Source organism: Rhamphochromis sp. 'chilingali' (assembly GCF_963969265.1).
Source record: "Rhamphochromis sp. 'chilingali' genome assembly, chromosome: 7".
NCBI lineage: Eukaryota > Metazoa > Chordata > Actinopteri > Cichliformes > Cichlidae > Rhamphochromis > Rhamphochromis sp. 'chilingali'.
In genome coordinates this window covers 36,178,886-36,323,064 of record NC_137934.1, presented here as the reverse complement: position 1 = coordinate 36,323,064, position 144,179 = coordinate 36,178,886, and the positions used below count along the sequence as shown (strand labels likewise).

Here is a 144,179-nt window from a genome sequence, read left to right as displayed (position 1 = left end):
ACAATTTGTCCCGTTTCTCTTCAGCTATAAAGTTGCTAATTCAATCATGAAACTGATCAATGATCAGCTGATGCTTTTCTCTCTGCGCCAGAAAGAGGAAACCAGCGGATGTCGCGCTAAACAACAGCAGCACGTTTAAGCTTGATCAGCTGTTGTTAGAATTGATTTAATATTACTTTCTAGTATCAGCTGATGTTTGCTGGAGCCACAGCTGTAAAAGCTGCTGGTCATGATATCGATTTGTATATCTGGTGAGAGGGAAACATGAAGATGAAACCAGGAGATGTCCTTAGTGAATCATCAGAGCTGAACTGGTGATGGAGAAACAGGTTTACCTTTTAGGTGACATGAATGAGTTGAAGGGAAGTTATGAACTGTTTCTGACAGACAAATAACACCAGGATCCTTTTCTAAGTAGCTGACAGCTGATAGCTGTGCAGGGGCGGATCTAGCAAAGTGTTGCCAGGGGGCCAGGTAGGGCATTAACAGGGAGAGGGGGGCACAAAGAAATACTTTTTTTTCTTATTCTCATTTCAAATGTCTAGCTTTTAATAAGTAATTATCTGAATCTTACAACGAAAGTTTTCATCTGATGTAAAATGTATAGAAATCTATTATTGTATGTAGTAAATATTAAGTCTAGTATGTACCCTAGTAAGTTATAGAACTTTTTCCTCTGGGAAGGTACCATCTGTGCAGTCTGCAATTCTGTTTTAGAAAGATGTTGAATCTATTTAATTACTGGAGAAAAATAATAGATTTCTGTGAATTTGTTTTATACATGAATTAAATTAAAGTCGGCTATGTCAATTAACCATCTTGAGGCGGAGGGTGGGGGAGTGGTTTACTATTTTTTTTTTTTTTTTTTTTTTTTTTAGTTATATGTAATTATTGATTAGGTTGTTTTATATTTTTGCTAAGTACTGATAGGAATACCAGAATACGCAGGATGGTATAGTTTAAGTTTATTATAAAGGCTTTATGGCTTTTCCTATAATACCTGGTGGGCCGGTCTCTAGTCAAAATGCCCGGACCGATTTTATGTCTCAGTCCAGCCCTGGTGTTCAGTGTCAGTGTATTCTGTTTTGCTTCCTGTCTTGTAATGTCCGATTCGTCACAACTGTGTCCAGCTTTTATTGATCCATGACAAAAATTACAACAACATTTCCAGTTAACAGTTTCAAAAACATGCAGTGCTGGATTGCCTGCTCATTCTGATGGATAAGTAGATCATTTTATCAATAAAAATTACATATTTGAATCACCTTAGATTATGTAGTCAACAGGTCACAAAACTTGTCAGATCTTAACATTTAAACCTCAATTCATAAGCTTCAGCTGTAAATTTATCCGTCCATTCTCTTCTGTTTGTCCAGTTCAGGGTGGGAGGGGGCCTGGAGCCTATCCCAGCCCTGCCAGCGGCCCAACAGGTAGGGTACACACTGGTTAGACTGCAAATCTGTCACAGGGCTAAGACAGACTGATGACCATTCACACTCATAATCACAACTATGGGCAACTTAGAATCACCAGTTAACCTAACCATACTATGTCTCTACCCAAGAACTTGTTGCTGTGAGCCAACAGTGGTAACCACAGAGTGACTGTACTGCAGTAAATTCATTCATGGGATAAATTTATCGCTCCAGAAGTGTGTTCCTTTTGTCAGATTTACTCATTCATAATTGAGTATAAAATTGTTTTTTAGTTTTTAAAGTAAAACTTTTTCAAGTGAAATTTTCCGTATTTACTTCCTGGATAGCTAACATATTATATTTTCCTTTTATCAAGCATAGAACAGCTGTGTGATCTGAGTCAGACAGGCTCTCTCTCTCACACACACACACACACACACACACACACACACACACACACACACACACACACACACACACACACACATCAAACAGACTGAACACACACACACACACACACACACACACACACACACACACACACACACACACACACACACAGATACAGCTAGAAGAACAGGACACAGGTGTAGACAGTTAAGACAATGACAAGGTGGAACCCGAACTCAACAGAAAACAAGCTAAGAAAACAGGAAATTACCCAAAAGATAAGAGATAAATACTGAACGTAATATGATGGGAACGCTGGTGTAACTAAACACCAGTAACAAACACCACAGAAACCTCAAATAACACACAGCACAGGCTTCTTCTCACTATCGGTGACAGTGATGCTATTCTAACATCGAGCTTGCCGGGACAGGCGTGGGGGCTTGGGGGTCTGGTGGTGCTCCGGCCCCTGGCTGGGGCTCTGGCTGGGCCTTGGGGGCTTGGATCCTGGTTATTGAGTCGCCAGGTTTGTGGGCGGGTGGGTGCATGGGGGCTCAGCCCTGGTGCAGCAGACCTCTAGTGCATCGGCCCACCTGGAGGGCTCTCCAACTGGTGGGCAGGATGTTACATCTTTGCAGGAGGTCACCTCTCTCCAGGAGCTCACTCTGCTGGTGGGGGCGAGATATAGGAGAGGTGGAGAATGAATTCAACCTGGGTGTTTATTGTCTTGTGTAGTCTGGAAGATGAGTGGATGATGGGGTGGGTGCAGTTTTCTCTGCGGTGGGGTCAGGGGGGGCTGCCGTGGGCACATCACTGCAGCCCCCCCTGGCCTCTGCTCCGTGGCTGCTGGGTGACCCCTTGTCTTGGGTTCTCCTCAGCTCTTCCCAGGAGGGTGGCACGGTTGCCCCTTTGGTGGTTCTCCTTGGGTCCTCGTACTCTGGGCCCTCTGGATGTCTGGGGCCTGGATCTCCTCCATACCTGCTTCATGCCCTGGGGGACGGGGCTATGGCTCCCCACACTCCCTAGCAGATCGTTACATGGAGAAACCTTTTGAATACAAGCGTGTGGATCCACACAGGTATGCACACAGGTGTACACACGGTTGTTCACACACACAAACTACACCTTTGTGGCTGCTACCTCAGAGCACATTGTGCGCTGTCGATCTTGCGTACTGCACAATAACATTTAATATTTAGTATCTACTGTTAGCTAGTTTATTGTGATGGTGTTGTATTTATTATGTTGCTCTTCTTTGTTTTCTCTTCTTTTCTTATTTCCTCATACAGGTGATGAAGGTGTTTTTTTTTGTCTTTTTTGTTTGTTTGTTTTTTTGTTTGCTTTACTTTTTTTCTCTCTCCCCTCTATTTTGTCTTTCTCTGCCTCTGTTTCTTTCATTCTTTCTTTTTCCCTGTTCTATCCCCCAGTCATGTCTGTCCCGTCTGTAACAACTGAAAATAAAATAAAATAAATACACAAAAAAAACCCAAACAAACAAACAAAAAACATCGAGCTTGCCAATAATTGGAACTTAATATTTCCTTTGCTTTAAAGTTCTTCATCATTAGAGACAAAAAAAGATATTACTCAGATTTATTTGTTTATTGTGTCTGATTGAGAGATACTTACATGCACACATTAGTAGCCATTAGATTTATAGCCAGGTAGATGAATAACAGTCACAATATTAACTTTGTACCCAAACATAATCCAGGAGTGCAGTACAATTTTCAAATAGTTGAATCATAATTACATTACATCACATTTTTATTGTTTTCAATAAAAATGTTTGTTTTAAAAAGAGAAAGTCGCTAAAACTCTTTATTGTAACAGAAAGTAAGAGAAAGGGAAATACGTAAGTACATGAGGTGCATGTATTTTAATTTTGTACTTTTTGGTTACAATTACTTTCCAGTGGCTCCAGGTTGTGCAGTCACAGGATTTTGAGATTGCACAGTAGAGCTATTCTTACGATGTTTTAGCTCACGATCAATCTGACACCAGACACATAGGTTGCAGAAACAAGTGTGTACGATGTCTCTCTGGAGAGTCCCCTATGGAGGAAGTAGCTGTTTGTTATTTCTATCCTTTAATTATAACATAATATTTGCATTATAGATAACTGCACTTAGGTTTGCAACGTTACATTAAAGGTTTTTTTTTCACATTCTTGGTTGTTTATTAAAAGGTTTTTGTGTAAAGATTTTTATAAATCTGCATTTCTAGATGAAGAAATGCATCTTATAAATGATATCTGTTAAAAAAAAATTAAAAATTGTTTATTGGTGTCATACCTCAATTCCATATTTCTTTCTCATGGTAATCCTGAATGACAAGGCTACGGGAGCAACAAACAATGGTATCCCGAGGATCGATAGTGCCCCAGGGGAGCACATGTCCAAAATCGGAAGGAAAGGGTTCTCTCCAAGTGATTTTGAAATGGTGATCGCATCGCATGGCCAGCACCAAAGAGCATAGCAACCTGAAAATCATGACACAAATAGTAAAATATTGGCATTTTTTACACATCAAAAATACAAGTTAAAGTCCAGTATTGATTCTTACAAGACAACTTGTCTTCCATGCAGTCAAAGAGGCCAGAGCCCCACTCTGCTGACGACGGCTCTGTCATTGGGCTGCAGATGATGACCTGATTGGATCTGAAAACTGTGTTGTATATGTTAACTATAAAAAAAAATAGAATAAAGAACAAACACACAAATATAAAACACCCTCTATGCTCCATGTTTCTAAATATCATAAATATGGTTTCATGTAAATCAGGTTTGCCACTGTGGATCCTTCAAGAAGATATAACATTGTACAAAATGAAATCAGTTTACTGTGAATGCATCCATATGGAAATTCTTTGTTGGTAAGTAAAATTCATTTATTAAGCGCTGTGCACAGAAAGAGTAAATTTGATAAGAACATGATGTTCCACAATAGCCAGTAAAAATACAATAGACTCAATAAAATAAACAGGTTGTTTTTAAATAAATAATAATTCAGTAAAATGTGGCAACAGAAAGCCTGTTTACATTTTTAAAAAGCAGCTACGTTCCAAGTCCTTCATTTTAAAGGTAGAGTATATAAGGTTTTTAAAAGGCAGGGACAAAATTTGTTGTAGTGCATTCTGATTCATATGTGTGCATTTATTAATATTTTAATAGGGATAAATCCCTTCATTATACTTCTTTATCCTCCAATCCAAACTATAGCAATTTCAATAACTTTGAAACTGAAAAATAATAAAAAAGAACTTTTTTCCTTATTAAAAAAGAACTTTTTGGATAAATATCTATCATTACTTATAATATATAAACATATATACTTAAACTATTTATACGTTGCCATGTTAAATTTTAATTTGTCGTACCTGATGTAGATGGAAGTGTTGTTGTCGCTTCTTAGGCTGTGAGAGAATTAAACAGTGTACTCTGAGGAGCGGCACTTAAAGCAAATTTCCTCAGTTATAAACTATCATCTACATTTTTTTGTAGACCCACAAAAATGTTGACATAAGTTAATATAGAGTGAAACAAAAAGCTGTCAAAATATTTCTATGGAACTGAAACAAATGAAGTTGGATCATTAATTTTGTTCTCAACCTTACACACCTGTGAAAATGTGTTACTATTGTGTTGCCAAAGTCTGTCCGTGAGCACACAAGACAGTGAGAGACCGCTGCTGCAGTGCTCAGAACCATGATGGCCCCAATGCTGGGGGCAGTGTGCATGTGCTTTTGCAAAAACTGTACCAGGGGGAATTGTTGTATACTTTAAAGTTATGCATAACTTGCAAAAAAATCCAAAATACTGGCTTGACACTACGTAGATGTTACATGAATATACACACATCCTTCTTGTGGTTACCTGACAGATGCGTTTCTCTTTCAGTTGATACGAACACATCCATTCTCTAAAATGTCATCAAACACCATTAAGCTGGAAGCCTTGTGTTTATTTCCACAGCTGTGAAAACACTTAAGTGTGACATGCTGCAAAACCCGAATCCAAAGACAAAATGAAATAATGAGTAGCTGTTAGATGACTTGTTATGCTCTACTACAGTTACAGTTTACCCTCAGGTCTTTTAAAAAGAGAAAAAAAGATAAGAAATATGTTCCTAATTATACTTCAAAATAATGAACATTCATGTATATACCACACTTATTAAAAATCTTTTACGCATCCATAACTCTGCACAGTTTGAAATCTCCCTACATTTTCAACATGCAATTACTTTATGCTTAAATAACTTTTGATTGAATGATCAACTTTAAGGGTGCATTATTTTTCTTCAATTTTATTAGAGTACTTAGTGTAAAGCTTAAATATGCAGTCTGGGTTTTATATTACTTACTCAGCTTTCCTAACCTACAGTGCAATGGTTTGAAAGCATAAAGACCAAAAAGATGAAAATAATAAAGGTTAAGAAATCTGAAAAAATAAGACATTCTGCTGACTTACATGATTATGGAGTTTAATCCCCAGTAAAAGGTAAATGGACTGCTTCTTACATAGTGTTTTCTACTCTACCTGAGCCTTCAAAGCACTTTATACAACATTTGTACTCGGATGAATGTATCAGAATGCAAATGTTGGGAATCTTGCCCAATGACACCCAGGCATGCAGACTGGAGATCAGGGCAGCCGATCGATAGATTTCCCCCGTTGCCTACTGGTAGTGGTCAGAGGGCCCGGTGGCGCCAGTGTCCGGCAGCCTCGCCTCTGTCAGTGCGCCCCAGGGTGGCTGTGGCTACAACGTAGCTTGCCATCACCAGTGTGTGAATGTGTGTGTGAATGGGTGGATGACTGGATATCTAAAGCGCTTTGGGGTCCTTATAGGGACTAGTAAAGCACTATATAAATACAGGCCATTTACCATTTACCATAATACTTTAAAAGCTACAACAACAACAGTATTTCGGGGAGAATGGTGTGACAAAACAGCTGTGGAAGTGAAAAGCTAATAGTAAACATCTACATCTACATTATTATACAATCATGCGAATAAAACACATGCTCCCTTGCATCTTTTTCCTCCTTACAACACAGCTGAACTCTCTGCTTCTTTTAAATGTGTTGTTTTTGTGTTTTTTTGCAGCGTTGTAATATGTGCTGGTGTTTTCTTAAGTTGCAGTACATTTGAACTCTTGGAACCACCGTAAACGGAGGACAATTTTGTTGTGTAACTATTTTGTCTGGGATGGTGTGGTTGTGCAGATCCTATGCACAGCTTTGCAGACTGTCCATCAACACACAACATTTGTAACACAGAATAAGCTGACATGAAGCCAAAAACAATGAAAATTCACACTGTAGCCGCTTGCTTGCTCAGTTTCTGTGCTTTTTTCACACTTCTTCCCTTTGTTGTGAACTCTTGTTTGTCCCTTTTGTGTTGAGGCCTATTTTTCAACCACTCAGAATAAGACCTGCTTCTGTGTGCATGCACAACAAAGGACTGTGCAAATTTTCCATGACAAAAAAAGAGATACAAAGTCTTTTCATCTGTCTCACGCTCCAAAGACAGGATTTAAGCAGTTGTGAGAATGATATCTAAACATGAAGTGGGTGTATCACATCACCCCCTCGTTCTTACACCACACCCTGGTGTTTAAACTGCAGTTATAAACTCTGCTAACCTCTCACTGCTTCTGTCAAGTTCATCGATTTACACTGATTGCAGAATTATGGTATAGCTCATAACCAGTGTTGGTCAAGTTACTTGAAAAAAGTAATCAGTAACTAATTGCTGATTACTTCCTCCAAAAAAGTAATCCTATTACTTTACTGATTACTTATTTTCAAAGGTAATTAATTACTTAGTTATTTAGTTACTTAGTTACTTTTTAAAAACACGATTTACAACCTGATTAGGTGATAAAGCAATTTTCAGCCCAATTCTACTTTTTCTGCATAATCCATCATACAAAATGTAATCAAATGGAAAAGTCTCTTTTTAAAACTTGTTTAATCTTTTAACTTTATGCACCAAGCAAAAATTTAATTATATGCAACATTCTCTGACTGGAAGAAATTTGTTTAACATTTAAACCTATTTTCTGCACATTCCAGCACATAAAATAAAATATTTTTTTGTGTTATTTTGATGCTGTCTCTCCTTGTCTGTGACACAGATATGCTGCAAAACCTGAGTTCAAGGACAATAAAATGAAAAATAATTGTCAGGAGTGTTATGTTTCAAAAATGTCTCGCATACTTTCAGGTGTATGACTGCTGAAGTAAAACAAATACTGCCTTTAAAAATAAACAGGTATAACTGTGCCTTTGTAACAGTGTAAGTTAGTTTTTCTCAGCAACAGAAGATTGTCATTGATTATAGTGTTGAATGGTTACTACTGAAAATGTTTTTCAGTAACCAAAAACATGGTGCTTCTATTTCCAAGCATTATCCTGAGTTTAGTTTTAGAAGGAAAATATTTTAGCACAGTTTAGCAAATATGTGTAGTTTTAGCTTGCTTGGCTAGTATTTTTTACATTACCAAAGTAACCACTTGGACAGATTTTTCATTATTTATCTTTTTATTTATTGCTATTCCAAAATCTGTTATACATCGCCGTGGGGTGATAGTGGCTCAAGAGTTGACAGTTCATCTTGTAATCGGAAGGTTGCCAGTTCGAGCCCTGGCTCCTACAGTCTAGGTCGTTGTGTCCTCGGGCAAGACGCTTCACCTGTTGCCTACTGGTGGTGGTCAGAGGGCCTGGTGGTGCCAGTGTCCGATAGCTTCGCCTCTGTCAGTGGGCACCTGTGGCTACAATGTAGCTTGCTATCACCAGTGTGTGAATTGGTGGATGACTGAATGTAGTGTATAGCGCTTTGGGGTCCATAGGGATTAAGTAAAGCGCTATACAAATACAGGCCATTTACCATTTTACCATTTACATTATGGCTTATAAAAGAAGTTGGAAATTGGATGCTCCAGTTCACCTTTCTCCTGAGAAGAGCTTCAGACATCTGTGCTTGTGGAGTTTGACAGAGGATGGAACAAGGTAAGTATGTTCGACCAGCTGAGCCATACTTGGGTGCATAAACAAATGACAGACATTTACTTTCATCATTGCAGTGTGACTCTGTTGGGTTGCTGTCACATAATATTTTGTTGATTTTAAACAGATTCTTCACAGGAGCATCAGTCTGGTCTGGTTCTGCTTTAGCAGGCCTGCACAGCAAATTTTTTAGTTTTGCTTTGGTAGCATCTTTGTTATACAAAACAAATTTCTTTCACAAAATAGTAAAAAAAAGAAAAAAGGTTCCTAAAAAGTTTTTGCTATATAGTTTGCTTTATTTTCTCTGTAACCTCAAAATTTTCCTTTCTTCTTCTACTGTACCCACCCATGAGTTTTTTTGTTACAGAAAATTACATGCTAAATTTATGGGACAAACACCATAAGTTGGGGGCTGTTTTATGAAGTGTTACCAAGGCCTCTTACAACCCTAACAGCGCAGTGCTTTCTTGGCATACACCAATACAATATTTGTATTGGTGTATGCCAAGACTTATTTTCAAGCCTGGGCCTGGGATCCAGTTTCCCCAGGCCCAGGCTTAAAGCCAAAACCCAAAGCAAGGAGCTGGTCACTGCCATTAGTCTGTTATCTCAGGTGGCCTCAGCAGAGACGTACTGGTTGTAATCCATTTGAAATCAGCTGTGTTTCTGCTCCTAGGCTCTTTGGAGACATGTCAAACACAAAGATGTATTTGGTTTGTGAATGAATGGATATCTGTGTACCACAAATCTTTCTCAATACAATTGTATAACTGTGTTAAACCATTTAAACATTCTTAATGACAGCTGAGAAATGTATTGTTTATAGAATACGCCTCCAAAATACAAAAATTCAATCATTGACTTTTGGTCTGTTATTTTGCTGTTTGCTGTTGCTTTTCTGGGTGATTGTAACGTGTACTTGGGCCAGTCCCTAGGATGCCTCTGTCCCTGCAGCAGGCCTCAGTCTCCCCCAGCGGTCAGGTAGACCTCCAGAACTGTTTTTGGACCTTCTGTGCTTCATGGCTTGACTTGGTCTGTCTCGTCACTGTTCCCACGTTCTTCTCTGTGTTTCATCCTTTGTGTCTCCCCAGTCTGTCGTGTGTTTCCATGTTTGTTTATCCCCATCTTAGCTTCAAGCTCGCATGTCCTTACCTGAGTCTCAGTGTTCGTGCTACTTCTTCTTTTATTTTGTTAGTCCTAGTCTCATGTGCATTTTGTTCAGTTTTGCTTCCCGTGCCTTGTTAATCTCCAATTGTGTTCCCTCTGTGTTCCCTCAGAGTATATATTATCTCTTGCTATTTGTCAGAGCATGTGTTTGTCTTCCTCTGTGTCTCTCAGGTTGTGTGTGTCCAATGTTTCTCAGGTTCTCCCATTTTCCCCAGTTTAGCTTTTCTGTGTAGTTCCTCATTTCAGTTCGGTTTTCTTATTTTGTACTGTTTTGAATAAACAGCTCACCTTTTGTTAACGTTCTGTTCCTGCCTACATTGTCATTTGGGTTGAATATCTTCTTGTCCATGTCCAGTATAGCTCTACTTTAATCATTTCGCTTTAATGATATTAGTTCCTAACGTATTTAAGAACAGCTGTGATTGACTAAAAATATCAAAAACGCCTGTTCCATGTTATGTACTTTTTCATGACAGGAGATCCATATGCTGAAACAGTTATCATTATCATGAGGATCACAGAACATATAGTGTTTCTGCTAAACTGTAAAAACATATTGCTGACTATGGCTTGGAAAATAATATGATAAATCTAATTTCTTCACTTGTGAAAGATTATTTCCTTTGTAACCATCCAAACCATGAATAATGTCACAATTAATGACAGTTAAATAAATAACACAACACAAATTACCAACAAATTTACCCTACAATTCATAACCAGCAATGGTCTGTTTCCTAGCTAGGTAGTTTAAACTAAAATGGCACACATTAACATTCTGTTTCTGCTCCACACCAAGAAACAAACAATGGAAAAGCAGGTTGTTAAAGGGTTAAGAGAAGTTGTTTTTTTTTTAAACTAAGCTGTCATACATCTGATGGTATGCTTTCTTGGAACATAGCACAGTTATTTTTATTTCACTTTGTCTTTGGCTCAACGTCTTGAAGATGCAAAGATGTTTATCTTTGCATCCATGCTTCCATGTAAATGTTTGATGGTATTCTGAGATGGATAACTTACACTCACAAAGAACACAAAGTGAGTTTTCAAAAACGGGCAAAACATTGTTCAAATAAATGAAGTTTCTGAACATCTTTTAAATCAAATTATATGTTACAGTAATAGATTAATAAATTTCTTAATTCATCCAATAATTCCTCACTTTATACTACTTAATGTGCCGATCTGTGGGAGCCCAACAAGCAAGTAGCAAGCTATTCTAATACCAGGAGCTCCCTTTTCAGGTGTGTTTACACACAATGTGCAAACATTGTGTGTAAAAAATATAAAATGTAACACAAAATGTAACACATTGTGTGCGGGAGTGAATGTGAGTGCGAATGGTTGCCTGTCCCTGTGTGTTAGCCCTGCGACAGACTGGCGACCTGTCCAGGGTGTACCCTGCCTCTCGCCCTATGACAGCTGGGATAGGCTCCAGCGCCCCCCGCAACCCTGAAAAGGATAAGCGGAAGCGAATGGATGGATGGAGGTTATCAGAATGAGTGCATAACTGGCTGTTTGGATGGCTCAGTGAGTTGTGAGCTTAGTGCCACATATTTGTCCACGTGAACATATTTGTGTCTTCAATTCAATTTATTTAATTCAATTCACTTTTATTTACATGGCACCAAATCAGTCGCCTCAAGGAGCTTTATATTGTATGGTTGACCCTTGGCTGGTTCCACAGAAGAGGGGCCTGAAAACTGAAGGCTCTCCCTCTCATTCTACATATAAATACTCCAGGAAGAACAAGTTGGCCTGCAGTGTGAGAGCGAAGTGCTCTAATAGGGTGATATGGTACTACAAGGTCATTAATAAGATAAGATGGGGCCTGATTATTTAAGACCTTGTATGTGAGGAGCAGGATTTTGAATTCAATTCTGGATTTAACAGGAAGCCAATGAAGGGAAGCCAAAACAGGAGAAATATGCTCTCTCTTTCTAGTCCCTATCAGGACTCTTGCTGCAGCATTTTGGATTAGCTGAAGGCTTTTCAGGGAGCTTTTAGGACATCCTGATAATAATGAATTACAGTAGTCCAGCCTGGAAGTAATAAATGCATGAACTAGTTTTTCAGCGTCACTCTGAGACAGGATATTTCTAATTTTAGAGATGTTGCGCAAATGGAAGAAAGCAGTCTTACATATTTGTTTAATGTGGAGTCAACAACACATTTGGCACACCTACAGAAATATAAACCCATGGACACATGATTCCTAATGTACATTATTGTTTTAACCCTTTTTCTGGCAATAATTCTGGTTCTACAACATTGTTTTTGCCAAGTGATTGTATAATACAAAAGGCACAGAAGGCATGTTCTTTCATATTTACCTGACTTCACAACAACATACCCAGCTTTGACAGGTACAGTTTTTTTTGTTGTTGGTTGTTTTTGTTTTTTTCGTGTTTCTTCATAGGAAATGTTATGTATTGTGATTGTTATTGAAAGACATAAAGCAGTATATAGTACTAGCATAAAGCATGAAGTAGTTTTTAAAACATGCTTAGGGCCTGTAACTGATGTCTATTGGCATTGTGTGTAGATTTAGTGTTTTTGTCTTTAAAACTTAACATTGACATTTATGTATTTCAACTGTAGAAGATAGCAGGTTGGGTTTTTTCTGTTTTAATGTTGTTACTATGCATTTCAGCATCCAAATCAATGTTCTGCATTTGAATCAACAACAAATATTTGCTGCTGAAAGTGACAATTTTGCTATTTAGGTGCTGTTGCTTGGTACTGATTCCTATGTATCAACAGGTAATTTGAATTTATTCTGTGACTAACATTCAACAACAATGGAAACACAATCATCGACAAACTAGAGTACCACCCTTGTAAGCATGAACAACTCTCTATGCAATTGTTCAGCTACAGTATGTGTTGTCTCATGTATTACGACGTAAAACTGCAGTTGTTTTCAGGCTGCTATGGTTTCTGGTGCTGCCCTTGCCTTACCTGCACAGTTGTAGGACAGATGGGAGACCACCGCTGTGTCCCATTATGCGACATGTTCAGCACAACTGATCTCAGCCATTGGGATACCAAATGTTATACCTCCTGCTGCCTTGACCATTAAGGTTGGGATTCGATATAAATACGGCATCAAGTTAAATTTGTCAAAGAAATTCTTGTTAAAAATTTCTGCTGTTTTTTACATTCCCACAGTCAGAAATAAAGAGAATCAAGTATTAGTAATAGTTCAGTTCAGTAATAGTTAATTCAATCCAATCTTTTTAAAGGCACTTTATTTTTTAAGGTAAAGACCCTATAATAATAGAGAGAAAATGCCAACAATCAAATAACCCACTTTGAGCAAGCATTTGGCAACAGTGGAAAGGAAAAACTCATTTTGAACAGAAAGAAATCCATGCTCAGGCAGGGACAGCTATCTGCCACAACCGATTGGGGTGATGGGAGGAAGAAGAAGCTGTAACTAATGACTGGATAAAGTGGTAAAAGTGTATAATTACCAAATATTTCTCTACAGGGTTCTATCTGTAAGGACATCATGAGTTCCTGTTTCTGTGTGTGGTGCTCTTGGTGTGAGATGCACCGTGAGTTAAAAATTCGCAAGAAAAGCACAAGTGTCATCAACATGCAGCCTGCACCAGTTAAGTCCACAGGCAAAGATGAGAGTCTGTTATGGCTTCATGCCAGGGTTGCTTTTCATTGGTGTGCTCTGTCTTTAAAAAGGCATTTGATTGAGTTTAACTATGTTTGGTGTGACTAAGTGAACTGGTATTTGGTTTTGACTTTTTTTTTAAAGAGCTGGTAAGAGGTTTGCTTTGATGATCTAAAGACAAGAACAATATGTTTTATTCATGCATATTTTTAATTTAATCCCTGTTTTAAAGATCTCTGACTCATCAAACACATTTGCAATAAATAAAACAAGAAACGGTCAAAGGCCTTACGATGGGGGATCAGACAAATTGTAACTCAAATCATTATCATAAATCTAACTTTTAAAGAAAGCAGAGTTAAAGTTTGTCTTTGCCTTAGCTCATTCAGCATTCAGTCTAGGTTTACTTTGTGACTTTCAGTTTTCTTGTTTATGATTTGATAGAACAAAAAGATTAATAACATTTTTGAAATCTTTGTGTAGTTCTGTAACTTTTTTTCACGTGGTTTTTGTCCTTCATGTAAGTTTCTATCTTTCTGCACCGGCGCTCAACAAAAGAAGTTGTCAAATGAACTTAATAAAAGCATTTTTCCTTTTATGTAAAAATTTACAATGTAATTTTCCACTGTTTTATACTTTTGAATGAAATCCGTCCTGAGCATCGTGTTATATGTTATTTTCTGAATATTCAGAATATGTTATATCCTGTAAACAAGATCTCATGAGTCCCCAGTGTAGTGGCAGTGAAGTCAGCAGAGGCGTCTGAAATGTGTCACGACAAACTCAAGGCTACGTGAACATATTTGAGTAACAATGGAATGGAAATCCATTTTGGCTTCCACAGAAAGGTGGAAACTGCTTCAGCTGCTTTTGCAATCACTCACCTTCACACTCGACTCATTTTGATATCCTTGGCAAGACAAAAAAGAAAGAAAAACATATATAAAGGTTTTACTAATTTGTATCTTTTTAAAAAAAAAAAAAAAAAAAAAACTTTGGCAAAAATAATCTTTCCAATAATCTTCTTTCCAGACTCTTACTTTCATTTTATTTTCACTTTCTACTGTACTTGCCGGTAAGTATTTTTAAGTACAGAAGATTACACCCCTAATTTAGAAATGCACCTTTCAAATATTGGGGAAAGAAAACCCTTAAACCAGCTGTACTTTCCTTAACGGTAACTAAGGCTTGCGTATATGTTAGTATAAAAAATACAGAGTCCCAACATACATTTCTGTGTGATTTTATCCTTCAAATTGCAGCAGGATGAAGCAACAGGTTTGCTTTGTATATGTCATCATAACTTATTCATTTAACTACAAATTAATAGACATGTATTTAAATTAAGGAAAATATCAACAATCACTGTGTCAACTAAATGCTTGTACCCCCTCAAACCTGTGAGATTCCACATCTGCAAGAGTTGGTGTATTAAGTGTTCCAAAAGTCATTATTTTATTAAATGCAATTTTAAATGTCCTATAAACACTTACATCACACTTCTCAAAGGCTCACAATACATTGTTGCCGACTCTGTTTTTGGTTCAACAATCTTATGGTATATACCCCCATCTGCAGGTCATTAGTGGTAAAACATCTACTATGTGAGAGGTAGTGGGACAGTGTGTGGGTTTTGCAATAGCAGTAAGACTGCTTAAGATGTAAAACTACTCAGTTTGCGAAGCACTCCAAAAAATATGATACCTTACAGCTATTATCTTACAAAAAACAGAACGATAGATTAATCACAGTTTGGAGAAAACATCCTGTAAATGCTGTATAGGCAGCACTTAGTAAGAGCTGTTTATTTAAATACATGAAATGATGTTAAGTCATTCTTTAATAACTGTTCAAGCCATATCTTTGCATCATTTTAATGAGACTGACCTAAGGACCAGTGATCTCTTTTTAGCCAGCTGTTTAGGCACCACTGTATCCAGCAGCCTCCTCACTAGGTCCAGGCGTCCTGTCTTGATCAGAACCCTCGATAACTCTGTAACCTCTGCCGTGTGTGTCGTATAAAGGTACCTCAGCTCAGCCTTCACTATGTCCTGAGAGTACAGCTCCTCTGCCTTGAGCACCCACATTTCCAGCTGAGTGATGACAATGCCAGGGTCAGGGTGTCCCTGCATGAACAGAGTCAGGAGAGCCTGTAAGAGGCAGCGCAGGGCTGTGGTGTCTCTGCTCCCTTGTTTCTCTAACTCCAGAGCTTTTTTGAAGCAGTCTACGGCGTTCTGCTCCTCGCCTTTCACGAGGAGGCAGCGTCCTCTGAGCACATGAAGTTCCGGTAAGCAGTCTCCCAGCTCAAACTTCAGAGCGTGAGACAAACTCACCAGGGCACTATTTATTGCACTCTCATCCACCAAAAGGCTCTCCTGGAGTGCATCTACACCCATGTAGTAGTATACCTGAAATGAAAAAGATCAACTTGAAAGCCTTGTTGGGAAATGAAACACAGAATTTGACCAGCTTTGCACGTTATGCTTTTACCTGTGCCATCTCCAAATGTGTTCGAAGACAGGGGCGTACACCGAGTACTTTGTCTAAGTCTTTTCTAGCTTCAATTAGCTTCTGTCGGTCTGGGATTCCACCATCACCAAGCTTTGCCTTCTCGAGGTCCCCCATGTACAGGATTATATTGATCTACACAGAGAACATGTTGTCCAAATATGTAAACTTTTTACATGTACTAGCCACTTTAAACTAATACAGCTATTCTGGCCTTAAAAGGAGCTGTCATAGCAACTGACTTGATTAGTCGTAGCTACAGTACCTTGGCACGGGTGCAGTGAGCCTGCCAGTTGAGTTCTGGATCTGGCAGCACATTTAGGGCCATATTGCAGATCCCTGTAGCCATTTCATGTTTACCCAGCAGAGAGAAGACTCTGGCCAGAAGGTTCAGGATAAATGCATCGTCACTGGCCATATTTATGGCCTGGAAACACAGACAGAGCTGTTATTATCTCATCTTAAAAGGGAACAGTGCAGCAGTATTTCTTAAACCCATCCATCCATTCGCTTCTGCTTATCCTTTTCAGGGTCTGGAGCCTATCCCAGCTGTCATAGGGTGAGAGGCGGGGTACACCCTGGACAGGTCGCCAGTCTGTCGCTCATTGTTAAACCAAATGAGCAATTAGTAAGTGAGTGAGTTAATGACTTGTTCAGCAGTTTTTAGCTGAAAAAAACCTTCTGTTGTCCTAGTTAGATACATATTTTTCAATCTTTTGAACTGAAAAGTCTCAAATAAAAAGCATTTCACTCACTGGCCCTCATTTTAGGTTTGACAGCATTTTAGCAGATAAAGGTGAATGGCTTAAACATGAATTGAGCTGAAGTTTGGGGAAGGCCTCGGAGAGGACTGGCAGCGGCTCCCGGGCCTGGAAGATCACCGTGTACTAAATAGAAGTGAAGAAGTGAAAGAATTGAAAAGGGGAGCGAGGGAGGGGCACAAAAACGAACAGCTTGTAGAACTGGGGGAACATATATAGGTAAGAACCTGAAGGAGCGTGTTCGGAGGCGAGGCCCCACTCCTGAAATTCAGATACTTTATCGCTAACAAAAGTCAGATGACAGGCTGATTGCAGAGGTTTAGTCCTAACAGTTTGAGGGAAAGTAATTGTTTTTTTCCCAGCTTGGTGAGAGGTGCATGAGTTAACTCACAGTTCCATAACAGGACAGAGGATCCGAAGCCGAGAAACCGCAGTCGTGTATGGACATGGGCACAGGGGAAAACTCCTTCTTCCTTTCTAACATGATGCCGACATAACACCAAGCTAGAGCTGATGGGAGAGACGAGAAGATTTGGTTTTTCAGCTTTTATTTTTTGTAAATAGCATGTACTTGAGGAAATAGACAAACGAACTGGCCTGTAGTTTTAACAAAATGATTTCAGCAACAAAAACTAGTAGCTCATTGATATGGATAATACACCTTCACCGACTTGCAATCAATAATAATAATGATAATATGATAATGATAATAATCATAATAATCATAATGAGACTGTTGGGACTATGTTGAATGTTTTTCTCTTGATAATAATCTTTCCCTTGTGCAATGATTGACTTTGACTTTCCAAATTGTTTGGGAATGACCTCTTCAGACTGACGCGTAGACAGAATTGGTTGTGTAAGATCATTGTAGACGTTCTTTTAGAAATATATAATGTCATGATCTAATATGTTGTGTGTTGTAGTTTTAATCTGAGACCTTTAAGGACCACATGCGGAACAGATTTGTATTTCTTTTTTCTCTCTGACTCCATGACTGAAAGCATTTATCATGACTGTATTGATCTGTCTTTAGTTAGTTTGTATAATTCAATCTCTGATTATTAGAGTCTGGTGTGGCCAGTCTTCATGAACACCTTTAATTTTGATTTTTTTTTTGCTGTACTGAAACTTGAACATCTGTAAGAACTGTGGATTAATTTCAATACAATACTGTCACATGTTTACCTTTGTGCTGTGTTTTCTCAGATTCCAGTGTTTCTTTCAGAAACTGGAGTCCTTTATTGTAGTGCGAAAGTCTGGAGTACTCAGAATCCTCTTTGGTCTTTACTATGTTGTCCAGCCTGCAGACAGAAAATAACTTGAATATTTTCACACTGTGTGGTGATAGTAATCTAAATCATATCACCCTGTACCTTATGTAGATTGTTGCCATTTTAAAATACCAGCTTCGTTTTTCCTCTATCGGTATCTGAAAAACAGCACCACAAGTTAAGTAATACCCCACTTAAATGCTCCCTACAACATGAAACAGTGATTTGAAAGCTCTTATCTGCTACTAAATTTGTGATTTTAGACTACAACAAAGTAAAATGGCCTCATTGTCTTCCTGTGTGTAATCTTTTGAGCATTGTCATATTCCTTCAGTTAATTCCAGTAGAAAAGCTAGAATGATGTGAATGCTCACCATCTAACCAGTCATTATATCAGTGCTCCGCTTTGTCTTTACACTCTGCAATGTGATTCTTGGCAGTTAACCATGTGTTGTCTCTTTATTTAAAGTATTCATATCTCTCACCAGGTCACCCCCATAATGCAGGGCTCTGTTGTAAAAAGACAGTGCAGTGTTCAGTCGCTCTCTCAAGTCGTCGTCGCTGTCCAGCTCTATATCGTACGGAAAGACGTAGGCCTGCTCGACCAGGCAGCGTGCAGCCATAATCCTGATCTCATCCTGAGACGCCTCACCGCCGTCTAAGCCCATGAGGTTGGACACTTTGTCCACACACTCCCCTGCATCCAGTTCTCGTCCCAGCTTGTCATACACGTAGCCCAGGTTTGCCCAGGCATTCAGATTCCCAGGGTCCTCTTTGCAAATGCCCCTGAAAGGACAGAACACACAGACAGTGGGGCTTAGAATCAGGTCCAGATTAACATAAAGAGCTATCAGATCCAGGAGGCACTTAAAGACATTTCACACAGCATCTAACTAAAAAAATAAGAAATGGCAGCTGTGAGTGAAGTTGGAATTTTAACTATAGAATTACCAGCTACTGCAGTTATGACTATGTTGCAATGGGATAATTATCTTTTCTTCATTTTCTTGTTTCTTGTACTGTGCAGTAAGAACTGATAATTGTATATAGTGACATATTAAAAAAGGAATACTTGTGGATAGTTATAGTTGAAAAATTAAAGTTCAATGTATAAAGATGTATGTATTCATATATTTATTTATATGTGTTCACACTGTATAATCAAAACAGACATGTATGATGAACTAGCTAGGGGTAGGAATTAATAAGCATTTGCTTCCTCCCACTCTGTTTTGAACTGGGAGTGGTCAGCATTTTTTTTCTCCATGTGAATAGGATGGCTTTCAATGATTTCACCTTTATTAGTTGTTTTTTTTGTCCATTATTGTTACTTATATGTTCAAAATATAGATCTGATTGATTCATTACGATAGGGGTGGACACAGACACCTGGCCAGGTAAAACTACCTGGCCAATTGCTGTGCCAGTTGAATGACACCTCCTGTTTAGTCTTTAAGTGAAATTTTACATAGCTTACATGAACAAAGTTCTCATACTTGCAAAGATATTTAATCTAAACTAATTTTTAGATTACTACTCAAACTAAGTACTCAAAGGACTAAGTGGTCTGTCCTTCACCCAACTGATGATGGATGGATGGATGGATGGATGGATGGATGGATGGATGGATGGATGGATGGATGGAAAGGTGGATGGATGGATGGATGGATGGATGTATGGATGGATGGATGGATGGATGGATGGATGGATGGATGGATGGATGGATGGATGGAAAGGTGGATGGATGGATGGATGGATGGATGTATGGATGGATGGATGGATGGATGGATGGATGGATGTATTGACAGAAACTGACATTTCTGTCACCTGCAGCTGTGAATAGTGCTGTCAGCCAAATGCTAACGTGTTAATATGACAAATGAGTATTTCTGATTTTCATTATTTACCAATTCTTCTTAAAGATACTTTTGACTTGTCTCTTGTCACAAAGGGTTATAGCAGCTAATACCACATAGTTTTGTATTTCTGGCTGGCATTAAACCAGTCTTCTGTTGCTTGCAGAAAAATGGGTTCAACTTGCAGCACCATAAATGTGTCGCTGAATCATACGATAATAAAAGTGTCAATAAATAGTAAAAATTGGACAATCGAGCGCCATTTTAATGTCTAAAGTCTGCAGAGAGCTAAGTTACTTGAATTAAAATAAAAATGTGTATGATGTTTTTTACACATATAAACCTTCTTCACAACCTTCACAAGGCAGCAAAAACAAAAGAAAGAAAAGAAAATGCCGTCAAGATCTCTGAAGAAATCATGTATTCACTGTATATTTAATATCCTTCCTCTGACTCAGTGAATTTTCTGCATATTCTTCCTTAAAAAAAAGATGGCAGTGAATATTCACCTGAATATTTCCTCAGCAGTGTCCAGCTGTTCCAGGTTAAAAGCCAGCAGGCCCAACAGATTTCGCACAGCATATTGCAAATATCCAACTTCTGCTTCTAGCTCAGCTCGCAGGCTTTCCTGTCTTAAATAAGTGTCCCGATGTCTCAGCTTCACTGGCCCAGTAGGATCACAGTTAAGATTTAGATCCAGGTGGAAGTGACCAGGGATGTAGTCCATGTCCTCCATGAGAGTCTCAATGTCCTCTGTGTTTTCCCTTTCTGTGGCCTCCATCTTCTCTTCTTTAAGAAACGCTAAAAATGCTAAAAAATAATCTTAACCAGGGTAATGGTTAAGGTAGCAGAAGATCGTACCTAAGAACACACCTTGTCCTCTTTAGTCGACTTTCACATAAGTCACTCTTGTGCTCCAGGTTTGGACAGGTTGAACAGGTTGGGCTTGGGAGTGACTGGGAGTGGAAAAGAATGATAACTGAAGATAGTGTGAAGCTGTTGAAAAAATATGTTTGCCCACCTTTTTATTCTTATTGCACAATCAGAATTCTTGAATACATGAAATCATCTATATTCATGTTTATTGTCTGGAAATAAAACTGCCACACTTCTGTTCAGCCATGTTTCTTTGCCTAATTTGTATGTGCGAGCGTGCGTCTCTCTCTGTGTGTGTGTGTGTGTGTGTGTGTGTGTGTGTGTGTGTGTGTGTGTGTGTGTGTGTGTGTGTGTGTGTGTGTGTGTGTGTGTGTGTGTGTGTGTGTGTGTGTGTAGGTGGGTGGGTGGGTGGTAGGGTGTATTAAAAGTCCCTCGTGACAGGATGATTTAATTTCTGACTGAGTTTTGTAAAATTATCTTTGTGTCTTTGTTTTGAGAGATATTTGAGATTCTTTAGCCTTCCCTCTAAGCCTGTTTTATCACACACAAGAATGCAAACCATCACACTCAGAGTGACTGAGGAAACAGTCAAACCCAATCTGTGTTCTTAATCATTATTTGGGTAGTAAGTATGATTTGAAAATGGTATTTTTTTCAAGGCATAACAAAAAATGGTCAGTTATAAAAACAAAAAAGAAAGCGTGTGTATTGGAGATATGCAAATACCTTCAACAGTTCAACAAAAGCAGTGAATCCCTGTAAATCCTCACCTTATCATTCTGTCTTTGAAAATCAGATAAAGATGAGGTGAGCACTTTCTGTTACTGCGTGCTCCTGCGAACAAAACCAAACTCTTCCACTAGAGGGTAAACTTGCATTGTGATAAACCAGCCTGATGGTGCAACAAAGGGAGCACGCTCGTTCAGTGTTACAAGACTTTACTGACACTGAGTGCAACATCACTTTTATCAGAGGAAAAAATCTATCAGATAACGTAGCTAAAGGCAAAGCTCCAAGCTTGAAACAGCATAGGAATGGGTGTCATAGTCTCAGGATTATGTGCTGTGTCTAAAACTTGAATCTTTAGTTAACAAATGTGAGTTTTGGATTTGTGTTTAGGTTTTTCTGTATTTGAATTTAATTTTTTTTCATATTTTATAATACTGAGGCTCATTTTTATTACACGAGTTCTAGCTACAGTTTTTTTTTTCATACCTTGTGTCAATTTTACTTCCTTCTTTGCGTTTGTCTTGATTATTTTCACCATGTTTCCTAGTTACCCTGTTTCCCATTTCCAGTCAACCCTCAGTGTGTAACTAGTGCATGCTTTTTGTTGTGTTACGTTCCTGTTGTGCCTCCCTGTAGTCTTTGTGAGCTCTACTGTTTGTTTAACCCTTTATACTCTGTTTTGTTGCATCTCTGGTTTTTGTGAAAGTAAATTCCAGTAGTAACAAATCAATATTTAACATGAACAATAAAAATTTAAGACACCCAGGAGGAGCTAAAGTTAAATAAACTTTATGAGTTTATGAGTATTTTTTACCATAAACTAAGTTAAGTTTGATAGGATAGCTTTCCAAATTAAGTTTTGAAGGTTTCCCTACAGATCAGGGGTCACATTTGTGGAAAATGTACTGTACATGTCTGGTGTTGTAATGGTATTTCACCACTCCTCGTAGTGGCCAGTGTTACTGCAAAATAAGCAAACTAACATTAAAATCCTTTGCTGTGGTTCTGAATTGCAGCACTTTTGAAAAACAAAGAGGGAGCGTTTACACAAAGGTCAGCGAGCAAACTATCCGCAGTCCTAAACATGCAGATTTTAGTTTGACTGGAAACTTGAGCGCTTGAGGCGAACCCACGCAAATAAAGAGAGAACATTCAAACCCACATGCAAAGGCCTCAGTCAGGTTTGCACAGTGCTGATGCCTCTGAACGACCGATCAGAAAGTGTTGTATAACATGCATTTGGTACTGTAGATCTCCCTCAGTGGGCAGCCCTTTTTTCCATTTGTACCACGTGGGTGTGCAGAAATCAGAATTTTCTGCTCTCAACAACCGTTGCCATGGTGGTCATCATGGATACCAGGCTGATAGCATGGCAACATAATGATTACAGATGCCTGTTTGTATGACTGTACGCCCCAAAGAAGCAAATTTAAAGGCATTTCTGTCGTAAGTGACCACATGCTAGTGATACATTTTGAATTCTCATCTAACAAACACAAAGAGGTTTATAATAGTGACCTGACCCCCCAGAACACCCATCTGGCTTTTGTTGTTTACTCCCACCTAAATTGAGATTATAATAGATGTTTCAAATGCAACATGTTTTGCTTGTAGACTAACACCCTGTTAACCTCCTTAATTGTTTTGATGTCAGTCTTAACCTCATGCACAGACAGTGTATTATGACTGACATATGCAAAACCAACACTCAGCCTGACAAACAGCATCACATTTTTGCACAAATATAGCATTTTTTGTGAAAGCTGCACCTGTGTACATTTCATTAAGGGTCTTTAAATTCATTTCTGCAGTCGAGTTAGGATGCTTGGAGCCTCCAATGAGATGTGAGACTGAATACACAGGAAAGTGTCATTAAACCAGAGATCTCTCCAAGCTGCTCTCTCCTCAGCTTTTGTTAAACCATTACAATCAGTGCAAAATACTGGTTCTAGAATCAACGTAGCTTAAATAATGAAAAGTAGACATAGTCTTATATCCAAGCTTAATCTTCATGCCATTTCAGAAAGAATGAGACAGCCTTAATCCAGCTATTAACCCATTTTTATTTGCTACAAATTTAGCCCCCCCTACCTTTCCTAAGTAGAGTCTTCCATTTTGTCCGTCTGAGACAGACATGCACAATCACTAGCTGCTAATATTTGGAAACCCCTGCCTTTGCATCTCACTTCATTGCTGTCCACTACAACTGTATTTCCACTCACAGTCAGCTTCATCCTGGCAGCCCGAGCAAGTGTTCACAGTGAAAAGCATCTCTTCAGCTCTCCAGAGGCCCTTCCTGACTGCAGATTATGCCACTGAATGTGTCTTTGTGGTGTCTCTGGTTGTGACAGACATTTGTAATAAGAATGCAGCATTTTCAGTAAGTTATAGCAGAAAACAATTACTGAAAAGGATGACTATAATCGTTCCTTTCTTTCTTACATTTTTTGATATGTATCTTTATTTGTTAGCGCCTGGAAAACAAAAATCCAGTTATACATCCAAAGCCATAAGGAAAACAAAAACTTGGTGGAAAACCTGTGCCTGCTGTGGATCTTATTGAATTGTCCTTGACAGCAGCATTTAATCTCCTTTGTTCCAAAACATTGACCCACTGGTCTTTTAACCACAAGCTTTAACCTGAGCTCCAGTTCCACATGAGGGGGTCCAGGCCCGTTAAGGAAAAGTCTGCCTGGGCTGAGTTTGTGTGGGCCGGGAGAAAGTTTCCATATAGAGACACAGGGTATGAGTAAGTGTGTGTTTAGTGTATTAAGAGTAAAGTAATCCGGCCTTTGCCACAGAGATCTGTTGTATTTCATTACACTGATTAGACTCTTCATTCCTTCTCTTGGGCGGTGACCCATGTTAAAAGCTTCTAAGTTACAGCGGACCACGAATTCTAAAATAAATTCTAAAATAAATTCTAAAATACATTATTAAACATTTGACCAAATATTTTTGATTTAATTAATTTAAATGAAAACATTAAAAAATATTTAATTAGCTCCCATTTTAATTAATTAATGCATCATTAATTATATTTTCTATTCATTTTGGCACTTGGGGCCTTCCATACATGGTCACACCATCACCTGCTGTGTTCAAAGAAGAGCCTTGCTTTTCTTTTTAGTGCACAATGGACAAAACTATGAGTCCACATCTTTTAATCTTTGAATTCAGGTGTTTTTAGCTTTATGAAAGCCGTGCAATCTGTCTTTACAAGCATTTGTGAGAGAATGGGTCGCTCTAAAGAGCTCACTGAATTCCAGTGTGGTGCTGTAACGGGATGCTGCCATTACAACAAGTTCATTTGTGAAATTTCTTCCCTCCTAGATATCCATGATCAACTCTGAGTGGTATTATTACAATGTGGAGACATCTAGAAACCACAGCAACTTAACCATAAAGTGGCAGACCACGTAGAGCAAGGGAGCAGAGTCGACGACGCTCACAGTTGTAAAAGTTGCTAAACCTTTGCTGACTCACTACTGCTGAGTTCCAAACAAAATTAAGCACTGGGAGCATCATGCCATGCGTTTCCATTACTGAGCAGCTCCCTGAGTGTAATGTGTCGGTGGCCCACTGCTTTTGTCTTTTTAGGGCATTTCAGATGTTTAGATTAGTCCTTTTTAATAGTTTATTAATGCCCACTTAATTTTTGCGTGGAGGAAAAGCTATCAAGTTTTTCACAAAAAGGCAAAAGCAAAAATAAGAGCTTCATCTTGTGCTTTTGTCCTTTTGCCTGCATAAATGTGGACAACAGGCAGATGGATACAGACATCACATCTTCACCCAAAGGTCGCCTTTCATGACTATGTTTAGATTATGTTTCTGTTCCATGATGCTCACACATATAACTGGTTGATGTTCACATATATAACTTGATTGGAGTATCAATATTAACAAGCTTATCTTCTTCTTATAAAACGCACAGACGTCTTTGTGCAGAAAGGAGGATAAAAGGACTTTTTTGTTGTTTTTGTTTTACTTTGTGCTTGTCGTTTTATTTTGGTAGTTCACCGTTTTCTCCGGTACAGAGCTTTCACACAGATTGTATTTTGAAAGTTTTCCCGGAAGCTACCGAGGGTTATCGCTGGTGACTTGACGCTATCGGGTCTCCTCTCCCACTCTGCGGTTCCTGATCGCTGTCATCATGCAGGTGGAATCTGCGCAGTGTGGCTCAGCGTACAGATCCCAAACACCAGCCTCACCGAGCTGCAGCTCAGGACTCGGGACTCCGGAGATCAGACTGCATTTACAGCTGTAAAGGAACCAATCAAGGAGGGGAAAGCAACAAATTGGATTTCCCCCCTCCGCTATCACTTGATGACCATCAGCAGTTTAGATACAGAGGCTTCATCAATTTAACACAACATGATGACTGAGTTAAAATAACCCACATATCGAGGATTTCTCTCTGTATCATACTGCTGGAATAAGCTCACACTGCTGTGTTGATACTGTCAAACAGTTTTCCTTGCCTGGCGCAGTCCAACTCAGCAGCAGTCGCATAGGATGCCATACAAGCCTATAGGAAGTGACTCTCGCAGCTTGACAGGGAACAATCTCCGAGGAACCCGAAGGACGTAATCTTTGTCCTGCGGATCTTATCGGTGTAAAAACACTCATGGCGATGGACGAAGGTACTGTCAGCGAGAGCATCCCAGACCTCAAAGACATAGAGGCGAAAATCGGCCGGAAGACCCCCGAGGGTTTGCTCAGGTGGATGCGGGAAGAGTCGTCCTCTCTCCGGGCAGACGCCAAGCTGGCCCTCGCGCACGACACCGGTAAAGAGACCGGGATGAAGAGTTTGGATGAAAAGATAAGAAAACTGAAGATGGAGATGGTAAGAATCCACAGTTCTCATATATGTGCCCGCAGGATGCGTGGCAGACTCTTGTTTTCCAGGATGTGTCATTCACGAAAGTCAGCCAGGTACAGAGCTGTCATTATGACGATGAATGCTGAGCCCGGCTCGGCTCCGGCAGACAGCCTTGTTTCGAGTACTTGAACATTTATCAGCAGATCGGGTTGTCATTGCTGGGGTGTATCTGAAATTATGTGCAGGTACAGAAGCCTGCACAACTCCTGAGAGCCCAGAGACAGAGGTACTTAACATGTTATCTGACTATACAGCATGCCATTTTTAAAATTTCCTTACTTCTCTTTATTAAGTTCTTGTTTTCTGTTCAACTCTTTATATTAAAATAACTGAATGTATAAGTAACAATCCATAAAGTAGTATAACAGTATAATTTTGACCAGATGAACCTAAACCACGTCATGTTCACATGATCACTAGCCTAACACAATAAACTGTAGTGTAACGCTCCACTTGACAGCTGAGAAAAAATAAATGACTGTGTTTTATACTCCAAGTCGTCCTTCCTGCTCCCACTGTGCGCTCAGAGCCCACAGTGGGACTCACTGCAAAATGTCAGCATTCTTTAAAATGACCATATAATCTGTATTTCAGAAAGCGCTAAATGCCAAATAATTTTCTTATCCCGTGCCTCTGGTGATGAATGATACTTTAGGACAGTGAGATTTAAGGATGCTTTTAGGGCCCCTGCTAATTGTTAGGCCTCCGGTAAGCTCACTAACCTCAGCTTTTTGGATATTCCTTAATTATTGTGTGGGCTCACACATTTAAAGCTATAATAAGTAAGTGTTTTACCTTAATGTTGGGAATAATACCAGCCTCAGCATGATTTCTGAGTTCGCTGACTCGTAACAGCACCAGTAGCATCTCATTTGTTCCCACTCCTTCCCTCAAAAGTGTCAGTCTGTATGTAACTTGGGAGAATGTATACAGTTTTCCAGGAAAGTACATTTCTAAGGAGACACTGAGGGCAGAGCTCGGCAGATTATGCCTACATGACACAAAATCAAGTGGTTTAGCTGCTGGTTAGACACAAAGCAAGAGCAGGATTACTTTATTCTAATAACTTGCAATAGATGCCAACTTTTCTCTTATGGCTGTTTGTGGCTAAAATGTTCCTAAAGTTAGGTGGATGAAGAGTAAACCAACAAATTCTATTCCATATCAAGATGACGATTTTGTGTTTCACGGCACATGGGTGCCCCTCCGTGAGCCTGGTCTGCTGGATGTTTCTTCCTTTTAAAGGGGAGTTTTTCCTTCCCACTGTCTCCAGTCTCCAACTGCTTTCATATAGTGGGGTCGTCTGATTGTTGGGGTTTTCTGAGAATTATTGTGGGGTCTTTACCTCACAATATAAAGTGCCTTGAAGTTACTTGTATTTTGATTTGGCACTATATAAATGAAACTGAATTGAATTGTTCGTTGCGCGAGCAGCTGCTATGATTTGTTTCACTACAATTCAGTACTGGAGCTTAAAAGACTCCAAAGTCCAGAGGCCTTTTATTACCAGTTGAAGCTACAGGGGCTGCTGTTATCACTGAGTAGCAAACGTTACATACGCCTGCTTTAAGAATTATACTTGCCAATGGATGTTTCAGCTTTTGGAAAGCTAAATGTTAGCATCAATCTCTCTTTAATGTCTTAGATAACGTAATTACTATGTTATCAACATGTCAAAATTAGCCAGTTAGGTCAGTGAAGTATTAATGTATTTTGAATCCAGCATAATTAAATTCTACGTTTACACCCAATGCAACACTTGCTGTGTCTTTCTGTACATTTCTTGTATTCTTTGGTAATGTTTTCACTTAGGATCGCCATAGGAGGTAAAATTAAAGATGTGACATTGACTTTGCTGTCGCTGTACGATTATGACAAAAATAATTTGGAATTTGTGGACTGATATCACACTTTTATACTCAAAGCACTCTATACAACACATTCACTTTCTTTAAGCTTAATGCTTTTTCTAACTACATTCACACTCCGATGGATGCATTGGAGAGCAACTTGGGGTTAGCATTTTGCCCAAGGATACTTGACATGCAGACTGGAGGAGCCAGGGATCGAACCACCAAGCTGCCGATCAGTAGGTGACCCGCTCTACCTCCTGAGCTACAGCCTCCCCTAACATGTGTGCAAACTAAATTTTAATATGAACATTGCTCTTATTATTAAGTAGTATAATACTAAGTAGTATAAGAAGAAAATCAGGAGTCTACATTCGATGAATTTGATTGTGACTAAATGCAACAGATGTAATTTTACTTTGACTGGACTTGAGTAATAAAATGTGAAGGCCCCTTGTATCCACTCATTCAATAATTCAAGCTGCTCTTTGCTCTGCCAGCAGCTGCACTTTGTTTGGAAATAAGTGGAGGTAAAAATGCACACAGGACCGTGGTGAAGGCGCTCTCTTCCTATTGTCTAGCTGCGCTTGCACCATTTATAGAAAGTAATTTTTAACATATTGCATACATTTCTATCTTCAGTCCACTGGGCTTAATTTTGGTGTGATACATACTCATATCATACCTCTGAACAAGACTGTTTTTCAGTTTCTCTTATTAAATGATTCCATCCCTCGTTTATCCACAGCAGGCCGCTCTGTGTTTCTTCAGAACTGATTATTTCTTCAACAGCAGAGCTTCCGTTCAACAAGTACTTCTCTGTTTTCTGGTTTACATCAACCCCACCTCGCGTCAAACAGTGGAGGTCTGTAGCAATAATGCACCACTCTACAGTTGCCCCCCCAACCATGTTCATGTATGTCATACATTCCTGCGGCAGATGCAGGCATGCACCCCGTCTCCCCATCTGTGGTTGTGACACAAGAGCGTGTGCGCTGCCACAACCGAACTTCCAAACCAAACAAGCTGTTTTCTGAAAGAGTCGCTCCAAAACACATTGGTTACATTCAAACATCCAAAAACACATTAGCAGTTTGGTCGCATGGTAGAAATAGAAGCTGATTTCACTCCAGGACTCATGATGGTGGCAGCATGTGTCTTAAGTTCGCTTGCTTGGTGTAAACAAAGTTTTCAGAAAGAAAGATGATCGGCTGTCATCGTCACATTTGTTTAGTATTTTCTGCCACATGTCTTTGAGTTTGAATTAGGCTCGTATTCCTTGAGCCTGTGTGTGTGTATATCTTAGGTTAGCTTAAATAGCTGGTGAGTAATAAAACGCTCGCTCTTAGGTTGTTGTATCAGTTCAGGGCTTTTGGTGACGGGTGTGGTCTGAGAACTAACTGATGTAGGCTCGTGTGAATCCATTGGAAGATGGATCACAAAACCTTTTTTTATTTTTTCAGAAGTGGTGTGTGTGAATGACTCAGATTGTTTTTTCCTTTTTTTCCCACAGAAGTCTTAAAAAACCCTTTTTCACATCACATCTGGGCCAAGTGCATATGTAGTCCTACATCTGAGTCATAGCTGATCTCTGGACATGTTGACCACAATGTCAACGGAAATACGCATACGCGGGAGGTTTAGTGTGAACATCACATGGGTTCTGTAGTTGCAGCTTGCCTGTCTGTAATTTTGTGACCAGAAAGGCGCATTGTAATGGTAAATGGTAAATGGCCTGCATTTGTATAGCGCTTTACTCAGTCCCTAAGGACTGCCACCTGAGCTACAGCCACCCCGTAGTAATGGATGTGTTAGCTCTAAAAAGCAAAAAGTCTGAGTTTTAAGGTGTTTTTTTTCTTCTCATAATACATATATGTATTGTAAACATGGCAATATTTAGATATAAATCAGAATATAAATGAATAAATGAGTGTTAGTGGGTTAGTGTGTACAGAAGAAAGCTCAGCTGCTGTTGTAGGTTGTATAGTACCTAACCTAATTGCATATTTAGCCCACATTTGTATTCACAAGGCATCCAGACTTGCTGGAAATCTGTTAAGACTATAGAAGCATGCTGGACTGTTAGTAGTTTTAGTCATTTATCAAGTTTTTTTGCAGAAGCGGGAGGACAGAGAGAGAAGTGATAGTGATGAAGAACCGTTTTCTAACTCTAGGGAGTGAAACTTTCAGTACAGTCCGGGCTGCTCCAGTATGTGAGTGTGTGTGTGTGCCCGCGTGCGTGTGTGCGCATGCAAGTGTGCATGGTTATTTCATCTGTGTGAGTGGTGCTGTGTAATGAGAGTGCAGAAGAAGAGATGGGAGCATCATCTGAAATCTGCTTAGTAAGATGTGCAGTACTAATGTGTGTGCTCAGAGGCTGCAGGGAGATACTAAATGGAAGAGCTCTCTCGTGCACACAGTCGTGCACACAGCCTAGCAAAGTCACCATGTTGTTTTCTTCCCCAACATTTTCTGCCATGCTGATAAGCTCAAACGAACAGGCGGGATGTTAATGAGTCGGCTATAAACTGCTTCTTTTTCCACTCTGAAAGTGTGTGTTTGTGTGGACCCTTCTGTTCCTCATTCATCTGTTACTTTGTATCCATAACCACACTGTGTGGCATTGGTGGGCTGCAGCATCTGCCTGTGTAAGATCAACACTGTGCATATTTGTGTGTGTGTGTGTGTGTGTGTGTGTGTGTGTGTGTGTGTGTGTGTGTGTGTGTGTGTGTGTGTGTGTGTGTGTGTGTGTGAGTGTGTGTGTGTGTGTGTGTACGTTACCACTAATATTGAAGTGTTACTCTTGTTAAATAGCAGGAAAAACAAGAAGTCATGTTACATTTCTAATACAGTACGTCTTTGATTTAAACAAACATGTTGCATAACTCTCAAGTCCAGAAAAACACACTGATTCGATTGGCCTAAAGTACAAAATATAAATCAAAACGAAACTACAGATCTTTAAAATTAGCCTTTAAAATTGTTATGGTCATTAACATCCTATTTCCTGTTACTTGGATGATAGACATGGATCATCAGAGACTTTTAAGACAGCCAGCTTAGAGTCACCAAACAGTGACGTAGGATCATTATTCAGGAAAGCGAAAGATACGGACACGTTTCTTTGCCCAAATGATACCCAGCTAGTTCAAAACCTAAAAACAATACAGTTTAACAATTAAGAAATCTGAAAATAATGCAAGTCATCACACAAGTGAACCTGAGTTGGCAGTTACTATATTTGTTCAAGAAAACTGTAATACTACAAAAAAACGAACAAAGAATTCATCAGATATTCGATGCAGCTGCTCTAAATGATTTATTATACTGTAGCTGTAGTGTGATTACTGACTCTAGCAGAGTAGTGTGTTATGTAACTGCTTCCAGACAAATGTGTTCATGTGTTTGCAGTAACGGGTGACTTCAGAACACGTTTGTCGCCGGCTCGGCTCATGACTTGATTTGGTGGGGAAAGAGCTGAAGGCAGATAAATGTTGCTGTGAATGATTTTAGTGCTGCTGTTCATCTCTGCGGGAGCAGTTTGAAAGCATCTGCCTTTCGCATTCGTCTCCAGCAATCTCCACTCTCCACTTCACTGATCTAAACAGATTTACTGGATAGAGACACTCCTTTAAAGCCAGAGAAGACTGGCACTAAGCCTTACACACACACACACAGAGACACACACACTGAAGGGCCTTTTATATATAAGCTGCTTTGTGCATTTTATTAATGATCAGCATCTGTATTTTAAGCTACCAAAGGGCAAATGTTATGCTGTTGCTCGAGGTATGTCCTTACTTTTTGCTAACTCCTCCTTTTTTATTCACTTTAGCTTTCCCATGTCAGCCTCTCTCTGTCTTCCACCTCTGGGCAGATGAATGTCAGTGCAAAGTCAGCTCTCCGTGCAGAGCTGAGCTGTAGGGAATCAAAATCCAGTCTGTTTAATCTCAGGCTTCTTTCTCTAACTGGCTACTGGCTATGCTGTCACTGATGTCACAGTCAGTACAGGGTTTTGTTAAATTCAATTATTCCTGAGTGACCTGCAGCTCTTTTATTCCTCCACCACAATTTTGTTTCCTGTTTTCTCTCCATCTCATTTTGTTGCTTGTAACCATAATATCAGAGAGCCTGGTAGGTCTTCTGTCCAGGCTTCATTTCTTCTTATGTGACAGCAGGTTTAGACAGTAATGTTTGCAGGAAGTAGATGGACAAACAGAGAAGGGGCTACATCAGCTTTGAAGAATGAGCCTCTGCTCCTCTTTGTATCCATTGACTTGCATATTATGCTCCATGAGGGCCAAAATTCAGCATTTCTTTGTAGTTTGCGTTGCTATTTCATAAGACAGTGATCTTCACTTGGCTTTACTTGTGCTTACGGTGAAATCTCGCATGTTGCCATTCAGCATTCTGTCCTGTAGTAAGAAAGAAGAAAAGGAACAGTAAGAATGGCATTCAGACATGAATGCAGACAGATGGAGCAGCTGGCGAGTTATGGAGGGCCAGGGCTGACCTTCTGCTGCCTAATGGAGACTAGAGGGTCTCTGCAAGGACGCAGTATGTCTGAGGGCCCGAGTTAGATTGGGAAGGTGAAACAGCAGACACGGGCACCAGGGGATACGAAAGAGAGAGAGAGAGCAGTGACTGTGTTTATGTTGCTGGTATTCCAGCTGGCAGTAATTCAGCAATCTGTTAGGTTGCTGTGAGATGATAGGAAGCCACATGGGACAGTGTGCGTCATGGATCATACCCTATCACAATCTACAGGATGATGATGATGATAAACTTTAATTTCGGACATGTAAAGCAAAAAAACAAATAAATACACATATACATTCATTTATTCACACACATACATATGTGCACAAACAAAATCAACATAACATGAAATGCCAACTCAATCATCATGTCTGAAAGAGAACAGGAAGAAGACTAGAGGAGACTAGAGGGTCTCTGCAAGGGTCTCTGCGTATTAATCACTACGCGTGCTCAACACTCTCATCCCCACAGCTTGACAGAAAATGGTGTCCATAAAAGTACTGAAGGAAAAAAAAAGTCAAAAAGGTGAATATCTAGAGTAGTAAATTGTCCAACAATTATAACGTGTTCTCGTTGTAAGGTTCAGAACGCTGAAAGCATTTCGGGGCACATTGCGGTTCTCCATTTGTTCTGTTGACTCTGAAAGGGATCAAAGCAACGTTAGAGAAGGAAACCCTTCAACAATTAAATTCCCTCAGATGAGATCACTCAAGTGTTGCCATCAGTCGTCTTCTTCTGTTGATATTCTTAGAGCTAAAAGATTTTCCTCACGTCTCACTGTGGGCACCGTGTGCTCCAGCTACAGTATTTGCACATTTTAAGACCACAAGTACTCATTTACACTGTTGGTTTGTCTGTGTTGTGTTTTTTGGGTTTTTTTTGTTAATTAACTGATCAGATACCAGAAACACGTCTTCAAGTTATTTATTTCACTGTTAATGTGGAGAGCTAAAGATAAAGATACCTAATGATGTTATTATGACGTATATTTTGACACTTTATGAAGCAGTACTTTTTGTGCTTTCATTACACAGTAATAAATATTTCCTGAGGCGGATAAATATTACAAAGATTTTAGCAGGGATCCAAAACAAATGAAGTCTTTCTTCTGCACCAGAAATCTTTTAATATGAAACAACGAGTTTGACTTGTTTGCAGAGTGCAGGTACTTGTCTTATTTGATAATATAAAAGGCAGGAAAATTAGCTTTCCAGAAACCTGTGGGTCTGCCAGCTGGTGCGTGGCTTCATGCTGAGTAAGGAAGCAGGAGTGTGTTTGGCGATGTACCGATGTTTCAGGAAATGCAAAAAACATGATTAATGATATTAAATCCTTAAGGCTGCTTAGTCCCATTCACATTAAACTTTGTTGGCCCCACTTCGACCTTTTTCATCCTTTCTTTGATGTGCACGCTTGACTTTGTTGTGTAATTAAATGCTTCAAATCAGTCTCAAAGTAATGAATATAGTGGGGATTGAAACAAGTCCCACTTGAAGAGCAGCAGAGCAAACAAAGCAGGAAACAGCTGACACAAACATGATGGATTTCACTTTTAGCAAAAAGCTGGAACACGTGGCTGTCATTGTTTAAATTTCATTACGAAAAAACTTTGCATATTTTAATATGTTGATTTGTAGGCAACTAATCTATTTTGTGACCTCAGTAAAGAAGGCATGCAGAGTTGAGATGACAAAGATGATTTCTTTTACATTTTTATTGAAGATTTTCCACTAACACTTTCTGAGATATTGTGTTAAGAGCAAATGCCATATATCTAGTTGTATTTCAGAGGCAGTAGCCTTACAGAAGAATTATTATCCCCCCAAAAAGCTAAGGTGTGGCAGCAAGGCCACTCACAGATGGTCCCTCTGCTTGTGTAAAATTACATACTCAAATGCATCTCTGGTGTATAACTTGTTTTAATTTCATGCATTGGTGAATTTGGTTAATACACAGTATAAAAATATCATCTCTAACCAACCACCCAAGTTACCCAAATTAATATCGCAGAAAAAAAAATGACCTGTTGCGACAGCAACAGTTAAAGTCAGTGTAGTTCTGCAGCAAAGTGTTCATAGACTGGTGGAGCTCATAGCTTTGTTAGCATTGTGCCACCTCAGCGCTGACAGGCACGGAGCTACTTTTATTGCCACCCTCATTAAGCACTCGGTCTCTGCCAGCCAAAAACCTCAAGCCTTGAGCCCCACCCCAAAACTTGTGTGTGCCAGGATGCCGGTGGGTTCATACCCACATATTCATGAACAAAAAGCTGTATATACATATATATATATATGTGTGTGTGTGTGTGTGTGTATTAGAGCTGTGTCTGCCTGTGTAATTTAGCATAACCACTGACTTTGGCTTCAGCATTTACCAGAACATTGACCACACAGCTCAATTCTCCTCCAGTAAAGAAAGTAAAATGAAACCCTTCTATTTCATCTCATATCCACATTTTTTTTCTTCTGAAGTGTGTTGCCTGTGTTTACTTGTGATAATCAACAAAAAAGCTGGTTCCCATAAGTTCAATCTTGTGTGTTTTCTCCACAGTTAAAATTACACTCTGGATAAGGTCTGGTTATGGTTTAGTCATGCTGTGGTTATGTTCTACAAGTCACGTGAGCCATTTCAATCTTTCACGGCACAGACTAAGTAAAAGGTTTTTGAGCAAATGTGGTAAGCTCAAAGAGAAAGTTAGTATTCTTTAGGTGATGGGCACCAACCAACTTTGAGCATGCAGTGATTAAAACTGCTGCTTCCCATTGATGAGTTTGACAATTGTTGGTTACGTTTTTTTAATCATGATGCACAGAGCCGGACTCTGTGGTTGGCCTGTGGTGCAGCCCAAGGTTCGAGCATGTTACGGCATAAGAAGGAGAGACTGATGAGCCAGTATGTGACAGCTGTGCCAATCAACCCACCCTGACTCTGCTCCCTGAACCATCCTGCCCTACCTCTCCCTCCTGCAGCTGAGTCAAACCACACTTTTAGAAAGATTCAAGAGGTCAAAGTATTCAGCAGTCTTAGAGGAAAAAACGGGGCAGAAATGATCTTTTCTTAATACCCAGTTTAGAAACCACTGATGTCGATCAGCTTCCTGCTGGTTTGATACTGAGGAAGATGGAGGAAAACCACTCAACATCAGTGGATTGAATTTGCCATAGCTTTTTCTTTCTTTCCTTTTTTTATACCAAGCAGCCTGTGGTGTGGTCTTAAACAGTGAATGGCTTATCCAAAGGTCAGCCACTACCTATGCATAGAAACGAAGTATGAGACATATTAATTCATGCTCACGTGCACCATTTTCCATCTGGATGGAAGAACGTCAGGCTTTTAAACACCCCATAGAGCAGCTTTCTTAATTCTTCTGCCAGTGTTTTCATCAGAACTGATAAACATGAGTAACTTAGTAGGTTGGATCAATCAATTCATTCCATCAGACTGATTTATTGATTTATAAGGATCAATTAAACTGTTACACTTAAACTCCAAAAGGTCAGAAAGATCTTAGTGGCCTGAGGCCTCTGCTCGGAGTTTTTTGGGGTGTTAAACTTACTCAACACTTTATTATCCCAATGCTGTGTTAGCGCTGGAATATACATAATGTTACACTTGCAGGACTTTCACTTTTCACAGTGCGATGTAGTAAAATAAAATATAAAAAGACTGTAAAACTATAATTGTATATTTTGTCTGTCTGACCCAAAATTATCTGAGATGAAATACACAAATATGTATAAATTACCACAAATTTTAATGATTCCCAAAAAGGGATACAGCCAGCCTCCCGGGGCACAGTAATAGACCAGCAGAAAGTGATACATAAGGAGGAAACTGAAGAATACTTTGAAATCAAAGGCTCAAAGCCGAGGTGATCTCAGTGGTCAGAGCTTTGAATGTTGTTGCCATATATCACCTCTGGGCTCTGCACTTTGCTTTGAGAACTTCTGCAAATGTATTCTAGGGAAGAATTTTCCATGACTGCAGCCATCTTTCTCCTTCTAAGTCACCATTTAGCTTTCTTATCCTCCCACACACATATTGTATTTGAAGATACCCATGGCTGCTAGAGGCCCGCTGAAGCAATTATTGCTTTATTTATTTATGACAGAAGTTGTAGATTAACTTTTGAATCCTTTGCACCATTTACAGCATTTAAAAGTCAGCTGAAAAGGAAAAAAAGTCTTTTTCTCGACTTTCTTTACTAATGCGTCTTACTTTCCACTGTATCAAATTTCCATCTCTCACTAGCTTCTCCTACAAACTCAGCTTCAGTCACATTCCCTTGTAATATCCATCTGTAACCTTGTTTCCCCTCCACCTTTACTTTGTTTGTTTCCCATTTTTAGTATTGTGGACTCCAGGCAGTTTCTGTTATTAGTTTCTTCCAATTAGGGTAATCTGGAATAGTTTAATAGCATTATAACGGTGTTTGCACTTGTCCCTAGAGCCAAAGCTGACAGCTTTACATAAATATGTGCGGTCTCCTAGGTTCAACATCTGTTTAGATTTCTCTTTTGTTGCACATTGCACACTATCAAAACATGACCACTGTGAAAGTAAGCATGCATCATTATTGTAAATTTAGAATATCTCCTTTTTTGTGTCCGCAGGCTCACTTGCGCTCGGTGGACGTTAAGATCCTGCAACAGCTGCTGGCGGTGCACGAGGGCATCGAAGCAGTGAAATGGCTGTTTGAGGAGCGCAGCACACTGACCAGCCGCTGCAGCAGCCTCACCAGCAGCCAGTACAGCCTGGGGGAGGGACCCGACACCTCTTGGAGAGGCTCCTGGAGCAGCTTGCAGGACCCCAATGACAAGCTAGACAACATCTCCATTGGCAGCTACCTGGACACGCTGGCAGACGACATGGATGAGTACTGCCCTTCCAGCTCCGAATCCGTCATCTGCTCCACCACACCTCTAGTTTCAGAGGCTACTGCTGGGGGCCGCATGGTGGGAGGCTCCGTGGCCACAGCCACTGCAGCGGTGTCAGGGCCCGTGTTAGGCCTGAAGTCCGGGTCTAGTGCTGTGGGAAGTGAGAATGGTACTGGGGTTGGAATTATTCCAGAAGTGAAAGGTGGACCTGGGAATGTTGCCATTGGGAAGGGAACTGGAGGAACTGAAAGTGGGAAGCCAGCAGCTCCTGGCAGCTGTCCACAAGCCAAGTCTGAGGGCCTCAAGCAAGGTGCTCCTATCTGGACCAAGACTGCAGAGACAGATAAGGGAAGCCCCATGTTTAAGGTCAGTACTCCAACGCAAGGCCTTAAAGCTAATGGTGTCCTGGAGAAATCAACCACACAAAGAGGCAGCCCGACCCGCACCTGTCTCAGTGAGAAACTGGCAACCAGCCAGAGCCCCAAAGTTAAACCTTACAAAAATGGAAAGATTGACTTGGACACGTGCAAAATGAATGGCAAAATGCATCTGGAGTACGACGCCCACTGGCGCTGGGTGCAGTCGCAAGAAGATGTGACGTTTTTGTAAGAAGAATAATCACAGAGAGGGACTAAAGCCACTATTGAACACTCCTTCTGCAACATCAAAACCCAGATCACTGAAGATTAAAAGAAGAGTGCACTGATGTTGTGAAAGGCACATAATGGGGCTTTCCCCGGTGAAAGACACTGGGTATGAGAGACAATTACCTGTTTCTTCTTTTGTTCCTTCCTGTAACTGCACTAACTTCCTATAAAACATTGATGTCAGTATTAAGGGATTTTGGACCATATATAGCCAAACAGGGGTGCCTCACAAAATCAACTTTAAAATCCTGTGTCACAGATTTTCCTCAGGGTCTTTTTAACAATCCCTGATATTATTTCAGTTTCTTTTCTTTTACGTTATTTTGTTTTCCTGAAAAATAAAGCACAGTGAGACGATCTGCCAGAGAGCTGAAACATGACTTCAGATGGTTTGACACATACTTTATCGGCAAGTCAAAATTGAAACTTTGCCTTGACTTTGACTTTTTAAAAAATAATCTAGGAACAATATTGCCACCAATATATTAATTCTGAACCTTTACAAAAACTAGTTATTATTAGTTACTTTGTATAATCAATTTAACATTTTGTGGATTCTGTATGAAAGTAATTCCCAACTTTTTATCTTTTATCCTCTTCAAATGAAAAATTATTCAGTTATGGTGATAGTTTCTGGGTAATAAGGTAAATGTAGCTGTGCCAGACGATAAAAAATGTACTCCTGGACTAGTTTGTAGAGGTATTAGAGCAGAAGATTTAATGCAATATATATAGACAAACGTATCGGGCCACAGAGTCCCTTAATCCTTCAGGTGTTTTTAGTTTCATTGTTCTAACTCTATAACATCAAGCACCTAACCATGCAGTCTTCCTTTACAAACATTTGTGAAAGAGTGAGTTGTTCTAAGGAATTCAAGCATGGTACTGTAACAGGATACCGCTGTACCACTGTTGCAATACGTCAGGTTGTAACACGAAAGTGTTTGGGAACCACAGCAACACAGCCTCAAAGTGGTAGACCACATAAAGTTACCAACTGCTAAAAGTGCACCTGGTATAAAAGTCACCAATGCTCATCTGACTCAGCAGTTGCAGACTTTCAAACCTCCTGTGATATTAACATCAGCACAACATCTGTGTGCCAGGAGCTTCATGGCATCATTTCAATGGCTGAGCAGCTCCTGTTGGTGTAATGTGTGGGTGGGCCGGTACTTTTGCCCATATTGTGTGTATTTCACAAATCAAAAGCAAATGTGTGATGAGAAATAACCAAATGTTTTGTGTATTTAACTCTTTTGTTTCTTCTGAGCTCTTCAAATTTACCTCAGGGCCCATTTGAAGGGGCCTGACCCTGAGGTTGGGAATGACTACCGCACTCCACAAACAACAGCTTTTATGAACCCCAGTGTACTGCATATAAGATAGTAGTAGAGTCACTCCCGACGCATAATATACTAACGATTTGTCACGTCCCGAGGCGTTCCATGGAAACGCGAAAGGTGACCTTCCGCGTTTCTAAGCTACGCGCCAGATTGTGCGATTTAAACAAATTAAACATACATATGTAGAGTCATTCCAGACAGTTCTCATGTTTTCCAAACTCATAATATAGGGACGTGTTGGGCAGCCGAAAGCATAATATACTGACGATTTGTCACCTAGTGTTACGCTTTGGGAGTGAGAACGTGTTGAGCAGTAATAGTGTAAAATCAACCTCTCATTGAAATCCTAAATAAAGATTGCTATATTGATCCTTGTTTATTGATAATATATCACTACTCTTCCAGTGGTTAATGACCGCCTTATTGTTTCAACAAAAAATAGAGAAACAATGTGATTTTCTCCCCAACTGTTTATCCCCAAACACTTTCCTGATCAGCACTAGAAAATATGTCAAACTTGCAATAGAAGACGAAGCACTGAGATAAAAGTTTAACACATTAAAAAACAAAAAAAGTGCCAGTGATAGCATTTGTGTCTTTGTGAAGCTAATCCCTTCAGTGCGTTACCAAACATGTGCATGATTGTATAGTCACTGAGTTGTAGTACAGCTACCAGTGCACTGGTTACTAGTTGTGACTGGTTATAGGCAAATCTTGACTTTGGATGAAAATCTTTCTTCTGTTTTGACAATTACGCTAACCTGTATTAGTTTTCTTTAAAGCAAATGTTGTGCCTGATTGGTGTAAACCTTAACTACATATGCCTGTTTGTTCCCTGAGATGACTGCACTGTTGTGATGATAATCTTTTATTAGTTTTGCCTCTCCGTGGGCTTTGCTTGCGTGTACAAATAGCTAGACCAAAAGTCTGTGTGCTATTCAGTATCGACTGGTAAATGTGTTATGCTGGCTGGGTGGATATTGCTTGCCCTGTGCTGACATCTTTATTGGTTGATTTGTGAGCAGTACGCGGAAGACTGAACACAATCAGTGAAGAAAAGCAATATTTCCTGAAGGCTGTCTGCTGGCTTACATAAGCAGCCTCTTCTCAGCAACTGAAATTTAATAATACTGTCTGATCTTCAATAGATGACAGTGCTACTAATGAAGGAATTGTTGTTCCGTTTTTTTTATGTGCATGTGCGAGAGAAAGACACAGCCGGCCTCCCAGGTATGAATAAGAATAGATGAATCCCAAAGGATCGCAGATTTTTTCAGCTTACTCATCACAATGTAACTACATCACTCACCAGTCTGCAGTTATTCATGTTAATGGTGCAGGGATGGTGCAACACATGTGGTAAATGGAGGGGAACATATTACATAATCTGTCCAGTTTCTTTCAGTGCCTGGAAGTGTTTGAAACTATTAAATATGAGTGTTGATAAAATATGAGCTTTGATACTGGTTCCAACACAAATGGGCATTTTTCATACTTTCTGCACATTTCAGTCATCTTGGTTCCATAACAACATAACATTTCATTTTTCTTTGAAACAACCAGATGACTATTCATGCAGCCATTTTGTATCTGAATGGTCACAGATTCTATTTTCACATGCCACATATGCAGTTTGGGGCTCAGATACACGAGAGTTAGCTTCTCATTTCACTATTGCTAGCTATAAAATTTTTCTGCACTGACCATAACACTATGACTTATTTATTTTGGAAAAAATATCAAGTAAGGAGGAGTTTAAAAATGCACACAGGAAGCTACATAAAGGCTCAGTTGCACAGGCCTCAAGCCTCCAGCTCCTTGCAATTCCTCTGGTAGTTAGCAGGCTCCTGCAGTTGTCCATGGTTTGTATGGAAGACACAGACTGGTTTTACTTTGGAGGTGAACAGTATTTTGTGTGTCGCACTGTTCAGTACTGCTCAGCAAGCAGCAAGTGTTGGCATTTCACATGCAAATTAGAGGTAACCATGGCGGTCTGCATGTGACCAAAGTAATCGCAAGGTTTTAAATGCAGCAGCATGTGTCTCTTTGCAATCAATTTAAAAGCAACATCAAGCAACCATTTGTCAAACAGTCAGGCTATAGACATTATATTCCGATGACCCGAGGAGCTAGCCGGGCTCTAGACCTGCGTAAGTGCAATTTAGCAATAAATGTTACTATGAAACACCCATTTTTCTTGGTTGTCAGCAAGTGGTCTGTAGGCCTGTGTTACTGAGGCCTTGGATAATATTGGCTGTAGATGCTGGAGGCAAAATTTCATGACTAACTGTCATAGGATAATAATAAAGAGTAAACGTGCAAGTTGTGACCTGAGCTTTTGTACGTAACCTGCTGCCAGTCAGTGTCACTTTAGCTAGATAGGACAAGTTCGCTTTCTGGTAAAAGCTCTATTTTCGTTGACATAATTTAGAAAAGACATTCTAGATTAATGAAATGATATGTGATAAAATAGCCTATCTGGCTCAAATTTTGGATACAAAATTCTCCCAAGTGTACTATTAGAAAAGAGAATGTGATGACTTGGCGTCAATTCCCTCCATCCTAATTTAATCATGTTCTTAAACTCAACAGCTCCATTTGTTTTAGCCACTGAAGTGTTTCCTCTCTCCTCCTGCTTTTCTTTTCGTCCTACTTTCCACCACCACACTGGTTTCATGGAAATGTTCAGTCAGTGCCAACACACATCATGCGCACACAATGCCTTCTCACCGAAGACAGCACCATACAGCCGGCACCACAGACGCAGTGACTGTAGGCTAGTCCTCGAGAATAGGGAGGAAAAGTGAGATGAAGCTCAACCTTGAACTGACTGTGAAGATGTTAAAAATCCCATCTTTTTTATCCCTAAAGCCAAGCAGAGCATCTCTCCATCCCAGGATAGTTACTTCAGCCATGGTATATCCTCCGACCACAGTATAGACATGAAGTCATTTGAAACCATTTCCCTTTTTAACATATGCTGGCTGTAAAGCTATGCAACATGCCAAAAAAATGTCTGCTCCGCCAGTTTGTGGTTTGTTTTCCAAATTAGCGGAGGCATATGGGGAAAAAAAACTACGTTTAGTTCAGGGAATGAGCCTGTAAAACACATTATATGAAGCTATAGTGTGTCTTTCTGAAGTTATACTCTGTCCTCTAATGGTTTAATGTGTTTTCACTGGGCACAGTTGGAACATTTGGAAAATGGACGATGTTTTAAACCTCTCCTTGGCAGAGAGTGTTGACAGTTTAGGTGCCAGGGGGAACTGCTTGTGATCTGACTGTTTTTTAAAGTGAGATGATAACGGCTGTGTGCATTAGCAACAATGGAAGTGTTACTAAGTTCTGAAAATCTTGTGAAAAATACTTTTAATCTAGAATGAGAGAAATGTCCTCTTTCTTTCTAGAATTTTTCATAGGGTATGAAGGTGAACATCACTGGGCAGATCGTAAATCCTTCTCTTCTGCTCTCTCTGTGTCCAAGATTTATCAGATGGCCGGTGCGCAACGTGTTTGCATTGGCTTCAGGTGCTTTTGGCTTCAGAATACCTCCTCTGGCTATTCTGGGTGCAAGACAAACAGTGTGATTACATAGACGAGCGGATACCCACACGAACATGGTTGCCATGACAATGAGGCCAAGCAGGCTTGAGCTCTAGTGGCTACATAAAACAATGTTTACTGCAGTGCCAGTAACAGCATAGCAGTACAGTCTAAATGAAAGCAGGTGAGATAAAATCTGTGATAAATGCAGACAGCAGACATCCAAATTATTTGACCATTATACGTAAGGTCAGTTCATAAAAAAAGTATCAAATGTAGTTAGTAACAATGTAAAAGACTTTTAAAAATATGATACTTTTTAAGTGATTCTGTTTTAGAACTCATTTTTAATCCAGTCTGTTGAGTACCAGTGACAGATTACATGTGACACATGTAATCATTGTAGACAGCCCCCTATGTATGTTAAACACATGAAATGCAAAACACAGATCTTTCTCACTGTATCTAAAAATTGTGATCTGTACTTCCCAGTGATAACCACATCAAAGCCCCAAAGTCCATTTTTTAAAGCAGAGAACAGAACTTTTAGTGTCCTCAAGAGGCAAAAATAAAATTCAGTATCACCCATTCATTGCTCTTCTATTACTTTAAAAATGATACGAATTCTGCATTTTGGGGGGAATGCTGCAGAGGAAATTGCTCATTTCTGTTTTTTTGACATTTCCTGCTTCACCCTTGGTATAAAGCTCAGCTATCCTCTCTTTCAGCCACCTAAAATTCGCCCAAGAGGCCTTTTTCTGCCATTTTTTACCCATTTTTGAAAAGTGAGAAGGCAAACTGGTGTGTCTCTCTGGAGGCAGAGTCAGCGGATAAACAGTGAGCCGAGTGCACAGCGTGCAGCTAAAAGGAAGCTTCCACTCCCAGAGTCTTGCTGTTTTCTTCCTTCCTCTTATGCATACACAACACCCAAGCACAATTTATCCTGGGACTGATATGGGTCTCTAGATAGCTGACAGCATTTCCTTCTTTTAAGGTTCTTTTATATTTTAGTCTCATGTTTCTGTGTATTTGTTCACATCTCAGAATGTTCAAAGTAAATGCAAGAGAACTGAATCAAACCCTACTGGGTGCATGCTGGGTGCTGACCCAGGTCCAAAACCTGACTTAAGCTAAACAAAATCTAGAGGATTAAAAGACAAAGGCCAGAGAGACTGACTGCAGTTCAGCTGAATCAATAAAGTTAAGCTTTATTTTGTTATGCAATATGCCTTCTAGAAAAAATGTTTGTCTTTTTTTCCTTGTAAAGTCAAAATGTTCAAAAATTAACAGATTATGTTCATTGATGTGGGCGATATATATCATGAAGTATGTAAATTATACGAGTGTGTCTAATAATTAAAGCTATTTTAAATGTTTGGTTCGTGCTATCATTGCATTTTATTTAGAGCATTTTGAAGATCACAGTCATATAACGCTGTTTTCCCTGAACACTCATTTGGGATCAATTTGAGAAAACTTTTCAGTTTATCAGATTCCACCAATGAGAGCAAACTAACTGGAAATTCAACACCAGAATCTCCCTGATTAGCTGCTATTTCAGCTTAATGTAAACTACTGAGTGCTTTCAATAGTGGATTCCTGATCAATATTTAGCCCGACCAATGAGTGCAGCGAAGATCCATTAGCACTCAAAGCATTCATGGACTCCATTCTCAAGAATGTCATCGACCACAATACTGGTATCCATGAAACCACCAATACTTAATATATGCACAGCTCTGTAGATGCACTGATATGTAACGCACAAGAATCTTAGACATTTCAGCTTCACCTAAATACCAACAGAAGATACCTGCATTTGAAGAGCGAAGTTCATTACTACATTAGACTGTGATGTCACAGGCCTAAACATATTGTTCAAGGGTAGAAAGCATAAAGAGTGCATACGTGCAAACATCAGCCCATACCAGAATTCAGTTTGTGTTTGTGGCAAACCCATTTATTTTCATACATCCATTCATTCATTTTTCTAACTGCTTATCTGAATCATGATCATGAGTAATGACGGCTCTCACAGCTGTGGGAGAGTAAACTTTGTAGATCCCATCAAAACTCCTCTAACTATATTTTTTCCCATGGACCATGTTTACTAAGAAAGTCTTTCCGGGCTAGATCATGGATAAGGGAAGGCTGGGAAACAATATAAGCTAGTATCGACAATAAGATGGTTTGCACAGACACAGCAGTGCTAACAATGTCCGTGCAGACATGCAACAACAACTGCTGGTGAACAGCATAAAATCAAGAACTTTTAGTATTTGAAGAAATAAATTAAAAGTATTGGTTGAAAGAATGCTGGCCTCTTGATGGCACCAGATAAAAAGGAAGCTTTTACAAAAGGTGTGAAAAACGATCCTGAAAAAAAGGGAGGGGGGGAATCACAGCTGCTCAAGGGTCAAGGCACAAAAGCCATTACTATGATTTTAGGGGGTGTCAAACGAGTATGTAGTTTTTAACAGCTTCATAAATCAGCCAGTTCAACATATATGAATCCACAGGGATGTATGTATGTAGTTGTTTATTTAGAAATCAAGTATTCTTCTAGTTTAGATCCACCAGAGAGGACAGGGATGTAGTCTAACAGCAACCTCTGAGCTCCTGTTTGCTGAACATGTTTAGCTGAGTGGATTAAAATGATGGTAGTTGTGTGTTCTCAACTGATGTAAATGTAAATGTTAGGCTAACAGACTGAGGTGATGTTAGCGAGGTGTGACGATGCACACTGGGTTGGTGAGCACTGAGACACCCAGCTGCCAAACCGCAGAAGTAGATAGTTAAAAGTGGAGCTTGTCTAGACCAACAAAAAATCCTTTTAAAACCTTTAAGAACTTTAAAGCTTATTAAAATATTTTAAGCTTCTTTTATCTACGATTTTTAAGTGTGTAATTTCCCGATCAAGTTTGTCCACTTTTTTTGCACAATATCGGTTATACAAATATCTTATTAGTTTCAGCTATCACTTAAGTGCTCAATGGGTGCAATCCACGTACTATAATGTACTAATAATGTACTAATAATGTACTAATAATGTAATATTTACATGGTGATGACATTCTAATATCTTTGCCGATGTGTTTACTTTTTTCAAAACTGTATACTTAAAAATAAAATAATTAAATTCAGATATACTCATATCAGCCTTCCACTCACACAGTAATTCTCACACCAACTCTCGCACGTCTGTGGTGCTTAAAGTTAATATCTACAAGGATAGCGCGTTTAATCTGTTGGGCTGTGTGGTAAAATTCCATCATGAAAAAGAAAAATGCACAAACGGGACAAAAACATCCACAGAACCACCTATTAAAACCTCTAATTCTGACAAACATGTACATAATTAGAAGTGAATGTACGGCATGCCTGAGAGTTTGCACATTAAAATTTCCCTGGTAAGTAATAAAATCATTGCTCTCTCGTCCAGAGAAACCAAAGCTGTGTTGATGACGTGGAGCTCTTACGGGCTGCTGCCAGTGTCAGTGTCAGCCATTGATTTTCCCTGTACAGGAGACAGTGGTTTCGTTTGGAAATGCACATGTCTGCTAATTGAAGCAGGCAGTGTTTGCGGCTGGTGTTTATGTCTGTGTCAGCAAGGACTTTAATTTTACAACCTACAACCACAAGAAGCCCCACAGATGCTTAGAAGGCTGTAGAGAGGCAACTTTTAGCTTGCAGTCAATCGACTGATCGTGTTAACCTGTATTCAGAGCACTGACACGGTCTCTGTTTTTTTCCACTTGAGCATGTTTTCTTCCACAGTGGGTGACTAGTGTATAGACTGCACATAGATGATGTGAGATGCCGGAAATAAGGAGGACTTCCTGCTTACATTGTCGTGCTTAAAAAAGAATCTTCTTAGTATATTGTCTTTGTTATCCTGCTGGACATGAGAAAGTTGTTACCACAGTCATTTTAGAGTAAAGCTAGAGCCACAAGGCTGTTAGCTTAAACACTGAAACAGAGGGACATAACAGAATCTTCCCTCAGCAAGGAAATAACTCAACAGTGCATAACTCCTCCTGAAATTAAGACTACTGCTACTTCAAGTTTTACTTTTTCAAGTTCCATATTTTTATTCCTGGACTCTGCTAGAGCATTTGGATTTGCTTACATGGACTACTTGTACATACAATGATGTCATCACCTGGACATTAGACATGTTTAAAGTGTGTATCTACCTTTTGTAACATAAAATAAGGAAAAGCATAAAACATGCTCTACAAACTTTGTAAAATTGTTTTATTTTTCAGCTCATGTCGTCTCTAAACTAACTTTCTTTCTCATCAGAAATAGATGACGGTAGTAACGGGTAACGAGAATCCATGATCCACATTTCCCCAAATCTTTTAATGCTATATGGAAAAATGTTTGCAATCAGAACACATGAATAACAGATTGACAACTGCACACTGTTAGTATATGTCTCTCATTCCAGTAATAATACTATTTTTTTTAAATAATATCAGTAAATAAATTAATGAAGTTATGATGCTTTCTGACGGATAGTGCATGATTTTTTTATTATTTCTGTCAGCAGACAGTGATTTCCCATTTCTATCCAGTGAAAACTGTTCAGTCCTGTTATGTGAGGAGTATAATCTGAATTAAAGATAATAGTTATAATGACCCACAGATCCCAGCCACACAGCATCACCAGTGTCCTCAAGCACCACTCGATTTCATGACAGCAACCATTCAAAATACTTTCAATCTTCCAAAACCAGGAAGAAAAAGTCCACAAGGTTTCCCTTTTTTCCCACTCAGCCACAGTGTGGTGCGCGAGGAAACCACAGATCAGGACTGCTTCATCTTTTCCAACCCAAAAAGTAAAATATATTTATAAGTTAGAGTAAATAAAATACTGATTTCTAAGTAATTTATCTACTCTTACATGAAGACAGAAATAAATTTGCCCATTTTATTGTTATTATTCTTTTTTGACTCCTACACTCACTTCAGGTTAACACATTATACCTTTCATTTAAAAAAAAAAAAAGTAATTCGCTTGTTATTCCCATTCTGTATGTGTGATCTTTTAGTTTTATATCCACTCATGTCTTCCTGTTAACTACTACTTGGACCCTGTGACAGTTTGTTAGGATGTTTCCAGATGCTGGAATGTGTAAGGACGTCCCACGAGCTGTTTGCTACTGTTGAGTGTTTTTCCTGCAGAAATCTGTGGGCTCTATGAGACACCAAGGGAAGAAAACAAAGAGGCAGAATTAGGCTGTGGTGTTCCCACAAAGTGACGTAAACCAGAATGGGTCAAGGTCACCAGAGGCCAACTATTCAGGAACTATGGTTCATGCTTCTGATGGCTACACAAAGATTTTGCAGTGGAGTAACTCGTTACATGGGATGAGGCCATCTGTTTTGTGTTAACGTCCCTGTGTGTGTGTGTGTGTGTGTGTGTGTGTGTGTGTGTGTGTGTGTGTGTGTGTGTGTGTGTGTGTGTGTGTGTGTGTGTGTGTGTGTGTGTGTGTGTGGGTGCATACTCTGTAGGTTGCTGCTGTTGTTGTTTTGTCATTCCATCAAAAGATACAAGAACAGTGACAAAGGATGTAAATATGATATTACTTTGTGGTCATCGATATTACTTTGTGGTCATCTGATTGTAGGAAACACGGACAGGCAGAGAGCTGTAATATTGGACATTTCTTTCATTAGACAGGCTTAAAATGTGTTTTACATAAAAAATATTCCCTTCATGGATGTGCATACAGGCTAACATGATTTGAAGTTATGGATAGATAAATAAATAAGCAGTGGACTGTTCTGGAGGGGGGGGTCAGTTTATACTCTGTAATGAAAAAATGTCAAACAAAAATAAATAAAAGAAAATGAATGGTTCATATTTCACATTTTGCTTTAATTTTCAGAGATGTTAACTGATAATTACCATCCATTTCTTATCCGATATGATCATCTCAAATATGTCTTATTGTGTTCAGGTCCTTTGACGCAGAGTTTTGAGTAGACCTTAAGTATATCTGTTAAACTTTAAGCCTTTATTTTCAAAGTAGGTGAAGTAAGGTCGAGTAAAGGTTCCCAGGACAATATGAGCTAAGGACATTTGCCGAAAAGGAAAAATTGCATATTTTTTTAGGAATACAAACAGTATATTTTTAAACAGCATGTTTTTTGGTTTACATAGTTTAGTCCCCCCCTGTCCACGTAGCTCCATCAAACCCTAACCCTAAGCCTTTTTAATGGAAATACTAAATTAACACTATCAACATATTGGAAATAAAACTGCCTATCCCTAGCCTGGTAGAGGAGTTTAAATGTGCAAAAGTGAGGCTTGAGATGTCATTCACGGACTTCCGGGACCCCATAGTGAGAGTCACTGCTCCCACCCTAGCAATGGGGAGGAAGTGGACCTCAGCCACATCTGTGCTACAGGCCAAATCTGCTCTTCGGCATTGTGACATGATGGGTCATGTCCAACAGGGCAGAGGAGGATTTGGTCTTGGAGCAGTAACGCCTCTGTGGCAACAGGCATCTGTAACCGAACGTGGAGGAGGTGGGAAGACAGGAGGAAGCAGCCAGACATGCTAGAGCCGTAGCACTGGCCAAGCAGGGTCGCTGGATGAATTGAGAGAGTGTTGAAAAGAGGAAACTCTCATCGAGTGAAATCTGGGGAATGGAGTCTAATAGACTAAGTTTCATCATCCGAGCGATATGTGATGTGCTACCTTCCCCAATAAATCTGCAGATGTGGTTCGAAAGGACCCAGCCTGCCCCATGTGTATAGTCCCAGCCACACTCAAGCATGTCTTGGTTGGTAGTAGGACTAGCCTTAGTCAGGGCAGATACACACAGAGACACAACCAGGTCCTCAGGTGTCTAGCCGAGAAAGTTCAGCGCAAAAGAAAATCCATTAACGCTCAACCTTTGACGAACCAAGAGGAACGTCAGTTTTCATCAACATTTGTCCGGGAAGAAGACAAACCTGGGCCCACTGAAGGTTGCCAGGGATTGGCAGATGCAAGTGGACTTGGATCAGAGGCTAATTTTTCCCACAGAGATCATAACAACTACTCTGCGACCTTTGGTCTAACTCCCAAAAACTTGTGTATGTCATTGAGCTGACGGTACCGTGGGAGGAAGCAATTGAGGAAGCATTTGAGCGTAAGAAGCTGCGGTATGCCAACTTGGCATGTAAAGAAAGTGTTTACTTTCTTTACTAGTAAAAAAGAAAATGGAAACACGATTATTAATCATTGTCTTTCCACAGTTTAACGTGTCAGATCTGCATTTTGTTAGCAGAAAACTTTGTAGATACTTTGAGTTTCAAGAAATCCTGAAGTATAACACGTCAGTATTAGTTTTATAATACTCTGTCTCAGGATGATGCTAAAAAACTAGTTTGGACATATGCTACTTTAACACTGAGCTAGTCTAGTACTAATTTTTCCTAAAGAGACAGATGTTATTTATCCCAACATTAGCTTCTCTTTGATGTCTCCCTGTTGAACTGAGTCTTAAATCTTTTGTCTCACATCCAAAGTCCTGAAAGATCAGGACCCATTATGTCTTAAAAATCTCATAGTACTATAATACTATAATATCTAAACAAAGCACTTTGCTCTGAAACCACAGGTTTAACACCACAGGCTTACATGCAGTTCTTAGAGTTTCTGAAAGTAGACTGGGACGGAAGTGCAGTTGGGCCCCTTTCCATAGAACCAGCTCATAGTTTGGATTCAGGAGAAAGTTTTTTTTAAGATTAGTCTTGAAATTTTCCTTGTTGATCAAGTTCATGGTTAGGGATGGATTAGGTGACTCTGAATCATCTATTAGTTAAGCTGCAATGGGTTCAGGCTGCTGGGTGTCTACATGTGAGACAATGAGAAACTATCCCTATTCTAATGTGTTTTGTCCACAAACTTTCTTCCCCTTAACCAGTCATGGCAGGTGCCTCAAATATTTTATAGTCTTTACCTTACATACTTTAAGCACCTTGAACTGTTAAATGGTGAAATATAATTAGAAGTGAAATTAACTACTTCACTTTTCCTGTGAGACTTAAAAACCAAAGTATAATGTAGGAGTTGCATGACTACACTAGTAAAAACAAGTCATAACCACACTGATATTTCTTCTATATCATGAATGTGTGGGCCTATGAGGAGCAGTGATCTTAGGAGACCTTCCAATAATCCATGATAGTAAAACACACACACACACACACACACACACACACACACACACACACACACACACACACACATAAAATATAAAGACAAATTAACTGTGCTTATACTGTGGATCCATATTAGCACTTGACTACATATCGTCACGTGTATACCAGTGATCCTAGGGTATTACTCTCAGTGCCCATTTAATTTGGGATTCAAATGAAATGTAAAAACACTCAAATTTGTCTCAGACTGCTGCCTATCTTCATGGAGAAATAAGCTGTCAGCTCCTTGGCCTACAACCTACTCTGTTTGCTCACAGATCAAAGGGATATTTCTGGAGGGGGGAGTCAGAAAATAGGGAACAAGTGCACGGAAGCCTGGGGTGTTGCCTTGCTACATGCCTGCATGGACCCCAAACCAATTAGGCTTTAATTGAGTGTCAGAGTGAAAAAAGGGGGCCATTCAGCCGAGCCTCTTTCACCCTGTTAGCTAGAGACAAGCATGCTTTGTGACACACATTCTGACTGATGTGGAGGCATTTCGTTTATTCGACCCACTTATAACAGACAAAGCTGGGTGAAAAGGCTGCCCCAGGTCACTTTCAAAATCTCATGTGCATCTCACGTTTTCACCTACAAACAAGTGGACAAAAAGGTTTTGCAAAAGATTGGGGAAAATTTGGTTGAATGTCTGTGCGTGCCCTGTGAATATGTAGGGTAACGGTTGTTTTCCACTTTTTCAAAGAAGCAGAATAATGGATCACAATGACAATGAGGATGAGCTGCTGGATGATATCCATCACTTTGACATTTTGGAAGGTTATGATCACGAAAGTCCTGGAATCTAGATGTGCGGTCTGAAACCAGCAGAGCTTTAATTACTAGGAATATGGGCTATTTAACCGAATTTAAATTACTCTCGGGAGGGGTTGTTTTGGAAGGGGGGCATGGGGAGCATGTTTGTGAGAAGGGGAAAGGCTAGACAGCCATGTGGCCTCAGTGGACTTGCAATGTGGCTGAACTTTGGCCATTTATAGTTTGGTCAGTGTATAGCAGTCTCAAGTGGGATTACATGCATATTTGACCATGTTATTTTCTGGGACTTTTAAAATGTTCATCCCCACCCACAGAAGATATTACAACAGTTTTTTAGTAAACGTAGTACTGCTTTTCAGTAATGTGGTGTAAAATGAGGGAAAATACAAGAAGTTTCTCTTTGAACTAGAATGTGCAAAATAAATATTTATGTACGCAATGCATTGGCGATCTGGCACCTCTGGAAACTCTAAAGCGAAGATAAAATTCTTGAGGAATAAATAATATTGGTCTCTAGTTCATCTGTAACACCTGCCCTATTGTATCAAGGCTCTTGAAGTTGTATACAGTACCTAGGATAGATCACTGGTAAAATTCTTGCTCTGAAATATCGCAGGTGTTTGACGAGATAGCAAAGGGCAGCAAACAGCTTGGAGGGCAGCACGGCTTCTGTCCACATGCTTTCTTCCTTACTCTGCTTTCCCTTGTTTGCTCTGCTCTGCTCACCTGTTGTTACACATATTGTTACCACATTTGTTTGATATTTCCTTGTCGATCCTCACGAATGTTGATAACGCTGACTTTATACCATTGAGCTCTCTCTGGAGATTACAGCAAGGGAAAGAAAGACATTCCTAAAACTCCAAATCTTTTCAGCATGCAGTGCAGCGGTCTCTCGCAACCAAACCAACTTTTCTTTATTTATAGAGATAATATCCAATGCAAAGCACACACACAGCTCTAAACCAGCAGATTTGCCTCATTTCAGTTGTTATCTTCTTATTTTTTTGGTGAACTTGTCACATTTTGACCTTTAACCCAGATGTTAAGACCTTCAAAGCCAACTTGGGCAAACATCAGTGGATAAAGCCTGTCACGATCAGTGCACAAATGAATGCCAGGCAATCAATGAGGGATTTACAATGAGGAGCTGCTAAATCGTTCTCCCGATTCACATTAACGGGGTTGATGACAACAGCTGGAGCATGAAGAGTGATGTCAGAACATGCAGACGTATTTGCAGTTTAGAGCAATCTGTCAGTTCACTGACAGTCAGGGCGACAAGGCCATGGTGTGCAAAACCTTTTCACAAATCTAATAAAGTCATTCTGTTATATCAACCTAACACATCACAAGTAATAGTATCAGTACTTGGTCTAAACAACAGTAAACATTTCATGGATTGCCAGCTTAGTTTTTATTTTCTTAATTTTCTTTTTTCTCTCTCTTTTTGGGCACACTCACCGGCCATCTGGTATTACACAAAATGACTAATTGTAACCGCTCTGTCTGGGAAAATCCAGAGGATTTTTGTAAACGCTTGTAATTAAACAAAAGTGGGTGTTTCCTAACCACAGTTAATCACCGTGCATTGCATCTGCATTTTAGAACCTAGCTCCTCCTGGGCTAAACATACTGCTGACACCATTTGAATTTCTCTTAAACCTCTAATGTAAAAGTTTCAGCTCATTATTATGCATTGTTGCTGGTTTTCACTGTTATGTAACTGTACTGTTTATAAGGTTTGGGAAACCTGCTGCCAGTTGAGACTAAAAAAGGCTGATGAAAATTTTCATCCAGATGAACTGAATCAACTTTATTGGGTGCTAAATGGTATCTTCTCCAACTTGAAGAATTATTTTGGTGGCTTGGTGACTTTTAGTTTGCAACCAAAAACCTTAAACTGGACAAATTCTGGTCAGAAGTTTTATTTATGTTGCGAAAAATCACAACACAACAAAACAATCGACTTAAGGAGCTTGATATTGTAAGGTAAAAACCCTACAATAAGAGAGAGAAGACTCCAAACTCAGACAACCCCCTGTGAGCAAGTGCTTTGGCGAGAGTGGGGAAAAAAAACTCCAGAGGAGGAAGACAGGACAAAAGACATGCAGTGGAAGAGAGGCAGAGATTAATAATAACTAATAATTAAATGTAGACTTGTGTTTAAGCGCAAATTGAGTAAAAAGGAAGGACTCACTGTCCATCAAGGGGAAGTTCCTGATCAGGTTTAACCATAAGGAAAGTTTCAAACCAAAGCCTAAAAGTAGAGAGGGTGTCAGTCCCCATGATCCAAACAGGGAGCTGGTTTCACAGGGGATACTCTGCAAATGCAAAGAAGTCTGGTCTGCCAATGCTAAGATAAGATAAGATAAGATAGGACTTTATTAATCCCTCGGGTGGGTTCCTCTGGGAAATTCGACTTCCAAAAAAAGCACAGCAACGACCGAAGTTACAGTTACAGAATTGTTATATATATATATATATACACACACACACACACACACACACACACACACACACACACACACACACACACACACACACACACACACACATATATATAAATACAGAGACAAATATAAATAAAATATACAAAGGGGATAAATAGAATAAATAGGAATAAAAAATAAAAATACAAGTGAATTGCACATTTCAAGTATTGAGTCTATTGCACTGTTGACTATTTACAAAAAGTATTGCACAAGGTATTGTACAGTGAGGTGAAGAGGCACTACAACTCAGTTGTTCCCCCCTCCTTTGTCCTCCTGTTTCCCCTCCCTCTCCCCTCCAGAGAGGAGTTAAACAGTCTGATGGCGTGTGGGACAAAGGAGTTTTTAAGTCTGTTAGTTCTTGTCTTGGGGAGAAGCAACCTGTCACTGAACAGACTCTTCTGATTGTTAATGGCCGTGTGCAGAGGATGCCCAGCATTGTCCATAATGTCCATCAGTTTCTTTAATGTCCTTTTCTCTGCCACTGTCACCAGAGTGTCCAGCTTCATGCCGACCACAGAGCTAGCCTTCCTGATCAGTTTCTCCAGCCTGGATGAGTCCCTCTTTGCTGTGCTGCTCCCCCAGCACACCACAGCATAGAAAAGTACTCCAGCAACCACTGACTGGTAAAACATCCTCAGGAGCTTCCTGCAGATGTTAAAAGACCTCAGCCTCCTGAGGAAGTACAGTCGGCTTTGGGCTTTTTTATACAGGTGCTCTGTGTTGCATGACCAGTCCAGTTTATTGTCCACCCACAGCCCGAGGTACTTGTACTTGTTGACCACCTCCACCTCCTCCCCCTCTATCTGAACCGGCAGTGGACCTTCTCTGGACCTCCCGAAGTCCACAACCAGTTCCTTAGTCTTTGAGGTGTTGAGTTGCAGGTGGTTTGTGTGACTCCATGCGACAAAGTTCCTCACCAGACTTCTGTACTCCTCTTCCTGATCATCCCAGATACACCCCATGATGGCCATGTCATCTGCAAACTTCTGAATATGGCATAATTCAGAGTTGTAGCAGAAGTCAGAGGTGTACAGGGTGAAGAGAAGAGGGGACAGCACAGTTCCCTGTGGTGCTCCTGTGCTGCTGACCACAGTGTCAGACGTGATGTCCTTCAGCCTGACGTACTGTGGTCTGTCGGTGAGGTAGTCGGAGATCCAAGCCACCAGGCAGGGGTCCACCTCCATCCTGTTCAGTTTTTCCTGAAGCATACAGGGCCGGATGGTATTAAAGGCACTGGAAAAGTCAAGAAACAGGATCCTGACAGTGCCTTTTCCCCCATCCAGGTGTGAGTGGGCTCTGTGTAGGAGGTACAGGATGGCATCCTCCACTCCGACACCCGCCTTGTATGCAAACTGTAGTGGGTCCTGGGCATGTTGTACCTGTGGTCGGAGGAGGTTGAGGAAGAGCCGCTCTAGAGTCTTCATAAGATGTGACGTCAGTGCCACCGGTCGGAAGTCTGACATCTCGATGGCAGGATGTAATGTACAAGAAAACCTTTTCTCTACAACCGATTCTCCATTAGACTCCTACATGCTTATGTTTACATAAACTGAAGACATCTGAGATGTTTTAGAAGAAAGTTTAATTTCCAGGGAGGTAAAGAAGCATCTGCGCAGAATAAGAACAAAATAAATGTTCTACATGTTATTTAAGAATACATATATTATCATCACAGCCCCTGTAAGCATGACTGTTTTAGAGGAAAAACATATTTTGAAAAAACATTTGCGGCCATGACTCTGAACAGACTAATTTCTGCCAGGAAAGTCCAGCATCTCATGCGACCTTCAAAATGTGAGTTATTAAGCATAATCTTATTTTTCTACCAGAGTCCACTTTACTCCATTTTCCACTAATGAGCAAAATCTTGATGTCAAGAACGAGATTACATACTCCTACTTTATTTAGTGTGGTGTGAGTTCAAAGACTTAATCAGCTTGTGAAATCTTCTTTCTATACAGTCTAAATCAAGCTTTAGTTGTGATCAAAAAGCATTTCTGTTCTAAAATCCGTTTTTCATACAATTTATTACAGTAAGGGTTTCTTGGTGGGCGGTCAGTCACCTTTTTGAACGCTTATATGTGTGGTTAATGTGTCACAGCTGAGAGATCAGCAGGGCACCACAGAACGTTCACATATGCAGCACTTTCCCTTCAGGCCGTTTTGTCTCACAACCCCTTTGTAAAGCAGCTGGTTTTCACATCATGAAGCAGATACTGAGGTCCAATGCTGGGGGGCTTCTGGGGAATCTGGGTCATCTGGCTAGACATAGCATCACTCTGGTAGTTTGTATTTGACTTCAGATCGGTTTGATCACAAGTGGGATGTAGTTTTTTGAAGCCCTGCAGTAGCTTCAGATCAGCGAATAGAACAATGAGCAAACTTCTAAATAACCATATATGATACTAGGGCTGCTCAATTAATCGAATTTTAATCACGATTACGATCTGGGCTTTCAACGATCATTAAAAATGACTGAGCCGATTATTAGCCCCTCCCTCATTTATCCGCGACACCTTAAAGGCCGTCTGTGAAAATATTGTCGGGCATAAACCGGTCCGTGGCGCAAAAAAGGTTGGAGACCGCTGATTAAGAGGACCCGAGGGAAGCTCGGAAAGCTAAGCAGAAGTTATTTGGAGAGTGACTGCTGTTGGTTGAAAAGAGAGTTAAAAAAAAAAAAACTTCAGTGGTGTTGCACACTATTTTATATTATTTTTTTAAAGTCATTGTTAACCCTTTAAAGCCGGTCAGAGCAGCACGCTCCGTTTTGCGTAACTATTGTTAAATCCCTGTAGAACCTGAACTGTGTAAGCTAGCACAATAATTTGTTTTGCATATGAAACCGGAGGAGTTGTACTTACATCTTATGCCATCAGCTTGTCCTCAGTCACGGTTTCGTTCCACATATAGCTTTGCAAAAATTGCATAAAAAGCGCTTGCAGGAACAAAAACATAATATTCCAGAAACACGCTTTGCCGTTCCTATCAGCTGTTCGTAACACTTCCCACAGTGAAATGATGCACATGCTGTTTTCTTTGCAAATTTGCATCATAGGATTGTTTTTTGTTTTTCCTGCAGTATATAAAAATTGCTGTATCTCCAAAATAAAACTATGAAGACACTCAAAATAAATTTCCTGTGGTGGGAAACTATTTTTTGCAACTTTATTGTATTTAAAGTTTTGAGGGATAAACCTCTTAAACTTCTCCAAGTAGAAATATATGTAAACAAAACAAAAGCGATTTTCAATTTTTTTTGTAGTTTATTGCACTTTTTTGCAATTTATGTAATTACTATGGACTTAATGCATACATATTATTAAAATATGGGCTATAACAGTTGTATTGATGTATAGCAACTTGAAATGCTCCTACAAATGGCACTACAGCATGTAAAAAAAATAATATAAGCTCTGGTGGACTTGGTTCTATAGTAGGTCTTAAAGGGTTAAATAAATATCGTCAAATAATCGTGATCTCAATTTCAGTGAAAATAATCGTGATTATCATTTTTGCCATAATCGAGCAGCCCTATATGATACATAATCATATCCACAGTTTCTCCGCTATCTGGTGGTTCTGTTACTCTATCATATTCTGACATGGCCTCTGTGCTTTCAAAAGCATCTCCTTGCCAAAGCTAGCAGCCATTCTCACCACCATGTCCTTCTTTGGGAAATACAAAAGCTTAAAGGGCCTTTAAGGATACAACCTCCCTGACATCACTAAAGTAGGAGCCCGCTGGGCTCCTTCCACAGTGCTTCTCTGTCACCTTGTGGATGAAAGATGCAACTGCATTTACGCGATACTCCTTCTTGACAACAGATTCTTCATGAATTTGACGACTCCTGCCTCAATCTTCAGGCTGTTTTCAGGCTTTTGGTCATCAGATTAATTATGGTGCACATTAGTGCAGTTTTTTGCACTTTTTGCATTGTTTTTTTTTACAGGTTATTACATTTTATTTATTAGACGATCAGTCTGTGTTAACAGCTCCTGTGGTTTAAAGAAAGGAGAGATCGACTTGTCTGTGTTGTGCAGAGGGGAAAACAAATACATTTCAAGTGAGACTTTTTTGGTTTGTAACGTGATGACTAAATACAATTTCTTTTTAAATGAATCAGGTAATCATGTTGGACAATAAAAACCCTCTGTATGGCTTATATATTTTGAATATGAGGAAGGTATTGAATGAATTGATCAGCAAATACTGTCCTTCATTAAAAAATTTGAATAATGTGTATCAGACACCTAGTAATAACTTCAAATTGTGTATATGAGGGCATACAGCAATCGGGCTGGAGAAGTAACATGACTATGCAGACAGACCCTTTTTCAACAGCTAAAATATTGACAAAAGTTATCACATTTAATTTATGAAATTTACTGTGTGTGGTAGTTACCTATATATTTGACTGAAGTGACACACAAACCTTAGCCTGATGAAATTTTAATGTATTTACTGGTTCCAGCCACAAGGTGGCAGACTATTACTGCAGTTCAGTGTTAGCGTGTTGTGTATCGATAAGAAAAGTTTATTTTTGTATCTGTATTTCCATGCAGTGTGAACCTTATAACAGTCCCTGTGATACAAAAAAAAACACACTTACAATAAATACTTTATTTCACCATGAAAAATAGACAACATTCTCCATTTAGAACAACAATTTCTGTCAATCATATTTTTATATTTTCATTACTTTTCAATTTAAACATCCTCAGGATTCTCCTTCTTTAATCTTTTTCATTTTCTTACAGAATAAAGAAGCTGTCCAGTTAAGTTGTCAAGCAAAACTATAGCACAAAAATAGACGCCACGTTTCTCACATACTGGAACAAACTCTTAAACACGTTAAAGCACAAAGTGCAAAAAGGCTTGATGGTTTGATGGCTGAGATAGTCCATGCAGATGTTGATACAAAAGCTACACTGCAGTACATGAAGTGTCCAAAAGCGTTGCCTGCAGTAATTCACCACCTTCAGCTGTTCTCATTTAGTCACACCAATAGCTTTGAAGCAACATCCAAGCGTTGCTTTTACTTTACACTCAAATGTGTGCCAAGAAAGCTGAAAATATGCAGATGATGAGCCTTTTTTCTCTCTCGCTTCCTTGTTTTTTTTTTCCATTCTCTGTGAAACTCTTTAATCTTTCTGTGAATGTAGCAAAAAGGAATCAGTAGTGAGAATGAAAAGAATGGTTTTCTGTAATATGGGAGTGCAAACGTAGGCACAAAGAGCACCCTTTGATTCTGAGCATGTATGGTATGACCACCTGTGCGTAATCGGTTGTACGCCTATTGTAAGACCTCTTTTTTCCTTTCTTCTCAAAGACCGGTATGCTGCTTGCGCAGCCTTGCCTGTAGCTCTACTTTTTTTAACATCAGCCACAGATACGGCACAGTTGCAGTATGACACAGTAAAATCTGGGTTTTAATGCCCAACAAAGAAAGAAAGAAATGCCTTCTCCTGAGGCTTGTGCCCTCCTGATGTCTTTTCCAACAGCACACAATAGCAGCATTGATGAACATCAACTTGCAATCATACAAAGCTTGAGGTAATTCTTTTTTTTTTTTTTACTTTTTCTGGCCTCACACCTCATTATGCCCAAAGGAACAGATGCAAATCAGCTTTGGCAAATCCTGATGCGTCACATTATGGATTTAATGGTGCACACGTTAATCACAGCTGGCTTCAAGTTGTGTGTGTTGCACTGTGCACGTAGCAGTTCTGAACTGAGGCAGGTATGGCATGGCGAAGCCACACGTCGACGGTGACGGCAGGATCCCGGGCTCGCTCGGGTTATCTTGACTGAGCAAAGGATGCAACTCCACGGAACAGTGCCCTCTGTTCAAAGGAGTACTTTTAAGCAGCTCCACTTTGGCTTCTTCGTCTTCACTCTGCTCGTCGTCTTTCTCACTCTCCTCATCCTCTGCTGGGTAGTCCATTCCTAGATAATACAAGTCCTTCTCCCGTCTCACGCCATGCTCGTCTTCTTGATCTGATGTTTGAGAAAGCTCCTCCACAGAGTTGTTCGAGCAGGAGCGCCTCGGGTCATCCATCTCCAAACCACGACAGCTTTCCAGCTCCCAGAGGCCACCGGGAAAAGATCCCGAAATGTCAGAGTTGTTGGCAGAGAAATTTCCCTCATCGCTTGAGCTGTTATCACTACCATCCTTGTAAGGCAGATGAATGGGGGGCTGCTGGTCCTGACCGGGATTGGAGACCAGAACAGCGGTGTAAGTGACTGAAGACTGCCCAGAGTTGTCGGTGCTACCTGGATGTTGGTCCACTGAGGGATCAGCTGGCTGCAGATCATCTGCTCTTGGGCTTGAAGTAGTTAACATATCCAGAACAGCTGAAGAAGGACCCTCAACAGGGAGAGTCTCATTCTCCATGAACTGATCGACATTCAGGTCAAACCCAGGCGAATGGGAGCCAGCTAAGGCATCTGCAGGGTCTGGAAGTGGGTTTTGGATCAGGGCCGTAGTCAGAACTTTGTCCACTATAATGACCTGGGAGATGTTCTCAGAGGGCATGAGCAGCGGCCAGACCGGCAGACCTTCCTGAGGTCGGAACAGATAGTCAAAGGTGTCCACCTGGAGAAAGTTTCAGAGCTGATGAATAATGAAGCATATGGCCACGAGAAAACACTGCAGAGAATCCACTTATGATGGAAAAGACCGTTAAGAAGAGACTAAATGCATATTTTCTTGCTGTACTGATCCCTGAGGGTAGCAAACCGCTCACAAGCATTAATAACCTACAGATGGCGACAAACATGCATGACAAACATGTTGTCCACAGGTAGCTACAAAGTCATCGTGCTTCTGCCTCTTTATTTATCAAGATAGACAGGAACTACTGAAGAACTTGCATGGTAAGTGTTTTTAAATCGATTCATTTCAGTGCTCTTGCTCCTTTTCCTGGTATTTTATTGTTTTTAGTTTCTGCTTTCTCGTCTTTTTTTATTTCCTTCATTTCTTTTCTCTCTATCTTTCTGTTATTATGATTGTTTTCAAGTGTTTCCTGTCCCCGTTATCAGTGTTTTGTGTCTTTTGACTACTGCCTGTTTACTTTGATGGTTTCCTGTCTCATGTGTCTCTTTTTGTATTTACTTCCTGTCTTTGTTTTTGTCTCCTTTGCGATTTTCTGCCACATCTTCATTAGTTCTGCTTGTATCTCGTCCCTGCCTGTGTCTAATCACAAATCACCTTTGCATGTGTGTGCCTCTGCAGAGTGATTTTCTCGATTAACCTCCAACCTTTGTGCGGCACTTTTTTGAATAATTCTTTTTTGGCTGAGATATCTCTGGTCTCTTTTTAATTGACACAAAATCTAAAGTTAAAAACAATCACTTGTAATTGTAACACTTGTAAAACACTTGTAATTTAACAAAAGGTATATGTGAGGTTCCACTCGCTCTTTAAGAAAATAAGATCATGTTAATAAGCGATCGTGTTGGCAGGTAACAGCATCTGTCAGAGTCAGACTTTCTCCGACTTACACTAAGCTACCTTAGTCATTTTCCAGCATGCAGATTGAAACACTGATCAAAATTCTCTATTTTTATTTGAAAACAGTGCAAATTAGCTTCTTTCACATGATGTTGTTCTTTAGGGCTAGTATGACCTAGATGTTAAGATTTTAGGGTTAGTAAACGGATGAGTCAACAATGACATTCACAGTGTACATTTCATACCTTTTTGAAGTCTATTCCTTTAGCCCATGAACACTTCCTTGGATTGGGAACATCCTTCCATACAAACTTTCTCATCCTGGAAATGTAGCAGATATTCATGTTAGACATTTGATGCCTAAACGCTCCTTTCCCCTTCCTCTCTCGGCTCTAATTTTTCCACCTTTTATCAGCCAACATCAAGCGTAATTACACCCTGGTGACCTGTTAAATGTCACACCACTAATTTTTCATGGTCAGTGTCTCTGTGCCCTTAATTAGACTGCACCATAGAAATTACTATCATATATCATTTCTTACAGGTGTCTGTTCGGATAAAAAAAACTAATCGTGTATATTCAGGGTTAGTTTTACAAGATCAAACGGTGAACCCTAGAATTATCATGTTCTGGCTGTGTACCTCCACAAACCAGGCAAGCTACAGTTTACAGTACATCCAGGCCTGTCCAGACAAATGTAATTTACTAATTGACGACTTTTGATTGGTGAGCGCTAAAGATTAGTGTCACAGTCTCTCCTGTTCCTGAGTCACATCACTGAAAAATGGCCAGAGAGGTTTTTTTGCAAAAAGTCTGAATGTTTTATTGCTTTACCCTCTTACACATTTGTGTCAGTTTGTAAATACATTTTTCTGGAATAGCTCTTACTGGTTTTGGGAGAGAACCAGGGTGACAAACAGGATGATGAAAAGAAAGGAGATGATCATCAGCATCATGTAGGCCTCAGGATCTCCTCTGGTGGCTGTAACACACATGAGAGCTTTAACTGCGAGAACAACAAGAGGCATTTTGTCATCCTTTAGTGCTGCAGATGACACAACCCGTGCGCAGTGAGCATACCTAAAGTGTAAATCGGCTCCCCTTCTCCCTCAGCAAACACAGGGTACAAGAAAAAGCCGTACTCCTCTGAGGCAAAAAAATCACCTGATGGGATAAATGTAAATTGTTACAGCTTAGTTTACCTTAACATAACCAGACTCTGAAATAACAGTGCAACTAACAAAGAAGAGAATGTACTACCTCTCAGATAGACGGGGTGATCAGTGTAGTGCAGTCTGGCCCACGTCTCTGCTCTTGGCCCAGAGTCCTGCTGCTTGTGTGGCAACCACTCGACCACCATGAACAGAGGCACCAAGCTGTTCTCCAACAGGCTCCATGACAGTGACACACATGTGCTGTTGATAAGCAACACGTGGAATGAACGCACGCAGCGACCTGCAGTGCAGAAAGAAACAACTGAATTCATCCAGGGTCAGATGACCTCGACATTCACAGTGGCTTTTCTTTGCTTTTCTTTTCTTTTCTCTCATCTGTCAACATCGAAGGCTGAATAACGCTCACTGAGCTTCAGCTACCAACTTAAGGAGCATTCAGGACAGTGATGCTAGCACGTGCACGTGTGTAATCATGACTATTTATTTAAAGTTGCTGCTGACAGGAGCACGAATGTGCACTAATCTCACTACACATTAAACGTTAAAAGAAAAAAAGACTCTTGCAAACAGCTGTGAAAAACTGAGCCAAAGCAATTTTAGTTACCCCCAGAATCTGAATCTGAATATTTGAATTTGAATATTTTACAGAGATTTTTTTAATGATAGAGGAAAGTGAAACAGCATAACTGACAGAAAAGAGTCTCTTAATTTCAAAGTGGTCGATGTGTCATTTAATTGTTCCTGCAGGGAAATGTATTTACAATGCTTTCAAAAATCAGCCACCAAAAAAAGAAGAAAAACAACAAATAAAATTCATTTCACTTCCAATTACACCAAACATACAAGCAAACTAAAATTAGATGTATGTTTTTTCAGCAAAGACCAGTTCAATTAAGCGCCTTTCCACCTTTTGGAAAAGTGTTTTGTGGAATAATCTCGGAGCTGAAATGTGGGAACCACTGATCTTCCTTTTTTGCTGTGTGCAAATTTAAGTCGTCCTAACCTACACGACTTGACTTTTTAATTGCTAGAGAGTTTTCAACAGTTCTTATTCAGTGTGAGATTTGTTATGCCAGCTTGATTATGCTGCTGTAACTCACTGCAACCAGAATAAAGTGAAAGCGCTTATAAATTTAAAGAATTTTCCGAGTAAAACCTGTTTAATTCAAGTTTGTGGGCAGAAGAAAACTGGCGTGGAAATACAAATGCATATCCACTTGATGCTTGTTAGTCCTTTTGCTCTGTGTGGAACTCCACCAAAGGAGATTTCTAAGTCAGGTGCTCAATGATTTACCACAAATTTGCTGTGCTCTCGTCTTCAGGTTGCTGCTAATAAAACTCTTCTCTAATAATCAAATCATGAAAACAGTCCAGCTTTATGGACAATTAATTTATTCTGACAGTTATTCTCTGAATCATGATTAAAGGAAGAGAAAAATGTTACACAAACACGCGCGCACGCACGCACGCACGCACGCACGCACACACACACACACACACACACACACACACACACACACACACACACACACACACACACACACACACACACACACACACTAGACATCAGCCTTGTTTCCTATGTTCCGATTACTCTTAGCACTCACTGCACTAGAACTAATGGATGTCGGTATCATGGCTCTTATGAGCTCCCAGAGATAATTATTTTAGATGTAGTCTTAAACTAAATGGATGTTTTTGGCCTCTGCTTTAAGGCCAAATATTTCGAGCATGTGTTATGAGGCTGGGGCAGAAGCACACTGGCAAATAAACACATACAGAAACATGAGTTCATCTTGGGCTTGTCAAAATCTCAACATACAAGCCTTGGTGATTATTAAAGCGCTGGCAAAAATGATGTTTCCAGTAAGTATTTTGCCATGAATGGACACCACTGACCACCTTGTTCTTTTCTTTCCTGTAAATCTGCACCTGTGTCTGTGCACGTTTGAGTGTCCATAAATCTGTAAGAACTGATGAAAGGTTCATGGACTGTTTGCTAAGAATCTTGCCCTTGCTTTTGTGAGCCTGTACATTTTTCAGTGTTCAAGAACACTTTTGATCTCAGCTAAGGTTTATATTTTCAGAGGAACGTGAAGCCTGAGATTGTTAAAACTGCCTGTCTCTTGATGAAATCCTGGATTGATTTAAAGATATTATATCAATATATGGCTTATGTGATTTATTTTATTCTTTATCTAAAACTTGACAGCCTCCAGCATGATCACACTGAGCTTCTTTTGGAATACTAATATAATGAGGATGATGAGGGATATTATTGATTGATTGATTAAGAACAGCCTCAGGCTAGAGTGACAAGAACATCGCCTAATAGAATAAATTCACTGAGTGTGTGACTGGTCACACGTCCTGTTATATTCTCACTCACTCACCTTTGGGCTGTCTCTCCAGTGTCATGTTTATGTTGTCTGTGGAGGTCCCCAAACTATTGTAGGCTTCCACAGTCACAGTCTGGAGCTCCTGGTTCCACTCGAAGCTGTAGGAGGACGTCAGCTCGATCTTCTCCCTCAGCACAGATCCGCTTGAGGACCGACGCTGGACTATAAATCCATCCACACAATAGGAATTCCCAGAAGGTGGGAAATTCTACAAAACAAATTGAGAACATTTAAGCATTGAAAACAAGGGTCAATATGGCCAAAGCTTAGTAGTTCCTACTGAACTTTATTCATAAGAATATTCTAAATAGTGGCCTTGAATAGCTTTGCATCATACAAAAGATGGTTAACACGTGTAGTTATTTTACCAACACTATGCATATCTGGGAACTTCTGGGAGACCAGCTGCTTGACTTTGGGAGAGGAATGTCCCAGTTCCTGTCTGATAGAGCTGCTGACAGTCTATAGCAGGGGTCTCAAACTTAAATGAGCTGTGGGCCTCTGCTGGCACTGTCATCTCATGTGAGGACCACTTAAGCAGTACAAAAAACCCCAACAAGAAAACGCCCACAAATATTTCTGAAAATGTAGTGGTTTGTTTGTTGTTGCTTTTTCATTTCAAATATTGCATAACACGACAAAACTGCAAAGGCGAAGGCAGATTTGAACTGAAGCCTTTTATTAAATAACCAAATAAACACATTGGTCCTCTCTTTGTATCCGGACACGTTCGTATTTAACAAAATAAAAATGCAGACGTAAGTGTTCACATTCGTTTTTGACTATCTCACTGAACTAACAGAGCCAAACTCAGCACGTTTGTACTCTCTGCTCGTATTGCCTTCATATGAAATCATTTTTGGCTTTTTAAAGAACTTATTTTAACATTGACCTCAACAGCAAACAAATCCTCCCTAACAGAAAAAGTAACTTCAAGGGCCAGATTGTATTATATTTCTTCACGTCAATATATATTAAATTTGACTTTTGTCTGACCGCAGAACAGTTTCCACTTTGCCTCAATGCAGACAGCAACATTTCTGGGTCATGTTCATATGGCTTCTTCCTCATTATTGGATACTGATACCCAAAGACCACAGCTATCCAATAAGTGATTATCACCCTAGTCAATCAGGCACAGAGATTTCTCCCGATACTAATAAATAACCTAATAGGGAATAGTGTGGTTTATTGAAGTGTTTTCTTATAGCATTTGATCAAATAGTAAGCTTCACCCCACAGAGGAATAAAAATAAATAAAAATCAGGTTTAGCCACAGAGAAAATACTCGTTTAGCATCTTTTTGTGTTTTTAGAGGGACCTGCAGACAAGAAGAATATCACTGCACCTAACTCTTAATAAAAAAAAGCTGAATACTGTAATGTATGTACCTCAAACAGCAGCGTGATGTTAGACTGGTTTCCGTGTGGATCACCTTGACGTATTCTCCAGAAATCAGGGCCACGTTCAGGAGCTGAGGAGATCAATTAGCAAACATTACATCCACTCGCAGCCTTTACTTTTGTATTTCTCTGCTAGGAGATGGCATTTGTGTGCGCCATGTCCATTAGAGTAGAAATCACATGGTCAGATGCGACTGGAAACGAACATTCATATCAGAAGTCAAGGCTGCCACCGCTGCTGTTTCGATAACATGTTTTACCTCTGCTGTTTTGCGGAGTGGAGTAGACAGACTCGCTCCAGTCGCTCCAGTAGCCGGTGCCGTTGGTGTGCTTGCAGCGCACTTGAACCACGTATACGCGGCACATATCTGGCACGGCGACCTCTGCCCACAGAACCCGCACAGGATCCTGAAGCTGCGGACATTTTTGGAGCTCATTAAAGAAACAACACGCATTCCTAATGGAAAATGTTCGCTCTGCGCAGTACAGAGCGAACATTTGTCTAGCCTCCTTATTTTATGAAAAGACAGAAAATGATTTCTTTATATTTTTGGTATTTCGAGCAAATTTTGAGATGAGAACACAAATGAGAGCGTTTGTCCAAATCCAGGAGAATTTTTCAGTCAGAGGACTGCAGTTTGATCTCATAAGAGACACACAAGCTGAGGTTATATCAGAGCATCCTGTATCATTTAAAGAAATATTTCATTTGGCATATTTTATTCTGGGTGTTTCACAGGAAGCTAACAGCAGTAGAGTTCTGACAATCATCCAGTATCATATCATTGTAGAAATATCATTCATTCCAAACTTTAGAGGCTTTTTTGAATCATTGATTTGTGAACCCACCACACCAAGCATTCAGTCACAGCGTGTGGTTGCTAAACTGCGATAAGCTCACCTTCCACTTTGGCTGGGGGCTCACGGTGGATGGCGAGTAGTACTGAAACTGACACTGGAGACCATCGACTGGCAAAGGCGGAGCCTGCCAGGTCACCTCCAGGACCCCACTGCTGTGGCTCACTGCCTTCACATTAGCGGGTGCGTGAGGCTTCACTGCAGGAAAGACAGAAGTTCGGTTTCTTTGTGGTAAACCTGGAGTAACGGTGCTGCTGAAGAACATCTAATAAGCCTGGAGCTCTTTAATTAAAATGAATCCTTCTTTCTCACCGTGATCTACAGGTGACAGGTAGACCGGTTTGGACCTGATGGGACCCAGTTGCGATGGCAACTCCAGCCAGAGTTTATAGCAGTTCATCCTCAGAGGGTGGATGGTGCAGGTTTTCTGCCTGCCCTCCATGCAGGCAGGACTCATCTCCCCCAGATTCTCACCCGCTCTCTCCCTCTCCTCCATCTCGTCACATGGCAGGTCGGCCCACCTGACATTAAAAACAAAAAGACACAGATGAAGTCGTGTTCTTTTTTTGTCTCCACATGAGCTGTTCTTGCACATCATAACGACTGTCTCTCCAGGACCAGTAATGCACCAATGTGATGTCATAGATTTGTTACTTCAAGGAAAAAAAAAAATTAAAATATTAAACACAACTTTACCAAGACTAAAGAACTGGTGACAACTAGAATAGTTGAAGTCTGAGCAAAACAATCTGATCTGAAATATGAAATAAGATGTTCTCGTCATCTTTAAACTTACATCTGCAGTACATCAGTCAGTTAGAACGAGCTTGCATAATCGTGTCAGGCCACACTGGTTTTAAAGAGAGGAGACTTACTATTGTAGTCTATTGTATTGTATAATACTAACGACTCACACTTACATTCCACTGTTGAAATAAACTTCCTGATATTGCTTCTCTAGTGCTAAACACACAGGTCGAGGGTGTGTTCAGTGAACCTGGTGTCCTGGTACACTGTGTGCGTGTGTGTGTGTGTGTGCGTGTGCGTGTGCGTGTGTGTGTGTGTGTGTGTGTGTGTGTGTGTGTGTGTGTGTGTGTGTGTGTGTGTGCGTGTGTGTGTGTGTGTGTATAGTAACTTCCAGCTTTTCATCACACAAAAGTTTTATGAGCAATGCAGCATCTTTTAAGAAACATAAACACTCCGGAAATATCAACTGGATTGGAAAAGGTGCTTTACTTGGATTGAAATCTGAGCTTATCCGGCTGTTTGTGAGTCCAACTGCAGTCCATGGCGTCAATGTCCCCGTTGGTTACACACTTTATATCAATGTCAGCTCCTGAAACACACAAAGAAAAACAAATTTAATTTGGGTGACAGTCACAAACACATCACCTGAGCTAGCCCCTGCACACTGAGGTTATTCTGGTTCACGCTGTTGTGCTTTCACAAGTCGCCGCTCTGCTTTGTCAAATGAACACTGAAGGGACATGGATTTCAAGCAACTTTAAAACATAAGAAACTGACTTTCGCTATAAAATAGGGAAGAGAAATACATTGGATAACACTTAGACTTGTTTTTACTGGTCCAACAAAGCTCACCTTCCACATAGATCTGGCTGTAAGGGATGCTCCACTCTTCGGTACACCTCAGGAGGTCATACATTTGATTCTCTGAAGGATGCAATGTGATCTTGCTCACCTGGTTTGGGTCAACAAAAATATTTACTGTACTGGAGGCTGTATTTCTTTTAAAAATAGGCCCACAGAAATGTTCCGAGCATCACAAAAACCTCTGCAGGGAGAGGGGTTTTTTTTGTACTTCTTACCCACTGGTTGACTGGGTGGTACAGGGTGGGTGGAGGCAGCGGTTGGAAGTTGAGCTTCCACACGGCCATGCTGGCATTCATTCTGTGGTCGTTGAATACACAGTATACTGTTACGTTCTCCCTGGGTCTAGCCACCACTTTCTTGGGGATGTAGCTCACCGCTGCACGCAGGAAAGAAAAAAAAACACGTCATTTTATGTTATGTTTACTGCCTCAAAGAAGAAATCTCATTTTTAACCTTTTATACTTTGAAAAGCCTTTTACAAAAGACACAAAGCCAAATGGATGTCACTCAGATGACAAAAACAAAGACCCTCAAACAAATCAAACACATGACTCATTCTCATTCACCCACAGTTGTCACGTAGACCTTTACAAAAGAAAAAAACAAACCTTTCTATGGAATTATGAAAACTTTGTCAAAGTTTGCCATTAAAAGAACGAGAGGGGAGCTATCCGACTCCTGTCACACAGCCACCTGAAACTTCTGTGAGGAGCACTGACTCACTCAAAATGTAACTTTTGTGAATGCTTCAGCAGGACGTCTGCGGCGTGTTCTTCTGTTCTGGCATCGTTTTAGCCAGAGGTTTCTGAGTCACCCTTCAAGCCAAGACACCTCACATCATCGAAATTACTGCTGTTTTACAAGGACGACTGTGTGGCTCGTTTTAGCGGGATTACTCAGAGCTGCTGAGTCTCACAAACTTTTAACCCCATGACACACACTACTGTACCACTGACACACAGTACATGGGCAGTCTTTGGGTAACAGTATCTATTATCTAGGAAAAACATCACAAATATGTCTGCTGTGACAATACAACAAGACGCCGTCACTTGTGCTGTGTAAAGCTTTTGGAATCAATTAGCCCAAGTTTAGTATGAGTCACTGATCAGCTGACATGAAGGCTTCTGATTTTAGTTCATGCAAACAATTGTTATGTCTCAGTTCTTGCTCTTGTTTTTCAACTTTCAGTTTCATAATTCATATTACTGTAGAGTCTTTACCTACAACATACAGCACCTTGATGCAACTGTTGTTGTGATTTGAGTTGAATAACTTAAAAAATGTTTTGCATGCACTAATGATACAGACAGTGCTTGACAGATTTATTAGACCAACACTCAGTGTTTTTACCAAAGCAATCCCATGTTAACACTTGTATTTACCTAAATCAATATTTTTTATGTTGAAATATAATTATTGTTGCTGTCCAAAAACTGTAAAGTGCACTATTAACTTTATTTGATTAGGATATCTGATAGGTTCAGTTTGTTATTTTGCCTAATAAATTAAAACTTAATTTTTAGTTTTTCTTGTTTTTGTTACAGGTGATCAAATAAAAAGACTATACAGTAAATAATCCCTTTTATGAGCTCTTAATGCTGATCATTAACCTGGAGAATGACCTCTGATGAAATACTCATATGAGTTTTTCAGTGACTCAGTCTAATGAGCTTGGATTGGACATAACTGCGCTCAGTGCTTGACCCTATCTGAATGAGCCTCTCAGAGAAATGTGAGTTGACCCACAGCCACCAGGACAGGTTTAAAATGTTAGACTCACTGCAAAAAAAAGATAATTTTATACTTATATTATCCTTTACTCCCTGATGAATCTTACACTTACTAACTTCTTACACTTCCTTCTTATATGTTCTTATATGAAATGGAGTACCGGATCAACTGATGAATACAGTGACTATATGTGATTTTCAAACAATTCTAGAGAGATAAGAAGCTGGTCCCATGAATCATCTCCTAAGGTTCTGCTGTGAGGAAGCAGCTCTTACTATCCAGGCGGATGTGGTGAGGTTCACTCCATTCACTCCACAGTGGAGGCTCTTCCGGGCCGGAGCAGCGGACCTGAACGGTGTAGTTTAGTTTGGGCTTCAGATCCAAAGACACTCTGGGCTCTCCAGGCGCAGACACCACCTGGAGACAGATAAGGAATACTGAAGAACATGCACACATGTACCCACAGACTGCTGGGTGTTGTCCACTTGGAGTGATGACTAAGTCAAATCCATCGTCACAGCATGGCTGCTGCTTTTGTTTAGAGTCCTCTTAACTGGAACTGCAACTGGAACTGGACTGTTTCTACATGCAGCAGCTGATTATTATCGTTATGAAGCATGATGCATTTGATGAAGAATCTATTTTAATTGTGAAATGAAGCAGGAAAAAAAACATGCCTAAGAGTACACTGATGTTACTCAAGCAGATTGTGAAATCTTAGCTTGGCAGAGTGCCCAAAGCAGAGAGGGAAAGTCATTGGACAGTCTCGGTCGTTGTGTCCTTGGGCAAGGCACTTCACCCGTTGCCTACTGGTGGTGGTCAGAGGGCCCGGTGGCGCCAGTGTCCGGCAGCCTCGCCTCTGTCAGTGCGCCCCAGGGCAGCTGTGGCTACAATGTAGCTGCCATCACCAGTGTGTGAATGTGTGTGTGAATGGGTGGATGACAGGTTGTGTAAAGCGCTTTGGGGTCCTTAGGGACTAGAAAAGTGCTATACAAATACAGGCCATTTTATTTTTACCATTTATATGTGATTTATAACAATCACTATGAATCAAGAATTTTTTTTTAAAGCCGATATGATCCAAGCAAAAACACTCAGTAGATTAACCTGGGGGACTTGTGGTGAACAACCAGGCTTCAAATATTAGCTGACATTTTACATGCAAAGGTATGAAGAAAAAAAAACAGGAAATCCTGTTAATTGACGGCAAATTCTTAGTAGAACTCTCCACCTCTTATATAATCTTCTAAGTATAAATAGTTAGTATTTACCTGCCAGGCCGGGTGAGTGGTGCCAGAGGAGTATCGGACTTCATATCTCAGTGGACCAGCGTCAAAGTCGGCCGGGTCATCCCAGAGCACGATCAGCTCTGCCTCGATGGTCTGAGTGTGTGACAGGTTGCCTGGAGGACTAGGTTTCTCTGGAGAAAAAGATTACAGCAACGTAAGCTTCACAACACCATCAATATACAGCACATCTGACAAATTCATAAAACTACTCTGCAGTGCTGTCAGAGTGCATCATCACAGGTTACAACCAGACAACCCGATTTAGCTCATGGCCCATAAAAAGAAAACAAGGCCAAAAGCCTCCTTCTGGTACTGTTTGTTATTTACTGTCACTCTGACAGTATGCCACTAGAGCCATGCAAATCTAATGATAGCTCCAATTCTGAATTATTAAAATGAAATAAATGAAGCTGAATGCAATTTACTTTCTCAACCAGGCATAAAAGGCAAGTTCACTTTACACTTTAGTCTAACAGTAAAATGTCATCAAAGCATGCTACTAATAATCTATAAATCACATAACGTACACTACTGTACAAAAAGCTGCTTGTTTCAGGCGGGTTTCTCAGCAGCGTGGACCCAGACAAACATCAGACAGGTGGAGCAGGCCTGATAACAAAGCCCCATTTCACATGTTCAACTATGACACAAACAACCTGAGATAATTAAGTCTCATAAAACCACAAAAATGCCCACGGGGCGAGAAGAGATCAATAAACATTATGAGTAACAGCCAAATCGTTCTGCTCCCACACTACTCCGCCATTAGGAACATGAAGTGCTTCTACTCCTCATCACAAAGCCTAATTTGCACATGTACATAAATCGAGATCAGGAAACAGTTACGCCCTCCCTAATATGACAACAACTGCAGCACCATTGCTTAATGACAGTTCACACAGTGCAGGTAACAGGAAATAGCCTCGAGTGCCAGTTCCTGGTGCTTCTTATAACTCAGTTGAGTCTGAATAAACTGAATCCACAAAGTGTTTTCTTTTTCCAAGAATACAGAGAAAACACAAAAAGGCAACAGCCACTTTAGCCATTTACATGATGCAAACAATATATAACACATTGTAAATACATATACGCCAAATGGAGAGCCTCAAACCTAGAGTTTTGGCTGAGAAAATGTAAAATCGACACCTCATTAAGGGGGCTCTATTTTTACAAGACATGAATAATACAAGTTTGGTTTCAAGATCACTGAAGTTCAATTAAATGAACCAAAAGGATAAAACTGCAGCGGTGCAGTGAAAAGACAGCAAAAGCCTGACTGTTACTACTCAGTTTCTTTTCTGCTCCGTGCCGTTTCATCTAAGCGGTCTGGTTGAACAAACTCAGCATGCAAAGTGCTTGTCTGTTACTGCGGAGATCTCACAGCTCGGCTGCACACACACGCTTTTAGCTGTATTCCGGTCACGGTGCAGCTATAGAAAGGTCTTTCTCCTTATCTGTCCATCATGTTAAGGTTGGACGTCAGAATGGAGAATTAACCAATGAGAGGTTCGGCATTACCGTCATACATAGACTAGATGTATTCTTAGGACCTTTCATGTGTGGAAAAAAAGAAGACTGTTTGGGAACTTGCTTCTTTGATTGGTAACCGTAATACACTTAAAACAGTGTGGTCACACATATAAAACACCAGAAAAATGACCAAATACCTGGATGTCACTGTCTTACAAGGTAAACTTATTAGCTGAAATTATTACTTTAATTAGTGTGACTCCCGCTATGAATCATGGCTTTCTCACCAGGTCGGGCAGGAACTCTGAGCAGAACTGGTGGAGCCACGGCATCAGAGATGCTGACAGTTACCATGGCGACAAAGCTTGTTGTTGGGTCAAGAGTGAGTGAGCACATGAAGGAATCCTGCGCCTCACAAACAACGGGATTTTCAGATGCGGGATAGTCACCATCTTGCTGAAATCTGTAAACAGATGGTAAAACAGTTCAGTCAGAAAGTTCTGGCATTTCTTGGTATGTTAGATTATCATGTTTCAGCGTGGTGCATTTGAGTGACATTTCACTATTCAATTCACTGTTGTGTTATATCTTTTGTTACATTTTCTTATATCTTTGTTGACTTGGAGAAAAAGTACTTTAAGTGCTCAAAAAAATGTCAAAACAGCTAATAAATCAGACTTGAGGGGGAAACCATTGAGTAAAATTCTCAAGTGCCTGTTAGGTCAGTGCTAACCTAATCGCATTAGCCTACCACAGTACAAGCCTGGAGCCAGTAAGATAAACACTTAACCCCCCAGTGAGCAGTTGAGACATCGCCAATCAGACTAAAACACACAAAGGCACACACAATCACTCATTCACACACACTCAACAGGCAAAACGCAGCCATTAACGAGAGCCGCTTCACACTCACAACTGCCGCCGTAAGCTGACTGCCATAAGACTGTCGGACGGCTGACCACGAGACCGAAGATCGCAGATTAAATTTTGCCAGTTTCCATCAATTCTGCAGAGGATGTCCAAACAGGTGCCTGAAACGAAATTACATTTGCATGTTAGGAGACTGTTGGCAGACCTCCAAATGAAGGCTTCTAAGAAAACAGCCTGGTTTAATATTCTTAGAAGAAGCCTGAGACTGAGTGGCAGTCTGGGGAGAGGCCTCCTCCAGCCTGGTAAAAAGGAACAAACCCTCTCTAGCACTGAAATCCTTAGCTGCATGAACAACCTTGGGCTCTTTGCTCAAGTAAAAGTTCTGAAATACAGTTAGCTTTCATGCCACAATCAGAAATAGAACAGACCATCAAATCTATTTACTGCACGTACAGGCTTTACATATATAGGCAAATGATCGGTTTTATCAGTTTCCCATCACTGTGGGAAACGTCTGGCTGCTGAAAGCAGTGGAAAAACATGAATGAAAGAGGCATAAGTGCGTGCTGTTTGTGTCTGTAAATAAAATGCACCCAATTCTTAATTTTCGACACCTACTTTGCACTTTATGCTACATTAATCCGTTAAAACAGCACGCTATTCTTATCATACACAGTTGTTTTTCTGTTTTTTTACCAGTGTAAATAAGGGTTCGTTTTGGGAGTGTATATCCTGCCCAAGGACACTTTGACAGGTGCCAGGGATCAAACCACCTACCTGATCTCGTCTAGCTCCAGTGTTTTACAGAAGGTGAATCACTCCTGATTGTTAGGCATCATAAAGAATCTCGAGATTTAAAATTCACATAAAGCTGGAAGCCCTTACACAACACAGCACCTAATAGATCAGTGCAAATAAACAAATTCTCTGCACCATTCCCCGTGTACTTTCAGATCCATACAACACAGAGAGGGGATTTTATAATTATGAATCCTATGTGCTGAGTATTTTTTCTCCTTGCAAAAAAAAAGAATAAAAACACACGAAATCCTAGTGAGATAAACCTTATGAACACTGACTCATCAGCCACACTGACAGGAAAGTGGGAGCAACATAAGTACACAATAGTTTTTCATCAGATGTTAATTTCTGCATCAACGCAAAATAAAAAAATACACTTTTTAGAGGTTTTGCAAAAACCTGACGACCATAATTTAGATTTCAGTATGTCAACGTACAGAAATGAAATGATCTCATTCACGTTTTGAGTAGACCCGTTTGGACCTGGACGTGATTCAGTGATCACACAGATGAGTATCTACACACAACAATGACAGACACTTTGTATTAAGGCCTAATGTATGTGTTATGAAACATGTTGGCGCTAAACTCTTACCGCCAGAGGATCGGGGATGATGTGAATCAATTCTCGAGCTCTTAAAAGTGCAGCCGGGACTGTGTGGGAGATTTGATTGGGAGAGGTTTGCTTCTGGTGAATTTGCGCTGCCTCCCTCCACACCAAGGTGGGCTGAAGGTGACTCACAGCACAGCTCATCTTGCCACGGGAGGTCCCCGGCACCTGAACGCAGAGAGGCTCCATCCTCGGGCTTCAAACTCTGAGCACCTGCTCACAGGGAGGCAATAAAATTAAGTGGGGATGACACACGAGCAGATTTTTAACAAGACCTTTACTGTGTATTACAATTTTTACTTTTTTTTTAATTTAAAGGCAAAATATGTTTTATTTTATATCTCATTAAAGTGACAGCCTACTTAAGGTCAAAGCTATCTGGAACATTTGCTTCTTTTGACTGTTTCTGTTCCCTAAAATGTTGTGCAATAGCAACGGCTCTTTCATGGAAGTTGGATGCTGAACATCTGCCGAATGTGATGACAGTCTGTGTTTGTGTCTCAGTGACAAAGGCGAAAGGAGAGAGAAGCAAGAAGCCTTTCTTAGAAAGAAAGAGTAAGCGTAATGCAATAAATAGGGATTTACTCAAAACTGACATAAGCAGAAATTACGAGCAATAATTGAAAAGATAAAAATAATAGCGCCTCAGATAAGACTCAAGTAAGTCTGCTAAAGACAATTCTGTTTACTGATAAATATGACCGACAGATTTTATTCTTTTGATTTGTGTGCTACTTGTACTCGTGTTTATGAAAAGCACTGTATACATAAATAATTCTTCCACACTTCTTGCTTGGCCATTCTTCACACGTATTAATTTGATCAGATTACATAAAGATAAAACTGGACCTCTGTGTAAGAGGCTACATAACCAACTCTGCCATTCATGTGAGCATCCCAGACATTATGTCTATAGAAAATTAATTACATCTTGATTTAAAGAGGACATGAAACGCTACATATATAAAGGCTAATTTACACCATTGAGCCCTGCTCTCAAAAACTGACAAACATTAGCTAACAGGTGGACTTTCCCGTCTGAGTGTAGCTAGCCAAACAACAGATCAGTGTTGCCAACTCCTAAGTAAGGAAAATCGCTATTGGGTGTCCTAAAAGTTGCTAGAAGTCGCTAAATGATGTCATCGCCTAATTTGCATAATTGGTCATGCTAATATAATTGTAACCTAAGTTGTTGAAGAGAGAAATAACAACGTGGAACGAGACATAAAGTGAGTAAAGCATGTGTTAAATGCATTTAGAATTTATTTAGAACTACAAATTAAATTTATTTTAGCAATTATTGTTTTTTAATGTCACAATTCCAACCGTGCTCCTTTATCCGGGCTTGGACCTGTGCAAAAGTGACCCGGAATAGGCACTCTGGTGGAGTTACTTTGTGTGTGTGTGTGTGTGTGTGTGTGTGTGTGTGTGTGTGTGTGTGTGTGTGTGTTTATAAGTAATTTTAAACCTTGTGATCCACAAAACAGCATAACAGTAAAAGAAGAATTGACTGCGTTACAGTTAGTGCGGGAGCGGCGGCTTTGCTCGTGCGCGTTTCATTTGCTGTTTGGACGCATAGGTGTCTTAAGAGCAACCTGCACTTTCACGTCAAAAAGTCGTCATAAATAAGTCTCCAATAACACCAGAAAAAGTCGCCAGATTTGTCGCTAGTCGGTTTTTAGAAGAAAAGTCGCTAAGGGGGTCTGAAAACTCGCTAAATATAGCGACAAAGTCAGTAGTTACCTAACATAAGCTAATGTAAGTCTATTAGCTGCAACCAACCAACCAACCACATTGCCTCACGTTCGTAATGAGAGAAGATGGCATTAAACAAGCTAAAACTTTAACTTTAAGCACTTATTTTTCTAAATCCAGCTTCACAGACAGTGTTGCATCTATATCAGTTTTTGAGAGCAGGGCTCAATGGTGTAAATACGCCGTTATATGTGTAGCGTCTTTAAAAGACCAAAATCTTTCTGCCAAAATCTCAAAAAATCAATTTTTACAGCCTCTTACTGATGTGGATGTGCATCTTAAGTAGAAACACATCCACGGATGGTGTACAAATTTAGTGTGCGAGATTGATAAAAGACACGTGGTGACGTGTGTGTCTTTGAAGTGTTTGGAGCATATACTTTCTCTAAAATAAACACTTTCTTAAATTAATCTTTCAGTAAACTAAAAAAAGTAAACTTTTTTTGTTCTACGCACACCACACGTGAGAAGCACTGTTTATTTAAAGGAGAAAAACTATTTAAAGGCTAGAAGAGGTTAAGCTTACAAGCTGGGAGGTCAAAGATGATGTGCTGGAGGTGGAACTCACCGTAGGAGACCAGGAACACAGACACAAGGCCTGTCAGCATTACAGACTGAACCCTGTAGGGAAACAAAGCAGGAATAAGAAATAGGAAGATGGAGCGATGGAGAGAAAAAAGAAAATGCTGAAGGATAGATTTTCATTTAGCATGAAAACAAAGTAAGGTTGTGCAAAACTCAGTGTTTTATGAGTCACTGATTGATTACTATCACTCAATCTAAAAAGGTTTTTCAAGAACAGATATGGGAAAGCAGTGGGAGTAGAAGGAATGCATTCCAGTTTTCTGCAGGAAGGGCACTGGAAGAACTGGACCGACTTCTCTGCAGACGTAATCATCTGACATAAAAACCTGGGCTGTTACAACACAAGACAATGACAGTTCACAACCGCTTAATACCATTTAAGTGCCAAGAGGTTGGTGCCTGAGGACAGGTTGAAGGTAGCTCACATTTACTTTAACTTGCTCCAAGTTGCAACATATGTAACCATGAGCTGCTCCAACAAGACACTTTCTCATGGAGTCTCTGAAAAACTCATACAGTTTCTAAAGTGTTCATCTCACAAAGCTTTCAGAAGGCAAATAAACACATAATTTAAAAAAATAAGCCAGTGTTTATGTCTGTCTGTGAGGTACGAAATTTTTACTGTGCAAAAAGGGATCTCTGACTCATTTGGACCAGTGAAACGCAGGACCAGTGAAACTCAAATTTCTGTCAGAGAAAAGAAGTTTAACAGCACATTTAATCCTCCAAAGATCTTAGAAGGTTTTTTTAATGCAATTATAAGAGAATTTCTCTGTTTTTCTACATACTGTAGTTAATCTATAAGTATTGTTCTTTGGACTTAAATTGTAAGAAATAAATGTGTAAAATTACAGAAATGTTCTGGTAGCTTTTTTCTCCACTTTGGACCCACTGAATAAAGCTGAAATCTTCCACAGTAGAAGTTTTATGTCATTTAATTGTTTTCTATTACTTAATTACTTTGGTGTAGTATGAATGTTCATGGGAGTCATTTTTTTATTAGTAGGAAAAGCAATAAAAATTATAAGACTGTCCAAAATTCTTTCTCTTCTTCACATTTTTCAAAGCTGTCCAGTGGCCAAATTCTTGCCCCCGGGTCTTATGTTTGAGATCGTCAGACTACAAGTTTGTGGATACAAAATCAAAAACTAGTGTTGCTACTTCTGCATATGCAGCGAGCTCTTTTCAACACCCCACGAACAGAAGATTAGAGAACAGACAGTAATACTTACATTGTAGCGGTCATCACGAGAGCATGGACCACATAGGCTTTGGCTGTGGTGAATCTCACTGAGGACAGAAAAAAGAGACACAGCTGTTTAAGGTGCTTGGATCTCCAAAGGGACTGTGAGTCAGGACTTTGTCGTGACCTGAATAAATAGTGACAATTAAAAGTCTTTGCAAAAGGCAGAGCCAAGGAGATTCTAAATGCAATTTTTCTATTAAAAAAAAAAAAAGGTCTCTCGCTGATATGAGCACCTCCCTCTCTCCCGCCTCACACTCAACTGCTTTTCATTCATGAAACACACCAGGCAGGAGGAATGAATATTACAGGGAGATCTTTTCTGTATTTTGCCCATGTAACTGTTCACTAGACGTCGTGAATATAGATGTTAGATAAAAATAGGCAATTTGCTTTCTTTTCTCTCTAACAGAAATATAATCAAATTCAGATGTTTTCTGTTTATTTTTTTTCCATCGACCATCATCGTGAAGCTTTCCACTTCTGCTTGTTTCTGTGCCAAACAAGAGCAGCGAGGCAGTAAATGAATACAATCTTTTAATTCAGTGATACACCAACCCCAGACACACAGCGTCCTGGTGAAAAACAACACCACAGATGCACAGCAGGCACTATGCGTTTGGTCTGAGTGTAATACTTACAGCACTTCTGTACAATACATCCAGCACTTCTGGATGGATGCAAACTGCATTTCGTTGCCTTGTACTTGTGACATGTGCAATGACAATAAAGTTGAATTCTATTCTATTCTAATACACCAATCATTAGCAAGCCAATCTGTGGCCAAATTTGTAAGGATCCACTGAAAATAAGAGCAAACTGGCCGACAGGTTTGTTATCTGGTGGAAACAGACCATAAAGGATTCAATGAATTCATGTAAAGCAGAAACATCAGTAGAGGAAGCATCTCATCTATTTAAAGGCACGTATACACCTGCCATCACCTTCATGTGATTCTTGGAACAGCTTTGGGGAAAGTCTGTTATGCAAAGCATTGTTATCACTTCAGTATAATTACTGAAAGAATCATCACAAAGGTTTCAGTTTCACGTTAACCTAACAGGAATCCTTTATGACGATATTACTGTATTTAACTAAAATTTCCCCCAAAAAACTCCAAAATTTTTAATGTTAATCCAATCCAACAACTTATGCTGTGCATTTCCTTTTTTTTTTTTTTAGCAATTTTTTATTTTCTTAACTTACAGGGAAAAAGGTAACTCAGTTCACAAAAGCTATGGTGGGAGTAAGACTGCATATAGTGTATCTCAGTTATTATAAAAACAGTGCTCATGGCAGGGTCATGAAACACTTGAAGGCTTAAATGTTGTAGAGACAGATTTCTCACCCACAGTCATTTGCATGTGAGATGGAAAACAAGGATTCCCTGCTTGCATCCATGTTACAGCATGTGGAATTTGGAGCCAGGATGTTAACATATGTTGAGAAACTTCTATGGACAAAATAGTGAAATAGGAATCTGCCATGCATTTAATACCTGCATCACACTCCGTCGCACAGAAGAATTCAACACTGACACGATTCTCGCTGATTTGCAACACCTCCTACAAAGACTTCAGATTAATCACAGATGTTAATAGGATCGCAGTCACGGTGTAAACAAACTCCTCTACCATATCACAGTGTACTGATTCGTTAAAGTACGCAGGCCTACCAAGAACCAATCAAAATCTCAAAATCACAAAAAGATTCTTCCAAAAACAATAAAGTAATGAATTCCATGTGATCAGCTGTTGCACCATCTTAAAACAGGATAAATAAATCGTGCATAAATACACACCCACGGCGTCGGAAAAAGACGTGAATGTGTTCAAATAATCCTACCTTTGCCCAGCGTGCAACCAAACATGTGCAGCAGAGAAAAAGCTCAGCTGTCAATAAAGTGATGCTCACTCATCATCATCATCATCATCTGCAGGTGGAACTGAGCAACTCAGGGCTGTTATTCATGCCCTTCTTCCTACTCTGAGCACTGTTGCCCCCCCCCTTCTTTGGAAACAATTTAGATCAAGACGAGCATCTGAAACTATTTTCCACTTGCAGGACTCCTATCCGTGTCCTCCAGGGACTCCACCTCGCCAGCTATTCATCCATGTCTGACTCACACCCTGACTGAAGCTGCTTTGCACAGAGGCGCGCAGGGGCTTGTTTCCTCCCCTCCTTCCCATCAGCAGCCACAAAAGCAGGAACATAGTTTCTGCCAAGCTGCATCACAACAAGTTTAAAAAGTTTGGCTATTCCATTCTTAGACACTTTACAGAAAAATGTGCTCTGGAACAAGCATATCATAAAAAGTTCAAGTGAAAAAAAGTGAGAAATTAAGAGAAACTAAGAGAAAAGTTAGAGATGATGCCCAGAAATCACAATCTAAGAGAAAAGTAATAAAAGGCATTTATTATCAGGCGGCAGGTACAGAAATGACGGAGGGGGAAACACATGCCACTAAAAAACGTTAAAGCTGTCAGTTTGTCAGAAGTGGGCGAGTTAACTCAGCAGTTATTCCTCACTTCTGTGTGGAAAAATAGAGGACCGCACAGGAGCGTGAAAGGTCACAGGCAGAAACACGATCGGACACGGCTTTAGTAATAACGAGAAAGGGTTCTTACGTCGCTGCCGAAGAACTTCGTGTGCGCTTCATTCAGTTGAATTTAATCCTTTCTGAAGACCTGCGCGCCTCTATCACAGCTCACTCCCCGCTAACTGAGACCGAGGGTAGCGATCAGGATTTCCCAGTGACAGACGGGCAGTTTCCCCTCCCTCTCGCAAAACGAGCCGCTGCCCAGAACGAGATTGAAGGCGGCTGAAACAGCTAAAGAGCCGAGGGAGGAGGGAGAGCCTCCAGTGCCCGGCCCATCGTGATGCGTTCAAGACATCTGCGGGAATCCCACAAGAATCTACTACGCTGTTGCTCAAGGTCTAAACTCGAGTGCAGTTTTGAAATAATTTAACCCTCCTCCATTATTATATTGAATATAAAACATGCTTTGTAATAAGTATGACAAGATAAATGGAATCATTTGTTTAAAGTTAAAACTGACTAAATCCATCTATCTATGGATGAGTCTAGTTTATGCGTCTCTTTAGCCTGCCATATGTTTATAGATAGGGTAACTACTGTATCTGGGAAGTCTTTCACACCAATAACTGGAATACTGAAAGCCACTTGCACTCGTGGGCCATGAAAATGTGCAAAACGTTAATGACTTGGTTTGCCCTCTCCTTCCAGGTTTTCATTCCATTAAAAGCCCATAAAGTGTGTGAGCCAAGTAATTTTTTGCATATCCAAAATATCTGAGTGAAGCAGTAACTTGCTTTCTCTAGTCACGGTTCCGAAGCACCACTGTTATTAATTCTTCTGCTGTGAACCTGAATCTCAAACCTGAGTTTGAGATATATGTTAACTTTACAGTAAGCACTTGTTATACCCAGTGTTGGGACTAACGCGTTATTAAGTAACGCGTTAGTCCCAACACTGGGTATACCCGAGGGCTAAGCATCACACAGAATAAGGGCTTGTCTGATCCCTGCGCTCAGAGGGTCTCGCTAATAATTAAATAATTAATTATTTAATTATGAATAATTATTATGAATAATTAAAGACAGAGAATAAGAAATGTTACACCTGGGAGAAATTAACGGCTTTACAAGAGCACCATCACGAGGTTTTTTTTGTTTGTTTGTTTGTTTTGACAGTAAGTTTGTCATTGGCCTTATGCGGTGATAAGCAAATTTTACTCCCTTCTTCTTGAGTAAAAAAAGAAAAAGACTGTCACTAAAGCACAAGTGAAACTGAGTCTGCTGATTGTATATGTGCAAACAGTCCAGTAGCCTACTTAGGGTTATTGTGACATGCAGCTTTTTCCTTTAATTTTGAATTACCTTAACAATTTCTTCTAGTCCTGGAAAAAAGAAAAAAGTTTCCCTGTCCACACCACGAAGTCAGCCTACTTTTCCAAATGCAAACAGGCAGTCTGTTATTTGAATGGAAGGTATGTCTGTATTATGATTAACTATACAGGGCTTTCACAGCAGTGAATGAATTTGTTGTTCTGAGTGATGTAGCACACAAGTGAAAATACAGAACTTACTTTATATGTAATACCCGCTGTTCATTCATTGTCCCAAATGTGCCCCAAACAGAACACGTGGTAAATACACAGGCATGCTTTAATTTTCTGATTTGGCACTGTTTAAAACGTTTTGCAATACACCAGGTTTCCAGGACATCGGGACACTTTATCAGTAATCTTAATTCTGGCTGTATCCTGTCTGTCACGTGCATTGCAAATGATATTAAATGTAATGTAATAGCATTCATTAATCAGCGGCTGCCAAACTGACCAAAGCATTGTAGCTACATTTGTGGCAGCGCATGAAGTGAAACATAATGCTACTAATTAGTATTGCAGTTGGAATATGTGGTTATTGAGTTGACTAGTCTGTCTATAGGTGTGAATTCTAATTAGTTTAATTTAGAATCTGAGACATATGATTATATTCACTGTGACATTTCTTAAGGGGCACAGTGCGTGGGTGTATGTGAATAGTGTGACGATCCACAGTCCACTTGTGACTGTTAAGTCATTTTTCGGGTTCCAGTTTGCTTTTTAGATTTGATTTTTCTGAACTCTGACTAGGCTTAGGTAAGCCCAAGAGCAGCTCGGTTTCAAGCTGAAACTGCTCTCACATTACAGTTGATTGTGCAAGCAAATTATTGAGAAACATAATTGTGTTTCCTTGTGACAGTGACCTTTAGTTATCATAATCACTGTCACAGTGATTATGTGACAGTTTTTTTTTTTTCGCCTGTCCTGTTTGGCTCTTTTGCCATCAGAATTATTGTCTAAAGGTGAAGAAAGATGCCCAACGGATTTACTTTACCAAATGGACCATCCCAGCCATGCCATAATGGTCTATTTGATTCACGTTTTATTATTTATTTTATTTTATTTTCACTTGTTAAATACGAGACAGACTTCACTGGGGAAAAGAAAGGGGAGAAAGAAAGGGAAAGAAAAACAGCAGGGAAGAGGGACGGGGATAAAGGGCAAAAAACAAAAACCAACAAAATAAGCAGACAAAAAATACAAATATCTGGATCACCTATTGAAAAAGAAAAAAAAAGAGAACAAGCAGAAGAAAAAAACAAGAGCAACATAATAAACAACATCACGATTATCTATGTGAATATAACAGTAAATACTAAATATTAAACATTATTGTGCAGCACGTAAGATCGACAGCGCACAGTGTGCTTTGAGGTAGGAGCCAAAAAGGGTGTAGTTTGTGTGTGTGAGTCCCCGTGTGTACAGCTGTGAGCATGGACGCGCTTGTATTTAAAAGGTTCCTTCATGTAATGATCTGCTAGATGGTGTGGGGAGCCACAGCCCCGTCCACCAGGGCATGAAGCAGGTATGGAGGAGATCAAGACTCCAGACATCCAGAGGCTCTCAGAACACAAGAGACCAAGGAAGACCAACAGAGGGGCAGCCGCGCCACTGTCCCAGAAAGAGCTGAGGAGAGTCCCAGATGAGGGCTCACTCAGCAGCCGCAGCGGCCAGCTCCCCCGCTGACCCCAGTAGGCACCCCCATAATCTACAACCTGCCAGGGAGAGGGGGCCCAGGCCCCTCCGGACCGGGGCCTAGTTCGGCAGCGCCGCCTGGCCCCACAGAGCCCAGGACAGCCGACCCGACCCCACCACAGAGAAAACTGCACCCACCCCGTCATCCACTCATCTTCCAGACTACACAAGACAATAGACGCCCAGGCTGAGATCTTCCTCCACCTCTCCTGCATCTCCTCCTCCTGCAGAGAGAGTTCCTGAAGAGAGGAGACCTCCTGCAAGATGTAACAGCCTCCCCCACCAGTTGAAGAGCCCCACAGGTGGCTCAATGAGCCGGCGGAACCCTGCACCAGGGCTGGGCCCCCATACACCCACCCACCCACAACCCTGGCAACACACCAACCGGGACCCAATCCCCCAAGGCCAAGCCAGGGCCCCAGCCCAGAGATGGAGCGCCCCCAGAACCTCACGCCTGTCCCGGACCCACCCAGGGGCAGCCATGCTACCAGGTCAGTAACCCACGTCTGTCAGCACAGACCCTCCCCTAGCCCCGCTGCACGCAGCCACGAGGAAACCGTCACCGGAGAGCCAACAGAGCCCTTAACAGGCCATGACCGCAACCCCGGGTTGAACCCTCCAAGGAAGATGCTCCTGGCTTTTCATTTCCAAATGATACTTTCAGCTGCAACGTTAACTGATTAAAGGCTTTTGCTTCAGTTTCACATCCTTCAAAGCTGCATGGAGAACTATGACGTTAATTAGATGTTTATTATTGTTACAGCGACGACAAGAAAGGTTTTTTGGTTTTACTCAAACCCTGACATTTAGGTGAACACAAAATATATGCAGTAATACACTCCTTTGAATCTTGTTCAGGAGGTAGGGACAACAATCATATGTGAAAGACTCACTGAGCAAGGCTGGAAATGCTTTTCAAAGATATCAATCCATCAATTTTAGCGTAAACACTGCAGAGAAACTTTAGAGCAGAGAGGACACTGAAAAGCTAAAATAGGCTAACAAAGACATTCACACTTACATTCTTATATGCCACATCATCTGACTCGCATGCCTTTGGATTTTCACAGGGAAATGGAGCATGTGGATGATATCCAGAGCGACATGAGGAACAGATTAAATGTTGTCAGAGACTGCAGCTGGCCCAGCAGCTCTTTACTGAGTGGCAGGAAGGACGGATGTGTCAACATGTGCGTAGTAACGTTTGCATCTGGGGACTAAATGACAGATAATACCCTCACAAATATAGTAGTGCTAGTGTGCATGTGTATGTGTGTGCCATAGTGAGATAGTGCCTGCAGTCACTATAAGCCATTATGACGTAGAAAGGATGCGTCACTGCATAAACCGCCTTTGCAAAAAAATGAGGAGATTAATTTGCAAGGGGAGTTCCTTGATCTGCGTCATGATAGAGGTGCATCACCTCGCTTTCACAGCCCACCGGTCTTTATGGAGATTGATTTGGCTCATTGTTTTCAGCAGCCTGCGCTGCACTGTCGCTATACTATACTGCAGGGATGCTTGGAAGAATCTGGTTTCACACATTCAAAATCCACCCACATGAGCGTCAAACAGGAGTAAAAGGACGAGAGATGACAAGTATGTTTGGTTTTCCTGCTGCTGCATTTGTCTTTAGTTACTTTTTGTCAATTTATGTGAGAAAACATATGATTCAGCTGCTTGATGGAAAACAAGTGTAAAATGCTTTTTTCCTACTTTTGGACCATTTTTAAATGGTAAATGGTAAATGGTCTGTATTTGTATAGCGCTTTACTTGGTCCTAAGTACCCCAAAGCGCAAATGTTTGAATAGTGTTATTCACACTTACAGACGACATTACTCATAAAGACAACATGCTTTGGATTGTGGAAAAACAGCAAACTGCTGCCAAAGTTAATAGCTTTTTTTAAACCCAGATCTCTTCAGCGCTTCAGCTGACATTCTTGCTGTTGGGGATATTTGACATTTTTCATGGCACTTTCAAAGAAAGTTAGTGAAAAATTAGATGTGTAGTGTCTGACATTGTACATAAAACTGGGTTAAAATCTAAGGTTCAGTGATTAACAGACCAGTGGAAAGACAGCCTCATCAAAAGCATGACATCATCCTCTGGAATGACATCATGCTAACGTGTGTGCAGCGGTGACAACACCAACTGGTATGCTGGTATTAATAGAAATAATCTAATTATAAATCTAATTTTTAAAATTACAAGCTCAGCATCTGATGAGTGACAGGAGCAGTTTCTTTGTTCTTTTTTTTTTTACCACAAGGATCCGGTCTGCATGTGCTTTCTGTGCTGATGTTCAGTCTTTGAGGTGGTTGCTCTTTGTTGAGGGGATTAGACAAACCCTGATGTTCAGTAAGAAAAGGAAGAAGATAACTGCTCCTACATGCATCGCATTACCATGTGAGTAATTGTTCCTTATACAAACTGAAATGACCACTATTACTATTAAACTAATGCACATCACATCATGGAACACATTTTTTTAAAAATATAATAGAAACCTCAACTAAAATCCACCAAAAAAAAAAAATCTCAGTTGATCTAATTGATCAATATCTTTTAATAGTAAAAAGTTATTAAAAAAACAAAACAGAAATGTCACAAATAGTTTGACGTGACGCCATGCACCATCTCACCAACAAGCCAAATGCTGTCAGAGAAGGGGGGGATCAATCCATGTCCGTGCTGCTTATGTCCACATGAATTGTTTGTTGTACAATATTTTGTATGAGCCACTAAAAAGTAGGTGGATGACCTGACAAGAGATCTACAGTATCATTGCTGCAGCAGATGAGTCACACACGGTCTCAACATTATGAGTGGATGCTGTCTAACAAACACCCCCCAGTGGCTTGAAGCATAAAGATGCCTCTGTGTCTCACAGGTTGGGAAGCCATTCATGAATAGTTAAACACATGGCATGCTGAAAAAACCTTTGGGGAGGAGATTGCATAGCGAGAGGATGAGGTCATCCTTAAGTCTGGTAAGGATGATGTCACTTGAGGGGAATGATATCATCTCTTCATTTTAAATGCATGATGTACATGTTTTCATCCCCTTCTACGTGAATTCAAATCACATTCAAAGAGTGACTTCAAATTCATGCTTGCTTTGTACCCTAGCTTTCCATATTAAGCTGTGACCCTTGCATCTATAATTTCAGCATGAAAGAGAGGAAATAAGGCAGGAAATAGAAACAGATAAATCGCTATTGTTAGAGTGTGTGTTCCACAGAAATTACTCATCTGCCATGTTTTTGTTTTCAGCTATTCTCTGGAAGGAACCCGTTTGCAGTTGGCAGGAAGGCTTATCTTTCTATAGAAATTTTATACTTCTTCAGTATTCTTAACTGTGAATTTTAAAGGAGTAAAGAGAAGACAAAACAAAACACAACTCACAAACACGCGTTGTCGTCCTGGAGCTGCTTTTTCTTGGAAAGAGAGAGCGATAGGGCAAGAGGCCAAATTATGCAGAGCAAGAGGAGCAACAGTAAACTGTGTAGATATGTGCATTAATTCATTATTTATTTTCTACACTTCTTGTGTGCCATAAGTGATCCCATAACATAATATAATATATAAAATATTGTGTATATTGCATTGTTGTGTCTATTAGACCCCATTCCCGCAAGACTGCTCAAAGAAGTCCTACCATTAGTTAATACTTCAATTTTAAATATGATCATCTATCTCTAGATATCGCTAAGTACTGCACTCCTTTAAAATGGCAATAATTACACATTTACTTAAAAAGGCATCACTTGACCCAGATATCTTAGCTAATTACAGGTAGTTGTAAAATAGCTGGCTGATCATCTGCAGAGGAATGGTTTATTTGAAGAGTTTCAGTCAGGCTTCAGGGCTCATCAAAGTACAGAAACTGATTTAGTGAGGGTTACATGTGGTCTTCTTATGGCCTGTGACAGTGGCAATAAGAAGGATCAAATCTGTGCTTCTCCAGCTAGACCTCAGTGCAGTGTTAGATACTGTTACTGTTGACCACAGTATTTTATTATAGAGCATGCTGTATGAATTACAGTTTTTTCTGAATGCTTAAACCCTAACTGTGATTCCTGTAGCACAATCTCTAAAGCTATTCAGACTTATAGCAAAACCACTCACTGAGTTTGCAAAACTAAAAGCTCAAAAACTGCTTTGCACTCAGTTTGCAATTTTGTAACACACACTTTGCAAAACTGTAGGCACAATTCACTGCACAACACTCAATTACCAAATTTCCAACACACTCCTAGCAAAAGTATACACATGTATGGCTATCATTAACACTAATTTGCCAACTGTCTGGCACACTTTCACATGTGAAAACTTTTTTAGATAATTCGTTCACTTTGCAATCAGCCTAAGCACTACAATACAGGTAAGCTCTGTGTGTGGAGTACAATGGAGGGAGCAGAAAGAGTGAGAAGTAGAGGAGGCCGAGGAAGAGGACGTGGAGGTGAAGAAGTAGGACGAAGAGGACGACAAGGACAAGGAGGAGCAAGAGGAAGATGAGGAGGGGGGAGAGGAAGATGAGGAGGGGGGAGAGGAAGGGTAGGAAGAGTAAGAAATAGAATTGCTGATGACATCAGAGCTACAATAGTGGACCATGTAATCAACCGTGGAATGACCCTGAGGGTAGCTGGCCAACGGGTCCAGCCTAACTCGAGCCGCTACACTGTAGCAAGCACCATAAGGACATCTTGAAATGAGAATCGGTGAGTATAGTCACTTCGCACTAAGATTTGTAGCACTGCCATATGCCAATGAGAAACACACCAATACCATTGATGTGAAAATACTGAAATTGTTACTTTACAGAATTGCTAGATGACCAGATGCTGGGGCAGAGGAAGCATGTTCACTGCAGACCAAGTAACGCATATAGTCATTATGGCGATTGCAAATAATCCTATACTTGGAAATAAACACTTGTGTTTGTTTTGATGTGTTTGAATAAACACCAGTACTTGAAGTTTGGATCCCTCTATGCTTATGGATCTATGACAGAAGTATGAGCTCAAACTGACATAGCCTACCTTGTGCACAGAGAAAGCAAAAGCCAGATGTGTTTTGTATTCATACCATCAGTGTGCAGTTGGCGCATTGTGTGCTTAGTAGATGATGGCTTGTGTGTACTGTTTGATACGGAAACACCATTTTTACGAAGGTGTGAAGAGTTAATCTAGCTGTGTTTGCTTTTGCAAGAGAACTACAATGTTTTGATTATTGGGTGACAGGTTTTCTTATTTGTGTGAAGAGTTTTGCAAAATTAGCCAATAGTTACAAAAAATGTGCTTAAGCAATCAGAAAAAACTGTAAAGGTACTGTGCTGGTTTAAATCATATCATAGACTCTAATTTGTTAATGAGGAGTCCTCTTCACACACTTTGTTTAATTATGGAGTTCCACAGGGTTCTGTGCTAGGAACAATTGTGTTTGCATTACATATGAGGTTTCTTCCTGTTAAAAGGGGGTTTTTCCTCCCCACTATTGTCAAGCACTTGCTCAAAGGGGTCATTCGATTGTTTGGGTTTTCTCTGTATTATTGTATGATCTTTTCCTTCCAATATAAAGCACTTTGAGACGAGTGCTGCTGTGATTTGGTGCTATATAAATAAAATTGAACTGCATTGAATTGTTGCCTTTTAACAAGAAGATCCTGGACTCTAATTCACTATCTGGTCTGTATGCAGTTTGCATGTTGTCCCCGCATTTCGGTGAGTTCTCCGGCTTCTTCCAACAGTCAAAAGACATACAGTTAGAGGGGTTGGGTTAACTTATGGTTTAAATTGGTCATAGGTGTGAGTGTGATTGGTTATCTAGGCCTGTCGTGACTTGTCCAGGGTGTACCCTGCCTCTCACTCCATTGCAGCTGGGATAGGCTCCAGCCCCTCTTGGAACCCTAAATTGGACAAGTTTGGAAAAATGGATGGACGTAATATAACTAATTTATTTATTATATGGTATTTTCCACTGGGGAAATTTTCGGCCCATGCTTACGGGAATACATTTTCCCTTCCAACTCCCATCTTGAATTTTCTAATTCTAAAGATGTGAATGAGTATCTGTGCAGTTCAATACAGAACATCAGATGTTTTTAGTGTGTTTGTGCTCAGTGTGCAGAATATACTGTTGAGCTCTCTGTTTTCATGTTTGTGGAAGGTCCTTGGACTGGACATCCTTGTTTCCACTGGCATTTTGCCCAGGCCACACTATGAATGTCCCTGTTAGAAACGCAGTCACGCCTAGCAGGCAGCTGCCTTGCTGCTGAGCAGAAGAAATCCTGAAAGTTTGCCAAACACACACCTTTGCCCTCATGGGGTTTTTTTTCTGAAAAGACATGACCACTCAGTAGTTGAGGGCACATGCTTGTTATATCATGAATTTGATTCTTCATCATATGTGCAGCAGTGTGTACTGACAAAAGCGTGCTTTCCCAGTTCACAGCTGTAACACGTGTTTCCTTACGGGATGTGCTGGCAGAAATACAAGCTGACACTGCTTCTGTCATTAGCTCTTGTTTGTACAGCCAAAATCTAAAATAAAAACAGGCCAATCTTTGGAAGCCACACCAGCAGAATATTACTAAGACACATGCTACCCACCTGAACATTGTTGAGACAAGCACACAACACAGTCTGGAATGTGGGGCCTCCCTGCTGCTGCGGAATCAGGGCGGTCTGCTTCTCCCCACCCCAGGGAAAAGGGTAACACCACCTGGGTCTGGGTGCAGTTTCCCCCTCCAGGGGCAAGGGTACCTAGACCCAGGGCTTAGAGTACGCTTGGGGAGTGTGATTGTGTGTACAGTGTCTCTCTATGTCCATCTCCACGTTGGGTGAGTGTTGAGTAATTGCATATGAGAGCATGAGGGTGGGAATGGATGTTTGTATCTGTGTGTGCCTGTTTGTCTGTGTCCATATGTCAGGTTGGGTATCAGACGCCACCTCTCTGGGGACATCCCAGGTCCTCCGAGGTATGAAGGTCTATCTCCCCCCACCACTTCCCCTGCCAGTGGCAGACGCCCTCAGACATCGGTGCGTTGGTGGTTCTTTGTGTCTGGGGATGGGCACCCAGGTACACACCGGCTCACTCCTTGGTGGCTGCTTGTCGGGGCCTGGAGCCTGGGGCCCGCTTGGGCCACTTCGGGGGTGGGGTGCCCTCAGCCTCTCGGCCTCGGGCTCGGTCACTCTGGCACAGCTGGCTGCCAGCGGAGCTCACGGGCACGTCACTGCAACCCCTCCTGGCTTCTGCTCCGCGGCTGCTGAGTGAGCCCTCATCTGGGACTCTCCTCAGCTCTTTCTGGGACAGTGGCGCGGCTGCCCCTCTGTTGGTCTTCCTTGGTCTCTTGTGTTCTGAGGGCCTCTGGATGTCTGGAGTCTTGATCTCCTCCATACCTGCTTCATGCCCTGGAGGACGGGGCTGTGGCTCCCCCACACCCTCTAGCAGATCATTACATGAAGGAACCTTTTAAAAACAAGCTCACAGGTGTACACACGGGGACTCACACACACAAACTACACCCTTTTTGGCTCCTACCTCAAAGCACACTGCGCGCTGTCGATCTTACATGCTGCACAATAATGTTTGATATTTAGTATTTACCGTTATATTCCCATAGATCATCGTGATGTTGTTTATTCTATTTATTCTCATTTTCTTCTGCTTGTTTTCTTTTTTCATTCTCAACAGGTGAAATTTAAAAAGTATCTACTGTTATCTACTGTTAGCTAGTTAATTGTAATGGTGTTGTTTTTATTATGTTGCTCTTTGTTGTTTGTTTTCTCTTCTGGTTTTTTATCTCCATACAGGTGATCCAGGTGTTTTGTTTGTTTTTCGTTTTTTTTCTTCTCCCCTTTCTCACCCTCTCTTCTCCCTTCTATTTTTTTTCTCTCCCTCTCTTTCCCTCATTCTTTCTCCCTGTCCTATCCCCCAGTCATGTCTGTCCCGCCTTTAAAAAACGAAAATAAAATAAATACATAATTATAATAAAGGTCAATCAAATGGACCAATATGGCAAGGCCATGATGATCCTAAAGATCCAAACGGGACAGGCAAAAAAAAAAAGCACACAACACACTAAAACACAGGCACTCCCTGATGGCACTAGCCTATCCCAGTGTAGGTAATCTGAAATATTTTGACATTGTTATTTTTTCACTTGCGCTTTATTTTCTCTTCAGAAATGTGCAAGTGTGTGGCACAGCTGCACATTAGATGCAGTGTCTGCCACTTCTTTTTTTTTTTTTTTTTGCCTGTCCCGTTTGGCTCTTTTGCCATCAGAATTATTGTCTAAAGGCAAAGAAAGATGCCCAACGGATTTACTTTACCAAATTGACCATCCCAGCCTTGCCATAATGGTCCATTTGATTCACCTTTTATTGTTTATTTTATTTTCACTTGCTGAATACGGGACAGACTTGAATGGAGGAAAGAAGGGGAGAAAGAAAGAGGGAAAGAGAAACAGCTGAGAAGAGGGACGGGGGAGAAGGGCAAAAAACAAAAACCAACAGAATGGGCAGGAAAAAAAAAGAAAAGAAAAAAATGCATATATCGATCACCTGGATCAGCTGTTGAGAAAGAAAAAAGAAAACAAGCAGAAGAGAACAAGAGTAATAGAACAAATAACATCACAATGATATATGGGAATATGACAGTAAATACTAAATATTAAACATTATTGTGCAGCAATAATTTAGAAGTGTCTGCCACTTCTAAAAGAGACTGGCAAAGAAAATAGCCAAGAGGCAGAAAGAAAGTGTGAGTCAGGCAGTCCAGCTCAGCCAGTCACTTATGTGCACAAAGCCCCAGAAACAGCTCTGGGTGCCAATATACTTTCACTGAATTTGCAACAGGTGACGAAGCTTTCAACATTAAGGCCTCCTGGCCCACTCATAACACTGTTGAACCATTAAAAAAATAGATTTAGCAAAAAAACCCCAAAACAAAATAAAGATGTACCTTGGGCTCAATGGTGTTATTGCAATGTGTTTCTGCTCTTTGTGCTCTTTGATTGGTCGATAAATTGACTAACATTGGAAACAGTCATTTGTTTCTAGCTTTCTGTTCTTATTTTCTTACTTTGGTGACCCTCCTGTGTTTTTGTTGAACAGATTTGCCTTTGTGCTGCTACACAGATGGAGGTCGATGATATCATGTGCACAGTTATGACGTAATAACCCCACCCGCTCCGAACAGGTTGTGTTGTGCGTGTGTGACAGAGAGAGAGAGAAAGAGAGCAAGAGAGAGTATTAGTGTGCAGCCCTCAGGTCTCACAGGAGTCATTGAGAGAGCTGCAGCGAATACATTTCATTCGATTTGTAAAGATCTGTGCTCCTCAGCTGGCACAAACACCGCCTGGAAAACAAAAAGCACTGAGTTATTTGTGTGTGTGTGTGTGTGTGTGTGTGTGTGTGTGTGTGTGTGTGTGTGTGTGTGTGTGTGTGTGTGTGTGTGTGCGTGTGTGCGTGTGTGTGTGTTGGGGATGGGGGGGGGGGGGGGGGGTGGAGCGGGCATGATGAAAAACCAGTGACTGCCAGATGTAAGTGGATCCATCTGGCTGTGACACCAGGAAGGCTTGAAGATGAACTCGCGTGGGGTGGAGCTGTTTAGCATCAGAGGCCATAGCAAAGGCCTTGGGGGCCCAGTTGAGATGAGTATTGCCTACTCATCTTGTAGTCGTGTCTTTCTTTTTTTCTATCACCCTCTCTGTCCTTTTCCCTCTGGCTCCTACAAATCAGCGCACAGTCCGCAGCAGCAGGCATGACAATGTGCTGACACGAGAACACTGTACTGACTCTCACTTTGTTGTCCATTCTGCCAGAACCACATCATCAGCGCCTGATAGAATGACTTATAAAACCACAGCCTTTCTCTGGTGCACAGTTTCACTCTTATTTCTGTGCACACATGCGTGCGCACACACACACACACACACACACACACACACACACACACACACACACACACACACACACACACACACACACACACTGTGTTTTCATGTCTTGTGGGGACATCTAATTGACATAATGCTTTGCCTGGCCACTTACCCATCAAAAATGAATGCCTAACCTTAACCCAAATGTAACCCTGACACTGAAACCATATTTTGAGTCTCAAAAATGCCTTCAAACTCGTGAGGACCAGGATTTTGTCTCCATAAGGGCTGTTGGTCCCCACAAGTATAGTAAACTTTGAATTTTTGGTCCCCACAAAGACATGAATACACACTCACACACACACACTGACACACTGAGCCAGTGTGTCGCTGATTCTGTCCAAAGTAAATTATGTTTTCAGACACTCACACAGCTTCTCTCTTACTTTTTCCTTTGAGAGATGAGAAACTCTTTAAAGGATCATTTCTCTTCTTTCCACCTTCCAGGGCAGAACACAAATATGGAAAGAATTAGCGAGAATAGGAGAAAAGAGGATTCCCAGAGCAAAACTTGTGCGTCATCAGATTTGATTATCTCGAACCCGGTGCGCTGGCCCTCGCGGCAATAGTGATAAAACAGTAAAGAAGTGAAGTGGAGTCAGGCAACAAGACCAGTAGTTGACTATCATCTGACGTCTAATATCATGACAATGAGTCTTTTGTTTCCTGCAGTGATTTAGTATTTTAAATCTTTAAGTAGACTTTCAGGCTGAATAAACTGAAACAAATTGCCTGTCATTCCCAAGTCATGTTTGATCAAATAATTTATACTACTGTATTGTTTAAGCACATACAGAACTCATTGAGATCAAATCAGATTGTCTCTGGTGTCGGCTTTGGCAACTTAAACTCACACACACTCGGGGAAAAAATACTCCAGTTCCAAGGGAACATTTATGAAACAGGTGTGTGGCACTGGTAAAAATTCAGTCTGTGCAGCATGAACATATTGTAAAGCAAGTTCACATAAACCTAGACTTAGAGCTTTTTATTGTCATTGTGCAGTTTATTGCATAGCGAAATTGGTTAGCTGGATCACAAAGGTGCAAAAGTAAGAAGAGAAAACGATATACAACGAAGGGAAAAAATAAATAAATAATAATAAAAAAATAAAAACCAATATATATGTATACATATATGTGAGTGAAACTGTATACATGATGTATGCGTAAGAAACATTGAAACAGAAACATTGTGTGGCTGTATACAAGGGCAGTTATAAAATGTAATAAATACATAAATAAGGGTGCAGGGGCTATGGTCATTTAGGAAATATATAACTCCTCTACTTCCTTCTAACTCAAGAAAGCCTACAGATAGCTGCAAAAGCAATAAGAAAGGGGAAACCGAGCCCATGCAGCATTGTTTCCCTTGGCCTGTGCCCAGCCAATTTTTACATATTGAGAACACATTATTGTGGACAGAAGGGCTATAACAGAAACATTAGTAGTAGTTGTAGTTGTTTACTGATTAACTAAGACTATCGATCAAACATATCTAGGAGGAAAAAGTAGCAACATGCCAGTGAGGAGTCTTCACAAACAGCCCAAGCAGGCAACAAAACTGGGTTAGAGTGTTTCTAAAAAGAAGCTAAATGTAATTCAGTCACTTCTCTTTTTGTAACACCAGCTCTGTTGTCTGTCTAGTCACTCCCACACTCATTAGCAGCTTCATTTTCTATGTTTAACTCTAGAACTCTGCTGTCCTGCTGCTGGCCTGTTAAAACTACCTGCTTTAAAATATTCGCCTGTTTTTGCTCAGCAGCAAAGCTTCCATTTCTCCTTAATGCATTTGAGCATGTGCAGTTTTACTAAGATGGCTCAGATTAACAACAATAGATTTTTGGCGGGCTGATGTCAACGCAGAAAAACTATGTGAGGACAGGTTCTGAATTACCAGGCCTCTTTTTTTGACTTTGTTTCAGAAAACACAGATGTTGACGTCTCTATGACGGATTGTAAATATTCGACCTGAATAATGTGAAACACGTCAAGATGACCTTACACAGTGCGTAGCTGAAAGGTTACATTTGTTAACAAATGGCTCTTTGAGGAAGTTCTGTGAGAAGCAAAGCGGCAACAAACACACAGACATTAATCCAACAAAATCTAATACCAAAGTCTCTGCACATAAATAAATAATATAATCAGGTCAACAGAGGAGCCTTCATCGCTGTCATCTACGCTGCTCTGCATCCTGCACCCCTGACTGGATACTAATAGGTAGCTAAGCAACTGCTGAATGCTAATGGCAAACCTAATGTCAATAAACATATCCAGGGCCATTTTTACTGAATACATGACACTAAAGTCTTTATCAACTCAAATTAAACTGGAAAACCAGGCTATCAGTAAGTGTAAATGATACTCACTCACTCTGTGCTGCTGATTTTGTGTGTGGCAAGCCTCCCATAAAATAGCAGCTTTAGGATATAAAACTGGAATAGACTATTGAAAAGGTAAAAGCCAATAAAAAAATTAAAGAAAACCACTCTCTTCCTTTTGCACTCCACATAAGCACAGGAATCTGCACCACAGTCATCATGAAATTATAAGTACTTACAGGAAATTAAAGTTTGAAACAGTTAAACCAGGGGGGGGCGAGGAGCTCCGATAAATGCTGGAGTTTGTTTTATATCAATAAATCAGAATCTTGTGTTTACCAACAGTTTGGCTTAATGTCCACAATTCCCCCAGTTTTTCAGTTGCCTGTATGTGAGTTTCTTTTTCATTCTTAAGGTACTCGTGTTAAATTAGTCAGCTGCAAGCTGTCAAGTGCACGCAATAACATCCTTGTGGGTTTCTGTTTGAGTAATGCCTTAATATCTCACTGCTTCCGTTGAGCACCACTGAGAGCATCACTTTGGTTGTTATAACGCCTCGCAGGGACGTATCATTTGAGATGCAAACTTTCTTCCAGTGCCATCCTGAATGAATGCTCTATATCTATTCTTTCAAATCAAATTCTCCTGGCGCAGGTCATAGAATCCCCTTTTTTATTTCAGTGTTTTCCAAGCAAAATGGCTTATTGAACCTCGAGTTATATTTGCAGTCTGAAGCTGTAAACCATTGAGGCTATCGGTTCAGTTTCAAACTCATTGTCATTATAATCAAGCTTTCCTCCAGGCTTAGAGTGACATTTAAAACATAAAAACTGTGTAAATAATCATTTTTAATAAGAGTAAAACACTTACTGCAACTCACTGGAACTGCAACACTTACAGTAATGGAAGGAACAAAACTTCTAACCAACGTATTTTTTCACCTTTTTGAGTATAGCTTGACCTTTCCTATGGCGTTCAGCAGTGACTAAGCAGAGCTTGGTAGAAATCAGTATGTGCACGTGTAACTGCACATGGGTTTGTGTGTGTTATCAGAAAACAGATTATCAGAAAAATAAACGAACCACGTCACATAACAGCCTTAATAGAAATTGTGGGTGCATTAGTGTCCGAGAAAGAGGAACAGTGTATGGGTGCCTGTAAATGGCATATAAATGAACGAGCAAACAAAACGAGGACTGCGATAATGGCAGAAAATGGAAAAAGTGAAGCCGAAGCAACACAGAGAATGAAGCAAAGCACAGAAACTCATTTCATTATATTTATCTACTTGGAAAAATATATATATTTTCCAATAAGTGAATACTGGGTCATGCCTTCTTTCCTAGAATATTTGCACCTCTACATAGCTAAAAGCATTAGCATCATATCACACTGACATAAACCGATATAAACTCATAAACAGGTGGGATGAAGTATTTTGTTGTGGGACGCGCAGCACCGGAACATTTGGTGATCATATACTTCAAGCTGCTGATTCACAGGAGAGACGGAAGACAAGCAGACACACTGAGGCATGGGAACATCAGAATGGTACGCTTCAAATTAGCGTCCTGATGAATGCCAGGACCAAAGGGTTCTCAGCAGAGCAATGCACTGTAACAAGATGATCAAAGGTATTCACATCATCCATCGGGGGTTTATCTGATCGGGGTTCTCCAAAAGAAGTAAAAGTTTCTTTGTTTTGTTTTTTCAACTTAAATTTGCTGCATATATGTCAAATTTTATCTTCCCGTATCCTTTTTAGACAGGAAGGATTTGTATTTCAAATAATGCTTCCTAGGTTACTTTCTTTTTTTCCATCTAATCTCTTGCTCATCCTTTGCATCTGTCAGCTTTCAGACTAAACAGAGCTGTGTGTATCCACACAGAACTCCCTCACACACACACACAGAGTTTATCTTAATGTTTACACCGCGGGCGGGCGGGCGGACGGACGGACGGACAGACAGACAGACAGACAGACAGACAGACAGAGACAGACAGACAGACAGACAGATAGACAGATAGATAGATAGATAGATAGATAGATAGATAGATAGATAGATAGATAGATAGATAGATAGATAGATAGATAGATAGATAGATAGATAGATAGATAGATAGATAGATAGATAGATAGATAGATATTATTTAGACAACTGCGTTTCAAGTGAGCAAACAGCATCACCATGGAGATGTCCGTAACCATTACCTCACCTTTTGCTCTCAAAATTTAAATAACAGAGTTTGTGCAGCTGGCTTCATTCTGCATCCAGCAGAATAGCCACAGCTCTTATTGCTAACACAGAGTGAAAAACTATAGTGGCTCCTTCTCCAAACGCCAGCTACTAAAGTGTCGATCGAAGCCAGACAGTTTCTTGCCTCAGGCTTGTCTGAAATAGTTGTGTGACATGGGCACCTGATCTCAGCCTAAAAAGCACGAGTATAAAAATGTTAGTGTTTTCACTGCTGAAGACACAATGCTCCTGATGTGAATCTCCACGCACATTGTTTTACATAAATGAAATGTGTTTGCCATCCAACCAGCAACAGAGCCATGCTGCCAAATTTACAGTTTTTTCTGATTGCTTAAGCACATTTTTTGTAACTATTGGCTAATTTTGCAAAACTCTACACACAAATAAGAAAACCTGTCACCCAATCATCAAAACATTGTAGTTCTCTTGCAAAAGCAAACACAGCTAGATTAACTCTTCACACCTTCATAAAAATGGTGTTTCCGTATCAAACAGTACACACAAGCCATCATCTACTAAGCACACAATGCGCCAACTGCACACTGATGGTATGAATACAAAACACATCTGGCTTTTGCTTTCTCTGTGCACAAGGTAGGCTATGTCAGTTTGAGCTCATACTTCTGTCATGGATCCATAAGCATAGAGGGATCCAAACTTCAAGTACTGGTGTTTATTCAAACCCATCAAAACAAACACAAGTGTTTATTTCCAAGTATAGGATTATTTGCAATCGCCATAATGACTATATGGGTTACTTGGTCTGCAGTGAACATGCTTCCTCTGCCCCCAGCATCTGGTCATCTAGCAATTCTGTAAAGTAACAATTTCAGTATTTTCACATCAATGGTATTGGTGTGTTTCTCATTGGCATATGGCAGTGCTACAAATCTTTGTGCGAAGTGACTGTACTAACCGATTCTCATTTCAAGATGTCCTTATGGTACTTGCTACAGTGTAGCGGCTCGAGTTAGGCTGGACCCGTTGGCCAGCTACCCTCAGGGTCATTCCACGGTTGATTACATGGTCCACTATTGTAGCTCTGATGTCATCAGCAATTCTATTTCTTACTCTTCCTACCCTTCCTCTCCCCCCCTCCTCATCTTCCTCTCCCCCCTCCTCATCTTCCTCTTGCTCCTCCTTGTCCTTGTCGTCCTCTTCATCCTACTTCTTCACCTCCACGTCCTCTTCCTCGGCCTCCTCTACTTCTCACTCTTTCTGCTCCCTCCATTGTACTCCGCACACACAACTTACCTGTATTATAGTGCTTAGGCTGATTGCAAAGTGAACTAATTATCTTTTTTTCTCAAAGATATTTTTATTGAGTTGAAGCAACAAAGAAAAGCAAATACACGCAGAATTGACAAACACCAAACAAGCAAGTTTCACAGCGACTGTTAAAACTGAAATATCAGAATACAGATTAATGACACACTCACATGTCTTATAATTGCTTCCAGCAGTTTATCCCCTACCCACAACACTTAGAACCCCTATCCCTCAGACCAGGAAGGAAAAAACCAAACAAACAAAGCAAGAAAAAAGAAGCAAACAAATAAAAACAACATCACAGATAAATCAAAAACAAAATAAGAAAAACACACAAACGACTAACAATAAATAAATAAATAAATAAGTAAATAAATAAAAAGAAGAAGAAGGGGGGAGGATTTACTGAGCAATGCTGGAAGTCGGGTTTGTAGCCTGGAGGCTGGAAAAGTATTTCAGGAATTGCCCCCACACCTTGTAAAACTTACCGCTGTTGTTGCTAATCGCATACCGGATCTTTTCAAGGCTCAGATAGTACATAAGGTCCCTCAGCCACTGAGCCTGGGTGGGCAAAGGGGCACCCCTCCATCTTAGGAGGATTGTACGTCTAGCTACAAGGGAGGCGAAGGAGAGCATGCAACGCTGTGACGAGGTCAACCGTGCATCAGCCTCTCCAGTGGTGCCAAAAAGCGCAACTAAAGGGTCAGGATCCATATGGTGTCCAACAAGTAGGGATAAGGTCTGAAATATATCTCTCCAGAATCCTTCGAGGCTAGGGCACTTCCAGAACATATGAATAAGGGAAGCCTCCGCACTCCCACACTTATCACAGGTAGGGTCAACGTTCGGATACATACGGGATAGTTTGACTTTGGAGAGATGGAACCTATGCACAACCTTAAATTGTAAAAGACAGTGGCGGGCACATAGGGACGTGGAATTAACTAATTTGAGTATTAAGTCCCATGTATCCATAGACAGGGACTGATTTAAATCTTGTTCCCAGGCCGTTTTAATCCGATCTATCGAAGAACCGTTCATGCTCACCAGCCTGTCATAAATAAGAGAGATAAACCCTTTACGTGTTGGGATTAGGGTGAGGAGCATATCCCCTGGGCTTGCAGCTGGTGCTACCGGAAAGTTTGGAATCTGAGATTGGAGGAAATGTCTGGTCTGCAAATATCTGAAAAAATGTGTACGTGGGAGATTAAATTTTTCAGAAAGCTGGGCAAAAGATGCAAAAGTATTGTCAAAAAATAGATCATTGAAACATGTAATGCCCTTATCATGCCAATCTCGAAATATAGGATCAGATAGTGATGGCTGAAAAAGGGGGTTAGAAAGAATTGGACTTAGAAGGGAGAAACCTGTTAATCCAAAATGCTTCCTCATCTGAGCCCACACCCTCACCGTGTGCCAGACAACTGGGTTATCGATTGTCTTGTTTGGGGGAAGGGGGAGTGAAGATCCAATCAGGGCCAGGACAGAAGAGCCTGTGGGCGAGTTCAACTCCATGAGCACCCAGGATGGGCAATTACCCTTGTTGTGGAAGTAAAGCCAAGATATAATGTAGCGCATGTTTGCTGACCAATAGTAATATCGAAGGTTAGGCAGTGCCAGGCCTCCACGACTCTTGGGTTTTTGGAGTTGAGCCTTGTTCAATCGAGGGCGTTTACCCCTCCATATATAAGATGAGATAATTGAGTCCAAGGAATCAAAGAAGGATTTGGGGATAAATACTGGTAACAATTGGAAGAGATACAAAAATTTAGGAAGTATATTCATTTTGATTGAGTTGATTCTTCCCACCAAAGAGGTGGAGAGAGGGGACCACTGTGCCAGATGTTTTTTTGCATTATTTAACAGAGGAAGGAAGTTCGCTTTGAAGAGACATTTATGTGTCCTTGTAATAATTACACCTAGATATGTAAATTGATTCCCTGCTATTCTAAAGGGGAGGGTAGTATAGTCAAACACTGGTGCCCCTCCATCCACAGGAAACAACTCACTTTTACATAGGTTGAGCTTGTATCCTGAAAACTGGCCAAATTGGCGAAGTATGGATAACATTGCAGGTACAGATATTTTGGGGTTTGAAATAAAAATTAAAAGATCATCGGCATACAAGGATACTTTATGTTCAGCACCTTTCCTCCGGATCCCATTGATCTCCCCACAGCTGCGGAGTGCAATGGCGAGTGGTTCTATAGCCAGATTGAAAAGAGGAGGACTTAAGGGGCATCCCTGACGGGTTCCTCGTTGGAGGTTGAAAGGCCGCGACTGTATGGAATTAGTAAAAACTGAAGCGTTAGGGCACATATATAATAACCTTATCCATGAAATAAATTTCGATCCAAAATTGAATTTATCTAGGATCGTGAATAAATATTTCCACTCTACCCGATCAAATGCCTTCTCCGCATCTAGGGAGAGAATGCACTCAGGACCCTGATTGGAAGGGGTGTATAATACATCCAATAGTCGGCGGATATTGGAATAAGAGTAACGATTCTTAATGAAGCCTGTTTGATCTTCGGATATAACTGAGGGCAAGATATTTTCCAGCCTACGCGCCAAAACCTTGGCCAAAATTTTAGCATCAACATTTAATAGAGAGATTGGCCTAAAGGATGAGCATTCCACAGGATCCTTACCTTTCTTTGGGACAAGAGCAATACTTGCCTCGTAAAAGGATGGCGGAAGTCTACCACACTTCCATGAGTCGGAAAGGGTTAAATGTAGTTGAGGTAAAAGCAAGGGTGAGAATGCTTTGAAAAATTCTACAGGAAAGCCGTCAGGGCCAGGGGATTTCCCAGGCTGCAATGAGGAGATGGCTGCGCTCAGCTCCTCTGGCGTGATGGGTTCATCCAATCTGTTTTTACTATCAGAGGAAAGCATAGGTACATTCAAAGTCTTTAGAAAGTTATCCATTAAAGTGTTTTCCTGCGGGAATTCGGAGGTGTAAAGTTGGGAGTAAAAAGCCCTAAACGTATCATTAATTTTGGAAGGGTCCGAAGTGATATTACCATTAGCCATTCTAATCTTCGTGATATGTTGTTTTGCCTGGAAGCCCCTTAACTGGCTGGCAAGCATCTTACCCGATTTATCGCTATGAATATAAAACAAACTCTTACTCTTCAGGAGCTGACGTTCAATTGAGTGCGTTGAGAGGAGCTCAAATTTAGTCTGAAGCTCCACGCGCTTATTGTATAGGTCTGGGCTTTTTACCTTAGCATAGAGCAGATCTATTTCTTTGATTCGGTTGACTAAATCGAGTCGTTCTATACAGGCCTTCTTCTTCATATTAGCAGTATAGGAAATAACCTGTCCCCTAAGAAAGGCTTTTAGCGTATCCCAAATTATTAAGCTAGAAGTTTCTCCTACGGTATTCGTTTTAAGAAACAAGTTTATTTGTTCTTTCATGAATTCCAGGAAGTTTACATCTGCCAGGAGAGTCGAATTAAAACGCCAGTGTCGTCTGGATTGAGGGATGTCTGGGAAACTCATTGATAGCACAACAGGGGAATGGTCTGATATCACTATGGTCTGGTATTCACAGGATCGGACCCATGGAGTCAGCTGCTTATGAATAAGAAAATAATCGATCCTAGAATAAGTGTGGTGTACCTGTGAGAAAAAAGAATACTCTCTTCCGTGGGGGTGTAAGCAGCGCCAAACATCAGAGACACCACAGTTAGATAAAAAGGATTGGATGAAAAGAGCAGATTTACTGACAGTGCAGGGATTCGGGGAGGATCGGTCTAACACAGGGTCCAGCCAACAGTTGAGGTCACCACCAAGTATAAGAGAATATGAGCTCAGATCAGGCAACAACGAGAAAGCACGCTGGAAGAAAGCTACATTATCAATATTAGGGGCATATATGTTGGCCAACACAACTTTCGTATTACAGAGTTTACCCGAAACAAAAACGTACCGGCCACTCGTATCAGAAATTACATTATGTTCCTCAAAAGGAATATTTTGGTCAATTAGAATAGAAACGCCTCTGGCCTTAGCCTGAAAGGTGGAATGAAAGTGCTGCCCTGCCCATCGGGACATAAGACGAGAGTTATCCGAATCACGGAGATGTGTTTCTTGAAGAAAGACAACAGCTGCTTTAAACTGCTTTATGTGTGAGAGCACCTTCCTTCTTTTAACAGGGTGGTTTAAACCTTTGACATTCCAGCTTACAAAGTTCAAGCGACTACCCATAGTCCCGCACTGAAAATGTAAGAAAACAGGTGCAGCTGAAAACAGAGTACAAAAAAAATGACAAGCAAGCGACTAAAACAGAGAGTAGAATGGTTCCCGGATCCCCCAACTTGACAAAACAACATAAAACCACCCCGGCTCTGAAGGATGTCTCCCCCCTCCCCCCATTCCCCATCCACCCCCCCCACCCACAAGACAGCTGCCAAGGAAAAAAGCAGCAAGCTCTCCAAAACACACATTGTGTACCCTCCAGAACAATAAACTCTTCCTGTCTAACACTAAGAACAGACTTTAGCTCCCATAACGATGATTACAGTAAGCACAACACTCCTCTATGAGCAGTAGAAATTTGTTAAAGCAGTCACCATAGAACCACAACAGAACCAATGATCAACTTTGGGGACAATAGAAGCAATGAGATATGAATAGCCCCCCAGCTAGCAAATAGCAGAGAAGAAGGGGGGGAAAGAAAAAAAAAAGGAAGAGACGTCGGTAATGCCTGGATATGAACGAAAGTCCTTCCACATCCCAGGAGACGAAGATAGCCAGGACAATCTACTCACAGGGCTGACCCGCGGACAAACGTCAACACCAGATAAGCAGGCTCTCAGGGTGATTCGGCTGTAGCGGGTAGGCCGTCCAAGTACCTCCTCGCTTCATCGGCCGAATGAAGCCAGCGTCTTGCGCCGTCAGGAGACGTGATGCGAAGTCGTGCAGGATACAGCAGAGCGGGCTTGAGACCCCGTTTGTACAGCTCGGACATCACTTCCCGGTACTCCACTCGCTTGCTCAAAACTTCCGGGCAGTAATCCTCCACCACGCGGATCTGCCGACCATGGTATTCTAGTGTCCCTCCTCGCCGGGCCTCCCGGATAAGAAAGTCCTTTACCTGGTACCGATGAAGGCGTATAATTACGGGTCGCGGTCTCTGACCTGGGGCTGGCTTAGCGGCAGGTATACGGTGGGCCCTGTCGATCTCCGGGCGGGTCGGGAGCCTCTCCTTCCCGAAAACCTCACAGAGCAAATCTGCAAAGAATTCTGTGGGATGCCCACCTTCAACACCCTCCTCGAGTCCCAGGATACGCAGGTTCTGGCGCCTACTTCGGCTTTCTAAGTCCGTAACTTTAGCCAGGAGTTTAGTGTTGGATTCGCTGAGATTGGAACAAACGTCCTCGAGATCTCTAACCCGCTGGCTTAAGTCGTCCGCTGCTAGCTCTAGAGATCCGAGCCGCTGGCCATGGTCTTCCACCGCAGAGCGGACTTCGTCAAACTTCGACTCCAGTAGACTAAAAGATGTTTTGAAGTCGCTGGCCAATGCCTCCCTATGCTGCTCCAGAAGGGAGGAGATGGCCGCCATGTTCAGCTTAGGTGCGTCGTCCTCCTTTTCTGCCGCTTTAGTGCGTTTCGAGGCCATGTTAGAACGAGGAAAAACCAATTTCGGAGACCGTAAAATAAAACGTACGCAGTTCAATAGTTTTGTTGTGAATTGGCTGGTTCAGGAGTGGAAAAGGTAAAAAAGTTAGCGGAGCAGTCTTCTCCTCTACCTGCTACATCCCCCTAGCGACCGGAAGTCCCGTGAACTAATTATCTAAAAAAGTTTTCACATGTGAAAGTGTGCCAGACAGTTGGCAAATTAGTGTTAATGATAGCCATACATGTGTATACTTTTGCTAGGAGTGTGTTGGAAATTTGGTAATTGAGTGTTGTGCAGTGAATTGTGCCTACAGTTTTGCAAAGTGTGTGTTACAAAATTGCAAACTGAGTGCAAAGCAGTTTTTGTGCTTTTAGTTTTGCAAACTCAGTGAGTGGTTTTGCTATAAGTCTGAATAGTTTTAGAGATTGTGCTACAGGAATCACAGTTAGGGTTTAAGCATTCAGAAAAAACTGTATTTCCAAGTCAAAACGAAATAGTAATTTCACTGAGGAAAAAAAAGAAATCAGTCTACATCGTGTCGTCTCTCTGGATCTGGCCACAAAATTTTTTCTACATCACATGAAATGTCCTCTAGTCGAAGGCACTGGGGAAAATATCTTCTGGACTTTTACATCTATGGTATTGTTGTGTTTCTCATTAGAATATGGCAGTGCTACAGATCTTAGTGCAAAGTGACTGTACTAACCGATTCTCATTTCAAAACGTCCTTATGATGCTTGCTACAGTGTAGCGGCTCAGTTTAGGGTGAACCCGTTGGCCAGCTTCCCTCAGGGTCATTCCACGGTTGATTACATGGTCCACTATTGTAGCTCTGATGTCATCAGCAATTCTATTTCTTACTCTTCTTACCCTTCCTCTCCCTCCCCTCCTCGTCCTCCTCTTGCTCGTCCTTGTCCTTGTCATCCTCTTCGTCCTACTTCTTCACCTCCACGTCCTCTTCCTCGGCCTCCTCTACTTCTCACTCTTCCTGAATATATATCTGAATATCCCATCCTTTCCTGTTTTATTTTGTAATCCTTGGTTCTCATGCATCCTAGCTAGTTTAACTTTGGTACTTTGCTCTTTTACCAACAAGTTTATCCCCATCTTTCCCCTGTTCCTAATTATTCCTCCTAGTGCAGCTCCCAGATGGTCATTACCCTCTGCAGTCTACTTTTCCCAGTCTCTTTTTGTTTAGTTTTCTTGGGTTTTTGCAATTGATCTATTCAAATATTTTTCTTTTCATTCAAATACCAACTCACTAGCCTCCTAAAGCGAACACTACTACACTTTTGCTTGTGTCAACGCACAGATTGAAAACAATTCAATCCCACTTGATTTCTGGCCACAGGTGTAAGTGTGCCACTAAAATTTGGAGAGAAAATAAGTAAGAACACAGCGGAGCTCTGACATTTTATCAAGACAGAAAGTTTGTGGTGATTAATTAAATTAAAGTGAGGCAGAATGAAAGAAAGTGAGAAACTGTACATATAAAGACCGAGGGGGGGGAATGTACCGTTTCAGTATAACAAATGGAGCGCAGAGTGATGAGAAACACAAGGGAGATCAACCATGTATGACAGTTACTTCTCCAAACAACCAACCAACGAACCGTCAACACAAAATCAACTTCAGTGACACGGGCGGCCTTTGCAGTCTGTCAGGCTTCATACAAGATTATGTTCAGTCTTATGAAATGTTGCGGTGTTTACAGTTACTCACCAGCAGCCCCACACCACCAGATATCCAGAAGTGAAAGATAAAAAAGTTTGTTTCCAGCTGATACGGCCAACATTTGAAGTTGGACATTTTAAAGTCCCACACGGAGAGAGAGCGCTTTATGCGGAGCAACATGTCGCTAGGCATCAGGTGCTATTTCTGATACAGGCTATCAGAATACACACCAATCCCTCACAACACCACACACAGGACAGGGTGTAAATACACGAGACAATCATCCATGTAACTGTTGGAGTGGGTGCCACTCAAGTGTAGATGGCACTGAGGATAAAAGCCATCTCTATTTTTGTGTACATGTAAGTGGACTGGATGTGTAAGCCTCTAGCTGTGGGCACACAGAGATCTCAGTGACAAGCCTACCTTCTGTGAAGGGCCTCCTCAAATTTTCCCCTCTGCCTAAGCTACTGTGGGCTTTGTGTCTGTGTGTGTGTGCATGCAGTCCAATGAGTGATATTTGATCCCATAAATCTTCTGACGCACAGCCAAGAGCTGGCTTTGGGTTGTGAGCCATTTGCAGCAGCTCTCCCCTCACTGACCCATACTGATTCTGACCAGGCCAAACAAACCTTAGGATATGACCCTGCTTTATTTACTTGTAAGATGGGGGGGAAAACCTCTTACATGATATTCTTGTAAGTCTAAAAATACATCCTGTTTGTGTGAAAGGGAATGTTCACTAAGCTGCTGTACTACATTCTTGCATTATACTATATTCTTACATATCATTCATACATGATGAACAATGCTGTCTAATGCAGAAGTTCCTTAAATCTATATGTTTTGTACTGGCCAGATTGAGTCATCTCCACTGGTTACAGGAAGAAGTCTGAGTGTGCTGAATCCAAAGCTAAACTGGCTCTACTTTTTTTTGTGAGCTCAGTAAGCATTTTTTTAAATGGGTTTATTATTTTGAGTCTGCTTCAGTTCAACAGCGAGAGAGAAACTGAAAATCATTTGCCCTTTTGCAGTAAAACAGAAAGAAATGAGGGCATGTGGACCCTGTGGTTGACTGGTCGCTCACACAGAATAACACATCCAGTATCCTTGAGTTTCTTACAGTCCCAGTTTGGTAAGATCCCAGAGTTTGGTAAGATCCCAGAGTTTGGTAAGATTCAAAGATACTTTTAGGAGTTGGCCATTTATATACTTCTCCATTGTGTTTTGTTTTCAGTCTGCTTTTCATTTCATCACATGAAAATCAAATAGATGATCCTTCCTGACCAAGCTGGCTAGTGGGGCAAAAAAGTATTTAGTCAGCCACCGATTGTGCAAGTTCCCCCACCTAAAATGATGACAGAGGTCAGTAATTTGCACCAGAGGTACACTTCAACTGTGAGAGACAGAATGTGAAAAAAAAATCCATGAATCCACATGGTAGGATTTGTAAAGAATTTATTCGTAAATCAGGGTGGAAAATAAGTATTTGGTCAATAACAAAAATACAACTCAATACTTTGTAACATAACCTTTGTTGGCAATAACAGAGGTCAAACGTTTACTATAGGTCTTTACCAGGTTTGCACACACAGTAGCTGGTATTTTGGCCCATTCCTCCATGCAGATCTTCTCGAGAGCAGTGATGTTTTGGGGCTGTCGCCGAGCAACACGGACTTTCAACTCCCGCCACAGATTTTCTATGGGGTTGAGGTCTGGAGACTGGCTAGGCCACTCCAGGACTTTCAAATGCTTCTTACGGAGCCACTCCTTTGTTGCCCGGGCGGTGTGTTTTGGATCATTGTCATGTTGGAAGACCCAGCCTCGTTTCATCTTCAAAGTTCTCACTGATGGAAGGAGGTTTTGGCTCAGAATCTCACGATACATGGCCCCATTCATTCTGTCCTTAACACGGATCAGTCGTCCTGTCCCCTTGGCAGAAAAACAGCCCCATAGCATGATGTTTCCACCCCCATGCTTCACAGTAGGTATGGTGTTCTTGGGATGCAACTCAGTATTCTTCTTCGTCCAAACACGACGAGTTGAGTTTATACCAAAAAGTTCTACTTTGGTTTCATCTGACCACATGACATTCTCCCAATCCTCTGCTGTATCATCCATGTGCTCTCTGGAAAACTTCAGACGGGCCTGGACATGCACTGGCTTCAGCAGCGGAACACGTCTGGCACTGCGGGATTTGATTCCCTGCCGTTGTAGTGTGTTACTGATGGTGACCTTTGTTACTTTGGTCCCAGCTCTCTGCAGGTCATTCACCAGGTCCCCCCGTGTGGTTCTGGGATCTTTGCTCACCGTTCTCATGATCATTTTGACCCCACGGGATGAGATCTTGCGTGGAGCCCCAGATCGAGGGAGATTATCAGTGGTCTTGTATGTCTTCCATTTTCTGATGATTGCTCCCACAGTTGATTTTTTCACACCAAGCTGCTTGCCTATTGTAGATTCACTCTTCCCAGTCTGGTGCAGGTCTACAATACTTTTCCTGGTGTCCTTCGAAAGCTCTTTGGTCTTGGCCATGGCGGAGTTTGGAGTCTGACTGTTTGAGGCTGTGGACAGGTGTCTTTTATACAGATGATGAGTTCAAACAGGTGCCATTCATACAGGTAACGAGTGGGGGACAGAAAAGCTTCTTACAGAAGACGTTACAGGTCTGTGAGAGCCAGAGATTTTCCTTGTTTGAGGTGACCAAATACTTATTTTCCACCCTAATTTACGAATGAATTCTTTACAAATCCTACCATGTGGATTCATGGATTTTTTTTCACATTCTGTCTCTCACAGTTGAAGTGTACCTCTGGTGCAAATTACTGACCTCTGTCATCATTTTAAGTGGGGGAACTTGCACAATCGGTGGCTGACTAAATACGTTTTTGCCCCACTGTAGTTCTAGCATCGCCAACTATCTCTACCGTCATATTCAAACATGGTCACAACTCCAACACGCCAAACGTATAAATGGAAGTCCAAAAACAAATGGACGACATCATCATAGCTAGGTTTACTGTTTATCTACATTGTAGGTCAAAGGCGGGCTATTCATTGTCCCAAGGAACCACATAAGAAACCGGGAGTGTTGTGAAGGACCACATCTGTAAATTGATAAAGAGATAAAATCAACCCTGTAAAGCCTGAACTATGAAATATTTGCCAGAATTGTTTATTATTATTAAATATTGGAAATATTTAATATTTATTGAACCTTTTATATGTAGAACTGGGTTCAGCTCATTTACACGAACCACCACACCAGTCGCATTTTCTCATGTGGCTCCATGGGAAAATTAATTGTTTATCCCTGCTGTATATCAACATATATGTAGTTATCACCCTAATTTGCTTTCCAGATTGGATTTGTTTGTTCTGCTCCAGTGAGTGCCAAACACAGAAGAAATACTGATGAAAAAAGGTATACTGGACTACAGGTTGGCACCATCCACAACAAATGTATAAAGCACAAGCCTTTTGTTACCCCACTTCCAAGTGCCAGGATCTAATAATCTAACAATAAAACAAAGAAAACTACCCATTTAAACTCAAAGTTAAACATACATAAGACTGTCCAGAAACACTTTGTACACCTGCTACAAAATCTTAAGAAGTGGGAAAGCAAAACATCAGGGTCAAGTGGCAACAAACCCCAACAACAGCTGTGCTATTTTAAAGGAGATTTGCCTGTAAAAGTTATTATTATAGTTCAATTGATTTCCATCACAGCTGCAGCTGGCAGCAGAGCCAAAGAGGGGAGAGAAGTGTTATTTTTAAACTGCCAGTAAGACAACAAACCTCTGCTGAGCCCAGCAGCATTATGGGGTCGACCTCTATGACACCTGGAGTGTTTAAAACAGCCTAAAATCTTGGCAACTGTTGCGCTACGATGGCTTGGCTTCCTGTAACCAGGTGTGATCAGTAAAAAAATGCACACAAGATTTATCTTTGAGTTTTCTGCTGATATGTTTTCAGAGATAAAGCTGACGCTTGGCAGAGTATGTGTAAAGTTGATCAGTCTCCAGTTGTCGTACATAAAGATGGTGTTCGTAATCAGTCAGTAATAATAGAGGAGAAAAGACATTAAAAAAAACACAAGACTGAAAAAAAGAAGATATTCTGTTTCTTGTTGATGTATGAAATTAACACCCAGGCAGCAATATCTCAGTGTTTTGCTATGCAAACCAGACATTCCTATTCATCTGTCGCGCACGTGCACATTGATTGTGTGAGTGAGAGACTAATAGGCACACACACACACACACACACACACACACATGCGCGCACACACGTGCACACACGTACACACAGACACACATGCACACACACATGCGCACGCACACACACACACACACACACCCTCCCTCTCTTTCTACAGTCTTATTGCATCAGACAGGAGGTGTTGCAGAATGTTCCTTTCATTCAAGTCGATGCTTGTAGCACGGGGATTTCAGATAACCATTTATGAACGGAAAATATGAGGGAAGAGTGATAACGAACTTCAGGGTATGAGAGAAACATAAAAAGAACAGCCTTTAATCTGTCAGAACCGTCAACTAATGTCACAAGTGAAGAATAACTCACCAAATCATTCCACACATGCCTCTTGGCTACACACTTGCTCCACTAACAAAGAAACTTGAGGACAGTTCATTGAGGACATGGAACAAAGGGTCAAAGTTCACAGAAGTCAAAGAACTCTAAAAACATGGATAAGCTGGACTTTCTCACCTCCTTGATGAAAATTATTTTTGGCTACAAGAAACAGAAACACTGGGGTTTACATTAGACTGACGTACATGGATCGGACACTCATGGCATGTTGAGGTTGTTATTTTTGCTTTTGATTGACTTGACCACTTGGAATTTAGTCTCACTATAATGACTCTAGTGATTCATTAATTATCAACAGAATAAATCTGGCAGCGGCGAACAAGCTAAAAATCTATATTCTGGTGCTATCTGTACTCATACAGCTGTGGTCACATTTACAGACATTTAATTTGGGGCTTTTAATTTTTTTCTTTGAATTGTTATTTTTCGTAAGTGAAATATTTGTAAAGCATACACCTTTAATAACTTAAGGAACAACAACTGGTTGAACAAGTTTGACTTTATTTTGTATTTTTATCAAATCCACACGGGATCAAAAGTATACATAGAGCCTCAAGTATATACACATACACACTTGAATGTGTCTCTTTGCCAGTATAAAAAGGATGCTGTTGATCTGATGTGAAGTTAAAGATTTTGGAGGTAGTGTAAGAAGTAAGGAGCAGTAATTCAAAAGCCGCAGCCTACCATTAACTTGAAACAACTACAACAGCAACATCACTGTCCACAGTGATGCGAATTTTATACCGGCTTGAAATGAGAAGGTGCTGACCAAGTAAGAAGTCCCTGTTCCAAGTTCAGCATCTTTAAGCTTGACTGAAATTTGACGCTGTCCAGATGAACAAGGCAAATACCATATGGAGAAAAGTGTCTTGATGCATGCTCAGTCATCCAGGTAAGTACATCTCCAAAAGTTTATTTGTTCGTCTGGACGTAGCGTTTTGTGGGAGAAACGTTTCGTCACTCATCCAAGTGACTTCTTCATTCTCAGCTGACTGCAGGTTTCCCCAATCATATAAACAGGACATTTGCACAATGACTGAAACCAGCACCACTGAATACACAATGGCTGTGAGGTGAGTTAATTGATCATTAATATGCAAATTGTTGTGACCATTGATCAACAACCACTGATCAAAGACAATTGGTCATTGATCAAAGACTGTTCTGGAGAAAGGTTTTAAAGTCAGATGAGATAAAAGTTCATCTATTTGACCACTTTGACATGTTTGGAGGAGTAAAGCTGAAGCTTAGAGACCTGAGAGCTCTGTACGAGCTGTTAAGCACGGCGGTGGCAGCATCGTGCTGTGGGGCTGTTTTGATGCCAGTGTTATTGATACAATGTACAAAGTGGATAAAATAATGAAGAAATTCTTCTGCATCACTTCAGATCAGATGGTTAAAACTTGAACACAACTTCGGTTTTCCAACAAGACAGTGATCTCAAACACGCATCAAAACGTTTTTCTTTCTTTAACTTAACCAGGCTAATATAAGCTGCTGGAAACCAGTACATATAAATGAACTCTGCCAATTCTGCCAAGAAGCACATCAAAGAAGTGGGCAAATATTCAGCCAGAATGATGTCAAAAGCTTGTCGATGGCTTGCTGAGGGACATTTAGACAAATATTAGTGGGGATGTATTCATATATTTGATCACGTATGTACACTTTTGACTCCGTTTAAATTCGAGAAAATCCTAAATAAATCCAAACTCCCCATTCCTTTGTTTTTTTAAAGTCATTAAAGATGTAGGCTGTACAATTGCGCCTATTGATGCCCGTCATGTGTACGTAAACTACTGTTCACAACCGTATTTAAAAATATGTCTACATTAACATGAAAATCATATTTACAGCAATTTATCTCAAGACTTAAACAGAAACCATTCACATTTTATTCATATTTTTTCCGTAATGAATGATTTTATGATCCTTTTCCACTATATTTTTCAATAGAATCAACTTTAGTAAATGACAATACTTATTGTATGTTGCCTTGAATATAATATTGTTAAATATAATAAATAAATATAGTACTACTTTTTAAATATAATATTGTCTTAAATATGATATAATATTGTTAACAGTAAATCCACTAATCAGCTCAATAAAAAAAGGACTCTACCAGTTCTAAGCCCCTAGTATTTTTGTTTGTTGACCACTGACTGGAAAGGCCATGTGAAAAGATATTTTTATGTACTTCTAATGTTCCCACACTGAGGGAATAGCATCTCTAGAGACATTTTCCCAGGAAGCGGCAGTTGGATCACAGTTCGTACTGTGCTCGTGCAATTCTGAAGTTGTCTTAAATACATTTAAGACAATATTTAGTTACACAAAGCAGCACACGACCTGTTTTTCCAGCCATTCCTGACATCACAGGAGTTTCCAGCATAAATAAGTTTTATCCTTTAAACTGACGACAGACCAATCTACTTTTTTTTCATCGTTGATGCAGAAAAACAATGTTCCCTTGTTACCATCAGTCTCTTTGTGAGAGCAATTTGTGGCCAGTCCAGGTTTATGTTGGTTATATTAGAAAGATGATTAAGACCCCCTTTTTGGGAACTGCACGTCAGTGTTTACCTTGGCTTTATATTTCATTTCATTTCATTTCTAAAATCTAGATAATCTGATTGTGTGAATCAGGCTCGCAGCAAACAGCGGATCTTTTGGCCTCTTTATATATAGAGTGAATTACAGGGTGCATTAAACACTGAATGTGGAAATGTTCACATTGTTCACAAAAAGATGAGTGAATAACGAACTCCAATAAAACAAATAACAAAAAACAAAGAGATGAGACTCGCTTCAGCAGCAGGTGAGCTGTGATGAAACCAAGCTGGCTTTTCTGTGGGCAGAAAAATTGGATTTACGTTAATTTAACTGTAATAAAAGACAACACTTTTATTAAAACCCAGAGCGAGACTGTCTTCTTACTCTGGGGGCTACTTTACTTTCCATACATAATGGGAAACCTCTCTCAGAGCTCCATTCATTAAATTTACAGTGGGGCAAAAAAGTATTTAGTCAGCCACCGATTGTGCAAGTTCCCCCACCTAAAATGATGACAGAGGTCAGTAATTTGCACCAGAGGTACACTTCAACTGTGAGAGACAGAATGTGAAAAAAAATCCATGAATCCACATGGTAGGATTTGTAAAGAATTTATTCGTAAATCAGGGTGGAAAATAAGTATTTGGTCAATAACAAAAATACAACTCAATACTTTGTAACATAACCTTTGTTGGCAATAACAGAGGTCAAACGTTTACTATAGGTCTTTACCAGGTTTGCACACACAGTAGCTGGTATTTTGGCCCATTCCTCCATGCAGATCTTCTCGAGAGCAGTGATGTTTTGGGGCTGTCGCCGAGCAACACGGACTTTCAACTCCCGCCACAGATTTTCTATGGGGTTGAGGTCTGGAGACTGGCTAGGCCACTCCAGGACTTTCAAATGCTTCTTACGGAGCCACTCCTTTGTTGCCCAGGCGGTGTGTTTTGGATCATTGTCATGTTGGAAGACCCAGCCTCGTTTCATCTTCAAAGTTCTCACTGATGGAAGGAGGTTTTGGCTCAAAATCTCACGATACATGGCCCCATTCATTCTGTCCTTAACACGGATCAGTCGTCCTGTCCCCTTGGCAGAAAAACAGCCCCATAGCATGATGTTTCCACCCCCATGCTTCACAGTAGGTATGGTGTTCTTGGGATGCAACTCAGTATTCTTCTTCCTCCAAACACGACGAGTTGAGTTTATACCAAAAAGTTCTACTTTGGTTTCATCTGACCACATGACATTCTCCCAATCCTCTGCTGTATCATCCATGTGCTCTCTGGCAAACTTCAGACGGGCCTGGACATGCACTGGCTTCAGCAGCGGAACACGTCTGGCACTGCGGGATTTGATTCCCTGCCGTTGTAGTGTGTTACTGATGGTGACCTTTGTTACTTTGGTCCCAGCTCTCTGCAGGTCATTCACCAGGTCCCCCCGTGTGGTTCTGGGATCTTTGCTCACCGTTCTCATGATCATTTTGACCCCACGGGATGAGATCTTGCGTGGAGCCCCAGATCGAGGGAGATTATCAGTGGTCTTGTATGTCTTCCATTTTCTGATGATTGCTCCCACAGTTGATTTTTTCACATGAGTTCAAACAGGTGCCATTCATACAGGTAACGAGTGGGGGACAGAAAAGCTTCTTACAGAAGACGTTACAGGTCTGTGAGAGCCAGAGATTTTCCTTGTTTGAGGTGACCAAATACTTATTTTCCACCCTGATTTACGAATAAATTCTTTACAAATCCTACCATGTGAATTCATGGATTTTTTTTTTCACATTCTGTCTCTCACAGTTGAAGTGTACCTCTGGTGCAAATTACTGACCTCTGTCATCATTTTAAGTGGGGGAACTTGCACAATCGGTGGCTGACTAAATACTTTTTTGCCCCACTGTATATATAATAAATTTTAAGCAGAGGGCTAACAAACAAAACAAAACTATTTTGGTGGTGCTCAGGCTCAGTGACAGGATTGGCACCTCTTTCCACAGACTGGTGCAAACAGTCCAACCATATTATAGAAAAAGGGCAAATGGATTACATTTCAAAACAGCTTCAACTAGTAAGATTATGAAGCAACTCATACAGTCAATTTGCTTGCAATAATGACTTCCTATAATAATTTCCTAGGGATCAATAAAGTATTCTGATTCTGATTCCTATAAATTAAATACATTTCTTCTCAGCGATCATTTTGTGGTGCAAACATGCTTACTCATTTCTAATTTCATCCAAATCCCCTCTGCTCATAGTTTTTTTTCTTTCTTTTTTTCAAACTCTGTGTGTGTCTAACAGCTTGACACCCAAATGCGGCTGGTGTTTAATGGTGTAGGATATCATGAAAATAAAACATCGGCCTGTGCTGATGGTAAACATCCATCAGCACTGGAGTCTCTCGAGAAGTGCGTCAGCACTGTCAGCAGAGCGAGTTGGAAGAAGGAAAAACTGTGTCCAGCAGTAACTTTGTTTTACAATGAATCACTGATTGGGGGGGATTATATTCAATTACCCTAAATTTCCTTCTGGATAATCTAACGCTGGCACCGCAGCCATGTTTTCCCGAAACTGGGCCCCAAGGGGAGAACTATCAGCCCCAGATGGTAACAAAGCCGGAGAGGCTGGAGCACGAGTAGCAAATAGCAGTGTTGTGCCACAGCTTATACTGTAATGGCTCATTAGCATCAGAGCAGTCGTGCACTGCCACAAGTTGACATTGATGATTGCTGCCATTGTGAGTCTGTATGTTAAGGGCCTTTCAAGAAACCCAAGAAGGTCGCTTTCTGGTCAAAAGTCAAAGCCCAAATGCCTGACATCTCAGGAGGGTGGGGGATGGGGGCATGAAAGGCAGGTAGTTCAGCTGTCAAAAGAAGGTTTGCCGTGTCTCGAGGCACAGTATCAAGAGTGTGGAGGGAAAACTAGAAGATGCGCAGTTATAAGAGACTCGACTATAGCAAGACTGGTATCTGCTCCTTTGGGCGAGGAATATGAGGAGCACATCACCACCAGCAGGGTCCTCATGTGCATGTTTCTGGCCAAACTCTCAGAAACAGACCCCATGAGGGTGGCACCACATCCTTTTACTGGGACTCTCAGCTCAACATGACATATAGTTCATGTGCTGTACAATGCAGCCCTCTAGTGGTTACAAAGACAAAGGCCAAGCGAGACATAAAAACAGGAATGCTGCTCACCCTGCTCCGGTTTCTGTTTACTGTTTATTTCTGTGCACTGCACTTGATCATTATGTACATCCTGTAACCGTAAACAGAACTGAAAAGAACAACATGAACAGAATTTTTACACAGCTTAAGTAATATTTGAACAGGAGACAGGCAAACACATAACTTACAGTACTCTGTATCCAACTCTGAGCTCCTCCATACATACCACAAGTTCAAACAACACACATCCACTGACGACAATATAGAGGTTAGCTTTTTAACATAGCTGTAAGATCGCAGATTCAGTCAGCGAGGGAGCCAATGAGGGTTATTTCACATGTAGGTCCTCAGTGTAAATAAAGCATAGACACATACTACACACTTCTCATATCTTGTAAAACGACAAAGAAAGCAGTCACCTCCAGATTAAAGTTCAGTATTTTCAGCCTGAGACCCGGAGTCTTGTTCGACGGCCCAGTCAACACTTGTTTTGGGATCCTTTCGGGGTCCTCAGCCAGCTAATGAAACCACACCTCACATAATTCTCTTACGCTGGTCAGAAGTCAGTCAGCATCCTTAATGCAGATGAACAAACTGGACGAATGAAATCCAGTGAAGGGAAAAGACAGTATGATGCCAACAGAAAATCACCTTTGACCTTACTATGCAAATCAGAGAGCATGAAGACAGTTAACAGTGTCAGGATCTTCAACTGCTCATGAGCATGAGAAGGTAAACACTTGGCTCAATTTGTGTGTGAAGAATAAACCTAAACAGCCTAAACTGTTTCACCCTGAAACAGCTTAAACTGTCTCTGGGGATCGTGTAGGAACATATTAGTGTTTTGTGAAAACCTCATGTGCTTGAAAGAAATTGATCATTGCCTCTCTAGTTATTGCATATTTTATTGTTTTCTCCACTTTGCTCTAAAATGATGAAATGCTTTTAGCACTAAGAACTGATTTTGTGAATAATTGCACGTAAAAAGGGGCCAAATGCATCCAAAATCAGCAAATGTTTGTGTTAGGTTAGTACACATCAGCTGCAGCATCTACTGCTGTTCACTACTTCTAATGCATACCCCATTCTTTTATGCTGATTATGAATAAACGTGTAGCAAATGAAGTAAAAAGTAAACAAAACAAATCAATAAAAAGTAAATTGTTGTAAATCAGTGTTTTGATGAAACACAGTATGATCTGCCTGACGTGAAACAGTGATATACAGTAAACAGAACTCTTATTGCGTTCTTGATGGTTTGCGTTTAAGCACATTAGTGTCACTTCTGTGGTTCAGAGATTACCCCACCCAGTCTCAACCTTACAACTACCTCCCTAATTTAATGCAGGCTCCCCTCTATAACGTCTCTGACTCATCAGAGCATCAAGATGGGATGTTTTGGGGTGTCTTACAAACTCTGGCACTGGGACAGAGGCAAATTTTTTGAGTCCTCTGGTTGTGTGGAGGCGTCTGTTAGAGTGCGTCCCATGGATCCTTGATCAGACGTGGGGGATCTGGGGAGTCTGAAGGATAGGTGTGATGTTAAGGGCGTCACATTCTCATGAACTGCCTGATGTTTCCCAGCAGAGAGCTGCACTGTGATCAGATTTCCTTTACCTGCCAGTGGTTTTTACTGTTTTGGCTGACGACTGTGTTTGACAGACGTTAAAAGTCTTTAAGACAACAGCCTCAAAGTCCTGAACTCTTTCTCACGAGCAGATTGAATTTGAACCAATATTTTAAAGACAAACAAAGCGATTTAATAAATTAATTCATGGATTGCCTTCCTTGAGAGCTGCACCGATTTGATTCATCAGTTTGTGCTTTCACAGAGATGTAAAGCAAAAATATATTATTATATGAGTGAGTGTGTGAGGCCTCAAGGTGCTTCATGTAAGGAACTGTACATGTGCTAATGCTAAAACATACAATCCCCAGTTCCCCACAAGGCTTCAGGATATCAGACACACCTATTCTTATTAAACCTCTTCATAACAAAACCATTCCACATGATATCATATATGTCACATAACAAGTCAAGTTATTGTGTTACTGTTTTTTTTAACTAATTTTGTTTCCTCAGCTACACTCAGCAGACGACATCTTCAAGGTGAAACTCGACCTCTGATCAAGATTTTCTAATCCAATCACCTCCAAACAGCCTATTTTAACTTGACACTGCTGTTTGTGTTTGTTATTTATAGGGACATTAAATAGTGTGAAAACTGGATTTGATATGACGGAACTGATCTTGAATTCAGTGTTCGCTCACAGTACAAAAAAAATGGCTTGAATGCTGTTAAATGCTTGTTGTGCCTCACAGACTTCTTCATGCTCCAAAGCTCTCGCAAAGAGCAGTCTGACAAATGTTTGCTCAGTTTATTCTCGCGCATTTCTTTTTCCAGATCAACAGCTCTCACCTTGTTTTGATCCGTCTCTTTGACGTCCCAGTGATTTTTAATTTTTTGAATGGGATGGTTCATACATACAGTATGGATATTAGAGCTACAGAGAATCAGCTGTTCGTCTGAGCTTCTAGTCCGGGCACGGGAGGCTGTTCTATAGCCTGTCATCACTCAAGTTCTGCGTTTTTGTTGCAAGAAGAGAGACACGAGTTAAAGCATGGGTATAAAGGCAGATGTTGCAGGGTGTGGCTGCAGTATGCGGACAAGAGGTGGTAACACTGTAAGGGTTAGATGATGGAATCAGCAGGGACATCATCTCCTCCTCCTTAAGTCCCCTTACGTTTTATTCAGTAGAGAGGCTTTTGTCCTTGGGTCTCAAATTCTGACCAGGCATCATTTAGTTCCATGAAAATCATCTTGGCATATTGTTCGTATGGTTGTCCCGTCGCCTACGAAGTAGGAGAGAAAAAACACAATAGTTATGAACCCATAAGTAAAGCATATTTGAGACATGTTGGCCTTTTGGGATTCCCACTTCATTTGTCTCTCATTCATAGCTTGCTTTACTCAAGCATTATGTCAACATGCTACAATGTAGCTTGCCATCACCAGTGTGTGAATGTGTGTGTGAATGGGTGGATGACTGGTTGTGTAAAGCGCTTTGGGGTCCTTAGGGACTAGAAAAACGCTATACAAATACAGGCCATTTACATAATATTATTCACTGTTACAGAAAATTCAGGTAAGACACTAACTTGTCTTTCAGTGCTGAGAGTCAGGAAGTATACCCCACTCTTTCTATAATACACACACATCCCTGCATGGATGGATGTTTACAGGTATAACTTGAATCACATGTTTAATTCTGGTAAGAGTCCATGTTAAGCCAAGCTGCGTTGTTTTAGTGGGTGCAGTGGGAAAGGCCCTGCCTAATGCTTCAGCTGACCACATGGTAGCTGCTGTACTGCATAGCTGTATCTTTAAGTGGATTACAAGGAAAGCTGTGGCCTGGCTTGGCTTGAGAGTCTGAGAGTGACGCACTCTCCACTAACAGACTCTTCACTTCACAGAGTAAAGTGCAGAGCTTCAGATATCTTTGTATTTCATTATATTGTTCACACGCTCACACATACTTTTAGTTTGGTTTGGTTGTTTTCTTGTTGCAACATCATATATGCAAAAACTTCATCCTCCAGCACTTTGAACACACAGACACTACTGTGTGTGTGTGTGTGTGTGTGTGTGTGTGTGTGTGTGTGTGTGTGTGTGTGTGTGTGTGTGTGTGTGTGTGTGTGTGTGTGTCTAAATTTATGTGATCGGTCTGTTCATTTTAAATTTGCATGTCTGTGTTTGTCTTGTAATGCTTGGGATCATTGTTGTGCATGACTCAGTACTTGGCCAAACTTTAGCTGTTAGATAGATGTCCTCAAATTTGACCCTAGAATATTTTTCGTATAAAGGTTCGTAGGTCATCTTGCGGCAAAACAACCCAAAGCATCACCCCTCCACCACCGTGCTTATCAGTTGCTATGAGTATGAGCTGTTTGTGGTGATACCCTGTGTTTGATTTTGCCAGATATTGCGTTGTACTTTATATATCTTTTTTCTGATACAGAATTTCTCTGACCACTGCATGGTCTGAGTTTGGGATGAATTTGGTTGGGTGTCCCCTTCTGTGGCATTGTGTTAACACACATGGATGACTCAGACCAGCAAACGGGCAGAACGTCTTGTTACACACAGGTGCTCAAACTTGTTGATGACCACTTACTCAAGCAAATGATTATCAGCATCTGGCTGCTACTTACCCCTTTAATTCTTATAGAAGCAATAGGAGTTGTACTTAGTTTTTTACAGAACGGCACAAAGTGCTGTCAAATCTTTCCTTTTCCATCCCTGTATATGCATGCTTGTGAGGAATTATGTTTTTCTTTTAAAACCAGTTTTTATTTTCATTATCATTTTCATGTCACAATATGGCCACATCACATCCAGAATTGCTTATAATCAGGGGTGCACATAAGTGGTCCGCAGGTGCGCATGCGCTGTCAAAATAAAAGACGCGCACCAGATAAGAAGTTGCAACGCGCGTTTGCGTACATAAGATTTTCTGGAGGAGGACAGACATTTGTTTAGAACTCTTAAAGATGTTGAAGAAGCAAGCTCCTTTAAGCAATTACTTTGGTGTTCCTCCACCTCCAAAGAAATGTCAGAAGGAGTCCAAACTGCAAAAGAAGCACATATTCTCGGAAAAGTGGTTGTAGGAGGTGAGCTGGCTTCAAACAATGCACAGAGATACCACATCTCTGTGCATTGTTTGAAGCCAGCCAGCAGAATGTGCCGTGAAAATCCCACTCTAGCAGACAAAAACAATGCCTTTTATATGTACGCAAACACGCGTTGCAACTTCTTGTCTGGTGCGCGTCTTTTATTTTGACAGCGAATGCGCACCTGCAGACCACTTATGTGCACCCCTGCTTATAAGCCTGATATAAGGAGAAGAAAGTGAAAATAAAGACAGTCTCTATTTTTTCATCTGACTTTACCTTCAGTTGCTTTTAAGTAAAGAATGTCTCGTTATTGCATTTGATTTATTCTGTACATATGGATATGCCTCCATACAGGAAGCATAAAGATCCCATTCATCACAAATTCTGTCTCACCTTATCTGGGTGAACAACCAGGACTGCTTTGCGATAGACCTTCTTGACCTGCTCTGGAGTAACCAGGTCAGCCATGCCCACAGGCTTCCAGCGTGTCTCTCCTTCCCAAAGCACAGTGTGCATGGTGGAGAGCAGAGCACGGATGTTACGCTCTTTCCCCTCTATCCAGTCCAGAATCTAGGGCACAGAAGAGGGAGGCAGAGGAGGGGAGCCAATAACCAGTGAGGACCTGATTTGAAACAATTATTAGCATAACTGCTTTCAGTAGTTCTGGCTCTGGTTTTATCTAAAAAAAAAAAAAAGCTTTTAAAGGAGCAATTAGATGAACCAAAATTTGGTCATGGGAGACCTACATTGGACGCTTCATTAACTCTGAAATAAACAGAAAAAGTTTAACAGCCAAAGGTTTTCGAGTACATTATCCTACTTTTGGGAATCACTGAACTGCTTCTGTTCAGCTACACTGGATAAACAGGCGACCACCACCAAGCGAAATGTCATCAAAAACTAATTGTAATCAGACACAATGAACCAAAACTTATTAGTTCAACTTCATTAGTTTCAAACAAACAGCTCATGCCTTTAGTTTCTCAGGGTCCATTTCTTTGGCCATCTCCTCCTTCCTCATCTCTGCTATAGTCCTGGGCCCTTTCTTCTCTTTGGTCCCCGCAAAGCCCTGAGCAGACAGCAGGTCGTCAAAGTTGGCATCTGAGGGTTTGGGCTTCGGACCTGACAAAGAGGCAGACAAACACAAAGACAGAATACATACTTGTTAAGCAACAAATGTACTAATTACTATACGGTGAGCTGAAGAACAATGTATGTGTGCACAGCATGAAAATTTTAATGGATAAAAAATGCGGCGCTGTCTCTAAATGTTTGCAGATATTTTGTTAAACATTTAACTTTAAAAATCAAACAAAAAAACCTTAAAACCTTCAAAATGCTCACAATTCTTAATAACATTTTTAAACCTTATATTTTGAAATATAAGTTAAGTGTAATCTCTATTTTGTTTTAAAAGAAAAATGTCCTTTTATGTGAAATATACCCCAACTGACCAGCCACAACATTTGGAGCGTAACAATGAGCCTGTCGAGCTTACCCATCCCAGCCTGTGCTTTTCCCCCTGCGCTGGGTGAGCCTCCTCCCATTGCGGAGAAGCTAACATTGTAGTTGGGTCGATTCTGGGGCGATGTGTGCGGCATGGAAGTGTGGCTGGGGCTGGGCTTTGGCTGCGGAGCAGGACCCTGTCCTTGCGGTTGCCACCCTCCACCACTTCCACCAGCCTGCCACGAGGGGAAAGTGCCTCCTGCGTGGGGCTGCCAGGCTCCTGTGTGCTGGGGAGATGGCGGAGGCCTCGATGGGGAGCCCATTGGAGGAAAGGGAGGGGCCGTTCCAGTAGGGGTGGTGGGCTTGCTCGAGAAGCCAGAGCCTCCTGATCAAAAGGACAGAGATTATGGCATGCGAGGTAGTAGCAAAAATACTAAGAACTTAGGAGCATTACCAGCGTCTCACCTCCAAGGCTTCCCCCCAGGTTGCCAATATCAGCGAATGGGTCCAGAGTGTTTGGCTTGGTTTGGTGGGTGGGGGTGCTGTGGACTGAGCCAGTGGGACTGGTAGTGGCTGACCGACTGCCCATACCAAAACCTCCTGAATGAATCGGCCATCAGCAAAGCAGGAAAAATAAACGACACTGATGCCAACGTGTTTTACAAACAGTGTGGTATCTGCTTGTATGTATGTGTGGCTGTGTGCTTGGGAGAACCTGTGCTCGTGGTAGCAGGTCTGTTCCAGTCCCATGCTCCCATGGCGTTTTGCTGCTGAATGTTGACAGTAGGGGTGGTGGGTGGGACGGGGGAACTCCGACCTGTTGAAGCATATAACCATCGGTCACGGGCGGAGCACACGGAAAATGGGAATTGAAGGACACGAAAACATTAAGCCAAATAAAATAACAACAGAACTGAGCTTCAGAGAGCTGTTGTTTCATGGGTGTGGAAACAAAATTTATAGTTGCTAACTAAAAATTGTCCACAGAAGACTGAAGCCAGAAGGCTCTTCTTCATGCACACATCATGCCCTAAATCCTCAAAGTATAAAAAGTGTAAACCTGAAGTTAAGAAAAACTGTTTGGTCATGTTTAAAGTTGAAAATACTGACTGTGAGCTGAGGAAAAGATTACTAGTAGGAGCTTGTGCTGGAGTTGAAAAATCAAGCTGCGCAATCCCTATGGAGTGGCAATGAGATGACCTGCAAACACTTCACATACAGCATGCAAACTCGTGAATTACAAATCATACATTACATGAGCAATACAAGAAAAATGTGTGAGTAAGCTAAAAATGGATATATACTCAGCAGTCGGGTTTGGGTGTCAGTTTAAATAGACGCACAGATGAAGGGAAATTATCGTAGTGGCATCTTGCAAATATCTGAAAACATGCCTTACCCTAATTTGGTTCAGGCTCTTGAAATGCTTTAAGTGCACCCAAAACGATGGTTTGGGAAAATGTTCAGCAGAGCAGCAAGGAGCATGCCTTACCGAGGCTTGTAGGCTGCAGGGTGGGTGATGGTGAGCGAGCAGCATGCAGGAAAGGGTCTGGCTGCCCCACTTTACCTGGTCCGAGGAATGAACCCATCACGTCCTGAGGTTTAGGCATCGGACCCGTCCCAAAAGGATCAAATGCTGAGGAGAACCATCCACCAGTGTTATTGTCTTATGCTAAATTGCAAGAGTAATTGTGCCTATTTGAAGTCTAGTTTTAGGTTGGACCTAAAAGGAAATGCTTTTTCAAACTTCTCACCTGGTGGGGCAGGTGAGGGGCATGGTGAGGCAGTGTTGGGGGCGACTTTGTGTGGAGTGGACTGGGCAGATGGAGGCCCGCTGGTTGACTGAGGTGGGCCCCCGAACAAGTCCCCTAGGAGGTCAGTGGTTGCAGCTGCTGTAGATGGGGGCTTAGATGACGGGCGGTTGACCTCGTCACCATCGAGGCCGAGAAGATCGACTTCCTCGGTGGGAGCAGGGGTGGCAGAAGTGGGAGCTGGGAGGTCAGGTTTCTGATGGGCTGCACTGGCATTGCTTTGCTGGCTGGAGAGAGAAAGCATTTCATCATCCGACGGCTCGCTCTCCTCGCCACGTACCCGACCGTCTGGACCTCCGTGGGACCGACTTGGCTCTGAAAATGATGAGATGGGAAAAACAGAAAAGAGTATCATGAGAAAGACACATCAATCACGAACAAAGCAATGACTGAAGAGATAACAAAGCAGACAAAGGGAATTAATTTGAGGTTCAGATATAAAGGGACAAGAGTGAAGCAGAGGATGATGGTAAACTACGCAGGTCATTGCTTCTACAGCCAGAACAGCTATTTGTGCTACGAGGTTGCAAACATACACACAGTCTGCAAATAAATTCTAGCTAGTAGTTGCTAGTTGGAGAAAATGTCTTAAATGTGATACATTTCAACGTAAAAGAATATGATAAAAAAAAAAAAAGAAGCTTGTACATGGGATTAAACAGCTGTATAAATCAAAAGCAATATTTCACTTTGGTAGAACATTTTAACGTTGGATTTGTTTACTCCCCAGGCACGTTTTCCCTTTATTTCCTTTTGGGACTATGAGTTTTCCCCTCTAGTTCTCCATATCCATAAAAAAAACCCTTAAAAACCTGTCTCTGTATGCCCAGGAAAAAAAATGCTGGCATACATGTTATGGAAATTGTGTTAAAAGACTGGTGTTTATACAAGACACAGGACAAAATATTTCTACCAAAATGATACATCATGGGCTACAAGAATGGGCTAAATTTCAATTCAATCAATGCAAATCACAGTTGGAAACCACCAAATGGATTTTCCAATAACAAAAAATCTTCCTGGGTAGAGCATGAGTGAATTGAAGCAAACCCTGGGTAACTACGCTCACAGTATAGTTCCTCTAGCAGGTCTGTGATCTCCTCTACCGTCTTACCCTCAAGATCCAAGCCCTCCATCTCATCTTGCAGGGACAAAAATGAGTCACATTAGTTTTTATGACTATGTGTTAATGTAAATTGATTAGCCACAACAATAAAACCACTAACATTGCTATTGGAAATATTTCCAAACATCCGTATGATGAGGTGAGGGAGATCTTCACAATATTAGGCAAATGGCTTTAATGTCGTGCTGGCTGGTTCATAAATATTAAAATAAGTCATAAAAAAAATTAGTAGCAAGTTCTCTTTGCCTAATCTTTATTTTGGTACCAGGTAAACTTACGTAAAGTCAATCCAGGTGTGGGGTTAGAGTTTGTTATTAAGGTTAATGTAGCATTATAATTGGTTTTAGGAAAAGGTATGATTACAAATTGTAAAGGCTAACAAAACAAGCAAGCAAAAATGCCAACTAAAAACATTTTCAATACAAAATTCCACATTGCTTGTTAGTCAAGCTAACTGCTAATTTGCTAGCAGCTAACCCATTTTGCTTCAGCATTTTCAGTTCTTAGCTAAATATTTTTAGTTTAGATAAGATAAGATAAGACAAGATAAGATAAGATAAGATAAGACTTTATTGATCCCACAACAGGGAAATTTTTGCGTTAATTTAATTATGTTGGTAGTAAAATCTGACAACAGATTAAACAAAGCAGTAAATGTTTGATTCTAAACTTAACATCTGATTTGAGTTTTTAAAAAATCAAAACTTAATGTGTCGTATTTTATAGACTGAACACCAGTTGTTGCCCCAGTGAAACCCTCCCATTTTTACCAGCAATCGCCAGTGCATCCTGATGTTCCTGGTGGCCAGAGAAGAGCACATTTGGGCTCAAGTCTTTACAAGGAAACTGTTCCCATGGTGGTGTCAGGTCTTTCTGTTTGTCCACCCCTTCCACTTCCACTTCCAATATCACATGGAAGAGCTGGGGATATTTCTCTGGAGAGTCACAGGCATCGAGCTCTGGTCTGAGAGGAAAATCAATATGTGTGAGAAAGAAAATTGAGATGGTAAAACAGTCAACAGAGTGGAAGTCTAGCAATATTATTTTTTATAGTGAGAAACCAGAATTCCCCGATTTTTGTAAGAGATTTTCCTTACTTGTTAAACTTTAACATAGTGGTTCCAGGAGCGATGAAGCCAGTGTGGAACTGAATCTGGAAGATCTGTGTGTTGGATACCTAACACAAGCAGGAACAAAGATAAATGTTGGTTACATTATATTTTATCAGCACTCTCCTGCAGTCAGTTACCCCTTACCTGTTGTTCTGAAATGTTTTTAGGTGTTATGTTCAAGTTTTGCATGTGATAAATCTTTGTCATGTAATAAAATAGAAGCAGGTGAAATAAGAAAATCCAGTAAAAGAAACAAAATCAAAGGAAAAATGTTCAAGAAAAAAAAGACAAGCCCACTTTAACCATTTTAGCTGAATGGATTTTTAATTATTTTGTACTATTGATCTAGGTTTTAGTACTAATGTGCTATATAGCAAAATAATGAAGTCATTAAGCTACATATGCACATATTATTATAATGCAACGCATGGTGATGTACACCTATGTGTCAATAATCTGTCATAAGATTACTGAAAGACAATAATACCCAGATGAAACACCTAGACCAAACTAAACCAAAAATAGCATAAATAGTGCATAAATGCTTCTTGCAGCAGTGATGAGTGAGTAAATCTGCATATTTCTATAAATGAAGTAAATCATTAAGTCAAAAACCTTCATCCAGCTTCTTCTTGTCTTAAACAATGTAACAATGAGACACAACAAGCTGTTGAAGCTACCTGAAACTCTACAATGGCTTATACTTTAGCATGATCTTATCACCGCAATCGTTCCAATACTGTCACTGTGACTTAGTTGGAGTTTGCTGCTTGCTAGTTAGATTGAGATGTTGATTTTATCGACATTTTATCTTATAAAGCAGACTAAGCAGAAGCGTACCTTGGCCTGCAGTCGTCCTCCAATGGTTGACCTCATGTGGTAGACTGAAACCACAACATCTCCTTGTACGCTTACACCCAGAGGGAAAACTACCTTGCCGTCCTGGACCCTGTGCTCTCTAGGCGTGCAGAGAAGGTGCAGCAAAGTGTAATTGAGGGAAAGTGTTACAGAGTGAGAAAAAGGAAGGGGATATAATGACACTTTGATTACTTTCATTCATATCATACTCAGCATAAAATCTCTGAGACATTTGTAGTTATTCTATTCCAATACAGAACTGCAACGCTACCGTGCTCTCTGCGGTTCAATGCTGTCAAATTTTTTATTAATCTCGCTAATGTTACTTACCTCATCCTTTCATACTCCTGTGCAGTGGTGAAGATCTTCGTCTCTCCAATGAGAACGTCACAGAAAGGTCGACAGCCACTACGCTGCTTGTTGAAGCAGGGGATGGGACTCATAGTGAGGGCCTTGATCACCAAGGGCTTGGAGTGGGGTAGGCTAGGCTTCTCTGATACCATGCTACATACATAGCCTATGTACCTGCAGGCAGAGAAAACAAAAACAGCAGTTTTCAATTTTCAGCACTCTGAATGATGCATTAATTGTCACTTGTGAGGAGACGCTTGCACAACCATCGACTGTTAGCTTCTACAAGTATGGCAGGCGGACTCGTGGTTCTTCTTGCCCAGCAATCAAGAGTTTATGTTTATGCTGAGACAACTAATAACTGTTGGCTTCAGTGATGGCTGTATGTAAATTTCAACATGTTATGCCTGTAACAGCATATGATCTGAAACTGTGCTCTTCTTCTTAAGTGTGAATGTGTTTTGACCTCATTTAATATGTGATTCTTTATTAGAAGTGGTAAATGTTCATTATCTATGAAAAATAGACTGCAGATTTATTAGACATTGAAGAATGTAACATCAGCAGAACCAAAGGACGACAACCGAGCACAAGGCTCCCACTTCTCTTTCTGTCACATTCACATCCCCATGTTCACTGATGCAAACCTGCGGTGTGAAGGCCAGAGGCCAGAACCTGGTCTTTTGGCGCTGAGCAGCTGCATGGCAGGAACTGGATTATTGAAGAGGTGGCAGAAGCAGAACATGGCACAGACCAAAACACCTGAAGGAGCGCGACCATCCTGAAAACCCAAAACAAAGATAAAATTACATGTACATCTTATCATAACTGCAATTTGAGCCACTGGGGATTTTTTCTTTTGAATAAACACACGTATTATTTTTCTATGAGTCTATTCATACATATGAACTGACTCTGAGTTCATTTCAGGTTACATGGATACTGTAACACTGTTGTTAACTGAGGTGAAAACACAGCTTTTTTAAAAAAGGAAGGGTTTCGTGAAGATTATGCAAGAAGGAGCAGTTTGCCAAGGCAAAGCCAAACCCACAATGACTTGGTAATAACATGCCCCAGCACATGCCAGTCTATAGTAGTCATGTCACTGAATTCCAATAAACAGAAACTCAGTTTCTATTGAAAAAGTCAGATATGGTTGAATTCCCAAATGTGTCTAATGCAAGTGGCTGATATTGCTAAAGTGTGATGATCCACGCACTAAAAGTGCCTTTCATCCAATAAGCCTAAATAGGACACCAAAGAATACACCATTCTGCAATAAGCATAATAAGATGACTTCTATCATTTTTACTGAACATCACAGACCAAAATGCAAAAATGAAATATTCTTCTTCTTTGCTTTTCATTTTCTTTTCAGTACCACCTGCTAAGTAACAACAGTGAGGAAGCTCACACGGCTGATTAATAGAGACCACCAGAGCAGTCTGAAGAGCTCCGAGCGGGAATGTATTTGGAGAAAAAAAACTGTTACTCCAGCGTCAAGGATTGGCAACAGCCGTTGAAGAGGAAGAGAAGATTTCTGATCTGGGTGGTAACATAGCCTTTATCTGGAAGAATGATCCCTTTTGCAAAACTGTTTTGATTTATGTTAAAGTGAATTGTTAAATGTTGTCATTTTTATGCTTACCATCTCTACATTGTTTTAACTCTGTGATGAAAGGAATTCTTTTATCCCCCTCCCCAGCCTCTCGAGGTTCTGGGGTGATGTAGTGTTTTATTGCAGATACATCCTATCTGGAAGAGCTGTTTCTTGTGGTGTTGCTTCCTGCTTTTATGACCCTTTTGGTCAGCAGGAGGTCACACACACACATTCTCACATGCATACAGATGTTTACACACACACACACACATATATATACATACAGTGCCTTGCCTTAGAACCATTTGGGGGGGTTTACGTGGGCGGTGCTTTTGCTGTGATGTGTATTGTGTGAACTGTTGTCCCAATAAAAGGCAGCAAGCGGAGGCCGTCGTTGGGGTCATTTTGTGGTAGATACCAACGACGCCTCCCTTGCAAGTAAATCGATCGATCGCTGACTGTCTTGTTTTCTTCATGATGAATAAGTCTCTAAACCAGCGGGGCTTGTGGAAACACAGACCCAACAATTTATGTAGATGTGGAAAAAGAAGGTGAGTCATGTTTGGAAATCTGTTGAGCAGTTGTTGTAGCATTTAACAATTTCAGACTTTAGAGATCCGTGTCTTGGAAGCACTTCATTTGATGTGAAAGCAAAGTTGACATGTAATCAATGATGCCAATATCATTGTTGAGCAAAATGTTTTGGAAGGGCAACAAAAAGATTCTGACACTAAATATGCTTCGGTCTATTTCAGACTCTCTGCTTTGATTCAAAAGTGGGTCACAGGACATCAAACAGCTCAAAAATTAACGGATGTGTTGTGGGACCAACAAAAACAAGTCCCTTTACATAACAATCAAAAGTACCTCACTATGTACTTGTTTTTCATGGGAGAATGATTAGTAATAATTTCATATGAATCCTTAATAAATTCAACTATACAAAGGAGGATGAAGAATTTAATATAGGGCTAATGTATGTGCATCTCCTTACCGAGCATGTGATTACACAGACGTTCTTGGGATTCTGTTTCAGCCAGTTGTACATGTTTTTGCACACAGCGAACAGGTTGTGGAGGCTGGGTGCTTGGCGTGAAGGCCAATTACACTCTGAAACCTGTATTGAAGTAGATGCCAGGAATAAAAGGAGGGAGAAGGAAAGGGATTCCAGCAAAAAGAAAAAAGGAGGCAGATCAGAGAGATAAAAGGGCAGGAAAGGGTTGGGGAAAAAAGGAACAGAGGAGAGGAAAGGGGAGTGGTGGAAGTTAGTAACAGCACTGCAGCAGCAGAGCAACACAACAGACCAGTTGCCATGATGAGTCATCTGCTAAAGATACAGTGACTTCACAATGCAGACAGGGGGCCAGCTTCACCATGTTAACAACAAAGCATGACTCCTAACAAGCCTGACTCCTTAGCTCCCACATGTGCCTTCTATGCAGTAATAGGAAACCTAGCTGCGGAAATGTCCCGATGCTGAAAGATAAGCATAACCATAAAAGCAAAATAAGATACAATAAACTGTGTGTTCCAAATGTGGTAATTTAGCCGTAACACAAATTAAATTCTGAATAATGAAATGAGTGCTGAAATACCAAAAACTGCAGTTTCAGGAACAGCCAGATGAGGTTGATCGCTGCTAGCTGCTTATTAGGCCTTGCATCAGTTAATTTGCATCATTACACTGGATTTCTCAAAGGTGTTTGAAGTTTTGTTGTATTTTGTGAGATTTTTTTTTTTGAGTAATTATTCAACTTGCTGCAGGGTTAATTGTATATTTAAAAAAACTATCCTGTTTTGTTTTTTTGGTAAGAGTAAAATTCTACCATTTATTTATGTGTTAGCACAAATTAGCAAGTACTGATGTCATGTGTGATGCAGCCATGCTCTGGTTTTGTTAGCGATCTAGCTTGTAAAAAAACTTTCCACCTTCTTGTCGAAATGTAGTCAGTTCTGGCTTCTAAAAAACCAAATGGTGACTGCCAAATTGACGGGTTATACACAAACCAGCTGATGACACTGGATACTTCATATACTGTTTGAACAACAATTTTATGAAACTCAAAAAATTATTCTCAAGTTTAAAAAAAGAAAGAAAAAATGTACTTTTTTAGCATTAAGCTAATGACTAGGAATAGGACTCAAGTACCGGCTGTTGCAGAGAGTTGGTTCACAGTAGTTCAATGAAATTGTTTATCTACTTATGCTTATTGATTGTGCTTATCGGTTCCTCTTGCACTTGTGCTGATATCAGTTTTTGCGCTGGAGGAGAAAAACTGCGGTGCAGTCTAAAGCGTTGATATGGACATTCATTTTATTTTTATCACATAGGACGAGAGCTCGATGGTAATGGCAAACTGCATTCAGGACAGAAACATCTGAATTATGGTGCTAAAACAACTTCAGCTCTTTTTAAGTACCTGCACAGAAAGCATGTTAACACTAAGGCAGCTAAGAATCCAGGCTGATGTTAAAAGTGAGCAACTGCTGACCCCAGCCTAGTAGCCAGACCCTGAACTTCCACAGGTAACAAACTGATGGCCTGTCATGCTGCAGTCTTCATTTCTACCTGTTCATGATTCTAAAGTAGACTCATGAGACAATGCATTTTAGGTCATTTTACTGAAAACCTTGAAATATTTAAGTAACGTACTGCATTACCTTTATGCAAAATATTCTACGTAATATTGTGTTACCACAAATTTAACACTGATTACAACAAAGAGAGAAAATACCTGCAATGTGCACAAACATTTCACCACACAGCATGCAATTAATTTGCCTGAATGTAATGCGGTTGATATTCTGCTTAGTGATGGTGGTAACTCTCAAAGCAGAGCCATTGAGAACCCAATGAGAACCTATAAGAGATTCAATAAGGAATCAAATGAATAATCCATACAATTAGTGATCCGGTAATGAAATCGGAATCCTTAGCTATTACAGACCTGATAAAAAAAGCAAAATGAAACTTTTCTCTGGGTGGTTTGAGACTATCAAGGAACAATCACGCCTAAAACTGTAATTAAGCCCTCCTATTTCCCTTCTATATTTATAAAATGAAGAGTGCGAAAAAGGTGGAGCAACCACTACATGAGTAACAGCTTCATCGAGATCCATGGGCTACAGTCACACTCACCCTGTTGGAGAATTTGGCCCCACGGTAGTTACGCTGTGATAGGTTGAAAACAGTGTAGTGGTCCGCATGCCGGCTGTCAAGAAAAGAGCGGATGTCTTCGACATGGTTCTGGTAGCCAATCTGCACCGACTCAGCTGGATAGGTCATCACTGAAAAAAAGTTTGACATGTTCACATCCATTCGCTTATCCTTTTCAGGGTCGCGGGGGGTGCTGGAGCCTATCCCAGCTGTCATAGGGCAAGAGGCGGGGTACACCCTGGACAGGTCGCCAGTCTGTCACAGGGCCAACACACAGGGACAGACAACCATTCGCACTCACATTCATTCACACCTAGTGACAATTTGGATTATCCAATTATCCCCACAAGCTGCATGTCTTTGGACGGTGGGAGGAAGCCGGAGTACCCGGAGGGGAACCCACGCAAACACGGGGAGAACATGCAAACTCCGCACAGAAAGACCCCGGCCTGATGTTGGAATTGAACTCAGGACCTTCTTGCTGTGCGGCAACAGTGCTAACCACCGTGCCACCGTGCTGCCATGTTCACATGTACAGTGCAATTAAGACAAACTCAGTCATGACAGAGAACATTTTAACAGAACTCTAAACAGTCTCGTTCAAAACTAAGCACAGCCTATAATTCAGCAGCTTGTAGAACCTCCTTTAGCAGCAATAACATTTCAGCCATAATTTTGTGGATTTGCTTGTGTACGTAGGAACATTGCTGTTTCTGTTGTATGACCCAATTTCAACCAAGCATTAAATGTCAGAGATGGCCTCACACGTGACTCTAGAATACTTTTACCTAATTCACCACTATTCTTTAAGGTTTCTATGGTTGATGTAATTAAATCCTGTACAACCTGCATGAAATTCTTCTTGAGATGACATGATGCGATCAAGTAAGAGTGGTTAGTTGCCTGGATTTGCGATATCATGAGATCATGCAAGATTTCAGTCCACCAGAAAATCACTGGGGTTAGAAGAAAAGCGCACACCTTGTGTATGCCATTGCTATTTATTGTGGTTTTACCTGTCAAGCACAAAAACGTAAAGAAAATTCTGTATCAAACCTTGTAATCATACCTTTCCTACTTTTTCTTGACTCCTCGAATTTAAAATAATCATGAAAAGGATTTCCACGTAAATAAATATCTTTCTATTAGCATTAAGTACTTTTGTTGGGCTAACATAATTTGCATGGATTGGATCAATTCAATGAAATTATGATGGACTTAACTCCAGTAAATAAGTTGATTTATCATTAATTAATTAAGTTGGTCCAACTCTAGTATGTTACACATTGGAATAACAGAATTGAATAACACTAAAATAAAGCAATTTAATCGATTTTTTTTTTTATGTTCATTCAAAGAGTTTTTTTCAGTGAGTGTCAGTCTTTAACATGCTAACCGAGACCTGTAGAATCCAAAACATAACTCTGAGAATTGTACAGTCTGACCTGGAGTGAATTTTCCATGACCCCCGCTCCTGGGAAGACTGTGGTATTGTCTTAAAGCACACCAGACCATCAAACTGATCACAAATTCCACTTTTACGGAGGTGCTCACACTTGCTGATGTTCAGTTAATTAAGTACATGGCTGCTACTTACTGTCTTAATTCCTATGGAAGCAGTAAGAGTGTGCTTAGTTTTTCACAGGACTACAGAAGGGTTCTGTGAAAACTTTTCATTTCTACATAACTGTCTTTTTACCCACTGTGGAGTACAGGATTGCAAAAAGGTGAGCTGAGTAGCTCTGCACTCCAGCATGACTACCATGGGATATAAAGCCCTCGAGTGACAAATGTCTGACTGACTTTGCCTTTTAAAGGGCACATTGCTGCCCAATCAAAAAACTGGAAAACAGTCCAAGTAACATTGTTAAAGTTCATCTATCTACACACATGCGTATATACAATGCCCATTCGCTAGAAATACATTTACCTATGATCCGTGATGTTATGTAGGCAATGTCCAGCTCTCCTTTGGTATAACTGTAAGGAAAAAAGAAATCTTTGAAAACACGTTTTATTACATCATATATGTAAAACCAATATCCACTGTCCACAAGCATCTCAATAAATGTTTAAAATATAAGTTGTAGTAGGCTTTACAAAATCACCTTGCTTTTGTATTTCTGTGATTTAGATATGAAATGTTAGAGATTCATAATGACTGTTTCTGTGCATTTAGCTACCAAGACAAAATGATGCATATATAAAAAGTTAGTATAAGAATATCCAGCATCCAAAAAGGTTGATCCACCTTTCTGTCATTCACAGGTTGAACTGCATTACAGGCATATCTAAGTGATTAACTTCAACAGGCTTTAGAGCTGTTATCTTGTTCGGGCTCACCACTCTAGGCTGAACTGCCTGGGATCAAAGAAATACCATATGTGAATTCTTAAATTGAGCAGCACTGCCTTTCATTGCCAAATGTAGCTCTGCCATATGGACCTTTTTTTTTTTTTTTTCGACTGTGGGGGCAGCTGTGGTGCACTCACATACAAGCAGTCCACTAGTGCTCCAGCACAGCAGTGGTGGAAACACGTACTAATGAAACACTGCCAAAAAGGCTCAGGGTGGGGTTAGAGTGAGAGACGAAAATTTGTTTTTGGACAAATGACTCACAAAAAGAAAATCTCACAACTGACAGCAGCAGAGGAAGGCTCAGCTCACTGTAGTTGCATTTATCTTTCAAGACAGGTTTGTAGGCTAATGCGAATCAAATTGAGTTGGCTTGTTGCCTACTGTGTAAATCCTGCAAGCTAGGCCTAGCTGGGACCGTCATTCCGTGTGATCATGGAGGAGTGCCATATGGGCCTGCTGCAGTCCTAGACCTGGTTATGTAATGCAGTCCTTCTCAGCTAGACTGCTAAATGAGTCATGGGTTTTTCTGTAAACAAACCAAGCGTACCATATCATGTGAATGTGTCCTTTGATTTAGGCCGTTTGTGTAGTTTAGCCTTAAAAAAAAAAATGTAACTGCTAATATACTACAATATAACAGACAAACAACCTTAATTAAATCCAACAGTGAGGGCATTGCATGTAAGTCCTCTATAATGAGGTAATTGGACCACAATTGAAGCTTCTATTTTGATCTCAGAGTGTTTGTTGTTCCCAGAGTAGAAAAGCAGAGTCAACGTTTGACCAATTTAATGTGGAAAAAAAGGTCAGTTTTATCTTTACATAATAATAATAATGGATACTTTATTGATCCCCATGGGGAAATTACTTGTTTTTCTCTGCATTTGACCCATTCACTCAGTGAAGCAGTGGGCAGCCCACTAAGCAGGCGCCCGGGGAGCAGTGTGTAGGGACGGTACCTTGCTCAGGGGTACCTCAGGGTAGCCGTTAAGTGAATTCGAACCGCCGACCTTCCGATCATGGGGAGACCACTTTACCTACTGAGCTATCCCTGCCCCATTATACTTTCATTAGTAAATCGGGTCTGGGAGATCAGAAAGGTGACATTTCTGCTGGATATTAACACTTCTGTGTGTACATATGTGTGGTTTTTCCTATTTCTATGCTGAATAATACATCTATTACCATGGAAACAGGTACACAATTATGAGCCAACTAAACTGTGTGTAATAGAGAAACGCATCTCCAGTATGAAAAATAAAAAATATTGTATTAATGTGCAATCTGAACACCCCCCAACTAGCTAATAACAATAACACCACTATCAACACCTGACAAGACCAATTTAAAAACGGTAACGACCAGCTGATCCCAGCTGTGGTGGAGCGTTGATCTAATTACTGTGGAGATGCTAAATGCCAGCAGATGTTTTTTCAGACTGCTATAAAAAATGTCTTGTCAGTCCTTTGTGTTACACAAAGACATTTGATAAAAGCTGTTGATATGCAGTCGATATCAGAGCGCACAATCAAAAACAAGCCCATGTCTAACAGACAGGAAGTTAAAAGATAATGACGAGACTGGTGCAATTTCCTCTTGCTGGAAAATGATTAGATACATTTTGATGTAAATTGCACATAAATAGTCAGAAGGTTTGATTTTGGACTCAGACTTTGTTTAATCTGCCACTGAATCCCTTTTTTTTCCCACCAAGTGGGCAATTTATCTAAAGGTAGTCAGTCTAGCAACTGTGTGACTAATAATTTGAAGGACTCACTTCTAAAATTGTGGTTTACCAAGATACTAATCATGCTAGCTCATTAAGATAACATAATGCTTATTCATTAACTTATCATCCCTGTACGGATGTTAGTATTTCATACCATTAATATATCATTCCACATCTTAGTTTTCTCTCATATGTATACTGTTACAATGGGGGATGTTCCAATTAAACATAGTCAGAGTTTCAAATAAAGAGGTCATTTATTTAGTGTCCAAATAAGCCCTGTGAGCCACATTTGAGACTGCTTGGTTTCAGACATAGACAGTGTTAAACATGGAGGTAGCCTTGGTGACGTCACCCACTGGTTTTGGACTTTACATTCTGAGCTTCAGGTTTGGCTAAAGCTCAGACATTTTGCTTCAGCTATGGACATTGCCCCTTAAGGCAACGATCCCCAACCTTTTTTGCGCCATGGACCGGTTTATGTCCGACAATATTTTCACAACCTTTAAGGTATCATGGACAAATACAACAAATAAAATAGTTCCGGAACCAAAAAAAAAGAAGATTTATTGTGAGAGTTGTAGCACCCAAGCCTCAACTCTCACGGACCGTGAGAGTTGAGGACCGCTGCCTTAAGGCACATGGTACTGGCTGTAAGCACAGAAGCCCCACCCACCTTCTGTTCAAACCTCCTGTTTGTGAGTATCAGCCAATTAGAAGAAAGATGTCTACAAAAGTGAGGCGAAAGAGAACTAAAACACTTTTTACTATTGTACTGATGGCAGCAACAGATCTCTAAAACATTGGGACAGGGGGACAGAAGGCTGGAATGGTAAGGGGTACTAATAAGAAACAGTTGGAGAAACATTTTGCAACTAATTAGGTTATTTGGTAACAGGCTGGTAATAAGGATCATATTACCAAGGCAGAGTTTCTGAGAAGTAAAGATAGACAGATGTTTACCAATCTGCAAAAAATGTCTCTAATTGTAAAACATTTTCAGAAACATATCAGAATATTGTTCCTTGATGTAAAAGTACTTTATCTGATCTTTTTCAGAACACAGTAGCTGAACATCCGAATCAAAAAGATTCAGAGAATCCCCGACAAATCTCTTTAAATGACAAGGCTGAAAATCAGTTCTTCAGGCCGATGATTTTTCTCTGGGTCAGAGGTTGTTTGAAATGGAAGTGGAAAACTGTTTAGTGAATATGAAACACATTGTTGATACATCTTTCAGACTAAAAAGGAGAGAGACTATCTGGCTTGCTATCAGCTCTCAGTTCAAAAGTCCACATCTCTGTTGGGATGTTGGTGCACTAGTGCCTATGGAAACGACTGCTTGAACAGTCACCTTCAATGCTGAAAGGTATATACAGGCTTTAGAGCAACATACTCTCCCATTCAGACAACGTCTTTTTCAGCAATACGATGCTAAACCACATACTGCATCTACCGGATTACAACGCACAGTTTCATAGTAGAAGACTCCAGGTGCTAAAGTGGCCTGCCTGATGTCCAGACCTTTCACCAAGAACACAAAAGAGAAGACACAATGGTAAACGCAGTTCTGTCTCAACTTTCTTTAGACGAGTTACTGCCGTCAAATTCAAAATGAGCTAATAGTTTCTTTAAAGTGGTACATTTTCTCATTCCAAAACATTTTATCTATGTTTTCTACATTCTATTGGTCTATGACATTTCCAAATGATTGCATTCTGTTTATATTTACAGTTTACACAGCATCCAAACTTTGTTACTGTAGTGGGCTTGTAACAGGTCCCCCATCATTGGCATCTTTCTATGGATTACATGATCACTAATGGTCACCACTGATCTTTTCTTTCTTCTATCTGACCTGAGAGACAAAACAACAATTTTTAGCAGTTATTAATTTTTATGTGACTTTCTTATTGCTGCACTACTTTATTCAACTTGATATTGGTATTAACTCTGATGCAATAACTCACATTTTGTGATAAAAAAAAAAAAACAGTAAAAAAAACCCCAAAAGGTAAACTTGCTTGGGTTGGTGTATAGATGTACCGGTATGTTATTAAACCCATTCTGAGCAGTACAGCACTTCATGTTCATGCTTTCCTCCGAGAAAGTAAACACCCTGAGCTTATAAGACATTTTAGGCTGAATACATGAGAAGTGAGGTGCTCTATTAGAACCTCTCAAGACTACACAAACATAGTCTCAACCAAATCAATGTAAGTGGGTTAGATCCCGATGGATATTAGAGTCGGGCTCTCTACATTTCCCCTATGGTCTTCTCTAAAATTCACTTGTCTTCATTTTGTTTAAGCAGGATTTTTATAGCATGTCTGCTTAAACCAATTTAAGTGGCTACATAGTGTTTGCACTGCAATCATCTATCCTCGGGGCCTGATTTATCTTCATTCACTCTTCAAAATCACAGTGGGATTTTTTTTTTTAATTCACCAGAGTTTCTTATTTTGTAGATAAGATGTGCTGTAAGTTTGTGTTCTGTATGTTTAGGTGTCTGAAAAATGACATGGATAATGAAATTGGGAAAACTGGAATTTTAGATGCAGATCAAAGCTTGAAAACTTGAGGGGAAAAGGCAAATTAATGTGTGTCTGATAGGGAGGTCGGTGGAGTGGGGGTTACAGCCTGGGTGCAGACCAAGCACACCGTGTTATTCACAAAACCAGCACAGCCATCAAGGCTCCATATTCATTGCGCTTCTCACAGACACAAACACATTGTTGCTTCAAGTCGCCTGCCCTGCAAATTTTTCTTCTTCAGCTACGTAAAGAAACACAGGTTGGTTTTAATAATTCAGAAGCAGCTCTTTCCCTTGACTACGCATGAGAACAGAAGCAGAGAGGAACGGATCAAGACCTGTCGGGGCATTCAAAGAAGGCCCGTTTAACAGCAGAGGTGTCACGTTATACCGAGGAAGCTCAAGGGAATTTTTTTTCCCTTGGTTGACATTCTTGTATCTCATTTAAACCTGCCTTAACACTTTGTCCATGTCAGCAGACACGGTTGAATATTGGCAGTCACATTTGAGATAAAGTCCAAAATTTGCTTAAAATCTATTTACTCATCTTCTGTTAAGCAACAACTTAACCAAAAGACTACATAACAAGAAAATATGGAATGTTTTGCTGGAATAATGATATATTAATCGAAACAGAATTGTTTGGAAGTGGTCTGAATGCATACTGTTTAAGAAAGCAAAAGGTATGAGCTAGCCTACTTCTCCTCCCTCCATTATCCCTTATCACACATGCATATACAGTCCCCACAAACACACTTCACATCGCATCACACAGGTTCCTAATGAAATGAATCCTTCTGTATCAGCAGTGCTCTGGCCATTTGGCACAATGAACCGCCATGAATAATGCAGCCAGAAGTGGGGCAATAGACACCAAAGAGGGAGGCAGAGAGGAAAGGAAGAAAGGTGGAGCCAAGCGGGCAGTCGATCAACCGAAAAACACAAGGGGAACGAGAGGACAGGAGAGTGGGAGTTTGCCAAGATGTGAGCGACAGAAAGGGAGAGACCCTGGAGAGGAAATTTCACAATCAGACTTGCTGAGTCAATAGTGAGGGGAGCAACGTAGGGTGTGTGTGTGTGTGTGTGTGTGTGTGTGTGTGTGTGTGTGTGTGTGTGTGTGTGTGTGTGTTTGATAATACAGAGGCCTCTTTGTGCCGCCCTGTGCAGATGCCTGTGCACAAACACATTGGGACGACCGAGCCGTGCCAGACTCTGAAACCTCACTCTTTCCTCCCTCCATCCCAACCGCTCTGCTGCTTCACTTCTAAAGCTAGTTGGAGACGCTTGTGATCAACATCTGAAACAGCATTCGGTTAACCAGTTCGCTCACTACTAAAGCACAGATTTAAGCTGGACTTGTGTGCAGTATTCATCTTTAGCTGTTCAACACTAGAAAAATATCTACAGCGGGGATGTCAAACATGTTTTAAATTGTTTGCCAAATACATTGGCTACTTTGATCTGAAGAGGGCCGAACCAGTGATGGTTCCTTTTTTATCAGGGTAAAGAAGTGAATTACACATTTAATTTCATTTAATATAAGAAATGCTGCAGCAATTAATGTGAGACATCTGTTAGCATTTCTAAAATTATAGAAAAATTATAGATTATTATTTATTACTTTGGTGTGGTTTGAATGACAATAGGGTCCCTGGTTAGTAGAAAAACTGTAAAATTTAGGAAAATAAAGTTAAAAGTCCAAAATCTATGCCCTCCTTCACATTTTCCAAAGCCATCCAGTGGACCTGATTGGAGTCTCTGGCGGGCCAATTCTGACCCCTGGCCCTTGTGTTTGACTGCACAGTGTATTTAATTCAGTGTCACATGGTAATAAACTCAAGATAAACTAGATGTGATCACAATGACTAAAAATCGTATCTGTAAAAATCAGAAGCACTGACTGAGCTTATATTCAAGGTCATCATTTTGAGCACTTCTGGGCTGTTTTTGTTCTTTTTTTCTTTTCTTTTTGTCTCTTGGTCAGACTTTGTTTCTGCGATGCTTTAACTTGTTTTCGTTTTTGGGATGTGAACAAAGTTGCAGAGAGCTGATCACTCCTGTGAGTGATCCAGGTATTGGGCAAGGTCTGGGTTAGTTTGGCCAAAAAATGCTCGGATGAATGAGACATGCTGGTAGCACCAGACACTCGCCCTCAGGTCCATCCATGTTCCAGCAGAGCTCTGTATTGACCATCTGACCCAGTGAAGTACGATCCTGGTTTTGTTCCTCACTGGATGTGCTCCCTTCAGGATTGAAAACCTCAAACTCTTCACCTGAAAACTGCTAGAAAGCATCAACAGTGATGATCTTTGACAATATTCAGGTCAGTTTGAAATAGACGTTAATGTGAG

At 40.6% G+C, this 144,179-nt stretch overlaps 4 protein-coding genes across 8 annotated transcripts in view; 1 reads left to right on the top strand and 3 right to left on the bottom strand.

Moving 5' to 3' along the window:
* Positions 1 to 14,623: 14,623 nt before the first annotated feature.
* ttc22 (tetratricopeptide repeat domain 22) lies at positions 14,624 to 20,904 on the bottom strand. The gene is made up of 8 exons (XM_080887595.1): positions 20,522 to 20,904; positions 18,642 to 18,942; positions 18,259 to 18,314; positions 18,071 to 18,186; positions 17,274 to 17,392; positions 16,387 to 16,548; positions 16,104 to 16,256; positions 14,624 to 16,021 (listed from the first exon to the last, which is right to left on the bottom strand). The coding sequence occupies exons 1-8, from the start codon at positions 20,791 to 20,793 to the stop codon at positions 15,482 to 15,484; spliced, it is 1,719 nt and encodes a 572-aa protein (XP_080743721.1). The 5' UTR covers positions 20,794 to 20,904; the 3' UTR covers positions 14,624 to 15,481.
* A 4,860-nt stretch (positions 20,905 to 25,764) lies between these two features.
* lurap1 (leucine rich adaptor protein 1) lies at positions 25,765 to 44,480 on the top strand. The gene is made up of 2 exons (XM_080887771.1): positions 25,765 to 26,463; positions 37,502 to 44,480. Exons 1-2 carry the CDS (start codon positions 26,245 to 26,247, stop codon positions 38,372 to 38,374), a joined length of 1,092 nt encoding a protein of 363 aa, XP_080743897.1. The 5' UTR covers positions 25,765 to 26,244; the 3' UTR covers positions 38,375 to 44,480.
* A 14,940-nt stretch (positions 44,481 to 59,420) lies between these two features.
* lepr (leptin receptor) lies at positions 59,421 to 82,810 on the bottom strand. Its single transcript, XM_080887444.1, has 21 exons — positions 82,656 to 82,810; positions 80,018 to 80,075; positions 78,769 to 78,821; positions 76,431 to 76,658; positions 75,078 to 75,195; positions 74,452 to 74,627; positions 72,677 to 72,825; positions 71,681 to 71,822; positions 69,887 to 70,047; positions 69,660 to 69,759; positions 69,297 to 69,396; positions 68,373 to 68,581; positions 68,104 to 68,258; positions 67,463 to 67,616; positions 67,191 to 67,273; positions 65,794 to 66,007; positions 63,486 to 63,680; positions 63,306 to 63,389; positions 63,114 to 63,207; positions 62,470 to 62,545; positions 59,421 to 61,366 (listed from the first exon to the last, which is right to left on the bottom strand). Exons 2-21 carry the CDS (start codon positions 80,029 to 80,031, stop codon positions 60,446 to 60,448), a joined length of 3,426 nt encoding a protein of 1,141 aa, XP_080743570.1. The 5' UTR covers positions 80,032 to 80,075; positions 82,656 to 82,810; the 3' UTR covers positions 59,421 to 60,445.
* A 36,304-nt stretch (positions 82,811 to 119,114) lies between these two features.
* The window catches only part of dnajc6 (DnaJ (Hsp40) homolog, subfamily C, member 6), a 37,820-nt gene continuing 12,755 nt past the window's right edge, over positions 119,115 to 144,179 (bottom strand). For 3 of the 5 annotated variants that reach the window (XM_080887840.1, XM_080887837.1, XM_080887841.1), the window contains 16 exons: positions 137,139 to 137,188; positions 135,191 to 135,339; positions 133,046 to 133,168; positions 131,099 to 131,232; positions 130,431 to 130,625; positions 130,083 to 130,200; positions 129,228 to 129,307; positions 128,901 to 129,094; positions 126,948 to 127,319; positions 126,686 to 126,829; positions 125,909 to 126,010; positions 125,659 to 125,793; positions 125,246 to 125,578; positions 124,721 to 124,869; positions 124,141 to 124,317; positions 119,115 to 121,926 (listed from right to left, as the gene is read on the bottom strand). In XM_080887840.1, coding sequence (XP_080743966.1) covers positions 121,825 to 121,926; positions 124,141 to 124,317; positions 124,721 to 124,869; positions 125,246 to 125,578; positions 125,659 to 125,793; positions 125,909 to 126,010; positions 126,686 to 126,829; positions 126,948 to 127,319; positions 128,901 to 129,094; positions 129,228 to 129,307; positions 130,083 to 130,200; positions 130,431 to 130,625; positions 131,099 to 131,232; positions 133,046 to 133,168; positions 135,191 to 135,339; positions 137,139 to 137,188 — 2,557 coding nt within the window. In that variant the 3' untranslated portion in view covers positions 119,115 to 121,824. The remainder of the gene's footprint in view (positions 121,927 to 124,140; positions 124,318 to 124,720; positions 124,870 to 125,245; positions 125,579 to 125,658; positions 125,794 to 125,908; positions 126,011 to 126,685; positions 126,830 to 126,947; positions 127,320 to 128,900; positions 129,095 to 129,227; positions 129,308 to 130,082; positions 130,201 to 130,430; positions 130,626 to 131,098; positions 131,233 to 133,045; positions 133,169 to 135,190; positions 135,340 to 137,138; positions 137,189 to 144,179) is intronic. The other 2 variants (XM_080887838.1, XM_080887839.1) reach the window with 2 other exon arrangements.

Coding starts and splice junctions, on each gene's coding strand:
- lurap1 (XM_080887771.1), top strand. CDS start 26,245: ATGGCGATGGACGAAGGTACTGTCAGCGAGAGCATCCCAGACCTCAAA. Junction 26,464..37,501: donor GAAAACTGAAGATGGAGATG/GTAAGAATCCAC, acceptor TTGTGTCCGCAG/GCTCACTTGCGCTCGGTGGA.
- ttc22 (XM_080887595.1), bottom strand. CDS start 20,793: ATGGAGGCCACAGAAAGGGAAAACACAGAGGACATTGAGACTCTCATG. Junction 18,943..20,521: donor ACTGCTGAGGAAATATTCAG/GTGAATATTCAC, acceptor CTGTCCTTTCAG/GGGCATTTGCAAAGAGGACC. Junction 18,187..18,258: donor ATGGCAACAATCTACATAAG/GTACAGGGTGAT, acceptor TTCTGTCTGCAG/GCTGGACAACATAGTAAAGA.
- lepr (XM_080887444.1), bottom strand. Junction 67,617..68,103: donor GCCCCCAGCCAAAGTGGAAG/GTGAGCTTATCG, acceptor AAATGTCCGCAG/CTTCAGGATCCTGTGCGGGT. Junction 63,208..63,305: donor GGAGCCGATTTACACTTTAG/GTATGCTCACTG, acceptor TGTGTGTTACAG/CCACCAGAGGAGATCCTGAG.